At 45.5% G+C, this 137,996-nt stretch overlaps 3 protein-coding genes across 5 annotated transcripts; 1 reads left to right on the forward strand and 2 right to left on the reverse strand.

The window, feature by feature from the left end:
- Positions 1-5,337: 5,337 nt before the first annotated feature.
- On the reverse strand, positions 5,338-52,977 carry PLA1A (phospholipase A1 member A). Its single transcript, XM_056109116.1, has 12 exons — positions 52,670-52,977; positions 48,233-48,434; positions 45,098-45,275; positions 44,515-44,623; positions 42,907-43,008; positions 39,874-39,963; positions 37,937-38,104; positions 35,463-35,552; positions 31,026-31,140; positions 25,439-25,603; positions 24,894-25,015; positions 5,338-5,900 (listed from the first exon to the last, which is right to left on the reverse strand). Exons 1-11 carry the CDS (start codon positions 52,740-52,742, stop codon positions 24,928-24,930), a joined length of 1,380 nt encoding a protein of 459 aa, XP_055965091.1. The 5' UTR covers positions 52,743-52,977; the 3' UTR covers positions 5,338-5,900; positions 24,894-24,927.
- A 12,104-nt stretch (positions 52,978-65,081) lies between these two features.
- On the reverse strand, positions 65,082-70,111 carry ADPRH (ADP-ribosylarginine hydrolase). 3 transcript variants are annotated; one of them, XM_056109119.1, is made up of 4 exons: positions 70,015-70,111; positions 68,374-68,693; positions 67,565-67,925; positions 65,082-66,096 (listed from the first exon to the last, which is right to left on the reverse strand). In XM_056109119.1, exons 2-4 carry the CDS (start codon positions 68,684-68,686, stop codon positions 65,682-65,684), a joined length of 1,089 nt encoding a protein of 362 aa, XP_055965094.1. In that variant the 5' UTR covers positions 68,687-68,693; positions 70,015-70,111; the 3' UTR covers positions 65,082-65,681. The 3 variants fall into 3 exon arrangements, with proteins under 3 accessions (XP_055965094.1, XP_055965095.1, XP_055965096.1); XM_056109120.1 differs by having other exon boundaries at positions 70,079-70,110; XM_056109121.1 differs by lacking the exon at positions 70,015-70,111 and adding an exon at positions 68,942-69,004 and having other exon boundaries at positions 68,374-68,697.
- Positions 70,112-91,876: 21,765 nt separating this feature from the next.
- Positions 91,877-121,071, forward strand: CD80 (CD80 molecule). Its single transcript, XM_056109131.1, has 6 exons — positions 91,877-91,912; positions 93,111-93,248; positions 96,716-96,834; positions 97,804-98,090; positions 109,634-109,951; positions 120,782-121,071. Exons 1-6 carry the CDS (start codon positions 91,877-91,879, stop codon positions 121,069-121,071), a joined length of 1,188 nt encoding a protein of 395 aa, XP_055965106.1.
- Positions 121,072-137,996: the final 16,925 nt, after the last annotated feature.

A 137,996-nucleotide genomic window follows, 5' to 3' on the forward strand; every position in this document is an offset into this window, starting at 1 on the left:
TCATCGTCACAAACACAAAAATGTATTTTTGAAAAGATATTTTATTGAGTTGATTTAATCTTGTAAATCCTACATTACTACAAATAAACATAGCTATATGTGGTTATAAGCACATACGTGTTTAGGAGATACATCTGTGTGTATGTGTGGGTTTCAGGAGGCCTTGATTTGTGTGTGGCAAGGCAGAAGGGCACGCTACTGGGGGAAATCACCCTGCTAAAATAGGCCCCAATAAGTTGATGGTCCGGTGGGTAAAGCAGGTTTAGTAAGGGAAGATACAAGCGTGCAAAGGGAAGATGCAAATGTGTGACAAAGCAAGAAATATCGTGGTAGGGATATGTAAACTTCAGAGGTTTATGGGAACAGTAAATCATGTGGCCTGGCAGGGAGTATTCTGCTCAGAAAAGCAAGATAATCCCTTGACTTTTAGATTCTGCATTTAGTGTGCAAGTTGGTTATTCGTTGATTGCCTCGAGCAGGCCCCAGTAACGTCTCCTTCATCCTAGCCCTGAGATTTTTTTTTTTTAAGTGCCATATTCAAGGCTCTTTCAGGGTTAGGAGAATGAGACCCATCGTTGTTACTGGTATTTGGCATATTGGGTACGCCACGGGAGTTTGCTAGACTCTGCCGTGTGGGCAGGTTACATTCAGTAGCCTGCCAGTTTGTCCAAAGTAAGAATGAGATAATAAGATGTGTGGCCGCAAATGCGGCCGCGCGCTTCCAGGAGCTGGGTTTTATAGTCTCTGGGTCTTGGCCGTTGATGGAATTACACGGCGCCGGGGGCCAGTTGGTGGGTGTGACCCCTGCCTATTGGAATATGGAGGATCTGGGTGGAGGATGCTCAGCCCCGATCCTTTGTTCTCTGCCGGTACCTTCATGCGTATGGAGAGTGGTCTAACATGGTGGTGGCTGGATCCAAGCCTGCTCAGATCGGGTCTCATCAATGGCCAAGACCCAGAGACTATAAAACCCAGCTCCCAGAAGAGAACAGCGCAGAGCCTCCTGCCCCCACACCTGGCTGTCCTCGCCGGGGCCCCTTGGAGGGGAGCGGGTTGAGTTTCCCTCCCCACCCCGACCAGGGCTCCGGCAGCCGAAGACCTCCAGAACCAGCAGGTTGGTTACTGATCTATAATATATCCATATGCCCCTGGCTATGTAAATCCTTTGTATGGAGAAGGGTGTACATGACGAGTTTAAGGGGACATGAGGAGGCTTACTACATGAAAAAGCCAAGCAGTTCCTCATCGGGGTTGCTTAGGTTGTCTCCCTGCATGGTCAAGCCACTGTGTTTCAGTGGTAGAAGCTATTCCTCTGCCTCTCTGCCTCTCCTACCTCTAAGATATGTTTCTCCCTCTACAGGTCATTACTCACTAAAACAATGATTCGCAACTCTGCACATGCCAATAGCCTGGAAGTCTTTTTCAAAATGCCATTGCTATCAAAACAAGGATTGATAAGTGTTGAAGCCAGGTGATGGTACATAGACATTTATTGTGCTCTCTCCTTAATTTCATATCTGTTTTGAGAAAAGAAAAATATGTTGAACAGTAAATATATGTGTACATGTAATTAAAAGATAAATACACATTCTTTTCTGTTGTTGTTATTACTTTTTTGCTTTTTGGGTCACTCCCAGTGATACAGGGGTTCCTCCCGGCTCTGCACTCAGGAATCACTCCTGGCGGTGCTTGGGGGACCATATGGGATGCTGGGAATCGAACCCGGGTCAGCCGGATGCAAGGCAAATGCCCTACCCGCTGTGCTATTGCTTCAGCTCCTTAAATATACATTTTCATGGAACATTTCAATATACATGTTAATAAATATATACTGGTTTGTATATTTATCAAGATATGTATTAGATTTGAGCCCAGAGCAAACCATTGAAGCAGAATTATTTCTAAGGTTACTGAGCTTGTAATCTGTAGTGATAAGAGTTGCCCGGGATTCTGAGTGCAGAGGTGTATGTGAGACAAGAAGATGATCAAAGTGATTGCTGTACACAAGGAGTATACTGTCAGTTCTTGATAAAATGAGTGTCTCAAGAATACATGCTTGGTCTATAGTCTACTTTCAGCATGCTTCTCCAAACATGATTGCTACTCAGTGCCTCTCTTGCAAAACATAGGACCCAAAAGAAGAGAGAGAGAACAAGGCGGAATGCCCTGCCACAGAGGCAGAGTGGGATGGGGGGATGGGGGGTGGGAGGGATGCTGGGACCTGTGGTGATGGAGGATGGCACTGGTGGAGGGATGGATACTTGATCATTGTATAACTGAAACCCAAGCACAAAAATTTGTAAGTCTATAACTCTACCTCATGGTGTTTCACTAATAAAAAAAAATTTAAAAAAAAAGAATACATGCTTGTGATTTGGATCATTGATCAAACATTCACAAATGGTGACTAAAGAAAACTTATCTATCATAACTTTTAAGGTCGTGTTGTTTGTTTATTTCTTTATTTTTAATAAGGGCTACCCAGTGGGGCTACTCTTGGTAGTTCCCTGCCTGGCTGCAGAGTCCAAAGCTCAGGTACAGTGTTGGGGTCACTAGGACAATAACAATTAGGACGTAAGAGCCCACTGGAACCAGGGATTGAACTCTGGGCTTTGTTCATAACTATTATGTGCTCCACCTTTGAACCATATCATCTCCAGCCTTGGAAGTTTTATTTATTTATATTGGAGTTAGATTAATTATGTGGGCTTTTCTCATTTCCTAATGAATGCTGTCATTGCTGTGTACTTTCCTCTGATGGCCATTTTTGCTATGTCTCAAATGTTCTGGCAACTCAGATCATCATTCTTGCTTGTTTCCAGGAGTCTTGATTGCTTCTCCGATTTCGTCTCTGAACTACTCATTGTTCAGTAGTGAATTATTTAATTTACAAGTGTTTGAGTTTCTCCATTTCTATTTATGATTGATCTCCATTTTCAAAAACTCGTGGTCTGAGAGAATAGTTGATACAATTTTTATCATCTTGATTTTCTGGAGATATGTTCTGTGTCCCAGTAAGTTGTCTAACTTGGAGAGTATTCCATGTTCTCTGGGAAAGAATGTGTACTCTGCTCCTGGGGCCCTAAATATGTTTACTAGGCCCATGTCTTGTATTTCTTCAGTGTCATTGTTTCCTTGTTGAGTTTTTGCCTAGATGATCTACCCATCAGTGAAAAAGGAGTTGTTAAAGTCTCCTAAAATATTGTTACTGTTAATATCTTCTTTCCTATTTATTAGCTGTTGTTTTAAATACTTTGATGGACCATCACTGGGAGCATATATGCTTAGTAGTGTGAGTTATTCTTGATGTGTTAATCCCTTATCATTAAGAAATGGCCATCATTGGGTCCTGATGACCTTTTAAAGTTTGAAATCTATGTAATCTGATAGAATTGTGGCTGCATGCCTTTTCAAATGCAATTGTTTTGCTTGTAAAATTGTTTTCAACCTTTGACTTAGAGCCTGCATTTACTTGACCATTCAGTTGTACCTCTTGTAGGCAGAAGAATGTTAAGTTTTCTGACCTGTTCTGCCACTCTTTTTATTGGTAAGTTAGTCCATTAACATAGAGTGGGATAATATATTGATACAGCTGTGAAGTCCTTAAGCTGCTGCTTACCTGTAAAAATTTGTTCCTCCTAATTGAAATGATAATTTAGCTAGATAAAGCGTTCTTGCTGGGGATGGCTGATGATGCTGAGCCACGAGCTGACACCCTGGGCTTCCTTGGGGGAGGGATCGGGCTGTGGGCTCTATGCTGGGATCTGACATCCCCCCTCCCCCCAGGTTCCAGGCAGCCTGGCCCTTTGGGGGCACTCATCTGGGAATTTGCAAGGTTGGAGATGACACCACAATGATGACTATGACGGCAGCAACAGCGTCAAAGATGGCAGCTATGGCAACACTGCAGGCAGGCGCTGACACCTGGGACTTTTCTCCTGCTCCACCAGTTTCATGGGATTCTCCAGATGGTCTTAGAATACGGTTTCCTTGACTTCTTTTTGTTTGGGGGCCACACCCACCAATGCTGGGTTACTACTGACTCTGCATTCAGCAATTCCTTCTGGTAGTGCTCAGAGAACCATATGTGATGCCAGGAGTGGAAATTGGGTTGGTCATGTGCAAGGGAAGTCCCCTACCTGCTGTACTATCTCTCCTGCCCCTCTTCCTTAACCCCTTAACCCAGAAATATGAACTTCTTTTTGATATTTTAATTTGTGTTTATTTATTTTGGCTTATAATACTATAAATAATGGTTTCTCGTAGGCATAAATCTGCACCACACCCATCACTCGTGTACCTGTCTCCCTTCCCTTCCCTTTCACGCACTCTCCCCCTTACTGGTGTGTGTCAGTTATCAGTTATGTTGGCTTTGGATTTTGCTGCCTCAAGTGTTATCTTTAAGTCCCACATATGAAAGAGATCATTCCTTATCTGTCCCTTTTATTCTGACTTCATTCAGCATGATATCCTCTAGTTCTACCCATGTTGCTGCAAATTGCATGATTTTGTTCTTTTATAGAACTGCATAGTATTCTACGGATTTTCTATATGAAAATAATGAATCAGAAGATGGAGAATTTTTTTTTAAAAATCCCATTTACAATTGAGACTCAGAAAATCAAATACCTAGGAATCAAATTAACAAACGAGGTTAAAGATCTATACTAAGAAAATTATAAATCACTACTATGAGAAATAAAAGAAGAAATACTATGAGAAATAAAAGAAGAAATGAGGAAATGGAAACATATCCCTGTTTATAGATTGGGAGGATAAATATTGTCAAAATGGACAATCCTGCTCACAGCATTATACAGATTCAACATAGTATTATACAGATTCAATGTAGTACTAGTACTACACAGATAGGACTATTGAATAGATAGTGTAGTACTATCTGTAGTACTATAGTACTAGTACTATACAGATTCAATGTAGTACCCATGACATTTTCTAAAAAGAGAAATGCTATTGAAATTTATATGGAATAATAAAAACCCAGAGTAGTCAAAGCAATCCTAAGGGAAAAATATGAGCAGTTTCATCTGCAATTTAAAATTATACAATAAAGTTGTAGTATCAAAACAGTGGGACTGGAATAAGAACAGACTCTCAAACCAATGGAATAGAATTCAAAGTTCAGATATAAAGAAGCAGTCATATGGACAGTTAATCTTTGACAAAGGAGCAAAACTTATAAAGCAGAACAAAAAAAAATCTCTTCAATAAATGGTGCTGGGAATATTGGTCATTCACATGCAAAAAAAAAAAAGAAGAAGTTAAACCCCTTTCTAACACCACACACAAAATTCAAATAAAAATAGATAAAAGGCCTTGATATAAAATTATAATCCATAATTTATATTGAGGAAAACATTGGCATAACTCTTCATAACATTTAATCTAGATGCATCTTCAATGATTCAATGCAAATGGAAGCAAAGATAAACAAATTTAACTACATCAAACTAAGAAGCTTCTGCACTGTAAAAGAAATGACCAGAATGAAAAAGACACCTAGAGACTTGCAGAAAGTAGTTACCCACCATTCATCTAAGAAAAGATCAATATCCAAAATATATAAAGCACTGGTAGAACTAACTTAATAATAAGAGAACCAACCCCATCAAAAAATGGGGGAAGTCATAAACAGAAACTTCCTCAAAAGAAATACAGATGGCCAAAAGACATATGAAAAAAGCTCTGCAGCACTCATCATCAGAGAAATGCAAATCAAAATCAACAATGAAATATCACTTACACCAATGAGATTGACATGCATCACAAAGATTGAAAACAATCAGTGCTGGCAGGGAAGTGGGGGGAAAGGAAACTTTATCCACTGCTGATAGCAATGTCAACTGGTCCAGTCTTTTGGGAAAATAATATGAACATTTCTTTAAAAAAATCGGGGTTTATCTCACATATGATCCAGCAATGGCCCCCCAAATTCTCATAAAAAATTTGTACTCCTGTGTTCATTGCAATACTATTCACAATAGCATGCAAGGAGATCAAGGGCAAGTTGAGAATTCAGCAATTTGGGAAGATATATTTTAGTATTTTTATTTTTCTTGCATAAACCAGATAGTCCCCCTTTTAAAGATTAAAATGGGGGGTATGGTGCCACCAGCAGGTCAACCTGTACCTGCAGGGCAAGTGCATCAGCAGCCTGATGGCGCCTTCAGACTTCCAGATACCCCAAAATTGCTGCTCTCCCTTTGGTCAGACTCCAACAACTTGGGACAAAGTTTACCAAGAAATTAAACGGCCAAAAGTTAGGTATGTGGGAACCACTCCTACAAATCACCTCCGGCTCAGCTAAATAGGCTCATTTATTTGCCTTATTTGCCTTATTTCAGAGAGCCATAAACCTCGAAAGAGATCAAAAGACACAGTTAGGGCCAGTAGCACAGTGGTAAGCGGGAACCTGTGTCTGAGATCTCCAAGCCTGCTTGGATCAGGACTGGACCTCCTCCCCACCACCCTCTAGTTCTCCAGTTTTCCAGTAGCTTGGCAGACACACCCACAAACTGCCCCCTGTGCCATGTAATCTCACCAACAGCCAAGACCCAGAGACTATAAACTAAAGCTTCCAAAAGAGAACAACACAGAATTTCCTGGACATTGTATTCTATCCATAACAACCAAACAAAACAAATTGTCTAACATTGCCTTTTCGGGGGGACTGGAGCAATAGCACAGTGGTAGGGCGTTTGTGTTGCATGCAGCCAACATGGCCGACCCGAGTTCGATTCCTCCGCCCCTCTCGGAGAGCCCGGCAAGCTACCGAGAGTATCTCGCCCGCACCGCAGAGCCTGGCAAGCTCCCCGTGATGTATTCGATATGCCAAACACAGTAACAACAAAGTCTCTAATGGAGACGTTACTGGGCCCGCTCGATTGCCTTTTCGGCAGATTTGAGTGATGGTAGAACTGATGTCGAAATACCTAATGTATCCAAAGTAGAGAGATAATATGGGGGAAATGATCTGTCATACAGGCAGGGAAAGGGTTGGAATGAGGTGGGGTGGGGGAAATATCGGGAATTTTAGTAGTGGAAAATGTGCACTGGTTAAGGGATGGGTGTTTGATGATTGTATGACTGAAGCTCAAACATGAAAGCTTTGTAACTGTATTTCACGGTGAATCAATTAAAAGGGGGGGAATAATAATAAAATAATAAAATTAAATTAACATTCTGAATAAAAAAGAAAGTAATGTGGAGTTAATGCCCAGTTCAATGAGCTTAATGGCTGAATACATAGCAGTACTCCTACATTATAAAAATAGATTAAAATATAACACTGGCAGATAATATTTTAAAAATGAGATGAATATGGCTAAGGATACAGCTCAGGGGTAGAAACAGAACTTGCCTATTTGGAGTGGTGTGTACCAGTCCAGTACCCACCAAAACAGAGCCCCAGCAGCCACTCAATCCCTCACTGCCATGCCCCTGGCTGGACTCCATTGTCTCAGAATATGCAGGCCTCTGTAATTCTAATCTCCAGGCTTTCTGAAAACCTTAATCATGTCCATACCCCAAAGTCGTAGCTTAGTTAAAAATTTAACTCCAGCAGTACTGCCCAGTAAAAAAAACCCTTGACATCTCCAAACTCTACGATACTGATAACCCAGTAGTAGCACACCAGTTTTGACGGGATGTAACATAGAAGGCAACCAGTCTTAACTAACCAAACAGTAACACAGAATGCTTGGCCTGTAACAACATCTCAGTCATCCCTCAGACAAGGACTTAACATCTCCATGGTGAGATACAACAATTTATACTAATTTTCTTCTAAGGAAGTACTTTTTTGATTATTCTGTTAGCAGTCTATTGATAAGAAGCAATAATAAAATTAATTATTGTGAGCCTGCTATGCAGGCAGGCTTGGGAGATGGTTGGGAAAATTGGAGACAGTGGTGAAGGGAAGGTTGTGAGATGGTAGTGGGATTGGTATTAGAATATTAAATGTCTGTAACAAATCATCATGAACAAGTATGCAAACTACTGTATTTTGTATAAAGTGAGGGGGAAATTTTAAACAAATAGGCCTTACCTATTTTGTGTAAACTCCAAGATATATCAGCATAGAATTTCTTGAAAAGTTTTATTAGTGACAGGTAAGGCATGATTATTATCATAATGAGATCTAAATATAAAAGAAAGTTTAATGCAATATACTTTAGGCTCCAGAGTTGTACGCTTACTTAAATAAATAAGAATAAGCATTTTCTATATTATATTAAAAGGTTTTATTTTCCTAATTTATGTGGGCTAAAATCATACAGCAATCACAAATTGGCTCTTACCCATTTTATTTTCTGTCACTCTATTTGCCATTTCTTAAAGTTTTGTTGGAACAAGTAACATAAAGTAAATTTGTTATGTAGCCAAGGGGCAGGTTTGGGATGGAAGAAAAAATGTGGACACTGGTGGAGGGAAGGCCACACTGGTAGTGTTGGAACACTAAATGACTGAAACAACTGTGTGATGAACAATTTTGTAAATCCCAGTGGTTTTAATAAAAATAAAATGTTTTGAAAAGGAGAAAAAAAGAAAGAACACTTGCCTAGTATACACAAGATCCTAAATTTAATCCCAGGCACTGCAGAGTCCCCAAGCACCTACGAGTGTGGCCCTATTGTTCCCCTAGTACCATTTTATATTTATTGTAAAATAAATTTGAAAATCTTTTATTAAAATTAAACCAAGATGAATAAAGGGAAGGCCATTTCTGATACTAATAAAAAGGAGCCTAATCCTTCTCCTCTTGTCTTGTGCTCTCTCTCTCTCTCTCTCTCTCTCTCTCTGTCTCTCTCTCTCCCTTTCCTTTTGGATATTATGGTTTTGCAGTAGATACTGAAAGTTTATCATATATGTCCCTTTACCTTCTTTAAAGTGTCTGCCATAGAGGGAAGCTGTGGAGTGGGGCATAAGGTAGGGCATAGTGTAGGCAGGGCATTTGGGAACACGGGTGGTAAGACATGTACCCTGGTGAAGAGATTACTCTAACTGTGCATCTCATGGTGACTCAATTAAAACAGCCCTCCCGTTGTTCATCGATTTGCTCGAGCGGGCCCAGTAACGTCTCCATTGGAGATTTTGTTGTTACTGTGTTTGGCATATCGAATACATCACGGGTGGCTTGCCAGGCGCTTCTCGGCCTTTTGGCTAAGATCAAGTGTAGTAACAATTAAAACAAACAAACAAAAAACAATCCCCAATCCCTTGTCTAGAGTTAACCTCTCTCTGCTCCATTTTCTCTACTTGCCATTGTTGGCCTCTTTAGTTCACAGTCTAGTTCAAGTTAAGGAGCTCTCAGGAAAGCGCGAAGATGCCGTGCTTTAAAGATTTCCAGTCTCATCACAGAAACCTGCCATGCATGCAGTAGGTTACTGCCCACCGTTGCAAGGCAGCAAAACCACTGACTGCAGTAACACATGGGTGCACAAGCTGCCTGATGGGGCTAGAACCGGAAATGAATCATGCATGACTGTTAGGTTCTGAAAGGAGCGGAGGGGGAAGAAGGCTCAAAGGCATAGAGGGACTTTGTTTGGAGGCAAAGGGGGATTTTTTTAAAGGGGATATTGACTTTGGCACACTGTGGGAAATGGCAACCATTTTTTTTATAAAGTTGTTCACAGTGATTTATTACATTCAATATTCCAATCCTAATCCCACCTCATTACAACTTCCCACCACCATTATTTTCAATTTTCCCAGCCACCACCCATAGCATATACAAAATGATTTATTTTGTATAACTTGTTATGTCTAATTCTGTAAAAACGATCCCAAAAAGATATCCTTAAAAGAGAGGTGTGTGAAGATTGTTATATCTCACCCTGGAGGCATTAAACTCTTATAGAAGAGATTACTAACATGTTGTTACAGGTTAAGTCTTGTGTGGTTAATATTTTCTTAATCAAGTTTAGTTCTCTTCTACTTTACTTCCCAGCCAATGTGATATACTCTTGGTATATCAGTGGTGTAGAGAATGAGATGTCACTCCAGGAATTCCAAAATTTTAAATAGGGGGATACAGCTGGAGTTAAATTTTTAGCTGGATGATGACTTTGGGATCTGGAGGCATTTCTGTAGCTCACTGATCTCTTTCAAGATTTATTGATTAGTCTCAGGATAGTGGCTGGTCAATGAGCTCATTTAGCACGAAAGGCAGTTCATGGGTGTGACTGCCAGGTTGGTGGAAGTACAGAGAGATGGGGGAGGTCGCCCATTCCCTACACCATGCGAATCTGGAGATTTTGGTCACAAAACCCGCATATCTGAGTTTTTCTGGAGCGATAGCACAGCGGGTAAGGCGTTCGCCTTACAAGCGGCCAACATGGCCGACCCGAGTTCGATTCCTCTGCCCCTTTCAGAGAGCCCGGCAAGCTACCGAGAGTATTCGATATGCCAGACACAGTAACAACAAAGTCTCCAATGGAGACGTTACTGGGCCCGCTCGAGCAAATCGACGATCAACGGGAGGGCCTTTACCTTTACCTTTACCATTCCTGGATAAGGTGCAAGCCTGTGGAGTCCTGATGTAAGAGCATGGCAGCAATTGGGCTCTGGAGGTTTTCAGCTGCCAAGGCTCTGATGGGGTAGGTGGGAGACTCACCTGCCCCACTCTGGGGTGCCTTGGATATGAGATTCAGAAATGGCAGTCAACTTTAGTTATAAAGAATAAGGCCGGACTGAGCTCTGAATTTAGAAGGGATACTTTGGCTGCAAATACATTAGAATAACTGGAGCAAATTAGCCTGTAGTTAGCATGGTAAATTAGCATGGCAGTTAAAACCCAGATTCTTGAGTCAAAAGGCTTAATGTAAATCCTCATTTCACCCACTTCTGGGTGTGAATATGCAAGTTGCTTAATTTTTTCTGTTCCTTATTTTCCTCTTTTGCAGTGTAATGTAATCCATAGAATTGTTAGAAGGATTATATAACTTTATATATATATATGTATATATATATATATATATATATATATATATATAAAGTGATTAGAGCTCTACCTGGCACATACAAAATGCTTAAGTTTAGTTTTTCACTTTCTGTCATAATTTTCTATTATGACTGATATTTTAAAAATGAGCTGAATATTCATAAAAATATAATAATCTACTTTTAAAGTTCACCCTAGTTCACTATACTAAAGAAAACTGTGCCTTAATGAAGTTCACTTTGGATTTTTATATTTTTCATAATGTAGGTCATTACAACAGGGTTTAAGTTTATATCATTGCACAAAATTATTGCACCCCCCTCCACCACCTAAGTAGTCAAGACCACCACTGTCCGGTTTTATTTCCCGCCCTTCCCACTACTGCTTAGTTTTGTATTCTAAGGTCAAGAGTTTGTCATTCAGTAACTGTCTCTCAGAGAATACTCCCATTCAGTATTCTTTCATTTTTTCTCTATTTCACTAACGGGTAAGATCATTCAGTAGTTTTTCTTCTCCCTGATTCATTTTTCACTTGATACCTTCAAGTTTCATCCATGCAGAAAACTACAAGATTTTGTGTTTTCTTACAGATATACACACATATATGTATAAATACATGCACACACACACATATATATATATTACAACTTCTTTATCTCACAAACATCACTGTAGAAGGTAGACTCTCAATCCCTATCCTCTGAAGGAAATAGCATCATTTCTGTTTTACAGATGGATAACTGCTTGACAAGTTGACTCAGTGGTAACTCCACAGAAGAAATTAGGTAGCTTAGGTAACTGATCTTAGGAAGACAAATACTTAATAAATAAGCAATAGTAAGAAATCTGTTTTTTTTTCCAGTCATTGTCTAAGTGAATTTTGTTGGAGATTAATCTAATGTTGCTAACATTTTTATAATCTTGCAGTTTTCACTAAAGAAACACAACATGTGAAAATGAAACCACTAATATATGAGGCTAGATATACAAAAATATCTACTGCAACTTCATTTATATTTGGAAGAACTATAAATAACACTGATAACCATTACAAAGTTCAGCTGAAAGGGCATATTTATATCACAGAATATATGTCTAGTGAATAAATAAAACCTGTGAATAGAAATTAGGAAACTGTTCATGATACAATATCAAGTAACAAGAAAAAATTGCTGAGTGATAGGAATGCTATGATTTTATTTTTAAAAAACCCTGCTTGGTGTGTGTATATCTGTATTAACATGGAGAAATGTGTAGAATATATATTATACCTGTAATATTGCCACAGGGTATGGAACCTATATGTCCTGGTTTTACTCATTAAGATGACATATTTGTATTTATAACATTAAAATATCTATATCTATAATGTTAAAAATATTTATATTTTTAACAAGATGAATCAACAAGATGGGTGGTATTGTTTACTTTTGGGAAATTAACCTGAAGATGAAGATTGAGACATTACTTAACTGTTTTAAATATATTCTACTCAGACCCTGAAGAACAATATTAATAGGACAACTGGGGCCTTGGTGCAGTATTATCTGTACCATATAATGAGAGTTATCCGATATGATGGGAGTTATCCCACAATTCCCATTATGAATGGGAATAATCTCAAAGAAGAGAAGACAGTGGGGTAAATACATTTGTTCCAATAAACAAAAGTTAGAAAGATTCCTATGCTGGGAATTGGGTAATTTGTACTGAGATATTTGTATATTCTAACGAAATCTAGAAACTAATTACTAAAATGCAACTTGTCTATATTTAGGAAGCAAAGTAGCAACTGCTAATGCAGCATGAGTTCCTGAGAATTAAGTCATGCTAAAGCTAAGTCAAACACATTCTTTATGTATCTCTAAAATCACATATGAAGTATTAAAAATTATGTCATGATATATAGTCAATAATAGGAGTTAGACATATATGTGACATTTATCCCCAGAGTATTGATTAGCTTTAAGGATGTTTCTGGAGGTGAAGGCGTATCATTGTCTTTCTCTTATCAAATTCTTGATTATATATAAAAAAGTATATAAAGAAAATTATATACAATTACATAAATATATGAATAAATATACTTATCACTTATCACTTAACTTCCCGTTAGTCGTCGATTTGCTTGAGCGGGCGCCAGTAACGTCTCCATTTGTCCCTGTCGCGTGCTAGTGTAGCCCAATGGCATCTCTTCGCTCCGGGAACATGGAGGGCCTCAAACCGATCGTTCATGACCTTGACAAAGAAGTCTGACCATCTGGTAGGTGGGCGGCCACGCGGTCTCTTGACATCCCGTGGAATCCAATCAGTAACAGCTCTAGTCCAACGGTCGTCTTTAAATCTCATTACGTGACCAGCCCATCTGATTTTCGACACCTTGGCAAATGAGACAGCGTCCCTGATCCTTGATCGTCTACGGATGTCAGAACTCCGGATTCTTTCTCTCATTTGAGTGAAACGTGATATTCCAAGCATAGCTCTTTCTATTCTTCTTTGGGAGACCTGAATGGCGTTCTCATCTTGTTTGCGTAGGGCCCAGGTCTCTGAGGCATATGTTAATGCAGGAAGAACAGTGGAATCAAAGAGATGTGCCCGGAGCCGGAGGTTCTTCGTCCTCTTAGCTATTTCTTCGACGTTCTTGAAGGCGTTCCAAGCCGCTCTCTTCCTCCTGCGCAGCTCGGGTGCCAGGTCATTTGTCATGTTGACCTCTCGACCTAGGTAGACATAGCTGTTGCATTCGGAGATGGTCGTTCCATTGAGAGCGAATGGGGCGTCAGGAACAAGGCTGTTTCTCATAAACATTGTCTTCGTAAGATTCAGCTGTAGTCCTACCTTTCCACACTCACGGTCAAAGTCGGCCAGCATTTGTGCCTCTTGGCTGATGTTTGGTGTTATTAAAACAATATCATCAGCAAAGCGGAGGTGGTTTAATTGCCGACCATCTATCTTCACTCCCATTCCTTCCCATTCCAGTCGTCGCATGATGTTCTCGAGGGTGGCACTGAAGAGTTTCGGTGAAATGGTATCACCCTGCTGCACCCCTCTCTTGACATCAACGATCACTTCTTTGTAGAATGGTGAGATCCTGGTAGTGAATCCGCAATACAGCTCACGGAGGATCCTGATGTATTGGGCTTGAATGCCCTGATTGGCTAGGGCTTCAATGACCGCTTCCATCTCAACAGAATCAAAGGCCTTCTTTAAATCAATGAACGTTAAGCAGAGCGGCATCTTGAACTCCCGAGAAACCTCAATGAGCTTGGTTATTGTGTGGATATGGTCGATGGTGCTGAATCCTTTGCGGAACCCTGCTTGCTCGCATGGTTGTCCTTCATCTAGTGTTCTGCCAATCCTATTCAGGATGACTCGAGTGAACAACTTGTAGATGACAGACAATAGGCAGATCGGGCGATAGTTGCCAATGTCATGGATGTCTCCCTTCTTGAACAGTAGTACGGTCCTGCTGGTTTTCCATTGGGACGGAACCTTGCATTCAGACAGGTAGTGAGTGAAGAGCCGAGCCAGTGTATTGATGAGTACTGACGGCAGGTTCTTCAGGTGTTCAGGTCTGACCTTGTCTGGGCCGGGTGCTGTTTGCTTCTTTACCGACGAAATGGCGTGTCGGATTTCGGAGGGGAGAACATTGGGAACAACATACCCATCCTGTGGAATTTGGTATGTTGGCAAGTGGACATGGCTATCGAAGAGATTTGAGTAGAAGTCATGGATAATCCTCTCCATTGCCGTTCTGGAGGATGTGATGGATCCATCAGGACGTCGGAGGGCAGTCATCTTGGTCTTATAGTTGGCGAAGGACAGGCGGGCGTTACGAATACTTTTCCCGGCTTCTGCCGCATCTACCAGTACTTCTGCTCTTCTCTCTTTGAGGTCTTCCTTGATCGCATCTCTGCACTGCTTTGCAAGCTCGGACGTTAGCTTGCGGTTGCCTGAGGCATGCGCCAAACCACGCTGGCGAATTAGCTCAAGAGTTTTCGAAGATAGGCGACTTTTTGTGGCTATCTCTCTCTTGGCGTTCCTCGCACATTCATGGAGGTGCTGAACCAGTCGATCATATTCCTCATCAATGTTGTCAACAATGGCATCTTCCCATGTTGCCGCAATAGTACCAAAGAGACACGACTTCCACTACCCAGCCGTCGCCACACTCCAGGACGCTTTCCGGACCCGCGCGGCAGCTCCGGCCGAGACCCACGCACAACTGAAGACCCACAGAACAAGATAAGCGGAACTCTCTGAGACCTTGGACTCCAGGCTCGGCGGACCCAGGGACAGAACTTCTCTGCTTGCTCCCACCACCACAGGTGACAAAGGGATTCTAATCAGGAGCCCCACCCTACCCTGCCCTGTCTGCTTCCATCAACCACCCAGGGATCGAATTGTGCACAGGAGACCCACCCTACCCAGATAAATACCCCACTGGCGGACTTCCACTCTCGACACGACTTCCACTACCCAGCCGTCGCCACACTCCAGGACGCTTTCCGGACCCGCGCGGCAGCTCCGGCCGAGACCCACGCACAACTGAAGACCCACAGAACAAGATAAGCGGAACTCTCTGAGACCTTGGACTCCAGGCTCGGCGGACCCAGGGACAGAGCTTCTCTGCTTGCTCCCACCACCACAGGACGCTTTCCGGACCCGCGCGGCTGCTTGCGGCCGGGCGACACATCATAAGACACTAAATACCCATCTTCTGGAATTGTCGTACCATATTTGATAGGGTTCAAATATGGTAACACCTACAAGGGTGATTAGAGGTCACCCCAAAAGCCTCTATCCCTCTCAGAAAGACTGGCAAGCTACCGAGAGTATTCCGCCCGCACGGAAGAGCCTGGCAAGCTATCCGCTGTGTATTCGATATGCCAAAACCAGTAACTACAACTGGTCTCATTCACCTGACCCTGAAGGCTTCACCGACATGGCAGCACTGAGAAGGATGAGAAAGGAGAGGCCGACAAAATCTCAAGGCCGACCTAGGCTGCCACAACGAAGGAAGACAAAAATGATCGTCTGTACTTTCAATGCACGTACGCTAGCATCAGATGCATCCATCGAGGACCTGATGGTACAAGCGCAAATAAATATACTGAAGGTGTTAAAATGGTTGGCTGGAGCCATAGCACAGTGGGTAGGGCGTTTGCCTTGCATGCAGCCAACATGGCCGACCCAGGTTCAATTCCTCCGCCCCTCTCGGAGAGCCCAGCAAGAAACCAAGAGTATCTTACCCACACGGCAAAGCCTGGCAAGCTACCCGTGACATACTAGATATGCCAAATACAGTAACAAGTCTCACAATGTTACTGGGCCTGCTCAAGCAAATCAACGAACAACCGGAGGACAGTGACAGTGACAGCTAGAATGATATTAAAGTTTGGTGGAAGAAATACTGTTTTGGGGAGAGGGTGGTTTGGGCCACATCTGGCAATACTGGGTGGTGCTCAGGGGACTATTGTGCTTGGGGGACCACATAGGGTCAGGGATTAAACCAGAGTTGGTTGAATGCAACACAAATGCCTTAACATTAACTATTGCACTATCTCTCTGGCCCCAAGAGCAAAATATTATTGAGGATAAAATCAGGGCATGAAAACATCTTGACTGGGTAGACTAATAATATGAAATGGAACTTGGTTCAAAAGAATGTTTATTCCAACGCAAAAAAAAATCAACTTCAGACAGAAGACTACAAGCTAGATTAATAAAAAGTAAAATTTTTAAATACTGAGAAATGGCAGTTAATCCTGAGCTAAACTTGAAGCTATTTTTAGAATGAATTAATGGAGGAATCTCATGAAAAACAAGGGAAAATGTGTTCCTATTGTACTCTGTTGAGCTAAGGCCTTCGTCTAGAATATGGAGCTCCACTCTGGGATGGTGGGACAATATAAAGCAATTCCAAGAAGAGTCTGAATTTAATGAATTTCATTTGTCTATCAAGAGAGACTGAGGGGCCAGAACAATAGTACAGCGGGTAGGGCGTTTGCCTTGCATGTGACTGACCTAGGTTCAGTTTCCAGTATCCCATATAGTCCCCTGAGCACTGCCAGGAATAATTGCTGAGTCAGAGCCAGGAGTAACCCCTGAGCATCGCTGTGGGACCCAGAAAGCAAAAAAAAAAAAAATAGGAGAGAGAGACCAAGGGCAGAAGGTCATGTTGGTCAGACTACTTGGAGGCAGGAGCTGAGTTTTGCTTACAGTTTGTTTTACTTCCTGCTGCACTCAGCACTGCTTCTTAGCCATAACAGTAATGGTAACAATCTCTGCTCATGGGAAGGTCTCAAAGGGGCCTGTGAACTATGCAGGTGAAGAGGAAATGGCCGAGCTCATCTTTGTCTGGCCATCAAGGAAAGCTCCTTGGCAGTTCTCTTTTTCTACAGCCACAGACATCCTGGCTATTTCTAGGCAAGGGGCCATGTAGGCCCAGGGACCATGACTTAGGGAAGCAGAGATAGGCAGCACTGAGTAATGTGAAGTCTCGTGGTGAGAGGATTCCTATCTCAATTTAATTTTAATCAACAAATTACATCTAGGAGAAAGTCTGTTTGGTATTGATACATTTTTAGTATCTCTCTCATGCTTGCCAATCTTCATTTTGATGTTTATTTTTCACAGGGGTCACTCCCTAAAGATGGGCACTCAGGCCTTGCTGTGAGGCTGGGGTGAGGTTGGAGGGTGGAGGGCATGCAGGGCTGGGGTTTGAACTCACGACCTGGCATATGCTAGTGATGAGGTCTACCACCAAAACCCAGCTCTCATGCTCTCTCATGCTCCCTAGCTCTCATCTTCCTTTTCATTTTTTTCTGGGGGATGGGGTTCTAGTCAAACCCATTGGTACTCAGGACTTAGTCTTGGCTCTGTGCTCAGGGATTACTCCTGGCAGGGCTCAAGGGCCATATGGGATGCCGGGGATTGACCCCTGGTTGGCCTGCTGCACTCTGGCTCTGGCCCCTTTTTATTAAGGAAAAGAAGAGCTGGCTGAAGAGGTTTTAGCAAGTTGCTCTCTAGCTGAAGTTTCATACATTGTTATGTTCTCTATTTATTTTTAGAATTCATTTATGATAAGGGAAATTAGTTTTCCATTTAAGGCAATGACCTAAAGTTCCTGCGCTGTAGCACTGTCCTCCCGTTGTTCATCAATTTGCTCCAGCAGGCCCAGTAATGTCTCCATTGTGAGACTTGTTACTGTGTTCGGCATATCAAATATGTCACGGGTAGCTTGCCAGGCTTTGCTGTGTGGGCGAGATACTCTCGGTAGCTGGCCAAGCTCTCCAAGAGTGGCGGAGGAATTGAACCTTGGACAGCCGGGTCGGCAGCATGCAAGGCAAACGCCCTGCCTGCTGTGCTATCATCACTCCAGCCCAAAGTGATGTGAGGGCAATCTGGCTGCGACATCTGTCACCCCATTGATCGCCAGGGTTGATTCGGCTGATCTGGCTGGCTAGGCGGGTATCCCCTTCCTCCCTCACCGCTCCATGTGCGTCCCTCTCAAGCTGCACGCTTTCTTTGGTAGAGGGTATATACGAGTAGCTGCGCTCCCCTGCTAGAACCTCCAAACAAGCTCTCAAAGTTCCTAGTGAGGAGAAAAATAAAATGTGAGGATCCAGTATCGCTTAGCTAAGAAATACAGGACTGGATCCCAAAGCAAATGATGTGGACAGGGAAAAATGCCACTGAGGTCAAGGTAGCACCTGTTTAATGACCTTGTTCAGAAAGCAAAGGATAATTTACATATACTTGGAAGAACCAGCAGAGGGAAAGCCAAGGAATCCTGTCTCCTAGAATGGCAAATGGATTACGGTGATGTGAGCTGAAGAAACAGAAAACTCAGGCTAGTGTAGACCAGGAAAGACGGTCTCCTAGAGGTTTTTGCTAGGGACCTGAGAGAGGAAAAAAAGGAGTAAAGGGCTGGAAAGATAGTACTTGCAGTTAAGAAATTTGCCTCGCTTGCTGCTCATTCTGATTTGGTCCCCTGAGCACTGCCAGGAGTGATCCCTGAGCAGAGTGAGGAGTAATCCCTGAGCACAGCCATGTATGGTGCAAACCCTCCCCCTCAAAAAAAAAAAAGAGAGGGAATAAAGAAAGAAGTGTTGGGTTTGCAAAAAGAAGAAAAAGCTTGCATCTCAGACAAGATTCTTCAAACGTATGTTTCTACTTCTGACTGTGTAGGGCAGGACTTCTCACTCCTTTTCACCCGGGTGAGTGCTATCTGAAACACCTCAGATTTGATTTAGAATTATTTTTTTGATCACTGTGTTTTCCAAAACCTTTTACTGCTGACCACCTTTTCATGGTTTCTCACATGCAGTTATGCAATTCCCCCATGAAGGTGTTGGAATGTAGCTCTAAACATTTTAGGATAACATTGGTATGTCCTGTTTCCCTTGTTGCAGGGAGCTTAGGTTTCCAAAGTGCTCCTGAAGCACTTCCAGTCCACTGTGTTTACCTATAAGCCCTTCTCTGTGCTCTCTTCCCCAACTGGTCTACCACCTTTTCCCCCTAGTCAGACTCTCTTAACTTGTAAGGTCAGATTCCTCAGAAATCTATGATTTTATATTTGTGAATGAAATATTGCTTTTCTCCTTCTCTTATGTCTTTTTGCATAGTTTACTTTAAAGCTATGTCCTTTTTGTATAGACACAGGAAGAGAGTTAATATTATGCTTTTGTAACTTGGGAGTTAATTGACACCGAACGATATCCTTTCCCGGGCATCTGCTTTCTCGACTTAAGCCTCAGTTGGCCTTCATTCCTAACATCCCCAAAGCAGGTTCCCTACAAGGAACATTCTGAATGAGCTACCTTGGCATCAAAATGGGCCAGGCCAAAGCACCACCATACTTAACTATAAATTAAGAGCTTGGTCATGGACAAATGCTGTCATGATCCAAAAAGTAACAACGAGATTAAGACTCTGCTAGGGTTGGGAAAGACTAATCTGGCCTGAGCACTGCAGTCTGAGATCTATAGCAAGATGGTCCCAGGAGAGCAATTCTGTAAGCTTTAAGGTATCTCTTACTGAGTCCATAGAAAATGACTAATAGTATGAATGTATGTTTGTTGGACTAAGGAGAGGAGAAACACACCCACATTTGCCCTTAGGCCATTCATCTTGCTGGATAAGAATCCGTCCTGAAAGAAGCATCCCCTGAGGGAAGGACCTTACATCTGATGATTACATGATGACATCTATGTGTAATTGTTGCCCCAACCCCTCATGAGGAGGATTTAACTAGGATTAAGGGTGGACACAGGGAGGAAGAAGCAGGAGGTGAATCAGAGGAGAATGGATATGGGAATGGAATAAATTGTAATTGACACCAACCAGCCTGGTCCCCGTTCCTTCCTTCATCTGCCCAACGCCATTGGCCTCCCCAGGGTGGGGGAAGCAGCGGAGACTACCCAATGCAGGCTGTGAGAGAGAGAGAGTGCTGTGGTCCTTCAGTAAATACACATATAGAGGGACACAGGACCCTGTTTGAGGAACTAGCCTGTACGGGACAGAAAAGAAAGCATTGGTGAGTTCCCACCACCTCAGCTATCTGTTGGCTGAGCAAAGGCCCGGCTTCGTCCTGTCTTCTGATACCACATGACTCACCCGCAGGTATTGTGGCATGAATCAGCAAATCAGCAGCTTCTTTTCCAAGCACATTTGTTTCCTGTGTGTGTGTGTGTGTGTGTGTGTGTGTGTGTGTGTGTTGTGGGGATGACGATGGTTTTTATCGAAACTTCTTTAGAAATATGTGATGGGAGAGAAAGAGAAGTACACGTTGAGAGAGAACACTAGCTTCTAAAGAGTGGAAATAAGGAAAGAAGCAAAAGACAAGGGAGACGTGAGTTCAAAGGAGAACACGGGCTTGAAGAGCAAGTCATAGGTTTATTTACTTTTGTTAAAGGGGGAAAAAAGACTTGAACAGATATCTGTATGGCAATATCCAGAACAGCATTTTTCACAATAGGCGACAAGTGGGAGCTATCAAATGTCCATCGAGAGATGACTTAACAAACCGAATGTGGCTGATGTGTACAGAGGGTGCAAACGTTTGGGGAAATGTAATTGACATATAACATTGTAGCTATTTTAGGTAGTATTGGCATGATTGCATCTACGTCTGTATTATGAAATGGTTATCACAATAACTTTGGCTAGTCTCCAGTGGAGTATATTTACCTGTAAAAAGGGAGAAAAATCTGACACATGCTCCAACATGATGATGACCCTTGAAAACTTTGTGCTAAGGAAAATAGGCCAGATACAAAGGGATGAATATGACATATGATTGGACAGTTGCCAACAATGGCAGGATTCATGGAGAAGGAGTGGAGAACAGCAGTCACCAGGGGTGGTGGGGGGAGGGGGCATGGGAGGTGGGAGTTGCTGATTGATGAAGACTGAGTTTCAGTTGAGATGAAGAAAAAGCCCTGATGCTGGGGCATGGGGAAGGCTGCAGCTCCAGGTGAATCTATTCACTGCTACTCAACTGCACACCTACAAAGATTGATGTTGGGGGGGGGGGCTGGGTGGTCTTTATGTGGTTCCGGAGATCAAAGGGGGATTTGCCATGAAAAAAACAAGTGCCTTAACACCTGTACTATCTCTCCAACCCATGAAATTGATTTTTTTAAGATTTCAAGCAACCCGCTAAGTGTAGTCGAGTCCAAAGAGGGTACCAGACTGTGGGACAAGTGGCAAAGGTGTGGGCCAATCTCTCTGTCAGCACGCCACCCTTGCCCGTGCATCCCTGCGCTTCTGCCCACGTTCTCCTGGCGGCAGCCTCAAAGTGTGTCTTGCCTCTCGCTTCTGGCCTGGAACCCCTCCTTGGGGCTGCAGGGAAGGCATCAGCAGAAGGAAGAACCCTGACTCCCTTCCTGCAGAATTCATGCTATGCCATATCTTAGCCGAGGCTCCCAGCCCGCCCTGGCCCAGCTCTGGCTCTCCTTCCTCTTGCTCTTCCCACCCAGGGCAGCTGCAGCAATGCTTCCCAGCCCCCAACACCACCCTCAACCCTACCCCCAGTCCAGGGAATACCATAATCCTTTTCTATGGTTTCTCCACTTTTCCCAACACCTGTGCTAATTATCCTTTTGTCAAACCTTCCTCACATTACCCAATTTGAATGCACCATTTCTTTCTTGTTAAACTAACTACACCAAGGTTATTTACTTATTTGTTTTAGGAATCCTAATATTTATTTAAGTTCTTTATTGATTGAGATACTGCGATTTCAATAATGTTAATGATGGTTTCTCATGTACGCAATTCCAACACCACACCCATCCCCAGTGTATCCATCCCCCTCCTCCAAAGATTCCAACTCCCCTCCCTTTCAAGTCCTCCCCCTGCCAACTCAGTTGTATGGGTCCATTTTTCCCATTGTGCTACCTCTGGCCCTTTGTTACTATCCAAAAAACAAGGTTATTTTTAAAAGATCAAAGTTTTGGAGACACTGACTCCCCCGAAAAATGTTCCTGTGTGTGAGTTCAAGGAGAGTGTGGGACGCATTCAGTGGCCGAGAGCCCCCTCTCCAGGCCTCCCCAGCAGAGGAACAAAGAGACAGGGGACCAGACTGATGGTCAAAAGGACTTATTGAATGTGGAGCTGATAGCACACTTGGAGAACATCTGGGGGGCTGAGGTATCGAACTGTACCTAGGTGTGACTGATCATTTACAGAGGTAAATGAAGCATTTCAGCAGAGGCAATTCTCTTGGGGGGATTAACTCAAGGAGACACTCTTTCTCCCAGGGACATCTATATTGCTTCTCTCTTCTCTTTAGTTGTACATATTAAACAATCAAGTTTACTTTGTATTAACACTTGCATTTATTTGGATAAACACAGTAAAAGATATAGATTCCGAATCTTAGTTCTCTGGGCTCTGAGGGCAAGCAAGGCTTTTACCGTAAATCCCAGACTAAGTCCTCAGGCAAGTTCAGCTTGTTCTTCCCCATGGGCATCCTGTTTTATTAAGTCATAACAGCTTGCATCAAGACCACGCATTGATTCTTTCTAGACTGTCCCATTGTGATGCCCAGGTAGTTCGGTGCTTGCCCGAGAGGACCAGACCCATGGAGTGACCTCCCTTTGTGGGGTGTTAAAAACTACAGCAACCAAAGACTGAGTCAAGTAATTATGATGGATACCCAGGAGTAGATATATTTCAGAGTCATTCAACTCCAAATTTTAGGAGCACAGCATTATAAGCAAAGAACGTTGCTCTATAGTAAAATATGAAAAGGCTATAGAAGAAGCAGAAGAGCAATTAATTCGCTACAAAAACAAAGTCCAGAATCATCAGAATTTTTGACTTATAAGTAACCAGTTCTGACTTGGGGAATTGTGGCAATGAGAGGTAGAACACAAAGGAAAGCTTAAAGATAAACTCAGGGGATTAGCGATGCTCATAAGAGCACTGTAAGCTTCTCTGGGGGGAGGGAAAGGGCAATTCACTAATGAAGCCTATAACATTTAGGCTTAATATTCAACGTCTATGGTTCCCCAAAGATGTCTCATCCCCCAAGACCCTTCAGAGATCCAGAGACTGCACGGTATTGATAGTAAATGGGAGTCTTCTGCCCCATCATCCACCCCCTCTTTTTTTTTCAAGCACATTTCTTTGTTAAAGCTACTTATATTTGCTAATTTTAACATAGAATTTAAAATTCTGTACCGATTTGTCTACTGATTTATCAAATTGTACATCACATTTTCATATATGACAGAATTTCATTTTAATCACAATCACAACAACAATCACAAATCAGCCTGTTAATCGTCGATTGCCTCGAGCAGGCCCCAGTAACGGCTCCTTCATCCTAGCCCTGAGATTATATTCAAGGCTCTTTAGGAGAATGAGACCCATCATTGTTACTGGAATTTGGCATATTGGGTACACCACAGGGAGTTTGCCAGACTCTGCCGTGTGGGCAGGCTACATTCGGTAGCCTGCCAGTTTGTCCAAAGTAGGAATGAGATAAGAAGATGTCATTGCTCGAGCGGGCCCAGTAACGTCTCCATTGGAGACTTTGTTGTTACTGTGTCTGGCATATCGAATACTCTCGGTAGCTTGCCGGGCTCTCCGAAGATGTCATAATAAGATGTTAATAAGGTTCCAGGATCTGGTTTTTATAGTCTCTGAGTCTTGGCCGCTGATGGGATTACACGGCGCCAGGGGGCCAGTTGGTGGGTGTGACCATTTTCATATATGACAGAATTTCATTTTAATAAAGCAATCAAATTATTCAAACATTCTGTGGTTGTTGGCTTTTGGTTTGTTTTCTATTTTTTTTTGAGAGTCGCTAGGAGGGCCGCATCAGGCACTTTATGGAACTCTCAGAGCTCAGTGCTCAGGAGTTGCCCCCTGAGGTGTGCAGGAGACCATGTGGTGCTAGGCATGGAACCAGGTTTTCCCAATGCAAAGCCCACATTCAGCCTGTTGCTGTCTCCCCAACTCTGGTTGTAGTTGTTTTGGTTTTTGGACCACACCCAGCAGTGCTCAAGGCTTACTCCTTGCGTAAGCTCTGTGCTCAAGGATCATTTCTGGTGGTGCTCAAGGGGCCATATAGGGTGCCAGGGATAGAACCCGGGTCAGCCTCATGCCAGGCATGTGTCTTTCTTACCCACTGTATTATTACTCTGACCCCTCTGGATGTTGTTATAAAAAGCATGTTCCTTGTGAATATTTCTGCTGAATCCTAGGTACAGGTGCCCAGGGGAGCAGAACAATGGTGGTTATGCATGAATAGGGAACTGAAATGCTTTCTGTATCAGGCTCTCCAAAACGGCCATGTAGCTAAAGCATTGCAAAATGAGCTGCCTCTCCCTCCGAGGCCGTTGCTTAGAGAGGAAACCATGAGTAATGTTACCTTCCTTCTTGGTAATAATGGTCTAGAAGACGTTGAACCTCCCACCTTCAAAATTGAGTGATACGTGCCCTGCTCAGGCTTATACTAAACAGCTTATGTTCATGTCGTGAAGAGTAGCCACACCCGCCTGTAAGGTCACTGGCTCGGGTAAGCAAACCATATGGTCACTGCAAGAGAAGAGCAACAGAAATGTCAATGGACAGGGCAGGATCTTGGCTGGTCAAGAGTGGTGTGTGCGCTTGGGTTTCCATCATATCAGGTAAATGGAATTGACTCTTAAGTGGCTCTTAAGCCCTGTACACTTTCTCTCTCTCTTTCTCTCTCTCTCTCTCTCTCTCTCTCTCTCTCTCTCTCTCTCTCTCTCTCTCACACACACACACACACACACACACACACACACACACACACACACACACCACAAACACCAAAAAGGAAACAAAAAACTTCCTACACCCACCCCCAGATGGCCCTGCAGGTGGTTCCAGGAAGCCCCGAGTCTTTGTTGTATTTGCTTTGAAGAAGCCCATCACCAGGATGAGACTACGCAAGACCAATGCCTAGCCCCTCTGGTGGCTGGCTGACTGGCTTACTTGTTGCTGACAGGCAGTGAGGCAATGCAGAAGGTCCCAACAACGCTGCTCCTGTCTTTTCTCCAAACCCGGGTGGAAGATCGAAACTTGAGTTTCACTTGGTTTATCTGACATGGAGGGCTGATGTGAGCTATGACTCCTTTCCCATGGACTCTCTCTTTAGGTCTGCCAGGGAAAGGAAAGGCAGTTACCAGGGCACCATTGTTTTCCCAAGTCTCTCGGGGTCTGCTGGGTTCCCCAGGGTCTCTAGTGGTCTGCTGGCAGTGCTGGCTGGCTGTCAGGCACACACAAAACCAAGGTCCTTTGTATCAGCCTTACTAGCCCCTCTGCCCATATGCCTGCAGCTTGAACATGACTCAGAAAATATCCGTGGGCCAGAATAATGTGGCAGCTTAGAGCACCTGCCTCTCATGCATGTGCTCAAATCAGAAGCTCAAATCCCCGGAGTTCCACATGAGCTTAGACTCATGCAGCCTGGGGATCCCTCATGCTGCAAGCAATTTCTACCATACCACGGTGAGGTGTGTGAATGTATGTATGTAAGAAATACAAAAAGAGGTAGAGCCCCCAGCAAGCACCACAGCTGAAAAGAGGCTCTTGTATCGAAGTGAGAAAGCGCCCACCCAGGGAGCAGCAAGATTGTGAGTTGTGTACTTCAATGAAGAGTGAGCCTGGCAAGCACATGTACCAGCACCACAACTACAGGTGCCAGTAAGCCTCAGATCATTGTGCCGCATCCCAGCTGTTAGGTGTCACAGCTGGTACAGATGCAACTCTCAGCAGCTGTAACAACAAAGGGGATGGGATCAGGAAGGGACGAAAAAAATGAATATTTTTTAAAATAACAACAACAACAATAAAGAAGCCAGAGAGGTAGTACAGTGGGTATATCACTTGCCTTGCATGTGGCTGACCCTAATTTGATCCTGGGCACCATATCCAGTTCCCCAAAGCCCACCAGGAGTGATCTCTGAACAGAGAGCCAGAAGCAAACCCTGAGCACTGCTGTGTGTGGCCCAAATAACATAGAAAATATATGTGTGTCTGGGAGTGTGTGGGGGCGTGGGGGGAGGGATTTTTAAAGTAAACAAGTAAACTTTGGGACAAAATAAAAACTCCTGGATTTCACATCTCAAAAATGTCTTTCATCCTGCTTGCTAGGGGAAGGGATCTTCACTTTGGGATCCAATGATCTAGAAACAACTCTCTCTGTAAGTGTGTCAGATCCACGAACAGGTGAGGAAGTCTGCGGTAGCACAAAGAGAAACAACAGGTACTGAGGCAGGAGGGACTGGGGACAGGCTTGCGTCTTCCCACAGAGGCCACTGCGCCCCCCACAGTCTCTGGCCTGAGCCTGCACCCCGGCTGCCTGCTCTGAACTAGACCTGGCAACCACTGGCCACAGGGACAGGGGTGGGGCGCAGAGTGAAACCTAGATCACTTGTGACCCACTCTCTTGACAATGTTCCTCAGATGTCCTTTCAGTTGACACTTTGGGGCTTTTCTTTCTTTCTTTCTTTCTTTCTTTCTTTCTTTCTCTTTCTTTCTTTCTTTCTTTTTTTTGGCCTCTGTTTTGTATTTGTCTGTCTGTTTGTTTGTTTGTTTGTTTGTTTTTTGGGCGACACCCACTGGTGCTCAGAAATTTTTACTCCTGGCTCTGTGCACAGGGATCAACTGTGGCACGGTTCAGGGTGCTAGGGATCGAACCCTGCTGGTCACATGCAAGCCAAACACCCTATCTGTTGTACTGTCACTCCAGATTCTCAGCTGACACTCTGGACTGTCAAAGGGCAAAGGTGAAGAGAGGAGGGGGAAGTTCTCAGCCCAAGAAGGGCTTCAAAGAGGCCTGCTGTCTTGGGCACAAACAGTAAACTGTCCAGTGATTGGTGTTGCTGAAATAGGAACTTCTGTGGGGCCAGGAGGGAAATCTCAGGGCCAGGGGTGCATGCAGGACCTGAGCTCCAGCCCAGCTCCACATCATAGGGCCCAAGCACACCATCATCCCATCAGCTAGGAATGGCCCCCGAGCCCTGCTTGGGAACACAGCAGGTGTTTCCGAAGACAGGTGGAGGGAACTGTGAAGTCTCTCTAAATGGAGACCGTCTTCAAGTGGGAGAGTCATAGAAAGAGCCAGTCACGCTGTTGCATCATGAAGTCAGAGGTGGCAAAGCTGATCACCAGGTCAGGCCAAGGGCAGGGGTGGTGGGGAGACACCACAGACTATACAACCCAGGCCGGGCAGAGGTGAATCTGCCTCCTGTGTCCACTGTGTCCACTGGGCCAGAAGCGTGGTGGAAGGGAGGGCAGGGAGGTTCAGCTTTCAGAGGCCAACGGGTAGGGACAATCGCCTGCTGGTTTCTCTTTCCTTTCTGGCAGAACAACAAAAGGGCATCTTTGCCTTTTTAGTTTTGGTTTTTGTTTTTGGTGTATGAGGTCACACTTGGCAGTGCTCAGCACTTATCCCTCACTCTGCACTAATGGATCCCTCCTCGCAGGGTTAAGGGAACTGTATATGGGCCCAGGATGTGCAAGGCAAACACCTACCTGCTGTGCTCTGCCCAGGGCAGGTTCTGCAGATCTCTTTGACTTCTCTCCTTTCCTGTTTTTCGTTTTGGGGCCACACTGGTGATGCTTAGGGCTTACTCCTGGCTCTGCACTCAAGATTTACTCCTGGGGACCTCCAGGAATCCAACCTGGATCAGCCACATGCAAGGCAAGCACTTTACTCTCTGAACCGTATCTCTGGCCCCAAGAGTCTTTTTCCTTTTTGAGGAAGAACCTTGCATAGTTTTACTTTGGAGTATTCTCTTAACAAACTAACATTTACAGATAAAATATTTTCCTCTGAAGGAAGATATCCAAGGGAAGATTAAGGACATTCATTCCCTTTGAGGAGTGGTTTGGAGGGAGGGAGCCCCTGGCTAATATGTGTTTTTCTCAGCCATTGAAGCCACAGCTGTGCACCCAGGGAAAACCAGGGAGGGAAGAAGAAGTAAAGATTTCTTTGTAAGGAAAGAAGAAAAAGAAGTGAAGAAGTGTGTGTGTGTGTGTGTGTGTGTGTGTGTGTGTGTGGTGTGTATGTGTGGTGTGTGTATATGGTGTGTATGGTGTTGTTTGTAGTGTATGTGTGTGTGCTGTGTGGTGTGTGTGTGTGGTGGTGGTGCTAGATGGTGTGTGTGTGTGGTATGTGTGTGGTGTGTATGTGTGGTGGTGTGTATGTGGTATGTGTGTGTGGTATGTGTGGTGGTGTGTGTATGTGGTGGTGGTAGTGTGTGGGGTGTGTGTGTGGTGGTGTGTGTGGTGTGATATGTGGTGTAAGGTGTGTGTGTGGTGTATGTATGTGGTGGTGGTGGTATCGGGGTGTGTGTGGTGTGTGGTGTATGTGGTGTGTGTGCGTGTGTGTGTGTGTGTGTGTGTGTGTGTGGTGCTGGTGGTAGTGTGGGTGGGGGGAGGTGAGGGGTGTATACGTACTGAAAAAAGCATGGCCTGAGAATTTGGCCAGGCTCTGTTCTCATTAGAAAGAAATCTTGGGATTTCACAAAGATCTAGAAAGTAGGGGAAAGACCACTCTCAAACTTCCCTCTGCCCCTCCCCTTTAATTGTTTCACTTTCTGTTCCTCCGGGAATCGAGTAGAACTGTGTCCTGACACCTTCTAAGGCATCACACTCAACTCTTCAGGGGAAGGTTGAAGGGCTGCTGGTCTTAGGGGAAGGGGGGTGCCTAGGATCACCAGCTCTGTGGACCGTGTAAAGCTGCGGTGGGATTCTGCTGCCCAATCTGTACTTTTCTGATTGCGTGGGGCTTATTCCAGGGTAAGAGCTCTGGGTGATTCCAGACTGCTTAGGGGACGGCGTGGTGCTGTGGATGGAGTGCAGGGCTTCCTGCACGCTGCAGTGTACTTCCCCATCCATCCGAGTCTGCAGTGTACCTCCCCATCCGTCCGAGTCTTGACTCCTGTCAGTGCTGGTCTTTCTCTCAATGCCTCGGGGAGGTGATGAAACTCCCTCTAGATGGTGCAAGACCTTGACCTGATGCTATCAGCAGCATTTAGCTACCCTTCAAAAGGCTCACGTGAACCATTGCTCACTCCTTGGCCTGGCTGAGTGGGACTGAGCGGGGTGGGGTCTGGCCATTGCAAGGTGTTTTGGAAGCCAGAAGACACTTGTCTTCCCAGGTATACAACTGGGGTTCAACACTAAGTCTGAGAAATGGTCCCAAACCCAAATCTGACCTGAGAAGTTCAACTCCCAGGGCTCCCCAAATTGCTGTCATGTCCTTCAGGCATGGCCTCGTCTGGCTCTGGCCCTGCACCCCACCTCTGCTCACAGTTCCCCACGCCTGCTGTCCCCACTCCCCAGCCTCTCGTGCTTCCCAACACACACACCTGCTCTGGCCCCCACGGGTCACTCCTGAGCTTCCAGTCTTATCTCAGTGTCCTCCGCCTTCACGGCCAGGCTCGGCTCTGTGGCCCTCACTTCTCTGTGGGGCAGCTGGGGCGGGCGCCCTGGGTAGGGATTCCAGAGCAGCCACCAGCTCCTGCCAACAGCCTCACCCCACCCCCTCACTCCCCAGCGCAGCTCAGTGCAGGGCCAAACACCGGCTCGCTTTACCTCTCTCGTCTTAGGATGCGCACATCTTTTAGAGGGCTGACCTCTGCATTGCCTCCCCAACCCCCTTTGGGTTTTCTGCTCTCTTGATGCAACTCTCGTTTGTTCTTTTTGTCAAACCCTTCCATCTGACTGCCTGGCCTGTCCAGCTTCCCCCACTGGACACCGTCCTGCAGTGGGAAGGAACGAACCAAACGCTTTTGAAAGAAGTGTCACCCTGTCCCCTGCTAGACTGCCCTTCCCTGCAGGGAAGGGTCTCGGCGCTCTTGGCTCAAGAACCAACAACCAACCAACGAGCATTCGGAACCCCAGTCAGGAGGGAAAGGGGCTGGGGATTAACCATGCAGCACCAATCCCCGCTGGCCCTGCCTCATGCTGATGACTAATGACTCTCCCTGGCATGCTCCACCAGGAACCCAGCCTGGACAGCTCCTCACTTCAGAGGAGATTCCCCTTCGAGCCTCAGCTAAAGTCCTGCTACTTGTAGCTACTTCCGGCCTGGGTATTGAGAAATCCAGTCTTTCCATTCAGGGCCTCCTTGTTCTCACTCCCTGTTATGCCACTCCACCACTGCCGCCTGGTCAGCTACTGTCTGCACATAATCTTGAACCCTGGGACAGTGGCTCCATCTATGCTCCGCAGCCCTGCTGCGGTGGGCTGAGCCCACCCTCGGTGACCGTGCAGTGGCCCTGCGTGTGCTGGATAAGCATGTGTGCACATGCATAAGGCAGCAAAGCAACGGAAGACTGGTGAGGGGAAGAGCAAGTGCAGGGTTAAGGCGCTTGATCTGCACAAGGCTGACCCAGGTCTAGTCCCCGGCACAGCGTCCCTTGGTCCCTTGCCAAGAATGACCCCTGAGCACAGAGTTAGAGTGAGCTCTGAGCATCGCTGGGTGTGGCCCCAAACCCCAACAAACAAATTAAAATGACTTTTTTTAAAAAAAAAGAAGCCTGGCTAGCCATGTGAGATGCTTACGTACATAGTGACAGTGATCTTGGTTGAAGTGGTGACATTGCTGCTAAGGAAGGTGACTTCGATGTTAGTTTCCTTGTTTCTCGGTTCCTGCAGGAGAAACTCCACCAGACTATGATGCACTAGAAAACCAAAACAAAGCAGATCACCAGGGGTCAGGACATGCAAGGTGCCAAGAGCCTCAGAGGGCCCTAGTGCTCTTAGGATCCTCAGCTCTGCCTCACATCAGCTCTGGGACCTGGAGCGGATTTTCTGTCACCAAGATGCTCAGCTTCTTCAATGGGGATATTAAAATACAAATCATGCACATCTTTGGCAGGGAGAGAGTGCAACTGTCAGAAGAGATGAAGTCATGAACTTTGCTTATAAATGGATAGACATGGAGAGTATCATGCTAAGTGAAATGAGTCAGAAAGAGAGGGACAGACATAGAAGGACTGCACTCATTTGTGGAGTCTAAAACAACATAACATGAGGCTGACACTTAAGGACAGTAGATACATGGGACAGGTAGATTGCCCCATAGCTGGAAGCCTGCCTCATGAGCAAAGGGGAGAAGGCAGCTGGAATAGAGAAGGGATCACTAAGAAAAAGATGGCTGGAGGAGTCAGTGGGGATGGGAGATGTGTGCAGAAAGGAGATAAAGGACCAAAAAATGATAACCTCTCAGTGTCTGTATTGCAAACTATAAAAGTAGAGAGAGAGTATGGGGAATATTGTCTGCCATGGAGGCAGGGGTAGGGTGGGAAAGGGGGTTATACCGGGGTTATACCGGGGATATTGGTGGTGGAGGGATGGGTATTTGATCATTGTGTGGATTGTAACCCAAACATGAAATCTTGTAACTATCTCATGGTGATTCAGTAAAATTATATATATATATGTGTGTGTGTGTGTGTGTGTGTGTGTGTGTGTGTGTGTGTGTGTCTCAGCTGAGTTAGATAATATCACTTCTGCCTTGCCACTAGGTACTGTGACGACAAAAAGGTTGTTGAAGAAAAGTTCTCATAGATATATAACCCAATGGCTGAGCATGGGTCCTGCGATGCATGAGGCCCTGGGTTTAATCCTTAGTGCTGCAAAAATAATTAAAAATTGGGGGCTGGAGTGATAGCACCGCGGGTAGGGCATTTGCCCTGCACGGAGCCGACCCAGCTTTGATTCCCAACATCCCATATGGTTCCCCGAGCACCGCAAGGAGTAATTCCTGAGTACAGAGCCAGGAGTAACCCCTGTGCATCGCTGGGTGTGATCCAAAAAGGAAAAAAAAAAAACATCAAAAAGCAAAAACAGAAAACAAATAAAAATTTGCTGAGGAGTATCTGGCCCATGGAGAGAGCTCAATGGGCTGAGCAACGCTTGGCATGTGGGAACCTGGGTTTGATCCTCAGGACCACACAGACCTCAATCATCACTGGGAGTAACCTCCAAATACAGAACCAAGAGTAGTGCCCAAACACTGCCAAGTCGAGGGGGGAGGGGGAGGAATGGAAAAGGAAAGTTCTGCTTCATCCTTCCCTACATGACTCTAGAAAGTCCGGGAGGGTTTTCCACTCCTGTTGCACACACACTGAGAACAGACTGCCAACTGTGCAGGTGCATGACAGGAACTGAACAGTGAGGGTGTGTCAAGGAATCCGCACCCAAGACCCCTGGCCCTGCTGAACCTCTGTGTGCCTTTATCTCTCCATCAATAAACCACAGCGCCCTGACGTCACCACGGAGAACATGGTGAGGGCATAAGCACTTTGCGTGAAACACTTTTCTACAAGGGGAAAGTGGCACTGCTAGAAAAATGGAGGTGATTCTCTAACTACACAGGTGCTTGCGGAGCAGGGATCCGAGGGGACCACTGTGCCAGCAACACCAGGTGCACAGGACAGGGGAGCTCAGAGCTGTGCTGGCCTGGGAGTGGGTGGTGAGCGGAGAGGCCAGTATCTGGAGCCCCTGAATGACCCAGGTAGAGAGTCTGTGCCCCCTCCCGGGGGGGGGGAGGGGAGGAGGGGACCAGCTTTGATGCTCAGCACACGCAGGTAAGCAGATACCACCCAGGCTTGATTTTGTCTGTGCCCTCAGGGTTGGAGCAGGCAGACAAGCTTTGAGGAGAAAAACAGTCTGCAAAGGCCTTCTCAAGAGAGACCTGAAACTCCCTGCACCGCCCCCCTGTTGGGGAACAGTTTTCCTCTCCAACGGTGTGTGGACACATTGTGCACTGGGTCCAGGCAGATGTGGAGTGAAGAATGACAAGTGCATGGAGAAATACCCTCCAGGAGCAGCTGATTGACTATTTGAGTTGTGTACTGGACAAGGACCCTGCTAGGGTTGGGAAGGACTAATCTGGCCTGAGGACTGCAATTTGATGATGCGATGTCCCCAGGAGGAGCCACCTTTAAGCATAGTACATCTCTTGCTGTGTTCATGTAGAAGTCAATTTAATACGATCGTTTAAATGTATTACTAGCAAAGGAAATGAGAGGGCAATATACCTTTAAACGGGGTTTACCCTTTATGATCTTTCTGTTATTTATACTGCTAGCCTTTGAATTAAATAAAAAAAAAAGTCAGATGTGGAGCATGGTGACAGACACGGTACAGATAAGACTCAACCTTGCAAAGTGGCCCAGAAGCAGAGCCTCACAAGAGGGAGTATCCGGGCAAAGTTGGCAAGAACACGGTGTCAGCCAGCATCAGTGTTTGGCCTTGAGCCTCACTTGACCTCCTAGTCACATAATCCCTAGACACAGAAACCGTCACATATTCTTAGCAAGTCATCCTAATGGCAGCATCTAGCCTTGATGGGGATTGGACAGGGGCAAAGCAGAGTTGGAGAGGTGATAGACCAATAGTGCTAAACTTTCTGTGATTGGATCTTCCTCTTAAGCTGAGACCCCCTACAAAATATATGCGTGTTTGGCAATAAAGTGAACAGCCATCAGCTGCTTCTGGAGGGTGTTTCTCTGTGCACCTGTCACCCTTCACTCCATGTCTGCCCAGACCCGGTGCACAACGTGTCCAGGCACTGTTGGGGGGTGGGGGAATATTCCCCAACACCCCCACCCCAAAGCTCCCCCAGCCTCTCCAAGGTTGGGATTCCCAGGGTCACTGCGTTGGGGCTGAAAGTTGGAGCCAGAAGTCCATTCCCACAGTTGCTGCCCCTCCTCAGCTGAACTCTGAAGAGATGATGAGGCAGCTACAGTCGACAAGATTTTAGAAGGGGCAGAAGAACCAATGTGGAGGCAAAGGCGGAACTGGCAAGATCTGGAAATTCCACACATGGAGTTGAATGCTGACATTTACACTTATCTGGGTTACCTTGGATACACCTCCTCTGAGAGACATGTGTCTCATGTATGAAACGCCCACTGCAGCCTCCAGCAACCCACTGTGTCCCTAGGAGGAAGCCATGAATTCTCTCTGGCACACAGACATACCAAGTTTAGTCTTCCAAGTCCTGTTTGACCCTGGGAAGGAATTATTACAAGTCCCAGTCACTGTCACGTAGTCCTGACTCCCTGTTTACTGTTTTGTTTTACCATCACAAAGGGTTGCCTGAACTGTGTTGTGCAGTTACTGTATTGTGTTTTCTACATCAAAGACTCAGATGCAGTCACTTGCTTCTGGTCACAGATCTGGAAGGTGGAGAAGCCGAGTGTCACATCTATGTGACTCCAGAGTGAGTTTGGGGAGACATGTCACATTATAACAGTCCCTCCAGAACCTCGTTACAAAAATCCCTTCACCAACCTGATACTGATGAACAGAAAGTAATTTAGTGTTAAGGTGGTGATCTAATTTATCCTCCTAAAATGAAGACCATGACAATTGGTGTTCAGTAGGAAGCTTGCCATGGGTTGGCAGCAGGAGTTGGGGAAAGAGCAGAATAGAAGAGGGAAGGAACACTGCAGTGATGGTGGAGGGAAGCGGTTAACCAGGAGGAAAAGTGGGCGCTGAAAAGTGGTAAAGTGTTGTGTAAGAAACCACATCAGTAACAGTCTTGGAAACCATCATGCCAAAACCTTATCAGTCACAGTACTAAAAACTATCATGCCAAAATCTTATCAGTCACAGTACTATAAACCATCATGCCAAAATTTTATTTTAAAAAGTGCCCGTCGGGTCTGGAGCGATAGCACAGAGGGGAGGGCATTTGCCTGCACGCAGCCGACCTGGGTTTGATCCCTGGCATCCCATATGGTCCCCTGAGCATCATCAGAAGTAATTCCTGAGTGCAGAGCCAGCAATAACCCCTAAGCATTGCTGAGTGTGGCCCAAAAATTAAAAAAAAAGAAAAAGAAAAAAGTGCTGTCAGAGAGACAGACTGGTGGGTTGGAGGGAAATTGGAGACATTGGTGGAGGGAAGAGGATACTGGTGAAAGAATTGGTGTTGGGACATTGTGTGTCTGAAACCCCAGACTCTGCTGGCCAGAAGCCAGGATGCACTCACCACAGTATGGAGCCTGAGAAGTCGTCAAGAGGTAGACTCTCACTTCCTTGGGAGGCGGCTTTATCTTAATACCCCCTTGTTCCAACAATCCTGGAAGTAAAAAAAGCAAAAATAGAAGAATTCCAAGGAGGCCATTTTAAGACTCCCTGGTACCTGCCCTTGTATTGATTCATGTACCCACTTACACCACAAATAATATCATGTGCCCATTATGTACCAAGCCCCATGGTGAGTCCCAAGATGCAAATCACTCAAGGCAGCAGAAAACCAAATATATAAGTGAACCGGAAGTACATGTTTAGATCATCTGGCCCATCGTCAGGAGACATTTAGTAGAAATTAAGATTACAAGAGACACAGTAGTGAATCACCAGAGATTTTGCCAGACCCTGGACTGAGCCAATTCCACCACGGCACCTCAGATGGGGTGGGCGTGCCCTCTCTGTCCACTCCAGATAAAACCCCGGTGGCCACAAGCCTCCAGAAGCAAAACCCAGGTACGCGGGTGCAGGGACTAAGACTCCAGGCCATGTGGTGGCAGCAGAGATAGGTCAGCCCTTCCTGTCTCCCCTCCCACTTGGGGTCCTGGCTGTCATGCCCACGATCAGCCTCCAGGCCCCATCTCAGTGCATCAATGGCCTTGATCTAGAAACTCCCAGATGAATCTCAAATGGATTAGCTTTCTCCAGAGATGTCTCTGGACCCCAACCATTTACAATTTTAGAATTCCAGAGGCGCGTGGCTACTTTTGCGGCTTCGTGACCTCTCACGATATTTCTGATAAGCAACAGAAAATAAATATTTAGCATCTGCCCCTGGCAGGCAGGCTTGAATGGTGGTGGGAAAATTCAAAATAAGGGTGATGGGAAGGTCTAATGGTGGTGGGATTGGTGTTGAAATCACTGTCACTGTCCTCCCGTTGTTCATCAATTTTCTCGAGTGGGCACCAGTAACGTCTCCATCATGAGACTTTGTTGTTACTGTGTTTGGCATATCGAATACGTCCCGGGTAGCTTGCCAGGCTTTGCCGTGCGGGCGAGATACTCTCGGTAGCTTGCCGGACTCTCCGAGAGGGGTAGAGGAATCAAACTCGGGTCGGTCATGTTGGCTGCATGCAAGGAAAACGCCCTACCCGCTGTGCTATCGCTCCAGCCCTGGTGTTGAAATATTGAATTTAATCGATGTGAACAACCTCATGAAAATAAAATTTAAAAAAAAAGAATTTAAGATTACTGTCTAACTCGTAGAACCCTCTCAATGCCTGCCGTTTGAGTGGTAACCCGTTCAGCAGGAGCACAGAGGGATTGTTGGGCCTGACAAGTCGGGGAAGTACACTCCAGGCAGAGAGTAGTTGGGGAAAAAGCATTCAAGGTAAAGAAAGATGAAGTACTCTTGGAAGAGCAAGCAGTATCACCAGGGTGTTCTGTGCAAGGGAAAGTGTAGTGAGATATGAGATGGTGTGAAGTGGCTGCTACATCAGCCAGTCCAAGCCCAGCCGGGGGAAGTGGTGAAAGGAAGCAACACTGATTCACTTTGTTACAGAAGCCTCTCCACTTTGATGTCTTGCCAAGCTGGTATTTGATTCATATAAACAGGGACAGGCAGCTGTGAGTAGCAGCCCAAAGTGGGAAGAGGGAGCTTGAGGGATGGAGAGGAACAGTAGACTTTAGACTTTCTTGGAGTTTTTCCCAGAGCTCTTCGTGATGGATAACTGCAGGATACATGCAGCAGGGACTGCAGAGCGTGAGATGAGGCCAGGTTCCTCAGCCTTCCCACAGCCCTTCTCTCCAGACCAGCCCCAGTCAGCCAGGAACGTGGTCCCGGTGACCACCCACTAGGCACATTTTCAGCAAACACGTGGTACCACGGTCTCCCATGTCTCATTGGGCGATATAAGTCCCCCTTAGAGACTCTCCTTAACACATACACCACAGAGTCTATCATGGGGCTAGAGCGATAGCACAGTGGGTAGGGCATTTGTCTTGCACGCAGCCGACCTGGGTTCGACTCCCAGCATCCCATATGGTCCCCCCAAGCACTGCCAGGAGTAATTCCTGAGTGCAAAGCCAGGAATAACCCCTGTGCATTGCCGGATGTGACCCAAAAAGGAAAAAAAAAAACAGAGAGTCTATCAGGAGTTGAAGAATATTGTTCTGGCTCGGAAGGATAATGGGAAGTCTCCCTTCTGAGAGTGAAGGCAGAGACTCTGGGTGAAACCAGAGTTTTTATTTTTTATTTTTAAGAGTGTCCGGAAGCCAGACTTTGCTGGTGATGGCTGTTATATGCAAGAATGGGTTCGGTGGCAGCAGTACAGAGGGCAAAGGGCACAGAGGCCAAATGCCATCATAGGCGAATTTCTTTACCGCAGTTGCTAGATTTCTTAACTATAGGCTATCAGGACTTAAAGAGGTAACAACTAGCAAGATTTGGATTCCCCTAAACTGAGCAAAGGAAGCCAAATGGATGACATTTACCAATTCTTGGACAGGAAAGCAGAAAAGGGTTAGAACAATCCACACACTCTCCAGCCAGGAAGCTCTTGTAGCTAGCACAGGGGAAGGCTGTCAGTGGGCAGGAGTTCTCCAGGGCACTGATGTAGAGGTGCACAGCCCTCATGTGATCACAGATCAGATAACTGTAGCCTGAAGAAGGGGGAGAAAACACAACCAAGGTTTCAGTTCAAGACCATGGAAACCCCCTCCAAGATATTTACTGTAACAAGGCTGAGTCTGGTATTCCAGTAGGCTATAAATACACGGGATATCCCCTGAGCCATATTTTATAATAATAATGGGCACGGTTATCGCATTTTTCCTTTTCCTTTTTCAGAGTCACCAACGCTAAATCTACCAAGAAAACGCTTAAATTGAGAACCGTCCTTCAAAACTCTTTGAGGCAGGTGTATAGGAGTAGTTAGGCGTTATAGCCCCACTACTCAGAAGGCTTATCTGCCTGCACATTTGTATCGCCCGTACTGACACCCACTATAAACTACACACTTCATAGTTTCGTTATGCCCAACCCAGCAACAAGACAATCAGAGAAGTCGAAGCAATTCACCAACAAGCATTGAAGGTCAGGGTGCGGTTCCTTCAAACAAATAATCATCCCAAACATTCCAACTGAATAACTTGGTTTTCTTGTTGTTTATTGTTTTAAAACGTACAATGAATCATGCTGAATACGTGGAGTCAAGAGCTCTGATGGGTGCCACGACCGCAGGGTTCTGGGATCTCCAAACTCTCCCTTTCAGGTGGGACCACATCCAAGTCTGAGCTGTATATGGGTGCGCCTTTACACCATGCTTTGGACTCTCTTGTATACAGACCTTCCACAAGCACCAGCAGCCTCCCAGCAGACTCAAACAAACCCCTTTAAAAATCATATTATGAATTAAAAAGTGAAAAGTGGCCAACATTTTCAATGTCATGGAAAATTGAAGTCTCTCTCTCTCTCCCTCTCTCCTTTTTTAATTAATTCATTAATTAATTAATTTGCTTTTTTTATGGGGCCACACCCAGCGATGCTCAGGGAGTACTCCTGGCTCTGCAGTCAGGAATTACTCCTGGCGGTGCTCTGGAGACCATATGGGATGTTAGAAATCAAACCCGGGTCTGCCGCACGCAAGGTCAACGCCCTACTCACTGTGCGATTGCTCCAGCCCCCTCTCTCTCCTTTTTATCTTTTTCTTTCTTTCGTTCTTTTTCTGGGGAAGGGGAGAGAGGCTACGACCAGCTGGGCTCAGGACTTATTCGTGGCTCTGAGTTCAGGGGTCACTCCTGGTGGGGCTTGGGGAACCATTTGGTGTGCCAGGGATCAAACCCAGGTTGGCCACATGCAAGGCAGGTGCCCTTTCTGCTGTACCAGATATCCAGCCTCTTTAAAGTCTTTTAAAATCAAACTATCCTCCACCCCTTTAAAATCAAATTGCTGGAAAATGCAATAATTGCTAAAAAGAAACATAGTTTTGAACATGAGCATATTCAATCCACTGAAATAATGTTTAGTCAGTGAAATGATCAAAAAGAATCCTGAGCCAGAGTAATAGCAGTGCATAGGGTACTTGCTTTTCATGTGCTAGCAGAGGATGTAACTAGCAGAGCTCTAGCCATGACGCTAGGCCAGGAAGAAGAGGAACTATGGTCGTCGGTTTGAGTGATGTTAGATCATTAAGAATGGAAAGACAACTTACGTGTGGTGCAGACTTTAATTTTAGGCACTTCTACCCTATGCTCCGTAACTCCCAAGTAACTCCCAAGCACGCATTCAGCAAATGCTGAGTGAGCCTACAGGGACTGACCAAAGACCCACAGGACACTCTGTGACCCACACTGGCCGGCTTAATACAGAAGTTCCAGTGAATTCTAGTCTCTGGGCTGAGCCAACACCCACTTCTCCCTGGCTTTCTGACCTGCATAAATGAAGGCGGGACAGCCGGGTTGATCTTGGCCACCATTGACAAAGTAATCCACGTGTCCGACAGGAATTCGAATGCCCAAATCTGAAAAGAGATGGAACCTCATTACCTGGGCAGATGGTCCAACCCCCACTCCAGAGCCACGCACAGTCTGAACTTCCTGAAAGGTCCACCTCTCTCCTGTGATGCTCCAGAACTAGTACTCATAGTTTCCCAAAGGGACTTTCCCATGGTGCAAGCAAGCAAAGATGAAAAAATGCATAAGGAGATATTTATTTGAATCTAATAGAAATCAAGGCAAATATCCCTCCATATAAGTTTTGATAAATAAAAAAAATGTGGTAAGTTTGGTACATTCCCTTATAACTAGTTACTATTTTGCTTGGAGTTAAAGTTCATAGAAATAAGTTTGGGCCACTTTCCTACAATTTTCTATGTAAAGTGTTTGTGTTCTTCGGAGTGAGCAGACGCCTGGCTACAAAGGGAAGCATTGAGAGAGGGCAGACCTCCTCTCCGTCATAGTGACCACAGCTGGCTCCTCAGAGGGGTGAGACCCAGTTATTAAAAACCCTGATTTTTCTCCCTCCATTGATTACGTATTGTCCATTTAATGTCAACTCTCCAGGAGTTTGGCAATGACCTAGAATTCATTCTGATCCCTCTTTCCCTGAGTCCCAGAACATGTCACCAGTCTGCTCAGTTCTACTTCCAAAATGTGTTCCTGATCTTTCCACCTGTCTGCCTTTACTGCCAACACCTTTGTCCAAACCCCCTCATCTTCTGCCTAGACTGTCACTGTGGCTTCACTCTGCTCTGCTGCCCTTAGTGTGTGCTCTATCCACTTCTCTGTAGAGCAGCCTCCACCATCTTTCCAAAGGACCCTAAATGTCACTGACCATGGAATGCCAACCTGATCCTGTACCCCTTTTCCAGCCTCCCTCAACACCTCACTCTACCTGCCAACCACATTCTTCCATCCTGTTCTCTTCTCCCTAGATCAATCTGTCTTCTGCACCTAGAAAGTTCCCCCAGCTCTCCCCAGGACTCTCATCTGCAAGAGTTTCACCTCATACATTGCCTCCTGGGACATATTCCTTGAGAATCCTATTTGAAGTGGAGTGTTTACCCAACTCACCCTTTATTTATTTTTTATTTTTAAATTAGGGATGAGGACTTTTGGCCATATCCAGTGATGCTTGGAGGCTACTCCTGGCCGTGTGCTCAAGGAATCACACCATTCCAGGGATCAACTGTGATCATGTGATACCAGGGACAAACCTGGTATCTTAATCCTTTTACTATCCTTCCAGTCCCCAACTCACACTTTTCCCTTATCCTTCATCCTTCATCCTTCATCCTTCCTCACTGTCACAATGCACCATTACTCTGAAGCTCTGTCAGGCCAAGGTCCTTTCCTGAATTTTCCTGCTATATCCTCAATATAAGCAGAGTATCTATCGCACATGTGTACGTCACACATAGATGTTGAAGGAATAGTACCTGAATGCTTTCCCAAGCGGCTGACCAGTACCTTGCAGCTGGAGTCTCATTCGGTGTGTTATGCACTGCAGTGACCTCAGTGCCTTCTACCTAGTTCAATGTCAAGTGAATGGATAGATAGAAAATCATTTTTGTTTTGATTTTATTTGGGGCCACAACCATATGTGCTCAGGGATTACTCCTGGCTCTGTGGACAGGGATCATTCCTGATGGGAGTTAGGACCAGATGTGGTGCTGGTGTCAAATCCTGACCGGCTACATGCAGGGCAGATGTCTTACTCCTGTACTATCTCTCAGGCAAAAGATTGGGTGTGGGGGTCACATTGGGAAGAGACTCCAGCTTTGAAGGCAACTGAGAGGCCTAGACCATGAAATGGGCGCCTATTTAACAAATGCAGAGAAAGGTGAGATTCACCAATTTAATAGCTAGGCAGAGGACGACGCATTTGATTTCTCTACCTGTGAAATGAAGGTGGAAAACAGAATTGAGTAATATGCTACCTGGGTAAAAAAAAATCATGAATCTCTCAAACTTAGAAGCTAAGATCAGACTTCTCTAGTTTAGGGGTAAGCTGGGCTACTCTTGGCAGTACCTGGGGACTATTCCTGATCCTGTTTTCAGGAGTTATTCCCCACAGCACTTGGGGAACCATATGTGATTCAGGGTCAGTTACATGTAAGAAAAGCGTTTTATCCACTGTGCTATCTCTGCAGCCCCTAAAAGCAGCCTTGTGACAAAAGTAATGGAGACAAAGACAAAAACTCTGGCACTTGGACTGCCAATTCTTCTAGTCAGACCAGATGTTTTCCTGTTGGTTTGGTTGGTTTGGGTTTGGACCTAACCTGGATATACTTAGTGCTTACTCCTGGCTCTGCACTCAGGGAACACTCCTGGTGTAGATGTGTGTGGAGGGGGAGGGAAGGTAAGGGACTATAGTGGGTCAGGGATCAAATCCAGGTTGTCTGCAAGATAAATACCTCAACCTCTGCATTATCTCTCCGACCCAGATGCTATGTCTTCATGCACCCAGCAGGTTGGGCACAGGCCCTGGCATGGGCCTCTTAGCAGAAATGAAAAAGGAATGCCCAATTTTTGCTGCTTCCATTGGATTCAGAGCTGCGGGAGGGATGATTTTCCTAGACATCAGTCTTGGATAACACAGAATCCTCATTCTCTGTTGGACCTAGTGGCCGGGTTCATCTCTGGGACAAGGGAATTCCTAAAAGGCCCGAGTTTCTGGAAGGAATCCCCCAGCTGAGTTCCCTTCATAGAAGCTGGGCAGCTGTGCCAACCAGCCCCTCCCCCCCCCATACACACAGCCACGTGTTACCTCAGGGAGGGAGACTCACAACCAAGCATTTTTGGCCCAAGAATGAGAATCCTCCTAACTAATGAGAATCCTGCCTGCTAAACATCAAACTCTTTCTCTCAGCATTCAGAGACAGCAGAGCCAAAGGAGACGTTTGCAGCCACACCAGCCCTGGCCCAGTACGCCCGCCCTCCACCCCCAGAGACCCCTAGCTCACTGTCCGTGTCCGTGTGGATGGCCTCCACAAACAGGGCGTCTCCCGGGTCCAGGCGCTCCTCTGGGCTGGCTCTGGTGTACTCAGGCCCCGCGGGGTCCAGGCCTGTGAGGACACACTGTGTCAGGGTCCAATTCTCTCAGCACAGAACCTGCTGGACCCACAGGCACCTCCTTCTCTGCTCAGATCCTGGAATGATTTCCCCCTCGTCCATAGTGAGAGAACTAACTCGGAACCACCATTTCCAGAATCACCATTTCCACCCTACCCTGTTTCTCTAACTTGTCAGTGGCCCTCTTGTCTGTAAGAGATGTGTCACACAACACAGGCCGTTTGGTCAGGGTTTGTGTAGAGCCTCTGGAGGGACAGCAAAGGCTGCAGGTCTGGAGCCAGTTAGTTAACACACGCAATGCTGCTGAGTGTTCTTACAGATTTACTCTCTCAGCTACAGCTCCATGGACAGTAAATATTTTTATCCCTGTGTTTTAGTTTTAATCTCTTCCCCTACACTATAAAAGGTTATATCCTAAGACAGGGATTTAAAGTGGCTTATTTGGGAGGTCACTGAAAACATCACAAGGGAGTGGAAAAACAAGTCAGAAAAGAAAGGAATTTGGAAGGGGCAACACCCCACTGTGTTCAGGGCTTACTCCTGGTTCTGCACTCAGGGATCACTCCTAAGGGTACTCTAACATCAAAGCAGCCCTGACCAAGTTCAAGGTAAGCACTTTACTCACTGTATTATCTCTCTGACTCCAGGAAGAAAGAACAACAAAAAAAAATTTTTTTTTTGCTTTTGGGAAACACCCAGCGATGCACCGAGGTTACTCCTGGCTCATGCACTCAGGAATAACTCCTGGCAATGCTGGGGGGACCATATGTGATGCTGGGAATCAAACCCGGCTCGGCCGCATGCAAGGCAAACTCCCTACCCACTGTGCTATCACTCCAGCCCAGGAAGGAAATTTGTGGTGATAAGTGGATTATCCCTTTGAGAAACGGCTTCTCATTCCACAAACCCAACGCGCAGAACTCCTCAGCTCAGAGTGGGCCCACCAGAGGGCCAGGAAGCCAGGGTGTTTATGACGTGATTCTAGTCAGAAGGCTCCTAAAGCACATAGCCCCTTGAGCTTCTGCCAGTATGTAATAAAACTGCCTGAAGGTGGTTTCCATAGTGGTCAGGAGCTGTGCATCATTAACATGTGGACCCTTGAGGCACAGAAAGATATGCACAGCCTGCACATTGAGAGCAGAGACCATGCGGTAACAACATGATGCCATTGTATTTGTTTCTGAGTACAACAAGTATTGTTCAGGGCTTACTTTTGGCCCTGAACTCAGGGACATCTCCTGGAAAGGCTCCAGGGACTATATTTGGTGCTGGGGACCAAACCCATATTATCCCATGCACCTTCCCTGCTGTACTACCTCTCCAGCCCTGCAATTCCATTTTACACCAAAGGGCCACAATGATTATGCTTTAGTGGAAATAAGAAAGCTCAGTCCTAGGAACTAAGCATCCACACTCCCAGCTGGGGGCCTCGGCCAAGTCCTTTTCAGGCAGGCAGTCTCTATCTGGAAGCCTGAGAGGATGAGCAGAAAGAGCGTTACCTGTGATCCGTCCCAACCGGCCTTGGTAGAAGTTTCCCACCATGCCTCCAACATGTGCCCCCAGGCTAACACCGATGATGTGGACTGAAGATTCAGACACACCCAGCATCTAGACAAAGGTATTTCCGGTGAGTTCTATGAAAACCAAGCTAGTCCATGGCCTCCCAAGTTCCCATGCCCTTCATTCCCACCCCACCAGGTTTTCAAGCAGAAGGTTCTGGACATGATCCTCTCATCTCTTAGACTTCAGGGGAAGTGGGGCAGAGTCCTCATCCATTAATGAAGAACTTCTTCCAAGTTCCTGCCTTGACATGTCTTCCCCTTTGGTGCCTCAAGTGTGGAAGGACCATTCAATCCCACCAAAGTATTGCAAAGGCTTTTAGGCATTCCCGGTGCAACATTCCGCACCAGCCCAAGCTCAGCTGAGATGAGTGCTAAGATGTCAAACAGAACTGCAAGTCATAGGTGGGGCCTCTTCTGCCCTGCAGCTCCGCCTCCTGCTTGCTTTCTTTCTTTCTTTCTAAGCCTTTCCCCCTCTCCCACCCCGACAGCCCTAAGTTCGCCCTGCATTCTCGGGACCTACCAGGAGTTTCTTGAGGAAACTGGAGATGTCCAGCCCCAGCTTAATCACGTTGTCTACAGCTGAGAAGTAGGCCGCCGTTGAGCCATAAACCCAGTCCACAGCAATCACATTCACATCAGCTGCCCGCAGAAGGGCACCAATGACTTGATCAATCCAGGAAGGCTTTGTTCCCAAAGCCCTAGAAGGGGGCCAGGAGAAAAGAGGAAAATTATCTGCGATGTCACTCTTTTTCTTTCTGGAGCCATTTCCAGCGACTCTTGGCCAACTGGACAGGCAGTTCAATGTATCAAAATGTCCAAAAACGCAGTGCTGCCCAGGCTCTGGTGGCTATGAGAGGCCTCCAAGGCCACACCTGGGCATGCTCAGTGGCCTCCAAGGGTGCATCCTGCAAGGCTCGGAAGGCCCTGTGGTTGCCTGGACCAGGGTTGGGTGCTTGCAGGGCATGTGCCTTAACTCTCGTACTCTCTCCAAATCCACTAAGTCAGTCTCTGCAAGGAAACCAGAGAAAGAAAGGGCAGGAAATCCCACAGCAGGGGGCTGGAGTGATAACACAGCAGGTAGGGCGTTTGCCTTGCACGCTGCCTACCCAGGTTCGATTTCCAGCATCCCATATGGTCCCCCGAGCTCTGCCAGGAGAAATTTCTGAGTGCATGAGCCAGAAGTAACCCCTGTGCATCGCTAGGTGTGATCCAAAAAGAAAAAAAAATTTCCACAGCATATTGAACAGGGGAAGGACATAATTTCATAATTATCAGAGCTCTGCCGGCTCATAAGGAAACTTTATGTCAATTATAAAGGGGGCTCTATTATAGAGACTCTAGCCTGAGAGATTGGAGACCTCTCCCTCAACTGGAGGACTGGTTGTGAGCACCGTCATGAGTCACCTGAGCACCATGCCATATAATCCCAAACCAAACAACAACAAAAATCCCAAATCAAACAACAACAAAAATGGGTGACCTTTTGTGCCCAAGATGCAGCCTCAGGCTTCGAACTCAGATCATATTTGAGTTCCCCCAGTCTACTTGTGCGCCAGCATAAACCACTCAAACTACATGTGCTGCCCCTGCCTGATAGAAAAGGAAAGATAGCTTTGTCCCTGTTGGTTAGATTGTTGATGTGATGATCAAGGTCTCACACACACCCGGCTGGGACACACACACCGCACCCTGTTTGTGGTGCTTGCTGGGGGCCACACATCTCTCCATGGTACTCATTGGGGTCTTTTAGCCGTGAAGCTTGCACACATGTTTACCGAGATCACACTCTTAGCTGAGACTCCTAAATTATGGATGCGGTGTTTGCACCCTTTCTCCCAAGGGCCTTACTCTCCAGGCTTGCCCATCCTTTTAGCTGGTGGTGCTCACCCAGTGCTCTCACCCTTTTGTTGTGCGAACACACACCCGGCTTGTCTGTGTCTGGAAATTGTAGCCTTGCAGATCACAGACAGAAGATCTACATGCACGTCACTATGGATTTTAACTCATGACCACATCGCACATTGCCAGTTCGAGTGCAAGGCAGGCCGACCCAACTCTTGCCATTGTGTCATTAAAAATAAATCTAGAATAAGGACATCTTCCTCAGATTGTTTTTATGTAATTACTTTTGCTTATTTCTCCTTTTATTCGTTCAATAAATGGACCAGTAAATATACTAAAAATAAAGAAAAAATGCAGTGTATTCCCTATCCTTTTGGAAATTACAGTATAACAAGGGTCTACTCCCAACTCAGTGCTCAGAAAGCACTCCCAATAGTACAGAGGGAACTACATGGTACCAGAAATCAAAAGGGTTGATCATATGCAAGGGAAGAGGATTAAGATTTTCCAGTTCATAGGAGGACTTTTTAGAAAAAGAAGAATGTTGGGAAAATATACAGATAACTTGGGAAAATAGGGTCTTCGGTGCGCAATAACAGAGGCACCATCAGAGTAGACACTTGTGGCTCAAGAAGCACAGACTGGAAAAGGCTCTTCACTGTGGCTCCTGTGGACCTGGGAGCAGGGCTACCCACCATCCAACCCTCCTGCTCTATTGGTGCTTACTGGGCTGGGCACACACTGGCTTGGATAGGGACCAAAAGAGACTCAGATCCGAAAGTGGACCCCCACTTCCTCAAGTGATGCTTGAGGAGTGTTGTGGTTTGGTCCCAGAAATCTGGTAGCTTGAGAAGTAGAAGAACCCAAAACTTAGGAACTTGCAATCCTCTGTGAAGTGCCACGTGCCCAACACTTTCTTGGATGTTCCCCACTCTCACTGCCTTGGGGTGATACTATTCCCCCATGTTCTGACCCTCTCTCCTCCTAGCAACTTCTCCATTTCTGGACTTTAGTGAGCTTTGAAGAGAAGATTATGGAAGGACCACATTTGGATTGAGAGGCAGTGACTACATAGCACAACAAAATTTGGACTGTAGAACTTTGAAAAAGTTGAAGAAGAGCGCCAGAGAAGTGTTGAGCTCATGACCATTGGGTAGTGAGAGCAGGGAAACCCAGGTGGGGAAGTTTCTTCTTTTGGAGGGAGATCACTTGGGTCATACCTGAGGTGCTCAGGGGATACTCCTGGTACTTCCAGGGACCAAAGTGGGGCAAGGAGCTTCCCAACTGCAGCTATATTATCTCTCCCACCCCTCTTAGGACATGAAACCAAGTAAGAAGAAAAGAGGAAGTAAAGCTTTTTCACAAACATCATGCTATCCTCACCCTATCTGTCACCTGCATTTGATTTCGCAAAGCCTATGATCTAATTGGCTGAGATGACTCATGCAAGCCATCCTTCAGGAAGTAAAAGGTCCTCAAGACCATTGCTACAACCTCCCTTTATTGAGATATGGGAACCAAGGCTCAAGTGCTCCAGTAACTTACTCAGGATCACATGAATGGACTGTCTGAGAGCGTCTAGACAAACTAGGAGGGAGGGGTGAATTCAACCAACAAGAATAAGCAACCTAATATGGGTTCATATGTGGCTAGGAGACACCATCAGAGATGGAAGGAGGTGAGGGCCAGAGCTGTGACAGTCAGTCAGTCTATTTCTCCTTGTGTCCCTGGCTGTGGTTCCTCCAGAGACACTGGGTCGTTGTGCTCCTCCTAGTTCTAGTTGAGTGAATTCTATTGGTTGGTTAGCTCCCACCTGAATCCGTGGATAATTAGTTTGGTGCCCAGCGTGACATTGAACCCAGAATTTTGGAGGTCACTGTTTTCTGTCAAGAGCTTCCCACAGCTAGGGTTCGCAGAAGTGAAGAGGAGAAACTGGACTTTGAGGTTGGTGCCTCGGAGCAGGCTGGCATTCTGGAAGTCAGCGCACTTTGGCTGTGGGGTAGGAGGAGCAGATCCTGGAGAGAAACGCAACAAACAACAAAAGAAGAAAGATTCAAAACGGGGTCGTCAGTGCTTTGGAATGAAGGTCTAAAAGCTGGTCGTGAAAGGAAGATACAGGGGCCTGTGGGCCCTCTAAGGCAGCCAGGGAAAGGACTGGACCCATTTATTGAAGACACCCTCCCAGGAGACGTCTCACTTGCAGATGATTGCATCCTTGTCCCAGCCACCAGTTCCCTTGTTCTACCTGTGTCTTAACCCCTATGTTATCTCTCCAACCCTGGCAGGTCTACCCCTTCCTCAAGGCCTTTGCTTGGACCGTTCCTTCTACACAGAGAGTCACTCCTCAGCCTCCCCAGGGTTAATTCCTGCCCCTTCTGCCAATCTTGGGAGCTTGCCAAATAGTTTCTATATAAATTATATAAACTATATATAAACTATGTAAAATTAGTTTATATAAGATAGTTTATAAATTATAAAAATTAAATATATAAACTACATATATTATATCAACAGTATCAATTATAATCTACTTATATTCCTCACCCCACATCTCTCAATCTTCCTTACCCTGACTGATTTGTTTACTTTCATAGCAATTGTTAACTTCAGATATACTACGGAATTTATTACTAATTCCATTTGTCACTAAATCTATGGTGGAATTTGCCAACTTATTACTAACCATTATTTCCCCATACTAAGATATATTTTGGGAGGACAGTTTTGGCAGTGCTTGGGGATCACTCTTGGTGGTTCCTTAGGGCCCACATATTACCAGGGATCAAACCTAGGGGTCTTGCCAGCAAGGCACATGCCCCAGCTCATGGAGTCTCCTCCCCAGCCCTAGACTATGGTTTTTAAGAAGACAGGAAATTGTGTCCATTTTGTTCACTCTACTATCTACAATAGTGCCTGCCATACACAATAGACCCCCAAAAGCTAGTTCTTTGAAAAGAAAATAAGCTAGATTCAATCTCAATAAGGCAAATAAAAATGAGACTGTCAAATGATACAGGGAATAAAATGAAGACATGAATATAGTTTTTTCATCAGAATAGTACATGTTTAGTCACAAGTTAGAAACACAGATATTTTCTTAGAAATGGATAATTTCCTAGGAAAAACCATGTATCTAACCAAAATTTTACAAAGAAAAAAAAGAAAAATCAGATGCAAAACTGTGTCATTAAGAAACTGAAATAACGGTTTGGACCACACCTAGAGGAGCTCAGGGGTGCTGGCTGGTCCCTCCATAGTACCAGAAATTAAACCCGAATATGCAAAACATCGGCCACACCCTATGACCACTTCCCTGTTCCTGAGACAGTTGTTTGTCTATCCATGGAAAAACTAGATGAAACCAGAGAGTTCTACAGAAAAGTCCTACCAATATTCAATTCCTTTTCAGAAAACAGTGTTTGTTAGACGTAGGCTCTGTGAGGTAAGTGGGGTCATCTAGTAGATCAGATCACAGAGTGGCAATATAAGGTCCACCTATACAGTCAGTAGGAGAAAAGAAACCTCCCAATCAGGAAAAGAAGCTAAAACTGAAAATCAAAACAAAACCCAGCTATGGTCCTTTTGCCTGGGGATTACAGTTTACCGGGAGCTGCTGGGAAGGCCAGGCCTCAGGAAAGAGACCAGAAAAGAAACAAACCAAGCACCCTAATCTACCGTGTTAGAAGTCAAGATAATAGCTACCCCTGGAGAACCCAGAGAGGAAGCAGGGAGTAGATTTTAGGATTTTGGTCACATGTTATTTCTTCTCATGAACGCTGGTTGCACAGATGTGTCCACTGAAAAATTTCATTCTGTGTAATAATAATCTGTGTGCTTTTCTGTCTATAGGTTGTACTTCAATAAAAGGTTTTCTCTAGGGGACAGGGGTAGTAAATCACAACCAACGGGAGGTGAGAGTTCCATCCCGAGCTCTACCCCAAGCCTGAAGGTAACCCCGTATCCCGCAGGCTTGCTGTCTGGTCTCTCCTGTGCTACAGCAAAGTGTGTGCAAATAACACAACTCAACTGTGCAATGCCCAGCAAGCTCTTCAAAATGGAGTTATGAGAAGGAAAATTAAGGTCGATTTATGATGGGGGGAAAAAGAGTGTTTGGAATCCCTGGTCATCACAGAAACAACAAAGGGAAAAGAGAAAGAAAATGCAAAAATTTTAATTACTTTGGAAAAGCCTTCACTTAAATAAAAAATAAGCACAAAGTTTACTGGAATTAAATCAAATCCCAGAAGTAAAAGTACTAAGAGTGGAGTGAGAAAGATAGTACAGGAGTTTAGACACTTGCCCTGCATGTGGCCAACCCAGGTTTGAATCCCCAGCACCACAAATGGTTCCCAGAGCACTGCCAGGGATCAACCCTAAACACAGAGTCAGGAATAACTCTTATGGGAATAGGGAATAGTTGGATGTTGCCCAAAAACCAAAATTGTAATAAAGGAATCCAGAGCATACAGTAAAGGGAAGTCTCTTCAAAAGATGGAGCTGGAGGGGCCACAGAGATAGTTTAGAAGTTAACGCGTTTGCCTTGCATATGGCTAACCTTGGTTCAATCCCCAGCACTGCACATGGCTGCTTGAGGACCACAAATAGTGATCCTCCCTTGAGAAATAAACAAGAAGTAATCCCTGAACACCGCTGGGTGTGGCCCAAAAATGGAAGGAAGGAAGGAAGGAAGGAAGGAAGGAAGGAAGGAAGGAAGGAAGGAAGGAAGGGGGAGAAGGGTAAAGGAAAAGGAGAGGGAAAGAAAGAAAGAAAGAAAGAAAGAAAGAAAGAAAGAAAGAAAGAAAGAAAGAAAGAAGAAGGAAGGAAGGAAGGAAGGAAGGAAGGAAGGAAGGAAGGAAGGAAGGAAGGAAGGAAGAAAGAAAGAAAGGAAGAAAGGAAGGAAAAGAAAGAGACCAAGGTAGGAGAGTTAACACGGGGTTTAATACACACGTCTTGTATGCTTCCAATCTCAGTCCAATCAACAGCAGTGTACGAGCCCTGAACACACTGGATGTGATTCTGAATGTCATTTCATTGGTTGAGAATCCCTGTGAGAGGCACCAGGTTTCCTCAGCGCCGTTCAGGAGGCCCAGGACCTCAAACTGTAACTTAATCTTTAGTACTTCATTCCATGTGCAGAATCAAATCCAGTGCAGCTAACCCAAAGCCTACGTGGCAGTGTCTGTTGAATTTATAGCTGCCCTGAAGCAGGTGAAAATCTCTGAGTGCCTGTTGGAGAGGAAGGCAGTGCTCAGTGTGCTACAGGAGGCAGGAGCCCAGACCCTCACCTTCCGGGAGTACATGGTCAAGTTGGGATAAAGCACATGTGCAACTCAGCAACCCCCTTCAGAAGCAGCCATGAAGTGTCAAACTACTGAGTACACTGAATTTTGGAGCAGAGTGGGCGGGCTGAGGGGAGGAATTAAGTGTTTTGGTCTCGGCGCTCCTGGAAGGTGGGAAGAGTTCAAATGAGTGAAACAGGAGCTAGAACAACTGCAGGCAGACATTCTAAAGCTGGGGGTACAATAAAATCTCCCGGAGGGGACAGAGAAGGATTCTACTGTCTTGAGCAGTCACGCTGGGGGCCGGGCGGGACACTTCACTCTCAGAGTCTTAGGAGGCTCAGCCCTGTGAGACAAAGGGCAGCGGTGGTGAGGGTGCTTGCCCAGGCGAAGGGAGAACACAGATAGCCTCTTAGGGAACTAACGTCAGCCGTCAGTTGTGGTTAGCAGGGACTCAGCCAGGAGGGATGAAAACCTGAGTTTTATTCAGGGCAGCAAGAACACTGAGGGCACAGCCCAATAGCACAGCATTAGCTGTGGGCTTAGAAATTTTAAAAACATGAATGAAATCGATCACAAGCAATGGTCCATTATAGGGTGCCCTGACTATTTTTTAGAACTTTGATTTGCTTAGAGTTATCCTGGCAAAGAAAACAGGAATAATGCAGGTCTTAGGAAAATGAGTGAGGGTAGTGAGTGAAGGAAAGTCAATTTTTTTTTGGGGGGGGAGGGGGGACTTGAGAAAGTGTCTTGGTTAGCATCATTCCCATTATGATTGTGAGGGGTTTTCTTTCCTTTTTTTTCCCTCTCCCTTTTTAAAATTCACTTAGCGGGAGGGCTTTTAGGGGACCTTCCAAAGGTTAGCCCTGGATTCTAGATGGTTTGAGAAGTGTAACAAGTTGACTGAAAGTAGTTCTGCCCAGGACCCCAGCACTCCCCAGACCCCCTCAAAAAACCAAAAAACTCCTTACCTGATCTTCCGATGCTGAGCCACAAGAGGACTCCCCACCAGCCCAGCCGTCTTCCCCAGCGGCCTGGGGACATCTTGGAGGCTGGAGTTTCAGGCAGCCACTGGCCTCCAGCACTAGAGAGAGCCTCCAGCCCGCTCTCCTGAGTCTGAACGCGAAGCTCTTGCTTGGGCCTCACTAATCATTAACTGACCTCATGACCTGAAAAGGAAAAATAAACTGTCCCTATTTGCTCAACTTTTAGAGTTTTTCGGTTTCTTCTTCTCAATGAAAACAAAGACATTTTCGTTTTCTTTCTGTTTTGTTTTCCAGTCAGAGCACGTTGAAACACATTGTCCTTCCTCTCTCTCTCTCTCTAGGTACCAAACAGCGTCAGGAAGTGATTTCCTGTGCCTCTCCCACTTCCCATTATAAAATGTGAGAGACAAAAAAAAAAACAGGGTTTTTCATCTCTAGGGAATCCCAAGGCCCTCTTTGTACTGGAATTCTTGGACATCTTTGACTCCCTGAGAAGACTGAGGGAGTTTAGGACACAAATGTGGGTTCAGGTTTGAATTCCAAGGGCTTAGTACCATACTGAGCCGGGCAGTCAAGCCGAGTGACGTGTTAAGAGAAGCTGAAGAGCTGGAGAGATACAGTACAGTGGGGAAGTTGCTCGCCTTGCACGTGGCTGACCTGGCTTTGGTCCCCAGCAACCCATGTGGTCCCCTAAGCAACCCCAAGGGTGATCCCTGTATTCATGAACAAGCCCTGAAGATAGCTGCATGTGCCCCACTCCCGAGAGAGAGACAGAGACAGAGAGAGAAGGTGGTGGGGGAGAAGATGAGCACTACTGGGCATCAAAACAAAGAAACAAAACAATCAAAACGAAGAAGCAAAACAAAACAAAAAGACGAAGACCTGCCTTTCCTAAAATCTGGTGAGAACTAGTCTTTCCTAGAATCTTGGTGCTAGGAATAAAGTCCAACTTCTAAAAAGTTATGTTCAAAATAAAGAAATAACCCATAGAATTGCTGAGAAGTTGCCTCAGTGGGGGAAACAGCCTGGAATCAGGGTCTTTCCAAGATCCCACGTGGTCTCTACCCAAAGGACTGACAGAAACCACAGATGGAGGGGGTTGCAGGCACAGCGGGGAGGAGGGGAAAGCAGGGTGCTTGCCCAGCATTCCTCACATTATTGCCCCTCTGTGATCAGAGAGCCAGCCAGTCAGGGTCACTGTGGAGGAGGGGAGGCTCTGAGATGAGACTTTCTCCGCGGTGCATTTCTTTCTTTTTTTTTTAATTCATTTTTGTTTTTTAATAGGAATATTTATTGAGACCCTGTAATTTACAAAGTTGTTCATGAGAGTTTTTTCAGCTATACAATGTTCGAACATCAACCCCACCACCCTTGTTCCCTTTCCTCTACCAGTATCCCCAGCAGATCTATCAAATGAGAGTCTCTGAGCCAGAAGAATAGCACTGTAGCACTGTCCTCCCATTGTTCATCGATTTGCTCGAGCGGGCACCAGTAACGTCTCCATTGTGACGTTACTGTTTTTGGCATATCAAATACACCACGGGGAGCTTGCCAGCCTCTGCCATGTGGGCCGGGATACTCTCGGTAGCCTGCTGGGCTCTCCAAGAGGGACAGAGGAATCAAACCTGGGTCGGCTGCGTGCAAGGCAAACGCCCTACCCGCAGTACTGTCGCTGAGCCAGAAAAATATGGAAGGATATGGTACCAAAACTCAACAAAATGAACTCTTCACCAAGAATATGCTATCCAGCTAGATTATCATCCACACTTGAAGGAACTATACAGTGCTTCATGGGCAGGCAACAGCTTAGAGAACTTAGAGCCTTGACACCAGTTTTACAAGAAGCATTAAAAAACCTCCTTTAAAGGACACAGTGCATCTCACACAGCTGTAGGGCACTGCGAGGCTAAGAAACGTGCATGAGTCATGCCAAGCTGTGGTCAGAAACATAGAAGCAGGAAGCCCAGGAGGGGCAATGAGACCATGCCAGCATGGTTGTGCCAGGCCTGTCACAGACAAGGCCAAGATCATCTTGGAGGCTAGCCCTCGGACACAGGGCCTCAGGCATGGCTCAAAGGCACCTGCCACCTGGAAAGCAAGAAACAGAGCACTGCTGCTGAGGAGTTCTGACCCCAGAGCTCAGCCCGGAGAGCTGATGGCCGCGGTGCAGAGAAGCAGAGGCCGAGATGGGACAAGCTGTGCGAGAGATTTCTTGGGGGTTGTACCCTTGAATCAAAGGGGGGCCTGGAGAAGGCCAGGGGAGCCTGTGGACCAGGAGCAGGTCTGACACCCATGCGTGAGGGGGGCGGGAACAGAGGAAAGGCTATGCCAGACTCACCCGCTCCTCCCAGTTCCCAGAATGTTCTGGCATGGCGGAGAGGGAACTGTCAAGCGGCAGTCTGTTAAAGCTGTGGAGTCTTACCAGAACCCACCTCTCTTAGCAGTCCCATGCTAGACCCAGACGGGGAGCCATCACTTAGGAGCCCCCAAGCCAGAGGCTACCTCCACCTGGCTGTGACACCCACCCCGGGCAGGGCTGGCACACCAGTGACTCCTATCACGCCCATGCTTATCCCTGAGCAGATGTCTGTGGGCGAGAGGGCTAGTACGGTGGGTAGGGCACTTGCCATGCCCCATATGGGTCCCTGAGCCTTGCCAGGAGTAAGTCACAAGCTCTGCCAGTTGGGACTCAACAAACAAACAAAAATGCACAGGGGGGTAGTGTGCTTGCCTTGCATGCAGCAGACCAAGCATCATACCTAGTCGCCCAATACCCAGTACCACGCAGAGTGCCCCAAACCCCACCAGAGGGGATCCCTGAGCACAGAGCCAGAAGTAAGTCCTGAGCATCACCCAGTGTGGTTCCCTCCAAACAAAAACGTACAGATTATTTCATATTCTCGCACTTACTCTTTAATGTCTGAGGCATTTTATATTACTAAATAAAGGATAATGTATTTAACACATGCCAGGCGTGGAGCCAATAAAGTCAATATAAAAATATAAAAGAAACATCTGGAAGGATGGAAATGAAACCCCACCTACTCACAGTAGGGTCTTGTAACTACAATTTACATATTATAATACAGATTACCTTCATAGATCACTGTGAATAGCCAGTTAGAAAAAAAAGCAATGAAAGTCTTAGGACAGTACTATTATTCTTCTCTTTAGGAAGAGTGGGGATTAAACAAGCATTAAATACTCACCATGCCTTAAACACTGAAGACAAATGAAGAGCTGTCTATCTGAAACAGCTTTCTATCAAAGACATTTGAGCTTCTGCTTCCTCCTGTATATCCAACTGTCAGCCAGAAAACGCTTCTGGAAGGATCCAGTAGAAATAGCTGATGTCTTTAGGGAGCCAGGTATCTATCTACCTTTGCACTATTCAGATATGAGGATTGGGGTTTCTCAGAAGGAGATCACACCATTGTTCTACTTCGGTCTAGAAATACCTCTTTGTTCATAAGACAAAGTGGACAAAACAGTTTGCTTTTCTTCCTAGTAGTTACTGATGGAAGAGTGGAGGGAAAAATGGTATGTAATAATGACTTCAAATGGTCTTAGTCACTTAAGAAAAAAAAGCAGAAGCCACAAAACTGACCCCAAAGACTTAAAAACAATCTATCACTTACTTTACACTGACTTCCTGTGGTATCCTATCTGGAACTGTAGTGAAAAGTCAGCGCTAAATGAATAAGATCTTTCTAGCTAATTCATGCACTACATTCTCTTTCGTATTCCACGTAAGCAAAAATTGATAGCTGGGCTCACAATACCTACCAGATAGTTCACTCCCACTGGATTGATCTCTCCATACTGGGCAGAGGCTTTCTAGGATTGACCATACAGAAAAAGGACAAGCCAAGGGTCTATATGGGGGTGTGATGATGTTTTTTCTCTTTTTTTCTTCAGGGGAGGGTGGTAGTATCACACCCTTAGGCCTGGATTTAACCCCAAGTTTTGGGTTTAAACCCATCTGTGTGACAAATGGTGATCTCTGAGCACAGTTTTCTGCCCATATTAATGATCTGTGAAGTGCCTTGAATGTAGGAGCTCTCTCTTCCTTTTTTTCCTACCCCCACCACAAAGAAAAGATTCTGGCCTACTCCCTAGCTATCACTCCCACCCCCAAAACACATACATAAACAGAGAGAGAGAGAGAGAGAGAGAGAGAGTATTCAGGAGAGAAAGAACATAAACCAGATACTGGGGACCTGGCAGAGGTGGTGATGGAATGTTCCAGTTTCCTCTTGCAATGGTTTCCATTTCCTTAAAGAAATTCAGAGCCTCAGAGGTGTCAGGTTGAGAGTTACATTTGGGGAGGTGTTGAGTTTGAGCAAAAGAAACCCAAAACTCTAAACTCACTAAAGGAAGGTATCTGTAAAGCAGAGTGAAAATCTGCAAAGCAAATTAATAGGCCGTGGAAAGAGTCTTTGTCTTGTCACCAACGGTGGACCAAGTGCTCGAGAGGAAAGCAAGAAATACTAAGTTCCCATTTCCTTCTCCCATGCCATTCCCTGGCTCCCACCTCTTCCTCACGATCTGAACACAGTGGAGAGAGAGATACCTGTCGGACTGACTGGAAAGTAACAGGGTTGCTCTGTATTAGCTCTTCCCCACCTCTTCCAGCTGAAACCAGGAATGGGATTGGAAGGAAACATCCCGAGACTCGTAATTCTTTTCCTTTCTCCTCTGTAAAGGGGAGAGAAGATGCTGACCACTGGCAGAGATGGAGGGTGACCATACAAAGGTGACGATGATGTCCATCTCCAAGTTGATATCTGCTGCATCAGTGCCGGTGTGAGGAGCACTGGGAGAGGGAGTCAAAGGGGGAACAAGTGGAAACAGCCGTGGGTAGGGCAGCCCACGCATCCAGCTTCCTGAACCTTCAGGAGACCAACTGATCTATCTCACCAATGCCTAATCGGTGAGGATGCTCTCAGGGAAATACTGGAGAGGACAAAGAACCCCAGGAAAGGGATAAGGGGAGAGGGGAGAAAGAGGTGTTTATAGGTGTCCAAGTCCCAAGCTCAGACCAGACCGGGGGTGAGAAGGAGGGAGGACATGACAGTGAAGTCTTATAATTTACTAAACTGGAGTGGGATTTCCACTTCTGGGTGTAGAACTAAAGGAAATGAAAACGGGATCTGGACGAGTTCCCTGTACTCCAAGTGTTGGTAGCCACAGCCTCGCAATCATCAACCTGTGGAAACAACCTAAGTGTTTGTCATTGTGTACGAAGATAAAAATGTGGTATATTATTCTTCCAGTGTGAGAAAGATGGAAATCCTGCCATTCACACCAACCTGGAAGTAACTCGGGAGAATTATGCCTCGTGAAATGAGCCAGGGCAAAAGAAGGGGAATAGCAGAAGGGCATGCGTGGATCACTTCTACGTGGAATTTTTAGAGTCAAATTCACAGAAACAAAGAGCAGAACAGTGATTGCCAGGGAAGTGACTCTGCTGAGAAGGGAAGAGGAAGAAGTTGGTAAAATATACAAACTTCCATCTATATGATGAATAAATAAGGTTTGAGATTCCGATTTAAAATATGATGACTTATTAAGTGAAATGAGTCAGAAAGAGAGGGACAGACATAAAAAGACTGCACTCATTTGTGGAATTTAAAGTAACAGAATGGGAGAGTAACACCCAAAAATAGTAGAGATAAGTACCAGGAGGATTACTTCACAGCTTAGAAGCTGGCCTCACATCCTGGGGGAAAAGGCGGCTCAGATAGAGAAGAGACTGCCAAGTAAAGGGTGGTAGGAGGGCCCATTCAGGATGGGAGATGTGGGCTGAAAGTAGACTATAGACCGAACATGATGGCCACTTGATACCTCTATTGCAAACCACAACACCCCAAAGGAGTGAGAGAGCAAAAGGAAATGCCCTGCCACAGAGGCTGGGTAGGGTGGAGGGGATGGGATTGGGGTGGTGGGAGGGATGCTGGGACCATTGGTGGTGGAAAATGGGCACTGGTGTAGAGATGGGTACTCGATCATTGTATGACTGAAACACAAGCATGAAAGTTTGTAGGTCTGTAACTGTACCTCATGGTGAGTCACTAATACAAAATTTTTTAAAAATTCTAAAAATTATGATGACTATGGGAGCTGGAATGACAGCACAGCGGGTAGGGTATTTGCCTTGCACGTGGCCAACCCAGGTTTGATTCCCAGCATCCCATGTAGTCTCCCAAGCACCGCCAGGAGTAATTCCTGAGCGCAGAGTCAAGAATAATCCCTGTGAGGAATTTTGGTCCATGACTTGGAGGCCAGCCACACGTGCTAGGGGAAAAGGGAGCTCAGATAGAGAAGGGAGCACCAAATAAAGGGTGTTGGGAGGATCCTCCCAGGATGGGAGAAGCATGCTGAAAGTAGACTCTAGACCGAACATGATTGCCACTCAATGCCTCTCTTGCAAACCACAGCACCCAAAAGAGAGAACAAAAGGGAATGCCCTGCCACAGAGGCAGGGTGGTATGGGGGGATGGGAGGTGGAAGGGATATTGGGACCCGTGGTGGTGGAAAATGGGCACTGGTGGAGGGATGGGTATTTGTATAACTGAAACCCAAGCACAAAAATTTGTAAGCCTATAACTGTACCTCATGGTGTTTTACTAATAAAAAAAAAGTTAAAAAAAAAAAGAATAACCCCTGTGAATCGCCGGGTGTGACCCAAAAAGCAAAAAGCAAATACATACATATATATGTGTATACACACACACACACACACACACACACATATAGTCATCATATAGATATACATGATGACTATGGTTAGGCACACTATGCCACATAATTGAAATTTAACCCCAAAAGTCTAATTTAAATTTATTATGGGAATAGAGGGGGGGAAGAAGAAAAGAGAAAAGGAAAGGGAATGGGAAGGGGGGAAGGAAAGGAGAAAGGGAAAGGAGGAAAGGGAGCAGAAAAAGAATTGGAAGGGAGAAGGAATGAGAAAGGGAAGGGAAAGGGAGGGAAGGGAGATGTTAGGAGACAGACGTGTTCATGAATGAGATGGGGAAACCTTTCCATATCCATATCTGTATTAAATCACAATATGCACATCCAATCTTACAATTTGATATGTGAATTGTCAGTTTTGTCAACATTGTTGATTTTTTAAAATTTATTGATTTTGAAACGTAGACAAAGGACACGGTTGTTAATACAATTCTAGAGTTGCGATTGATTAGATAGCAAAGCTCCAATATTACAATTGATGTTTTAAAAATCAATTATGATGTTAAAATTGTTCTGTCCCATAGGGTTGTTAAGGCTTTAAGGCTTTATTAAGCAGTTTGTTGCTAATTGAGCCTTCCGTTTTACGGATGTTGTTTGTCGAGTCCAGTTGGCTTCTGTGTTACTTCCCTGTCTAAATTGCTGTGCTCCTCCTGGAATTTCAGGATTGAGAAATTAGGAGCCTTCAAGATCTATGATCTGAGCCAGTGAGTTGGCATGGCAGTGGCTGTGGGGGTGGGGGTGGCAGCGGGTGTTTCCAGAAGTATGGAGGGTGGGGAGATTTCACCTGTGCTTCCTCCGAGAAGACCCCAGAGTGCTCAGCCTAGGTGACAGGGTACCTGAACATTTTCACAGTTTGGTGTCTGCAGAGAATATTTGTGAAGCACGTGGAATCGAGCCCTTGTTGTGGCTTCAGTGGTGGAGTGTGGGTAAAGCTGCCCAGGCTTTGGCAGGGTGGGTACATGGCCCAGCTCACTCTCAAGGGCACCTCAGTTTTCAGCTGGGGGACTGGTGTGTCCATAACTTTTAGCTGCTTGGCTTACCGCTTCTCAGAGACTTAGTTGTGAATGGGTTGAGCAGTGCTCGTGTGTGAGGCAACATAGTGGTGGCTGTGGAAAGTGGATATCAAAATTGTTGTTTTTTATTACTTTAATAAAGTTGGAAAATTTTTCTTTGGAGGCAGGTAGCTGGGCCTTCCGAGCTGTGCTCAGGGGACCCAGAAGCCAATAATACTCAGCCAACAAGTGTGGTAGTTCAGAGCTAGGACACAAGGACACCTGCTTCTTGGGTCCTGTGATGTGCTGAACCCCCAGAGTCAAACCTGGCGATATTTAGGGGCCTTTGTGGCTGCACCCAATGATGGTCAGGAGACCACGTGGTTAAATTGGATTTTACCTAATTTTCATGTTTTCATTTGTACTGCTTAGTCATCACCTAGCAATAAAACAGTATTCCAAGACCATCTCTCTATGCATTTATATGTGTACAAGACTGACTGCATCCACCACCAAAGTTCCAGAAGGTTAAGCACCATCCTATTACCAGAAAGCTCCTCTATCAAGTCTCTTGGTAATTTATGGTTGGGTCTAACATCCAAATCTGTAACGCATTTCAAGTTAACTTTTGTATATGGTATCTGGTTTCTTTCTTTCTTCCTTTTCCTTCCTTCCTTCCTTCCTTCCTTCCTTCCTTCCCTCTCTCCCTCCCTCCCACTCCCTCTCCTTCCCTCCCTCCTTCCTACCGTCCCGCCCCGTCTCTCTCTCTCTCTCTCTCTCTCTCTCTCTCTCTCTCTCTCTCTCTCTTCTCTGTCCCTCTCTCTCTTTCTTTTTCCACATATGGCTGTCCAGTTTTCCTACCACCATTTGTTAAAGACGCTTTCCCTTCTCCAGTGTATAGTCTCAGTCTGTCATAGATTAGGTGTCTATATGTGTATGAATTTATTTCTGGACTCACCGTTTTATTTCATTGGTCTATGTGTCTGCTTTTGTTCAAATTCCAAATTGCGGGGGCGGGGGGGCAATGTTGGGGAATGGTGTGAGGGAACTTGGGGACATTAGAGCTAGGAAATGTACACTGGTGAAGGGATGGGTGTTGGAATATTGTATGACTGAAACCCAATCATGAACAACTTTGCAAGGGCCTATCTCACAGTGATTCAATTAAAAAAAAAGTAATTCCGAATTGTTTTAATTATAATTTATTTGTAATTTAGTTGTTTTGTTTTATGGGGACCACTCTAGTTGTGGTTGAAGGCAATACTAGAGATGGAACACAGGGCCTGCACTTGCCTGAGCTATCCCCCTAAACCACATAAAAGAATTTGTTTGCAATTAGGGAGCTTAATGTCTCCATTTTTCTTGTCCTTCAGAATTGCTTTCATTATTTGGTTTCAAACAAATGTTAGAATAGTTTATTCTATTTTCTTAGAAAATGCCAATGGCATTTAATAGGGAGTGCAGTGAATCTGCAGATGTCTTTATGTAAGATGGTCATTTTAATATTTTACCAATCCAGAAACATGGAATATTCTTTGCATTTTCCTCTAGTGTTTCTAGTTGGTTTATAGCTTAATTGCATAGGGTTTTTTTTTTATCCTTTTAAAGGTTTACTTAATATACTTTTTCTTTCTATATGTATGAATTGTATAATTCTCCCCCCTCCCCAAAAGACAAAAAAATTATGTTATGTATGGGCCAAGAATTGTAGCTTCAAAAGTGTATATGGTAGCACTGTAGCACTGTCCTCCCATTGTTCATGGATTTGCTCGAGCTCACCCAGTAAGTCTCCATTGTGAGACTTGTTACTGTATTTGGCATACTGAATACATCACGAGGAGCTTGCCAGACGTTTGCATGCGGGCAAGATACTCTCGGTAGCTTGCCGGGCTCTCTGAGAGGGGTGGAAGAGTGTATACAAAGACAGTAATTAGAGAAAAATAACATAATTTCTTGTTGGTTATTTATTAAATGCAGACCACTCACCAACAAGTTAAGCAGATGAAAAACTATAGATTACACTTATTAGAATACTCTTGTACCCTTTTCTTAATTCTTAGATTTTAGCGATCATAGGTCTACTATTGTTTGGTTAGTGCTGTAATAGAATTATAATGTTCTGCTTTGCAACTATAATTCTTGCTACAATCAGTTGGGAAAAAAATTCAGAAAGACAGTAGAAAAAAACCTCCTCCTCTTCCACAGCTGCAGAAGAGCATCCCACCATACTGCAGAACAGTCAGTTCTTACCAAGGAGGAAATGAAGATGTTATACAATTCTCCATTTTTAACCTTTTGCTCAGAAACCTTGGGTAGAATGTATATATTGTGTTCGAGTACACTAAATATGCCTAAAGGGTTTATATAATGGAGTCTTTAAAGATGACTGAATTTAAGGGACCAAGGAATGTGACTCAATGGTAAAGTGTATGCATGAGACCTGGTTCCATACTTGCAGAGAGAGAGAGAGAGAGAGAGAGAGAGAGAGAGAGGAGGGAGAGAGAGAGAGGAGAGAGAGACAGAAGAGGGAGAGAGAGAGAGGAGAGAGGAGAGAGAGAAGAGGGAGAGAGAGAGAGGAGAGAGGAGAGAGAGAAGAGGGAGAGAGAGAGAGAGAGTGAGAGAGAGAGAGAACCTGAGAAATGATTATCATGTTCTGTGAATTGTAATCTGTCACCCTTGCAAACTTATAATTCTGGGACTGGGGAATGTGGCTCAGTGGCAGAGTACATGTCTTGCATGCTTGAGGCCCTGAATTCAATGCCTGGAACCACAGAGTGGGGTCACCATTGCCACCCCAATACATTCATACAACAGAATGTATGAACCATGGCAACACCACTTCAACAATAACAAAATTTTGAGCACTTGACTTGCATGTGTCAAGTGACTCTGGGTTAAATTCTGGGAATCACACACAAAGGAAAAAAATTCACCCACAAAATTTGCAATGCTGACTGTCCTAGTAAAGAATCTACTGTCCTCGCTGTGATATTCTAAATGACATGCTTAAGTCCTGAAATATATAATTACCTAGTAGAGTTTTCGGATCTAGAAAATGAACTTCGGAATTTCCTGATTCTTTTACATAGAAAGGATCCCACCCATGTCTTTGCTGTTTCCAAAGACAGATGGAGCTTGAGCAAAAGTAGAGCAGGTAAGGCACTTGCCTTGCATGAGGCTAACCTGGCTTCAATCCCTGGCACCCCCTCTGATCCCCCAGAGCCTTGCCAGGAGTGATCCCTGAGTGCAGACCTATGATTAAGTCCTGAACATTGCCAGGTATGGCCCCCAAACAAAACAAAAAGCAAAAACAAACCATAGTAAGAGTTTCATCTCAACTAAGTCAGCACGCAGGCAATTTAAAGCAACCAACATCTCTCCCAATACAGCTTGGACAGGTCACTCCTGGCAATTCTGAAGTCCAGAACACATAAAAAAGAATGTGGCATTGCATGCTGAAAGCATTCATACCAGCACAACCTTATGAAATGGCAAATTATTTATTGAAGGTTTCTTCCCTGACCAGGGAGAAAGGCCACAGAGAGAGTAAGGCACAAACCCTCAGAGGGAGCCTGAGATTGACCCCAGAAAACACAACACCATCTCACATCCGGGTGGAGCCGGGGCTGGGGGTGCAGTGAGGAGACAGTGGCCAGCGCTGGAATAATCAGAGCATGTTTCACTCAGGAAGTTCTGAGTTGGAGTTTGCGAGATAAATATGCATTTACCAGGTGAAAAAGAAGAGGAACAAGCTTGGAGAAATGAAGAAAGAGGCCATGTACTTTGGAATATGATTAGAAGGTTGGTGTGATTGATCTGCAGGTCATAACAATGACTGCAGGCCAACGAGGAGGGCAAGACTAAAGTTAGGGGCACAGAATGGGAGGCTGATGAGCAACATTGCTTCATTATATACTGATTGGTACCTGTGTCCAGACACCTTTCTGTCTGCCTAAAGAAGATGGGGCTGGAGCAATAGCACAGTGGGTAGGGCATTTGCCCCACATGGGTTCGATTCCCGGCATCTCTTATGGTCCCCTGAGCACCTCCAGGAGTAATTCCTGAATGCAGAGCCAGGAGTAACCCCTGTGCATCACCAGGTGTGACCCCAAAAAAGTAAAAAAAAAAAGAAGAAGAAATACAAGCAAATAGGCAATAACAAGCCCGGTAACAAGTTAAGGACTAGGAATGCACAGAGCACGTCTCTGTACTAGGAGCAACATCTCCAGACTTGAGGAGCTTGGACTGCAGAAATCCAGATGAAAAAGACTTGGTGCAAGTGCAAGAGGGTAAAAAGATTTACTTAAGATAGATTTAAATGCTGCTCAGGAGGTAGAATCATGTTTCAGATGCTATGGGGCTCCCACTTGTACTCAATCGATGTCCCCATGTTCCTCCAACTGCCTGTTACAATTGTCTGAGTGTTTCCTTGAAGACATTCACGTTCAGCATATGAGGAAGACCAGAAAGTATCAGGGTGCCGGCACCCTGATCTTCAGCCAAGGTTAGATGAAAGTCAGTGGGGAAATACCCCAGGTATGCTTCGGCCCTGATGTGGGGCAACCCTGGGGACAGAGCAGGACTGAGTCCCAATTGCCCACAGTCAGTCACCTGCTCATCAGCACACCTCACACTGCTCCCCTCCCTGCCCTCTCACTTCCCCATTCCTGCAAACACCTCCCCAATAAAGTACCTGTACTTTAATCCTTGTATCCGGTTCTCGCTTTGGGGGAAGTGCTAACCTGACTCAACTAGAAAAAAAATGTAGCAAAAGATTAAATGGAAAAATGAAGACTGAGGAGCCAGAGAGATAGCACAGGGGGAAGGTGTTTGCCTTGCACATGGCTGTACCCATTTCCACCTCTGGGACATTATATGTCTCCCCACCCCAGCACTCCAGGAGTGACCGCTGAGCATAGAGTCAGGATAAGCTCTGAGCACCACCAAGTGTGACTCAAACAGTGACCCACACCCCCGCCCAAAAAAGGAAATGAAGACCTAAAATACAAGGCAATAAGACATGTCAGGCATGGAACACACCAACTCCATCCTGAGCAATATTATTCAGGAATAGAAGAGGGATAGTTTGGGGGAGGATGCCACTGGGAAGGCATGACTTCCAGGAGCTCCAGGGACTTGCTATCTCAAAACCCTCAGAGTACGGGTTAAAACTCTTGACTCTGGAAAAAGTGAAAATGAACTGACCAGTAAAGGGGCTGAACAAGAGGGAAAACCAGCAGAAGGAAACATCACAGCTCCTTTTTGGCCTCTTTCTTTGAGGCGAGGGAGTAGAGAGCTCTCGCTGTCGCTTCCAGCCGGCTTCTGTACTCAAGCTTTTCATAGTTGGAAGGACTCACCCCTTCAAAACCATACATGACTCCCCACCAGCAGCCAGCAATGGTGGCTGTTGAGTCGCTGTCTCCGCCATGAAAAAAGGCTCGGTGGGCGAGCTCCTTCCAGGAGTCGCCCGCGGCCAGGATGGCATCGTAGGCAATCATGGGGGCATCGTGGCCACTGCTGCCACCCCACCCGGAGTAGCTCACAGACGTGTAGAACTGATCCCGCTCCTTCACACCAAAGGGCTTGGGGAAGGTCGGGGCTGATTGGCCATCCAAAATCCCTCTAAGTTTTAGGTACTTTTCCCACTGCTCTTCGAAGTAGGACCTGTAGCAAGGAAGAAAAAATTAAGCATCAGTTTAAAAATAAAAAGCTACAAGTCATAAAAGCTTGTTGTGCTACAAATAATATATATTACAGGGGAAATTCCAAGAGAATGCCAGTGTCGATACTAATATCATGCATGATGCAAAACTCAAAGTGAACATTCATCTGACACATTTTTGAACTCAAGACAGTCTGCTCTGTGGCTACCTCGAAGAAGCTGTGTGTAAAGTTAAAGGCAAGAAATAAAGGTTCGTTTTTTCTGAGCTGAAAATAATGGTGTTACCTTTCAAAGGGGAACTTGAGTCTGCGATGTACAACTTGTTATTTACTATTTTTATTAATTTTTAATTTAACTTTACTTTTTATTTTCCCTTTTAAAAAACTTTGGGTCACTCTGCAGTCCTCAGGGGCCACTCTCCTGAGTGCTTTGGGGGAACAGGCTATACTGGAGACACAACATTCTGTGCTAGGACATCTTGCATGCAAAGCATCTCCCAGGTCCCTAAAATTTATTTTCCTAATAAAAATTGTACCTTATTAATAAAATAAAATTTACTTTCTTAATAAAAATGTAAGGGATACAAATGTGACTTGATACACGTACAGTGGAATGATTACTATAGTCACTTAAATCACTTAAAATCACTTAACTTCCCGTTAGTCGTCGATTTGCTCGAGCGGGTGCCAGTAACGTCTCCATTTGTCCCTGTCGCATGCTAGTGTAGCCCAACGGCATCTGTTCACTCTGGGAACATGAAGGGCCTCAAACCGATCTAATTAGTTAAATAGTCACTAATTAACAGATTTTTTTTTTTTTTTTTGCTGTTTGGGTCACAACCAACGTTGCACAGGTGTAATTCCTGGCTCATGCACTCAGGAATTACTTCTGGCAGTGCTCGGGGGATCCTGGGAATTGAACCCCGGTTGGTAGAGTGCAAGGCAAACGCCCTACCCACTGTGCTATCGCTCCAGCTCCTAATTAACAGAGAGCCTCAGATAGTTACTTTTTTTTTTTTAAGATGAACCTGGAAAACCGTGAACTAAGGGTGCTTTCAGCAGAAAATTCCTGGACCTTTTTATTGTGAGAAAGACAATACAAAGTAAACTCGCACAAAAAAAGAGAAAGTTATGGCCCAATGATTTATTAATTGGCTGACGGAAAAGTCGAACCTCTTGCATAGTCTACTATTTGTGTACCAAGACAAGTTCCAGGAGACAAGCAAGAAAGTTCTGGCCAGTAGAGAAGAGCCAAAATGAGAGAAACCTGCAGTCCAGAACAGCCCCTGACCCAGGAGGGAGAGCCCCACGCTGCACTAAGTAGTCACTGAGTTAGGAGGACTGAAACTGAAGTCCTCAGCAGGTGGACAGCAGCCGCTGGACGCGGGCAGTGACAGGTCACGATGGCAGCCACCGTCCTGACCACACTCGCCCACACCCCAGCAGGAGTGTGACACATCTAGAAACTTACCAGTGCTGAAGGTTCTGCTCTACAAAGAAGCCAGATCGCACGACGTACTCTTTCGCGGCGGGCAGCGCGTCCAACAGTCCCCGACCCCACTGCGGGGGTGGCCTGCCACTCACAGCAAAGGCTGTAAAGAGAGCCGACACGAGGGCCCCCAAGTAGCCGGTGGGGTGGTGGTGCGTCATCCGGCCGCTCTCGATGCTCACCTGGATCAGCGTGTCCAGCTGGTCGGGGTGAGGGAACCTGAGGCCAATGCACATGGCCCGCATGGCAGCCCCGCAGCCGCCCTCGTGGCTGTTAAAGGGAATCCTCCAGCCACTGGGCTTGTCGGGCTCCAGCAGCCAAGTGTTCTGCATGCAGGTGCCGCCTGGGAGAGGAGGAGGGGTGCAGCCTGGGTCAGTGCCAGCGAGGCAGAGGCCTGCCGGTGGCCCGCCTGCACCACAGATGGGCCCCTGACCACCTCCAGGAGCACAGAGCCAGGAGGAGGCCCAGAGCATCGGTTATGTATAAGCCCAGGTTGTGGCTTCCCAAATCAAGCAAGCAAACAAACAAACCAAAAAAACCCACCCCAAATAAAACCCCAACTACAAGTCTTTGTATTTATAAATCCCAACCCAATGTCTTTGCTATGTAAATTTCCATCAGGAATTTTTTTGGTTTGGGGCCACACCCAGGAGTGCTGGAGGGCTACTCCTGACTCTGTGCTCAGGGGGTCTCTCCTGGCAGAGCGTGGGAGAGCATTTAAACCCTGTGCCCAGCCCCCAGGGTCGTGGAAACGCTTCTGTAAACCAGCTGATCTCTACCCGCTGTGTCACCTGGGGCCCGGCCGTTCATGTCTCCCATGCAGTCCTGGTAATTCTTAGCAATGAGGGAATAGAGTCGAGACAAGTCGGAGGCGTCGCCGGCTTCCCCGAGCGCTTCGGCTGTGGCTAGGTGCATCACCGTGTCATCGCTGACTCTCCACTTCTCCACGTCTATGGCGTCCAAGCCCCCGAGTTGGGACAGCTCCCGGTGAATCCTCTCCCCATCCCGGAGGAACTCCCACTTTCCGTTGAAGTACCCCAAGGCGTCTCCAGCTGCACTCAGAACCATGGCAGCCACATACTTCTCAGTCAGCCCCCCACACATGGTGCGACTGTCTTGCAAGAAAAATTCAGATATGAAAAGAAAGAAAAATTCAGGCATGCAGAGAATGAAGGGGAAAAACCCTCCTTCCTCCCCCATCACAGCCCTGCCCACATTCTATGGAGCGCTCACTCCTAGCAGGCACTGGCTTTAAGTGCATCTGATTTGCTACTCACAAGAGCACTACAAGGAATGTGTTAGAACCCGGGCCGGAGTGATAGTACAGGGGGTAGGGTGTTTGTCTTGCATGCAGCTGACCTGGGTTTGATCCCCGGCATCCCCCGAGCACCACCAGGAGTAATTCCTGAGTGAAGAGCCAGGAGTAACCCCTGAGCATCACTAGATGTTACCCAAAAAAGCAAAAAAAAAAAAAAATGTGTTAGAACCACTTTACAGACGTGCTAAGCAAGGTGCACAGAGATAAGGCATTTCAGAAATATGAAGTGACCTGCCCTCAGTCACGAGCTAAGAGGTGACAGGGTTGGGTTCCAAACTGAGATTCATCTGACTTCAAATTCCATCATTTCAGCTATGACTCTATTTTGACCTCTTTGAGACTAGCAAGTCCATTAACTTCTACAAATCAAAACAAGCATGTCATTCCCTCTGTTTCGCGGGGATTTGGCCTTGGAAGGGCATCACGCCTTTGCCAACCCCCGAATATACTCAGGGACAGTAGTAGGCAAGGATTATAGTATTTCACAGATAAGTAAACTGAGGCTCAAAGACAGTGAATTCACAGAATCGCAAACACGGGCACTGGAAAGCCAAATCTTCTGGTTCCAGACCACTTCACCTGAACACAGACCCGCTTGCCTGGGCCACCTCTGAGCCTCAGTCTGAGCTAATCAGCAAAACACAGAGAAAGGAAAATCATCTGTGTTTGTGTGCAGTGAAGGAAGGAGTTTTGCAAACCACTTAGCACACAGGGAGCAGCACTATTTTGATCGCCGGTATACAACCAGGGGAAAGTACTCTATTATTGAAGTACAATATTTTCTCCCTCCACCCTCAGCCCGGAATTCCGTTCAACTGCAATACTTAAATTTTGTTGTCCTTCTAAGCAGTTGGTTTCTAGGATCTTGACATCCCTGCATAAAGAATCCCGCCATGGTTTGGTTTCCCTGAGCACGTTTCCGAATTCCAGTCGTGCCCTAATCCTGTAGCACTGCTAGTCCCAAACGCCACTTGGCTGATACTCCTCCTTCACCACCCCCACGCATATCCAGGGGGCATCCAAACTCTGACAACCCTGGGAAGCGTCTTCATTCCCCCCCCCCCCCACCTCCAGGTCTTCCTCACCCAGGAAGCCCTCTCTCCCCTGCCCTTACCCTTTTATTTAGGGCTTGGTGCCAAGTCCCAGGGCCCCCAGGAATCCTTCCCGTCCTGGCACACCTGAGCTTGCGCAGGGGGGTGAGTCTGCAAGACCTGTTAAGTGTAAACCGATGCATTTGGATTAAACATACCAAGGCCTACTACTCCGCATGCAGGTTCCTTAACTCATATATATCTATATGTATATATATATATATATATATATATATTTTAAATGTAGAAATGGGTGTTCTGAGCTTACTAGACCTGACTCTGTCAAAAATCAGTCATGATGGGCTGGAGATAGCACAGGGGACAGAGCGTTTGCCTGGCACGGGGGCAACCCCGGCTCGATGCCCAGCATCCCATATGGTCCCCCGAGCACCGCCAGGACTAATTCCTGAGTGCATGAACCAGGAGGAGCCCCTGTGCATCGCCGCCGGGTGTGTGACCCGAAAAGAAGAGGAAAAAAAATTAGAATCAGTCCATGAGTGTGAGCAAGTTTCCCCATCCTGCAGGTAAACTGGTTTCGGGGATCCCATAGCCGAGGGCTCCCCGGGGTGTCCGTCCCGCGTGCTCGGGAAGGGCAGGTTCCAGAGGGGCGATGGGCAACCCGCCCCCCCCCCGGCTACGCGGGCCTCCCGCCGCCTCCCCCGCCACCTGCGGGCGGGCCTGGGCGGGTCCTTCCCTCCCACCGAGCACCCCGGGAAATCCCTTGCAACGTCCTGCAACCTCGGGCCTCCCGCTCCAGCCGCGGGGACGCCGCGCGCGTCCTAGTGATCCTCGTCCTTTGACAGGCCCGTCCTAGAGCCGAGGACTCCAAGTGCACCGCGCGGCTCTTGCATCCAGCGAGCCCTTGGCCTTGGGGGGGCGCACGGCCACCTCCCCGGAGCTCAGAAGGCGGGGACCCCTCCCAGCAGCACCCAGCGGCGCTGCGGGGCGAAGGTCCGAGGGTGTGGTGGCTGCAAAGGCCTGCGCGTAGGGACTCCGGGGCCCGAGGGCGCTGGGGGTTGTGGGGGAAGGTGGGGGGACCTAGGGCCACACCCCGGAGGGCGGGATCCGAACCCTGGGCGACCTCCGGCGCCTCCCCTCTTTGCTCCCGAGCGGCCGGCCGAGGGCTGGGGTCGAGGTGCAAACGCGCACCCGGCGCCTAGAGGCCGCCGCCGCCCCCGAGGGGCACCGGGGCGCAGCGGGAGGCAGGGGCGGGCTGTGCCCCCGGGGAGGGGTACCTGGTGGCCGCGGGCGGGGTTCGAGACGCTTGACAGCCGGCCGGCTTCCGGGAGCGGAGAGACGACCCCCCCCAGGCACACTCACACACACACACACACACACACACACACACACACACACACACACACTTCCTACCCCGGCCCGCCCCAGAGAGGGCGGAGTCGTGTCACCCGGTCACAGTGTCGTGCCCCGCCCGGGCCCCGCCTGGGGACACCCTCGCCCTGCAGTCTGCAGGGCCACCCAGGATGCGCCGCTCACCCCCAGCGTGCCCGCCCCGTAGGACCGGCTCCTCCTGTGCTGGACAGGAGTCCGATCATTTTCACTCTTTTTTTTTTTTTTTTTTTTAGCCAGCACAATCCAATTTTCTCAGCCCGAGTGTAAATAAAAGCTAAGAGATATCCGGGGTGTTCTTGTGCTAATCACTTAGGATCACTTCAGAAAAGAATTAGAGGGGTCAGTCCGGCAGGTAGGACTCTGGCCTTGCAAGGGCTAACCCGGCTTCAATCCACAGGACCCGGCACATCACACCCCCCTCCCAGTCTCCCCAGGAGTGATCCTGAACACAGCCAGTGTGCCCCAAACAAGAACAAAACAAAACATCAACATGCTCAAGTACATACTTGAATAAAATTTTTATCTGCTCTGCCTACTTCCCTTGTGTGATCCAGATTTCACTTGAAGGATTTTTTAATCAAGATAAAATTCACATATAAAATGCACTGATATTTGGTTTGCTGTTTAGGTATATAGATAGACATAAACACACAGATTCATATAAATGCATACGTGTATACATGGTCAGCCATGACCACAATATAAGCCATTTTTATTATTCCAAAACCTTCCTATGTGTGTATCTCGGGTCATAACTTCTAGGGCTGTGGGGAGGGTAGGGGAGGAGGGAAGAGGGAGGGAGGGAGGGAGGAGGAGCTCTATTCTGGGGAACTAGGCGTGTGCTCTGCCACTAAGCCACGCCACATCACGGGCCAGTCCTAAATGACTTTTAAGTGTTTAACAAAAGCAAAAGATGTTCAACCTCTGAAGATAATGCAAGATCCCCAGTGAAGGAGAGTTTTAATAATTGGCACTCTCAAATAGGGACAGTGTGACTTCTTCTCGGAAGAAACGTCTCAATTTCCTCACTAAACCAACACAGGCAGGCAAGTTACATTAAATTTAAATTTAATTAAATTTAAATTTACATTTTAAATTTCTCCTTGGCCATCTTTGCCAAGAGGTGGATATGTATCAAGGTTTTCTCGTAAAGAATAGATGCTCTTCTGCCAAGATCAAATACTGGTCATTTTACTAATTGGGGCGTAATGTAAATCTGAGAAAGAGCAAGAGGTTGGGCAGAAGACAGAAGAGATAGCTCAGGGGCAGGAGTGATAGTAGAGTGGGTATGGCACCTGGCAGACCCGGGTTCAATCCCTGGCATCCTATATGGTACACCTAGCACCACCAACAGTAATTCCTGAGAGCAGAGAGAAGAGCGAACCCTGAGCACCACTGGGTGTACCCCCCCCCAAAAAAAGAAAGAACAGAGAAGAGAAAGCTGGAAGTTGCTGGAGCACATGCTTTGCATGCAGGACCCTGGTTCCATCCCCAGCAGGATCCCACTGAGCACCCCAGGGAGTGCCTCCCCCCAAAAAAGGAAAAACTAAGTTGTTATAGACTTTTAATTTCCACAAACAGTTTGCTGAGGGAGCAGAATCTCTGATGTAGATGGAGAAAACCAGATGAGGTTGACACAGTAATGTCTATTTGGGGGGTTTTATGTGTAAATCAGGGAGCACAGACTCGGGTAGAAGCTCAAACTGTGTCCCTTTGGAGTCTTTGGAGATGGGGTGTTAAAATAAAAAGGAAGAGAGGGAAGAGAGCACTGTCCTCCCGTTGTTCATCGATTTGCTCAAGCGGGCACCAGTAACGTACCATTGTGAGACTTGTTGTTACTGTTTTTGGCATATTGAATACGCCATGGGGAGCTTGCCAGGCCCTGCCGTGTGCCTAGATACTCTTGGTAGCTTGCCAGGCTCTCCAAGAGGGGCGGAGGAATAGAAGCTGGGTCGGCCACGTGCAAGGCCAACGCCCTATTCACTATGCTAATGGTTTACTAAGCTCTAGATTACATTTCTTACCACTTATTTTAGTCAAATTGACCTTGTTACAGGGAGAGGGATCTTTTCCGCCACCAGCAATAAGAAGCCTGTGTGAAGCAGAGACCCGGGTTGGGCCAGTCAGCGTGTGAGTCAGCTGGAGGAGGAGGAGGCCATCCTCTCCAGAGAGAGCCTACAGCCTGACTTCAGGCCCCACCAGGCCGCTAGCCATTTCAATGGGCTTAGCTCCACAGCTCACGCCAGCCCCAAACCTCCAGATAAAGTTAATCTTCTGGCTGACCGTTCCTCATCTAATTTCACTGCTCACAGTTCTAATGATGAGGAAAATAGACCCCTGCCCACTTTTCACACAGGCTAATACCAGAAAGCAGGAGCTGCGGAGGGGAAACTGAGTCTGGGCAGCATGTTAGAAGCATGGGTTGCATTCAGGAAGCCCTTGAGATGGTTCAGAGCCTTGGAGCCTTGGTAACCTGGGAATGTACTCCAAATGTTTTATGTCCTCCAAAAAGTCTCACCCTTGCTTTGCAGGTGGCATGCTGGAGAATTTCTGCATTTGTAGAGGCCCAGACTTCGGAGCACAAACTCAGCTGGGTTGGCCAGCATAATAAAATAAGCTTTCCCATTTTTTAGAGTATGTCCCTTTTTTTTTTTTTTTTTGCTGCCTCTAATTGAGAATTTCGGCGCCAGGGGGCCAGGTGGTGGGTGTGACCCCCGCCTACTGGAATTTGGAGGATCTGGGTGGAAGATGCTCGACTCCAATTCGAGTAGGCTTGGAGGTCTCGGCCCCGGAACCCGCGTGGCTTTGTCCCTCTGCCAGTACCTTCAGGTGTGCGGAGAGTGGTCTCAGCATGGTGGTGGCTGGTCCTGGAGGTCTCCGGCTGCCGTAGCCCTGGCCGGGGCGGGGAGGAAAGCTCAACCCGCTCCCCTCCAAGGGACTCCGGGAAGGAACACCGAGGCGCGGGGGCAGAGACTGCACTGCTCTCGTCCGGGATCTGGATTTTATAGTCTCTGAGTCTTGGCCGCTGATGGGATTACACGGCGCCAGGGGGCCAGGTGGTGGGTGTGACCCCCGCCTACTGGAATTTGGAGGATCTGGGTGGAAGATGCTCGACTCCAATTCGAGTAGGCTTGGAGGTCTCGGCCCCGGAACCCGCGTGGCTTTGTCCCTCTGCCAGTACCTTCAGGTGTGCGGAGAGTGGTCTCAGCATGGTGGTGGCTGGTCCTGGAGGTCTCCGGCTGCCGTAGCCCTGGCCGGGGCGGGGAGGAAAGCTCAACCCGCTCCCCTCCAAGGGACTCCGGGAAGGAACCCGAGGCGCGGGGGCAGAGACTGCACTGCTCTCGTCCGGGATCTGGATTTTATGGGTCTCATTCTCCTAAAGAGCCGTGAATATAATCTCAGGGCTAGGATGAAAGAGACGTTACTGGGGCCTGCTCGAGGCAATCGACGATTAACAGGATGATGAAATGATGAAATGAAATGAATTGAGAATTTCAAAACATTCATTGGGAAGATGGCAGGGAAGGAAAAGAGTATGTAGCAGCCTCGTTCTTCAGAGTCCCCAGGGGCCTCAGCAGGAGCACAGCAAACATAAAGGGGACACTCACCAGGAGTGCTCCCTAAGTGCCAGTCTGCAGCCTGAGCACTGATGATTACTGCCCACAAACAAACCAGAAACAGAGACACACAGAGCTTCACAAAAATAAATGCACCACAATGTTCTTTGCAAACCCATTTCTAATAGCAAAGGTTGAAAATGATGTCTGTTTACAGGAGAGTATGACTTTCCTCCTGAATTATCACACAATAGAACTGTTCAAAGACATGAAGGTGACATTTAAATCAGTAGACTTTGGTCTAATATTCAAGCTCACAGTGGAGAGTTTGGAAACAATTTCTTTTCATCTTTTTAAATTTTTTTTTAACTGAATCACTGTGAGAAAGTTACAAAGCTTTCATGTTTGAGTTTCAGTCGTACAATGATCAAACACCCACCCTCCACCAGTGCACATTTTCCATCACCCCCCTTCCCAACCCTCCCCCTGCCTCTATTGCAGACAATTTCCCCCATACTCTCTCTCTCTCCTTTGGGGCACTATGGTTTGCAGTATAGATACCAAGAGGCTATCACGTTTGGTCCTTTATATCTACTTTCAGCACACATCTCCCATCCCAAACGATTCCTCCAACCATCATTGACTTAGTGATTCCTTCTCCATCCCAATTCCTTTTTTCCCCCAGCTCGTGAGGCAGGCTTCCAACCATGGAGCAATCCTCCTGGCCTTTGGTTCTACTTTCCTTGGGTGTTAGTCTCATGTTATGTTATTTTATATTCCACAAATGAGCGCAATCACTCTATGTCTGTCCCTCTCTTTCTGACTCATTTCACTTAGCATGATACTCTCCATAATCATCCACTTATAAAAAAAATTTCAAGACTTCATCGTTCCTAACAGCGGCATAGTATTCCATTGTGTAGATGTACCAAAGTTTCTTTAACCATTTGTCTGTTCTCAGGCACTTGGGTTATTTCCAGATTCTCCCTATTGGGAACAGTGCTGCAATGAATATACAGGTGCAAATGTCATTTCTACTGTGCTTTTTTTCATCCTTGGTATATATACCCAGAAGCGATATTGCTGGGTCATATGGAAGCGCCATTTCCAGTTTTTAAAGAATGCCCCTATTATTTTCCAAAAAGGCTGGACGAGTTGGCATTCCCAAAAACAATGAATGAGAGCCCCTTTCTCCCCACATCTGCACCAGCACTGGTTGTTCTTGTTCTTTTTGATGTATGCCAGTCTCTGTGGTATAAAATAATATCTCATTGTTGTTTTGATTTGCATCTCCCTGATGATTAGCCTTCTGGAACCTTGAGTTACCATGGATGGTCCTGGTCGACATGATGAACTCAGTCTCTCACCCTGTTCGTTCCATTCTAGGCCATGGGTCCCGATGTGAAGTTCTTCGGCTGATCTTCTCGGTCCTATCTTGGCATTAAAATCACCCACAATGATCTTGTAGAAGGTGTGGTCTTCTTTATAGAACTTCTCCAGCTCCATGTAGAACTTCTCAATTTCTCCTTCATCATAATGAGATGTTGGTGCGTAGACAATGAAGATAGAAACTGCAGGCAGTGAGCCACATCTATTCAAATGTAAACGTCCGATTCGGGTTGTTAGGCATTCGAATGAATCAATGCTCTTGGCCAAGTTTGTGTTGACAAGGACACCGACGCCTCCGACACCTCTTTTGTCGCATGTTCCGAGGAACAATTCTTCTTCGGTGTTGAAAACGACATGATGAGATTGGTGCGTTCTTGTCTCGGTCAGACCAATGATGTCGTACTTGATCATTCGCGCTTGCACCATCAGGTCCTCGATGGATGCATCTGATGCTAGCGTACGTGCATTGAAAGTACAGACGATCATTTTTGTCTTCCTTCATTGTGGCAGCCTAGTTTGGCCTTGAGATTTTATCGGCCTCTCCTTTCTCATCCTTCTCAGTGCTGCCATATTGGTGAAGCCTTCAGGGTCAGGGGAATGAGACCCATTGTAATTACTGGTTTTAGCATATTGAATACACAATGGATAGCTTGCGAGGCTCTGCTGTGCGGGCGGAATACTCTCGGTAGCTTGCCAGGCTTTCCGAGAGGGATAGAGGCTTTTGGGGTGACCTCTAATCGTCCTTGTAGGTGTTAGCATATTTGAACCCTATCAAATATGGTGGGCTGAAGCGATAGCACAGTGGGTAGGGTGTTTGCCTTGCACGCAACCAACATGGCCGACCCAAGTTCGATTCCTCCACCCCTCTCAGAGAGCCTGGCAAGCTACCGAGAGTATTTCGCCCACACGGCAGAGCCCGGCAAACTACCCATGATGTATTCGATATGCCAAACACAGTAACAACAAAAGTCTCCAATGGAGATGTTACTGGGCCCGCTCAAGCAAATCTATGAACAACGGGAGGACAGTGGCAGTGACAGATCAAATATGGTACGGCAATTCCAGAAGATGGGTATTTAGTGTCTTATAATGTGTGGCGCGGCCGCAAAGCAGCCACGCAGGTCCGGAAAGCATCCTGGAGTGTGGAGGCGGCTGGGTAGTGGAGGTAGTGTCAGTAGTGGAGGTCTGCTAGTGAGGTATTTATCTGGTCCCGGTAGGGGTAGGGTGGGTCTTCTGTGTGCAATCCAATCCCTGGGGCTCTGGTGGTTGATGGAAGCAGACAGGGCAGGGTAGGGTGGGGCTCCTGATTTTAATCTCTTTGTCACCTGTGGTTGGTGGGAGCAAGCAGAGAATCTCTATCCCTGGGTCCGTTGAGCCTGGAGTCCAAGGTCTCAGAGTTCCACTTATCTTGTTCTGTGGGGCTTCAGTCGTGCGTGAGTCGTGCGGCGCTGGAGCGGCCGCGCTGGTCCAGAAAGCAACCTGGAGTGTGGTGGCCGCTGGGTAGTGGAGGTAGTGTCGGTTCCAGAAGGCCGAATCTAAACGTTGGACATGGAAGTCTCCCGGTGTACAATTCCACAACGAAATAGACCACATCGTATTCAATCGACGGTTTTGCCTGACTGATGTCGCTGTTGTCCCAAAATTCCAAACGGGATCGGATCACCATCTCCTTCATGCAAAATTCTATTTCACAGAGTGGGGAGAAAGGGCTGCAAAGTTTAAAAAGAGAACTCCCAGAACAACCACCAACTGGGAGGTCTTTGGCACTATTGCGGCAATATGGCAAGATGCCATTGTTGACAACATTGACGAGGAATACGATCGACTGGTTCAGCACCTCCATGATTGTGTGAGAAACGCCAAGAGAGAGATAGCCACAAAAAAACGCCTGTCTTCGAAAACTCTTGAGCTTATTCGCCAACGTGGTTTGGCGCATGCCTCAGGCAAACGCAAGCGAACATCCGAGCTCACAAAGCAGTGCAGAGATGCGATCAAGGAAGACCTCAAAGAGAGAAGAGCAGAAGTGCTGGTAGATGCGGCAGAAGCCGGGAAAAGTATTCGTAACGCCTGCCTGTCCTTTGCCAACTACAAGACCAAGATGACTGCCTTCTGACATCCTGATGGATCTATTACATCTTCCAGAACGGCAATGGAGAAGATTATCCATGACTTCTACTCAAATCTCTTCAATAGCCATGTCCACTTGCCAACATACCAAATTCCACAGGATGGATATGTCGTTCCCAATGTTCTCCCTTCCGAAATTCGATACGCCATTTCGTCAGTAAAGAAACGAACAGCACCTGGCCCAGACAAGGTCAGACCTGAACACCTGAAGAACCTGCCATCAGTACTCATCAATACGCTAGCTACCTGTCTTCACATGCTACCTGTCTGAATGCAAGGTTCTGTCCCAATGGAAAACCAGCAGGACTGTACTACTGTACAAGAAGGGAGACATCCATGACATTGGCAACTATCGCCCGATCTGCCTATTGTCTGTCATCTACAAGTTGTTCACTCGAGTCATCCTAAATAGGATTGGCAGAACACTAGATGAAGGACAACCATGCGAGCAAGCCGGGTTCCGCAAAGGATTCAGCACCATCGACCATATCCACACGATAACCAAGCTCATTGAGGTTTCTCGGGAGTTCAAGATGCCGCTCTGTCTAACGTTCATTGATTTAAAGAAGGCCTTTGATTCTGTTGAGATGGAAGCGGTCATTGAAGCCCTAGTCATCAGGGCATTCAAGCCCAATAAATCAGGATCCTCCGTGAGCTGTATCGCGGATTCACTACCAGGATCTCACCATTCTACAAAGAAGTAATCATTAATGCCAAGAGAGGGGTTCGGCAGGGTGATACCACTTCACTGAAACTTTCAGTGCCACCCTTGAAAACATCATGCGACGACTGGAATGGGAAGGAATGGGAGTGAAGATAGATGGTCGACAACTACACCATCTCCGCTTTGCTGATGACATTGTTTTAATAACACCAAACATCAGCCAAGCGGCACAAATGCTGGCCGACTTTGACCGTGAGTGTGGAAAGGTAGGACTACAGCTGAATCTTACGAAGACAATGTTTATGAGAAACAGTCTCGTTCCTGACACCCCATTCGCTCTCAATGGAACGACCATCTCCGAATGCAACAGCTATGTGTACCTAGGTCGAGAAGTCAACATGACAAATGACCTGGCACCCAAGCTATGCAGGAGGAAGGGAGCGGCTTGGACCGCCTTCAAGAGCGTCAAAGAAATAGCTAAGAGGACTAAGAACCCCTGGCTCCGGACACATCTCTTTGATTCCACTGTTCTTCCTGCATTAACATAAGCCTCAGAGACCTGGGCCCTATGCAAACAGGATAAGACCGCTATTCAGGTCTCCCAAAGAAGAATAGAAAGAGCTATGCTTGGAATATCACGTTTCACTCAAATGAGAGAAAGAATCCGGAGTTCCGACCTCCGTCGATGATCAAGAATCAGGGACACTGTCTCATTTGCCAAGATGTCAAAAATCAGATGGGCTGGTCACGTAATGAGATTTAAAGATGACCGCTGGACTAGAGCTGTTACCGACTGGATCCCACGGGATGTCAAAAGACCACGTGGCCGCCCACCTACCAGATGGTCAGACTTCTTCATCAAGATCATGAACGATCGGTTTGAGGCTCTTCATGTTCCTAGAGAGAACAGATGCCACTGGGCTACACTAGCACGTGACAGGGACAAATGGAGACGTTACTGGCGCCCGCTCAAGCAAATTGACAATTAACGGGAAGTCAAGTGATCAAGTGATGATTAGCAATGTGGAGCATTTTTTCATGTGCCTTTTGGCCACTTGCATTTCCTCTTTGAGGAAGTTTCTGTTCATTTATTCTCCCCGTTTTTTTTTATTTCTTTTCTTTTTTTTTTATGTAGGAGTACTGCTATTTATTCAGCCACTGATTAGCTGATTGAATTGGGTATTAACTCCACCTTACTTTTTTTCCTTTTTTTTATAATTTTATTTATTGAATCACCATGAGAGCAGTTACAAAGCTTATGGGTTTAAGTCTCGGTCATACAATGAAACACCCATACCTTCACCAGTGCCCATTCTCCTCCACTAAAAACCCCAGTGTACCCCTATCCCACACCATCCCCCTACCTGTGGGGCTGATGATTTCCACATTACTCTCTCTCTCTCTCTACTTTGATCACATTCAATATTTTGACACCAGACCCGCCATTATTATTTGGGATTTTACCCCAACACTCAGATCTGCTGAAAAGGCAACAGTAGACAATTTGTTTTCTATTGCTGGTTATGAATAACATATGATGTCACGTGGCTGCAGTAGTGGTTGTGTGATTTTGAAATTCCAAAAATTTAACACTTAAATCTGGAGGGATTTATGCCAAAATCTGCTGGGTTCTGAGATTTGTTTCTGAGTCTCTGGGATCACGGCCATTAAGCAGTTTGATCAAGAGCCAGAAAGGCCGTTCATGGGTGGCGACTCGGGGTCTTGTTGGGATAGGGAGGAAAGGGCTGGCTCCATCCCTATCCCATGAGGCCCCGCATGTCTCATCACTGAGGGCCCAAACCTGACTGCCCAATGGCCTCTGGAGGATGGCAGCCACTGAGCCGCCTAGGGGAAGCAGGCAGAGGGACAACACCCTTTTCCCCCTGCGGTGTCCCGGCCACAGTAACCTACTCCAGGAACAGGACACATTTCTGCCAAAAGCCGTTGGGTTCCGAGATTTGTTTCTAAGTCTCTGGGGTCATGGCCATTAAGTGGCTTGATCAGGAGCCAGAGAGGCCATTCATGGGTGGCAACTCAGGGTCTCGTTGGGGTGGGGAGGAAAGGGCCAGCTCCACCCCCATCCCATGAGACCCTGCGTGTCTCATCACTGCAGGCCCAAACCTGACTGTCCAGTGGCCTCTGGAGGATGGTGGTCACTGGGCCGCTAGAGGGAACAGGACAAGGCACAAAACCTATTCCCACCTGGGGTGGCCCAGCACTGGTAACCTACTGCAGAGATCGGATGCATTTCTGCCAAAAGCCACTGGGTTTTGAGATTTGTTTCTGAGTCTCTGGGATCATGGCCGTTAAGCAGCTTGATCAGGAGCCAGAGAGGCTTTTATAGGTGGCGACTCAGGGTCTCGTTGGGATGGAGAGGAATGGGCCGGCTTCACCCCCATCTGGTGAGGCCCTGCGTGTCTCGTTACTGTAGGCCCAAACCTGACTGTCCAATGGCCTCTGGTAGATGGCAGCCACCGATCTGCCAAGGGGAAGCAGGCCGAGGGACAGGACCCTTTCCCCCGTGGTGTGGCCCGGCAATGGTAACGTACTGCAGGGTCTGCCAAAAACCGCTGGGTTTTGAGATTAGTTTCTGAGTCTCTGGGATCGTGGCCATTAAGCAGCTTGATCAGGAGTCAGAGAGGCCATTCGTGGGCAGCACCTCAGGGTCTCATTAGGGTGGGGAGGAAAAGGCCGGCTCCACCCCCATTCTGTGAGGCCCCACGTGTATTGTCACTGCGGGCCCAAACATGACTGTCCAGTGCCCTCTGGAGGATGGCGGCCACTGAGCCGCCAGAGGGAATAGGCCAAGGCATGAAACCTATTCCCACCTGGAGTAGACCAACGCAAGTAACCTACTGCAGAAACAGGACGCATTACTACCAAAAGCCATTGGGTTCCGAGATTCGTTTCTGAGTCTCTGGGATCATGGCCGTTAAGCAGCTTGATCAGGAACCAGAGAGGCCATGCCTCCAATTATATAGCTGAGCTGGAGGAGGTTTGTGGGTGTGTTTCCCATATACCTAACTTTTGGCCATTTACTTTCTTGCTAATCTCTGCCCCAAGTTTTTGGGGTCTGGCCAAAGGCACAGCAGCAATATTGGGGTATCTGAAAGTCTGACAGCACCATCAGGCTGCTGATGCACTCGCCTCACAAGTACAGATTGACCTGCTGGTGGCACCATACCCCCCTCCCCATTTTTTGATGTTTTTTTTCTTGTACAGTTCTACTAGTGTCTGGTATATTGTGGATATTAACCCCTTATCAGATAGGTATTGAGTAAATATTCTTTCCCATTCTGTGGGCTCGCTCTGTATTTTGGTTATTGTTTCTTTTGAGGTGCAGAAGCTTCTTGGTTTAATGTAGTCCCATTTGTTTATGTTTGTTTCCACTTGCTTGGTCAGTGGTGTTTCATCCTTAAAGATGCTTTTAGCTTCAATGTCATGGAGGGAGGAGACAATTTTTAAGTTTAAAAAAATAATAATAAAACAGAACCAGAGGGACAGCACAGCGGGTAGAGTGTTTGCCTTGCACATTTTTCAGGAGTAATTCCTGAATGCAGAGCCAGGAGTAAGCCCTCAGAATCACTGAGTATGCTCCCTCAAACGTAAAAACAACAAAATAGAGAAGGATTTAAAACAGAAGTCTCTAAGAATGGAGGTTTAGAACAGTGGGTAAAGCTTTATATTCCTGGCACTGCATACCATCGATCAAGTAACCCAGGAGTGATTCCTGAGCGCAGAGCCAGGAGTAAGCCCTGTACATTGAACAACTTCTGGTGTAACCCAAACACTAAAAGAAAAAAAAAAGAAGAATGCATATGGTCTTACTTATGCAAACAGTGAGAGAGAGAGATTGAAAGAGAGCATTACGTGTATGTGTAAAATGACTGAAAGTATTCTCATCAAATTGTCGATGATAATAATTTAAACTTCCCCTCTGGAGAGTAAGGAGAAAACTTTTTGGAAGTAGAGAGATCAAAATGAAACTTTTTGTGTGTATATATGCATATATATACTTAAGCATTATATAGTATATATAAAGAAATTGAAAAACAAAAAATATAAGTGACCTGCACTCCACCACTTACCATATAGTCATCATTTTATGTACAAAAATGCATCATTTTGTTTAGTTTTATAACCACTAAGCTTTACATTATAAACATTACATTATAAACATTCTATTGTTTATAATAGTATTATAACTATAACTTGTTCCAAATATACAGATGAAATAATATCTCTTGAATAAATTCCCTTTCCTATTAAAAGAAAGAAATATTTGATCCTGCTGCTCAAATGCTACCCTCGTGTACCATAACCAAGTGTTTCAATAGAAGGAACACAAAAGCAAGACAGTTGAAAAACAGGAGATTAAACAAATTATTACCACATCAAGGGCCTGATTGTGAAACACCTTGCTAATTAAATCATGTTAAAATCTAGTTTAAAAAATAGTGCTAATGGGAAATGGTGAATAGTCAAGACCCCTTGCACTTTGTAACAGACGTAAAATCATGGAAAAAATTTTTTTTAAGTACCATACTACGCAGCCATCAGGAGAAATGAAGTCATGAAATTCACTTATAAATGGAAGGACATGGAGAATATCATGCTGAGTTAAATGAGTCAAAGGAGAGGAACAGACATAGAATGATTGCATCATTTGCGGGATTGAAAAAAAAACATAACTTGAGACTAATACCCAGAGACACTAGAAACGAGGGCCCGGAAGACTGGAAGCTTGCCACAAGTGGTGGTAGGAAGGCATCTGGGATAGAGAAGGGACCGCTAGGACAATGATTGTTGGAAATGATCACTCTGGACAAGAACTGAGTGCTGAAAGTGGGTGCTCTTCAATACATATGTTTCAAAACAAATTAACATTGGGGTTTTTTGGGCGGAGGAAGGAATAGAGTCTATCAAGAAGAAAATGAAAGAAAGCTAGCACAGGAAAAAGAAAAGCATGAAGCAGTTCTTCACATGTGATCAGTTCACTTCAGGAGAATTAGCAAGCATAGGTGACGCTTAATTTGATGTGTAAACTTGGCTAAGTAATAATATTCAGATATTTGGTGAAATGTTTCGCTATCTGTTTCTGTGAAGATCTTTAACACTACTATCAGTAGGTAAGCAAAGCTGATTATCTTCCATGGTAGAAGTGGGTCCAGTTCATTCTGCTGAAGATCTTATTAGAAAAAAGATGGACTTTCCCCCACAGAAGGAACTTGGTCAACAGACTACTTTTAGTCTCATCAAATGTCACGTGTGGCTCAGGGTGATAGTACAGGAAATATGGTGCTTACCTTACCTGGTCCCAAATACGGTCCCCCAAGCACCAATGAGTCATTCCTGAGCAGAGAGCCTGGAGTAAGCCCTGAGCATGGCCAGGTGTGGCCCAACCACCACCTCCAACAAAGAAAAATAATTCTCTTTATCACTTTATTTCCCTCTGTAGATCAATATATAAATATAGGTATTAGTCATGCCTGTATTTGTATAGGGCTGGAGCGATAGCATAGCAGGTAGGGCATTTACCTTGCACATGACTGACCCAGGTTCAATTCCTTCCCTCTCGGAGAGCCTAGCAAGCTACTGAGAGTATCCCAACCACACGGCAGAGCCTGACAAGCTCCTCGTGGCTGGAATATTCGATATGCCAAAAGCAGTAACAACAAGTCTCACAATGGAGACGTTACTGGTGCCCGCTCAAGCAAATCGAGGGCAGTGCTACAGTGCTACAGTGCTACTAGTCATAGACATAATAGAGACATAGAGACAATTAATATAGATAGATGAAGTTATTTGGCTATTTGAAGTGTCTGCAGAAGAGCCCGATTTAAACAAGTATCTCAACATCAAGAACAGAATTTGAGAGCAGGTAGAACCTTCGCTGCTCCCTTGGGCTAAATCCCTCCTAGGGCCTCAACTGATTTTTTTTGGTAACTACAGGGGAGGTGAAGGGGTTCTCCAGACACCCAACACCTCTAGGAAATGTGCCATTGTTGTGAAATCACTAGTTTCACTCTCTTTTTAGATTCCCTGTCCCAGGTCTCTCACAGAGAACAATTTGTGTTTAGGAACCAGCAGCGGAGAGCCCCAGAGGGCGGGAGCTGACAGCGAGGAAAGGGTTGAGCTGTCTAAAATTTTCTTTAACATAGTCCAAATGCCAACTGTCTAAACTTTTCTGTAACCACAGTCTCAAGGATTCTTGTAAAAGCAGAAAAAGACAAGATCTTCTTAGGTTAGGCCAGGCTGAATCTGAGGGAAGGATCGTGGAGCAAAGGGTGTGTGACTATTTGGGTGGGTGGTGGAGGAGGCAGGGGACTTGAGCAAGGTATCCCAGGGTTTGGTTTTGTTTTTTTTATTTAACTGGTAACTTTTCATTTCCAGAAAGTTATATTTCCACCTCTGAGAGTCAGTCCTGTGGGCAGTAAAGTCCTGGACGACGAACCTATGGGAAGGATCCTTCGTAAGTTCCACACACATGCCAAAGGGGTGGGACCAGCTGTGCTTCCCTCTCTTTGGGCGAGAAAGCAGAGCAGTGAGACCTCTAGTAGGAAATGTACCAAAGACATTTTCGAAATCCTTTGCTGGGTCTCCAGATCAAAGTTGGGGAACTGAGAAAAAGTAAGCTCTCCCTAAGGAGAGCTGAGTGGTGGGGGGAGTTGGGGCAGGAATGCGGACTTCCCCAGGGTCACTTTCTGTTCCGCTTCAAAGGGCAGAAACCACAGGTAACTTTTTACACACCACACATCGATTTGTATCCAGGACACTGTCTGAGTTGGAGGGCTGGGGGTGGGGTGGGGAAGAAGAGCACACTCAGCTTGCTCCTGGCTTTGTCCTCAAGGATATTCAGGGACCGTATGTGGTGCTGGGGATCAAACCCAGGTCAACCACATGCAAGACAAGAGCTTCACCCCTGTGCTCTCTCTCCGGCCTCCACTACACTTTTGACGTCTCAGTGTAGGGCAACCCAGTCCCAGCTTCTGCCTTCTATGATTTCTGCCCACTTACTAGGTTCACAACTTTTTTCCCCCTTTACAACCATTTAGACTGAGAAGAAGCCAGTTCATGACCATCAACAAAGTTCATCAGAAATAAACCAAGAGGGGCTGGAGCAATAGCACCGCGGGTAGGGCGTTTGCCTTGCACGCGGCCAACCCGGGTTCGATTCCCAGCATCCCGTATGGTCCCCTGAGCACCGCCAGGGGTAATTCCTGAGTGCAGAACCAGGAGTAACCCCTGTGGATCGCCAGGTATGACCCAAAAAGAAAAAAAAAAAGAAATAAACCAAGAGAAGAGAGGGGAGGTAGAGGGTGTTCTTGATATAACCTTGGGGGGTCTACCCACCCAGTTTCGGCTGGATGAGGAAACGGTAGGACAAGTAAAGCATATTGTTTGTTGTAGTTTGCTGGCATAATGGAAGGGCACTAGGATCTCATTTAAATAAGAGTCTAAATATTAATTTTCACCTTTGTCATCTATATGGAGGAGCTGGGAAACTTTGGTGGAGGGGGCACTGGGGATGCACCCAGTGGTGCTCAGAGATTACTCCTGGCTCTGTGCTCAGCCATCACTCCTGGCAGTATTAGCGGAAGCATATATGGTGCTGGGTATAGAAACAGAGTTCAAGGCAAGTACTTTCTCTGAATATTCCCAAAATTCAGGCTCTGGAGGTACAAAGCTTCAATAAAAATAATGTTTAGTCTAGCTTATCATTTTAAATTTTGTTTAAATGCCTGTCTAGAGCGTGGAAGACAGCCTGGACAGAGAGTTCAAGGGCAAAGGGTTCTGGGCCCGCTTCTCTCTGCTTGTGTGACTGAGTGACAGCTGTTCACAGGTCCATTTTCTCACTAAGCAGTGACAGTTTTGAAACTACTCCTGATACTGACAATTTAAACCTTGTTCTTGTGTATAAATATATTCTGTTTTTAATATATTCTATTGCCAGAGGTTGAACCAAGAAAGGGCCTTTTACCTACAAAACATATGCTCTACCAGACCTATATCCCCATCTTCATTTTTTAAAATAATCTTGGACTAATGGCCAGAAACCCAATTTATTTTGATAAGCTGATCTTCTGTAGTTTTCTCAAAAATCTGTAGTTTTTTCAAAAATCCTCCAGAAGGACCCTTGATTTGTATTGTGCAAATCAGGCTCTCCATCTTAAATGACATGTTTGTTTGGAGTGACTCAGGAAGAGAAGAACGAAGAGACTCAAGACCGTGACCACTTTCACAACTCAGTGAACAAGTCTGACAGGAAAATGATTCACTCACAGCACTGAAGAGAAGCTGAGCAACTCTGTCAATTGGGGAGGAAATGCCAACTTTAGCATACATCTTTGCTAAAAAATATTTGCTTCTCCTGCATGCAAGCTGTTTGCATCATTTCTGGATCGGGCAGTATTACTTTGTTTTCCAAATTGATCAGATGTGATTTTGCCTGAATAACTTCTTTGAAGACCCTAAGCTTATAATGACTCACATCTGTCAGCTTTGTATCTTGGACATGCTCATGATTAATGTCATACGCTCCAAGATCTTCCCTTTGTGTAGTTTTTTCTATTCTTTTCCTTTAGGGGGAGTTGGGCCACACCCATCAGTATTCAGTGCTTACTCTTGCTCTGTACTCAAGAACCACTTCTAGCAGTGATCAGGGGACCACCTGTGGTCAAAGGCATTTGAGCCCTTGTCAGCTGCATATGAAGCAAGCTGCTTGCCTGCTGTACTATCTTCCTTTTTATTATTATTATTATTTGATCTAACTAATGTAACTGCAAAACGGACTCAGCAGAATGCTTAGTAGATTTCATATGTAGCTGATGGAAGTTCGGAGCAGTTTGATTCAAGTTATGCATCTTGGCATACTGATTACTTTGAATTGGTTATCATTAATTCATCAATATTTAAAGTTAATGTGTTGGGCCTAGAGCAGGAAAGGTGCTTGCCTTGTACCAGGAAGTCCTGGGTTTAAGCCCCAGCACAACATACCGTCCCCCAAGCCCTGCCAGGAGTGATCCTGAGCCTAAAACCAGAAGTAATCCCTGAGCATCATCATAATTTTAATATTAAATATATAGCTGTTCTTCATTTTTTTCCCCTTACAATTACTTCGAAATAGCTAGCACAAAAAACGACTGTCAGGCCAGAGAAAGAGCTCAAAGGGATTGAGTTCATGCTTCATAAGCAAGAGACCCAGGTTTGATTCCTGACACCATGATACTTTGAGTATCTGTAGGAGTGATGCTCCAAGGACAGAGCCAGGAGTATGTGTGGTCCTGTAAGAAAGAAAGATCCTTAGATGAGCACAGAGAATGGAGAAAGGCAGGCTAGAACATTATGGAGCGGCCCCAGGTGTCAGGTGGCAAAGGAAGAGTGGGCAACAGGAAGACAGGCATGAGCTCTGAATGTCCATTTCTATTTCCATTTCGAGGATTCTGATGTTTTCCACCCAGAAAATCAGAAAGAGTGTGACAGCATTCAAAGAGGAGGAGGTGGCAATTGTCACAGTAGTGGCTGTTTTTGCCAGTGTCAACAGATAGACCGCAGCTCCTGAGGAACACCATGGTCCTAACTAACGCCTGGGTAGGGGCCCCCACGCTGAGTGCAGACCTTAGAGAAGAGTTTGAATGGAACAGGGAAAAGGGGAGCCAGAGAGTCCTTTGCCCCCGACCCCCCACTCTGAGATGGAGACGGAGGAGGTCCTGACACCACACTCTCTGGCAGAAATCAGAGCAGCCCGGGGAACCAAGTGACCTGAAATAATGTCAGAAACTTCTCTTGACTGATTACTGTTGAGATCTTAGAGCAAATGACACAACTTCCCTAAAAAAATGTTTTCGTCAGTGCCTTAATGGGCTCGGTTCCCTTGGCAACAGAGGTTCTTCCGTGGGAAAAGTATCTTGCCAGTCCAAACACCTAGGATCTTGAGCTCAATATGCAAATACCGAGGTTGACTGAAGGCCTGAGGGGTCCCTCCCCCACCCCCTCATGCCTGCCAGCCGGAGCCACGTTTGAGTTCAGCTCGACTTTAGCTCCAGGAATGATTTCTGAGCTCAGAGACCAGACAAAATCTTAGTCTAGGCTGGATGTGGCCCAAATCTCCCCATCCACTGCCCCCACTCACAAGAAATTCTGACTTTATCAGTATAAGGAGAATGTAACAGGAAAAGGTGAGAGTGAAACAGAAAGGAGAAATAGGTCATGTCCACAGAAATACTCCAGCTCAGGGCAAGTTCAATGTCTCCTCACGACCTCTCAGCGGGTTCTGCACCCAGGTGCCTACCCAAGGCACCTTTCAATATTCCTGACCTGTGAGTTTTTATTATCACTTATGGTGCCTTTCATGGGGTTTCCTGTAGACACCCAGGATATTCCAAGGTGGAGTCATAGTGAAAACTCATATGGGGGTGGGGGTGGGGGGATGGCAGGAGACTAGGAGGTCTGCCAGAAATCTGGGCGGTGGAGGGGGGAGGGGCACAGAAAGGAAACAAGGTGGGTAGGGGATGAATGTGTGAAAGGGTTGTCTTTGCAAAGGTGGTATAAATATCCCAGACTTTTCCAAAGTCAAATCTTGCCCTTTTGTGGTTTCTGGGTTTGGTGTCTTCCTCTCTGTAGGTCATAAAGTTAATTCATCAATGTATGGCTTTAATTTTTCTTGTCAGACTTAGAAAGACAGTCTCTTTTTGTTTTATTAAGGTAAGCCCAGAGATGGATTTCAATAGTGAGTGTGTAGCAGAGCTTCTCTGAGTGGCAAAGCCCCCCCCCCCCCCCCCCCCCGTCTCTGCGCCTGCTCCCCAGAACTAACCCCTCGAAGGTCCTCTCTGGCTCTGCTTTCTGAAAGTACTGGTTTACGGGCTTTGATTGCTTTTTGCAATCTGCCCCAGACATCACCTTACACACTTTCCAGGATCAAGAAATTTACTCCAGTTTCTTCCAGAAATCTTTGATGTGCAGCCTTTAGGTCCAAATTTATTGTAATTTATAGCTAGACAAAAAATACTTTTTCACCATTATTTTAGTGGAATCTCAGGAGGAAGAGGGACAAACACTTCTGGTAAATATGCAGTTTGGAAAGAGAAGTCTCTGTACTTTACAATCCAAAGGAGGGGAAGAGGCAAGTGACTGAATCCCTTTCATTTCAGGTTTCCAATTTTTTTTTTTCCTGCTGAAGACAAACACTGTGTAATATGTAAACCTCCAAGGCAGGTAAAGAACTTAACAGAGAAGCAGTACAAGGACTAAAACACTTACCTTGAATGCAGCTAGCTGACCCTAGTTTAATCCCTGGCACCCACATACAGTTCCCTGAGCACGGCCAGGAGTGAGCCCTGAGCACTGCCCGTTGTCTCTCTCCTACCACCAAAACAGACTTTTTAAAAAAACCTGAGACTCAACTGAAAATTTTACTGGGAATTCTTCTCTCTTTTTTTCCCTAAACATTTTTTTAACTGAATCACCGTGAGCTACACAATTACAAGGTAGTTCATTATTGGGTTTCAGTCATATAATTCCAACGCTCGTCCCTTCACCAATGGACATTTCCCACACCAATGGCCCCAGCTTCCTTCCCACCACCATCCAGAAGGCATTTTTTCTTTTCTTTTCTCTCTCTCTCTCTCTCTCTCTCTCTCTCTCTCTCTCTCTCTCTCTCCTTTTAGGCACTATGGTTTGCAATGTAGATACTGAAAGTTTAACTAGGAATTCTTAAAATCTTTAATTTTACATTACTTTAACTCCAAAGAACATAATTTCCGACACATTAAAATATCTGTAATACTTTAAAAATAAGGCCACTGGGGCTGGAGTGATAACACAGCAGGTAGGGTGTTTGCCTTACATGCATCCAACCCGGGTTCGATTCCCAGCATCCCCTATGGTTCCCCAAGCAGTGCCAGGAGTGATTCCTGAGTGCAGAGCCAGAAGTAAGCCCTGAGCATCGCCGGGTGTGACCCAAAAAGCAAAAAAACTTTAAAAATTTAAAAAATAAAGCCATTAAAAAAATCCATTATGTCACTCCTCTGTTTTCAGATTTTGTCTTGTCTGATCAGAGCACACCCTGCCATGCTGAGGCTGGATTCCAGGGCTTCCCGCATGCTTCAGCACTTGGGCCACGTTCCTGACCCCACACCCCTCTTAGGGTGTAGAATGTGGAGTAGAATGTGGACCAGAAGTTGTGAAAGCTATTTTTTATAAGAGTTAGAGATGTGTTCAAGGAAATTTAAACTTAATAATAATAATAATTAATAACAATAAACAGCTCTTTTCCTTTGAGTTATTTTTCTTGTATTGTTTGGTTTGGTTCAGTTCGGTTTGGGGTCACACTGCAAGGAGCTTACTCCTGGTCCAAGGGTCACTGCTGGCAGGGCTTGGAGGGCCATATGGGCTGGCAGGATCACCCCTGGGTCAGCTGTGTGCAAGGCAAAGGCCCTATCTGCTCTACTATCACTCCAGCCCTTCCTTTTCTTTTTTTCTTTTTTTCTATTTTTCTTTTTTGCTTTGTAGGTCATACCCAGCGTTGCTCCTGGCTCTGTACTCTGAATTGCTCCTGGCAGTGCTTGGGTGACCAAATGGGATGCTGGGGATTGAATCCAGGTCCTCCGCATGCAAGGGAAATGCCCTACTGCTTTACTATCACCCAGACCCCTCCAGCCCTTTCTTTGACTTGAAATATTCTGTTGATCTATCAATGAAGGTGTGTGGCAGTTGTCACAAAATTCATCTTTCTAATTATTTAATCCATGCAGCTGAGACCCAGATCAAAACCTGGATAAAACTTGGACCAAAGCAGAGATGAGTGAAAATGTTCTTTTTCTCCAAATAGAGAAGGTAAAAATGTGGGTTCCTGTCATAGAAAGTCTTGAATGGCCTACTCTACAGAACACGCAAACATTCAAATCTGAGATAGACAGAGAAGTCTGAGGTGGCTGGGTCAGTGTGGGGTGAATAGAGCAGCCTGGGATGGATAGAGCCATCTGGGTTGATAGAGCCATCTGGCTGGATAGAGCAGTCTGGGTGGATAGAGCACTCTGGGTGGATAGAGCATCTGGGATGGATAGAGCAGTCTGGGTGGATAGAGCAGTCTGGGATGGATAGAGCAGTCTGGGTGGATAGAGCAGTCTGGGATGGATAGAGCAGTCTGGGTGGATAGAGCAGTCTGGGTGGATGGAGCAGTCTGGGTTAGATAGAGCAGTCTGGGTGGATAGAGCAGTCTGGGTGGATAGAGCAGTCTGGGATGGATAGAGCAGTCTGGGTTAGATAGAGCAGTCTGGGTGGATAGAGCAGTCTGGGATGGATAGAGCAGTCTGGATGGATAGAGCAGTCTGGGTTAGATAGAGCAGTCTGGGTGGATAGAGCAGTCTGGGTGGATAGAGCAGTCTGGGATGGATAGAGCAGTCTGGGTGGATAGAGCAGTCTGGGTGGATAGAGCAGTCTGGGTGGATAGAGCAGTCTGGGTGGATAGAGCAGTCTGGGTTAGATAGAGCTGTCAGGCCTAAGACCTGCCACAGGCATATTGCTGGGTGAACAAGATGCCGTAGCCTTCTGCATCCCTCCCCTGTCATCGCTTTCTCCTTCTTGGATTTCTGGGCTATACTAAGTGGAATTGGGGGCACCATCCGTCCCAGAAATCACCCCCAGGGTTCCCAGTCCTTTGGGCCCCTATCCCATGCGCCTCTTTGCTCCTTCTAGCTGAGAGATGGTGACTTTCACTCTAACAAACAGGAAGCAACAGTCATTCAAAAATTTGGCTTTTACTCCACCAAACCACTCTCTGGCTGCTTTCAATGTCACAAATCTTTCCTTCACAGAAATACTAACAGAAAGGGGAGGGCATGAGTTCCCTTCATGAGCCTTTTTTTTAAACAACAATGTTGATTAAACATATTTCAAATTGCCCCTTTATTGATTAACCTGATGTTTTGTTTTTAATTTTCCAGCACATTGTACAATAGAAAGAGGTAAATCTTTTTTCTAAAACTTACAAAATCTTATTCGTCCTCTCTAATTTGAAGGATTTACCTCTTAGCTGAAAAAAGATTTTAAAGAAAAGGAAAATCTGAAAAGTGATTCTCTTAACAATCTCAGCATCCACCTACCTTTGGAAAATCTGCAGATGCCGTTAGTGTACGAGAATCTCAAATTGAAAAGCACTGTCTTTGCCCAAGTAATGCACCTTTGGGTATGGAAGTGCAAGCACTGTGGGTGTTGTTAGGAGAGTTTAGAAATGGACCCATCAGGGGACTGAAGCAATAGTCCAGTGAGAAGGGAGCTTGCCTTGCACATGTCTGAGCCAGTGTCCATCCCTGGCATTCCACATGGTTCCAGTTGCTGAATCTCTGAATATGGCACAAAACAAGAAAACAAAAAGTAAAGAAGGAAGAAAAGAAAAAAGAAAGAGAAGAACGAAACAAAGAAGGAAGGAAGGAAGGAAGGAAGGAAGGAAGGGAGAAAGAAAGAAAAAAAGAAAGAAAGAAAGAAAGAAAGAAAGAAAGAAAGAAAGAAAGAAAAAGAAAGAAAGAAAGAGAGAGAGAGACAGGAAAAGAGAGAAAAAGAGAAAGTCATAAGACTACACTGTATAATCAGCCATTATAAAATTTATCCTCAGGGGCTGAAGAAATAATACAGAGGTTAAGGCACTTGCCTGCGTGCTGCCACTCCCAGTTGGATTCTGATACCACATGTGTCTTGAATATCACCCCAACTTGGGAGGTCTGCCCTCCGACTAAGTGAAATAAATTAGGGTTTATCAGTTCTCTGCAGTGCAGCCAGAAGGTTGTATTTTTTAAAAGACAGTTAGTTTTGAAATTGAGGTATTATAAGCAGTCACATAGTAAAAAGCTTCCTCTTTTTCCTTCTCTTCACAATGATTTTCTTCCCCACCACATGTGCCCAGAAACCTCAACTCTCATCCTTCTCAATCAGCTTTTGCTTTAAAGAGATCTCCATCCTTCTTTGAGACAGAAACAATAGAATGAGTGAGAGGTTAAACCATGATTTCTGCCATGAAAGTGTGTTCTCTAATGGAGTTTAGACGATTATTTCAGATATTTCTATGCCACCTTTACAGCACTGCTTATATTTGTATGCCAGATATCCTACTCCCCCCAAATTCACTCCTATTTCTACAAATTTATTTTAGAAGGAAATTATTGCGTCTCTACAATATAAAATATTTTTTTTGTTTTATTTCTTTGGCTTTGCAAGTAAGGTCAAGGAAGCCAGGAGACCCCTTCAGTGACTTTGCCATTATGTGGTACTGGGGAATGAACCAAAGTTCGCCACATGCAAGGCTAGTGCCTTAAAACCTCCCTGCAGTATGTTTCTGGCCCTCCATCACGTGGGATCTCAGCTTAGGTCCTCTAGAAAGAAGGCTAGAGGTTGCGGCCTAAGTGAAGTAACTCGATGGGAATTGAACCTACTGGTACAGAATAAGGGGAAAGAAATAGAGAAAGAATAAAAGCCGGCATAAGGGTGCCACCAATGGTTACCAAGTCGACCACTGATGCAGGCAACTTGATCCCGTTGGAACCTTTCAGAAAGCAATGAAATGGAACAGAACTTTCCCGCTGGGAAAGGAGAAAGCAACTATACACTGGCTTAGGCTCTTTGGTTAAGATAGCTGCATGAGCGTTAACCACTCCTGATCGTAGGCCCATGCTTGATATACAACTTTTCACAGCATCGCATGCCAAGGCAACCCAGAATCGCAAGGAGCAGTAGCAAGTTATGAAAGGTGCAGACCCAGGAAAGAGCCATCGGATTCTATCCATGAAAAACAGGACCATGTCTCATCTGGGGCACCCCGGAAGGGGGCAGGTGGGTCCTACCACCTGCCCAAACAGAGCTCTAATAGCCAAAAACCTCCAGAACACAATGCCCACCACGCTCATGGCCAATCTCCACAGGCTCAGAATGAGCCTCATCCAGGAATGAATCTGTTGAAAAACTCAGGTATGTGGGTTTTGTGACGGAAATCTCTAGCTCTCGTGGAGTTGTGAATGGGTAATCTCCCCCCATCTCCCTGTTCTTCCGGGGGCCTGGCGGTCATATCCATGAACTGCCTTTGGCACTGTATAAGCTCATTAGTGGCCATTATCTAGAGATTCACAAAGAAATCTTAGAAGATATCAACAAGCTGCAGAGATGCCTCCAGACCCCAAAGTCACCATCCAGTTAACTCAGTTCTATCACCTTATTTAAAAATTTTAGAATTCCTGGAGTACGTGTAAAGTAGAAGGCAACTGATCTTTATATATACAATACATATACATATATTATATAAATATATAGATGTCAGTTTGACAATAGATATAGACACACACACACACACACACACACACACACACACACACAAGCCTCAACCTGTAACACAAGTTAGTAATCTCTTATACAAGGGCTTAATGGCTCCAGAATAAGATACAACAATCTTCACATACTTTCCTCTAAGGAAACTTTTTTGGATCATTTTTAGTAGGTTATTTATAACAAGCAATACAAAAAATTATTTAGGGCCCACTGGGCAGGTTTGGGTGGTGGTGGTGGTGGTGGGAGAATTCAAAATAACGGTGCAGGGAAGGTGTAATGGTGGTGGGATTGGTGTTGGAATATTGAATTATTGTGAACAAATTTGGTTAGAGTGATAGTATAGTGGGTAGGGCGTTTGCCTTGCATGAGGGCGGGTCAGCCTATCCGAGTTCGATTCCTCCACCCCTCTCAGAGAGCCCAGCAAGCTACTAAGAGTATCTCACCCGCAGGGCAAAGCCTGGCAAGCTACCCAGGATGTATTGATATGCCAAACACAGTAACAACAAGTCTCACAATGTTACTGGGCCCCTGCTCGAGCAAATTGATGAACAATGGGAGGACAGTGACAGTGAAAATAAAATTTTAAAAATAATTTAAAAAAAAAAAACAGGACCATCAGAGTCAATTGCTCATCTGTCGAATAAAATTCTACAGAGGGGCCAGAGTGATAAGGCACTGGCTAGAAACGGGTGAGAGAATCGATTCTTCCTCATTAAACCCCTTAGTTTTGTCACTGTGCTCACCTGAATTGCGGTCACCGGTGAATGCAGTGGGTACACTTTGATGAGCAGGGTACACTGTTCAAAATAGCAGCCAGGGGCCCACATTGTGAGGACAGTGTGAACAGGGCTAGAGCGTTCAGTTAAGGGTGGTGCTGTTGAGTTGAACACATAAAGAGTGGAGGACACAGGCCCACATGAAGGGTAGGGAGGGTTTTAGTAAATCAGGTGGAAAACAGAAACTCAAGAATGAATCTCTCAGTCCTTGAAGCCACAGATGATCACCCACATACAGTCGACAGTCCCAACTGACCCATACTTCATTTCCTCTCCCCCGGACTAATAAAACCCCCTGTTCTCCTCTGAGAGATCACCTACCAGCCGACCCAGGCACTTGGTTGGTGGGTGGTGGTGAGGGAGGAGGCTGTGTGGTTTGCTGGCCACACCCTCTGAGGAGATGAACAAATAATCTGACCTTCTGAGAAAGCTTCCTCAAATCATACACAACTCTAAGCATTGCGTTTTGTCCTGTCTAGACTTACTGCTGAATCAGATTCTCTATCAAGTAAAGGAAATTGGAGCGGTCTGTGCCTTCTGGGATCTATAGCCTAAAGAAGCAAGCGTCTTGCCGTTATTTTGGAGAGCACAGAAGAAGAACATCTCAGAAGTGGAAACTCATCCTTTGATTTTTAACACAAGAAAAATAGAGGAAATTTTCATCAACGAGTAAGTATATTTACAATTTATACGGAACAGCTTGCTAGAACCAGTTACCAGGAACCTAGCCCCATTTCAAATTAACTTCCCATTATTCCTACCTCCGATATGCATCCTTCCCCTCAAGGAATCTTCTTGGGTCTCTTATTCCCACGGGAGCTGACAGTTTCCCATCACACTTGGAGAATCACTACCAAGGTTATGCCTCATTATTTTAAGTTTCTTAGATGATAGCACATATTCATTTCATAGGCTAAATTTGAATTTTTCAAATCAGTAAAATCTTCATTAACCAGGTAAGCCAAGCTAATTCTGGTGAAAATAGAGTTTGACTTAAAAAATAACCTGATGAAAAATCCAGTGGAGCAAACTGGAAAACCAGCTCTCGGTGGTTCCCCAGAAGGGCTGCAAATGTCTTTGAAGTAGCAACGGACTATGGCCCTGATGTCCACATTGATGCATCGCATTTATTTTTGCTTCTCAGTGTTGATCTTTTTGAGAAAGACCACTTACTTACATTGAAGTACATAATATAAATAAGTAATACTTGCAATCGTTCATTTCACTCATCTATTCATGGAGATGCTATAAGTTTTCATAATGAATTACAGTCCCGGACAACATATGCCCTCGTTGGCATTCTCTGTTTCTCATTACATACATGGAAAAGATCTCAACTCTCAAGGAAGAGTTGGCCAGCTGATACTGAGAAGTCTGCCTTGTTCTCTGTGTTTTTACTGAAATCCTAATCACCCCAGAGGGCCATTCCACAGGTGGCCGTAAGGGTCTCCCAAAAGGCACCAGGAAGTGCCCTCTCCCCAGAGTTCTGCACCTTTTGTCGTTCCCCCCCATCCCTTGACTTAAAGATCACGGAGATTAAGATTCCCCCACTCATTTTCAGACAGGCCACTCGCTGGGAACTTTCATAACCCCTACTAGTCCAACCTAACTCCCTAGATTCTTCCTCTCGTTTTTCAGGCTTCCTGAAAATAAATCCAGACCCTTCTACTCAGGAGAGAGGAGGTCCAGTTCCACCAAGCCAGCCTCTTCTCAGGAGCACTTTGCCAACATCTCAGAAGCTCCCTCTGCGTGTGGCAAGATTGCTCTCTGCCTGGGAAGTGCCCAGGTCTCGCTGAACTCACAACTGTTTCAGTATCCACCTGGAGGTTCTAGAACCATGAAGTGGGGTCCGCCGCCCTCCGAGATCTCACACCTCAAGCTCTTTCCATTCCTGGTGCTGGTTTATTTTGCCTGCTGCTCTTTGGGTAAGCAGTGTTCAGAACTTCATGGGACCTCAGGGTTTCGAGGAAGGAAGTAGTTGCTGCCCCCTGCTGTTGGCCTGTGAGCTGGAGGGGATCTTTTGCGTATTTGAGTCCATTTTAAGGATGAGTATACTGAGGTCAGGAGAGGCTAAAGAACCCCACCCATGAACGTATAACGAATCAGCAGCCCAAGTTAGGTCACAGGCCACAAAGGAAGGGCGGGGTGGCATTATTTTAACAAAAGCATAACGCTAATTCTGAAGGACAGCTTAGAGTGTTCTCTCTTCCAGAACACAGCATGCTCATTTGCGTTTTGTTGTATGCCAAGGTCTCTGGTCAAGTTCGCTGGTTCTGGTTTCTAGATGGTGTTTTTATGAAATGACATGGCCAAAGTGTTTTGTTTCTAAAATTGAGCACCGATGATCTTTCCAGTTTGAAGGGGACTGAGAGTAGTGGCTGTGTATCATCTTACCCCCCACCTCCCACCCCTTCACTTCCCTGCATTGTCGTTGTCTTCACGGATGTTACACTGGGCAGTGGGTTGCATGCCACCATGACAGAACTGGGAATTGCACTCAGCCACACAGGGCTGTGCCCGGGACCAGAGTTTCTTCTTCATGAGTGCATGGCAGGTGTTATTCCACTGAACCACATCTCTGTGTCCACATTATATAATGTTAACTTTTCCCTCATCTTTATTTTGTTGCTTTAAATGTTAATGCCCCTTTTTAACACAAGCATTTTGGGATATCAATTTTCAGTTAGCTTTAATTTACTATGTAGGAATTATTTCAAAGAATGTTTGACTTCTAGAAGCGACTGTTCCAACTCAGGTGCAGACCTGGGTGGGTTAAGGGGACCATCAGGAAGGGTGTTGACAGAATGGATCTGACTTTTTGAAAAAATCAAAACAAATGGCCTAGAGAGAGATAGTACAGGGGTTAAGCGATCCCTGAGCACAGAGACAGGAGTGAGCCCTGAGTCATACAGGAGTGGTCCAAAACTACCACAACCAAAACAACAGTCAAAATAAAAGATATGCTTCCTATTGAATAGCATACCCCTGGCTTCTTTAAAATAAAGAGAAGACTTTGGATCCAGCACTGTTTGCTAAATTATAGAAGGTTCTTGTCTTCATACCCCTCCAGGCATATCCCAGAATGTGGGGGCTGGTGGATGGGGCACACAGAAGGTTTGACCCACCCTCCCGCCCCAAAGTCCTTGGAAGTGTTCTTGCCTGAGTTGTAAAAATTGCTGTTTCATACTGTTGCTGAGCCAATAGAATCAGGACAGAAGATTCACAATTTGCACATCAGATTTTGACATATTTTTGACTGTTATGTTACATCTCCAAAGTTTATTTTGGAGTAGAATTACTTCAAAAAACTATTGTCTTCCGGAGGAGTCTAAATGAGTTTAAAATGCTTAGAAGATGAAAATTCCTCAGCAAAGTACTCAACTGAATGTACTCTGTGCAGGTATGATTTTTGCCAGTGGGGAGAGGAGGGTTGAGAGGTGAGGGAGTGTGGAAGGTGCAGCTTGGAAGAGAAACAGGAGCGAAGAAGGGAAGGTGGCCAGAATGGGACTGCGGGAGGCAACTGGGTCCCCAGAGGCCCAGGGCCACAACCAGGCGTCTGAGTATTTGGGTGGCCAGAAGTCATGGTGGGGTTTTTAGGAAGACTTGGTCTCTGACAGTGGTGGTGGCACTTCTGTTATACACAGCGCTCACCTGGGGGCCTTTTTAAAATTTATTTATTTATTTATTTATTTATTGCTTTTTGGGTTACACCCTGCGATGCACAGGGGTTACTCCTGGCTCTGTGCTCAGTAATTACTCCTGGCGGTGCTCGGGAGACCATATGGGATGCCAGGGATCAAACCCGGGTCAGTTGTGTGCAAGGCAGGGAGGCATTTTAGAATGACAATTCCAGCACAGGGATTCTTGGGTGCTACTTTGGTAAATATCTACTGTCATACATTTGTCAAAACCCATAGAACTTACAGCGTCAAGAGTGATCCCTTATGCAAACAGTGGACTTGGTGATACTTCTGTGTTAATGTTGGTTTATGGGGTGGAGCGGGGGAGAGCAGGGGAGGCTGGGTGTGTGAAGTGGGTTGGTGGGGGGAATGAATATATGGTTATATGCTTACTCTGCTCTTTCCATAGATTTTGTTGTACACCTAAAACTTGCCTTTATAAAAGTAGAGTCTGGAGAAATAGCACAGGGGCAAGAGTGTGGTTCTGACCCTGGATACTGCATTGTCCCCCTGGGTGCCACCAAGTTCAGCCCTGGAGGTCTCCTCTGGCACTGCTGGGGCCTAAGCAGTCAACCAGCCCACTGGCCTGGTTGGTCAACTGCCACCACGAGTGGCCTCCTGGTCCCTGCTTGGGAGTCCTCACCCAACAATATATTAAATAGAATAAAGCCTACATCTATATTTTTATATGCAGTTTCTGCTTAGGTGAGTCTGGGAAGAGCCTGAGCAGTGATGCTTCTAGCAAGAATGACCCGAGTGAAGTCATTTTCAGGGCCTCCAATTTTCCGTTGGAGTCCTGAGCCCTAAACTGCATTTAAACGACTGTGGTGGTGTCGCTGAATGTCAGTAATGGCCTGTAGGCTAGCCAGAATGATTGTGCAAAACCTCCCCAGAGGCTATTTTAGTCCCCGACAGTCCCTGGTGGTAGCTTGAGTGACAAGAACAGCGTCAGAGGGAAATGACAAGATTGGAGTGTGTGGGCTGGAGAAGCCGGAAGAATTTTCTCCATGGGAGTATAAACAGGAGCTGAACATGGCCTGGGGAAGCAGGACTGGGTGGAGACTGCAGCAGATGATCAGGAGAGGCTAATTTGCTTTCTCCCCTCTCCCTTCCTGCCCTGTCAGGAAGCCACACTTCCACCTGTGCCACCAAAGCTGCCCAGGCCACCGGCCATGCCTCGCTGCTCTGCTTCTGGTTCGTCAGTGGCGGCAGAAGCACTAGGCTCCCAGAGCCCAGAATAGCAGGGCAGGCGGGGTAGTGGGCTGCTCTCAGAGGGCTACCTGGGGAGTTTTTCCTCAGAGTAGGTGTCCGTTCCTAGAAGCACAGCTCTAAAGGGAATGGTCATGCCGGGGATGGCAGAAAGGTGTGCCCTTGGGGCAGTGAGATAGTACAGTGGGTAGGGCATTTGCCTTGCAGGGTGCCAACCCGGGTGCACCCCTTACGGTCCCCTGAGCCCTGCCAATAGAGGTGACAGTGCCAGAAGTAAGCCCTGAGCACAGAGCCAGAAGTAAGCCCTGAGCACTGCTGGGTGTGACTCCAACACAACAACAAAAAGGTGTGGCCTCAAAGTGTGAGGAGCACTGAGCTGAGGGCAAAGAGAAGCCTTCAGAGCAACGAAGGCTCCCTGCTCTTTCTTTTCAATTTTTAAATTTTTAAAAAATTTTTAATGAATCACTATGAGATACAGCTATAGACTTACAAACTTTTGTGTTATGTTTCAGTCATATAATGATCGAGTACCCATCCCTCCACCAGTGACCATTCTCCATCACCAATGTTCCCAGTATCCCTCCCACCACCCCATTCCAAACCCCCTCCCCATGCCTCTGTGGAAGGTGGGTTCCCTTTTACTCTCTCTCTCTCTCTCTCTCTCTCTCTCTCTCTCTCTCTCTCTCTCTTAGGATGTTGTGGTCTGCAATGAAGGTATTAAGTAGCCATCACATTCAGTCTATAGTCTACTCTTGGCACACATCTCCCATCCCAAGCGGGTCCTCCAAGCATCCTTTGCTTGATGGTCCCTTCGCTACCTGAGCTGCCTTTTCCCCCGGGATGCAGGGAAACTGGGATGCCCAGGCAATGTGTGATGCTTTCTCTTCACCATAAGTTGACCCTGCAGCCCTGCCCACTCCTAACGACTGCTGAGGGTCAACTCTGTGGTCAGGCCACCGTGTTCACTTTGCATCTCTCTAAGCTGCAAGAACTCAGGGAGGCTCATGGTTCTTAGGTTGAGTTTGTTTGTTTTTTTGTAGACTGTACATTAGAGTTGATTTTCTTTCTTCTGCGTTACTAGGGTTCAAACCCAGGCACTCAGATCTGTGAGGCATGCGCTCTACTCCTGAGCTACACCACCAGATGAATTTTAACATTTTGATTATTGTATTCCCCACTTTTCCCTGCATAGTTTATTGTGGCAATGACTTAAAACTCAGCATCTCAAGATGTACTGTTCAATGTTTTTCTGTGTGTATTGGCACTGTAGTGATCCTACCGCCAGCATCTAATTTCAGAATCTTTATGTCACTTTAAGAAGAAATTCTGTGGTTCATGGGGCTGGAGCGATAGCACAGCGGGTAAGGCGTTTGCCTTGCACGCAGTCAACATAGCCGACCTGAGTTCGATTCCTCCACCCCTCTCAGAGAGCCTGGCAAGCTACTGAGAGCATCTTGCCCGCACGGCAGAGCCTGGCAAGCTACCCGTGACGTATTCGATATGCCAAACACAGTAACAACAAGTCTCAAGATGGAGATATTACTGGGCCTGCTCGAGCAAATCGATGAACAATGGGAGGACAGTGACAGTGACAGTGACCTGTGGTTCGTGGAGATGACTCAAAGAGCTGGAGCTCTTATGTGCATGTGGGAGCCCTGGATTCACTCTCTGGCACCTCAAGGTCCCCTGAGCAGACTTGAGCACTTCTAAGTGTGCCTCACCCCATAAAATTTTTTTTAAAAAAACTAAATCCTACATGCATTAGCAATTCACTGTGTTTCTTTCCCCACCATCTGATGATGACCACTAATCCACTCTGTTTCTGTGAATTTGTCTGTTCTATACATTTCTTGTAAATGAAATCATATAATAGGTGGGCTTACATGCTTGCTTCATTCACTTAGTATAATATTATCAGGATTCATCCATGTGGTAGTATTAGAACTCCATTCTTTTTGGGACCGAGTAATCGGTTGTAGACTGGGTTCTTTTTACATTTTGTTTGGGGCTAGACTAGCAGTGTTTGGGGGAGGGCTACTCCCAAATCAGTGGTTGGAGATGGCTCCCTCTCAGAAATGCCTGAAGAACCGTTTGGTGCTGGGAATTAAACCCAGGCCTCCCACATGCAAAGTATGCACTCAGCCCTCATGGGCTTCAAGACTGAGTTCTTGAGACTCACATAACTGGTCTAAAACCAGCAGCTTCTTCTTTTCACTGGTGAAAGGCTTCCCCTGGGGACTGAGAGTGGGGAGTTCAGTGTTGGGGATGGGAATCTGGCGAGGGAGGCAGCAGAGGCTGCAGTTGAGGTGTGTATCACTGCCTATGCCTGGACGCTGTGCAGGCTCTTTCCACACTTCCCCGAGAGGAGAATCTTACCTTCCGTCTTTCCCTGGGGTCTCTCATGGTCATATCCCCCTTCCCTCTCTGCTCTGTGTAGAGAGGGCTTCGAGCAACTCCCACCAGCTGTGGACCATTGACTCAGAACAGGTGAGAGCTTATTGCCTAGGTTCTTTGGTTTCTTCCTGGAACTGACTCTACCAATCAGGCTACTGTGCAGAAGAACGGTTTCTTTTTAAAAGTCTTAAATGATGTGGTGTGGGTAAGGCACTGGCCTGGATTCACGTCCCAGGGTCACATATGGTCCCTGGAGACCCGCTAGGAGTGATCTTTGGGTGCAGAGCTAGGAGTAAGCCCTGAGCACCACTGCGAGTGGCCCCCAAACAAAATAACGAACCCTTCTGAGCGGGCTGGAGAGAGAGCGCAGTGGGTAAGCCTTGACTCGGGTCCAATCCTCAAAACGGTATGGTCCCTTGAGTCCCACCAGGCGTGATTTTTGAGCACAGAGCCGGAAGTAAGCGCTGAGCACCTCTCAACAGTGCTCAGGACTTACTGCTAGCTCTGTGCTCAGGGATCACTCTTTGCAGGGCTCAAGGGTACATATGTGGTGCTGGGAATTGAACAAAGCCAGTGCCCTACCCACTGTACTATCTTGCTGGCCCTTTAGCTATGTTCTTGTCTCTGCACACAGAGCCGCAGTCCCATGTCTGGGAGCTGGGTCCTAGTGGGAATTTCCAAATTGCCCAGAGTATGTTTGGTTCCTCTTTTCAGTCTGGTTTTTCCTCAGCACAGGTTTCTGGTGAGGGAACCTCACCAAAGAGCATGGAGGAGCCAAGAGTGACCTTTAGAATGACACCCACGCTTCTCCTCAGATGGCTGGACAAAAACTCCTGAGCAGCTGTCACTGAAATGAGCTTGCTTTCAGTTAAGGTTTCTCCTCAGTGTGTGCCCAAGTCAGTAAATCCATCTTCCGAGTGGAAACAAACGTGGTTGAGGAAAGACCCGGTTGTCTAGGACTTGAAGGAGTAGGCTACTGTCCTCCCCGAGGCTCTGACTCATCACAAGAGCAGAGGCCTCTGTACTTGACAGAACTGGGGAGGGAGGGGAAAGGGATATGGGTGTGATGGGAACAAGCGGAGGGAGAGGTGGGAAGGGATCCGGAAGATCTGCTGTGTTCTAGGGACTTTCTATCTCTAGCATTTGGCTGAATTAAATTTAACAGTAATCGTGTGAGGCGGGGGTCCTGCTTTTTTCTCACAGAAGAAAAAATATTCATCAGCAACTGGCAGGGCTAGGCCTAGACCCAAGTCAGGGCATCTGTTCTCCTCCTGTTTATTTCTTTTAGTTTCATTTTAAAATTGGCCGCCTTTTTTTTTTTCTCTTTGTTGTTGCCATTGTTGCAGTGTAGAAAAGTTGTATACAGCTGCAGAGAGATAGTACAGCTGGTAGGGTGTTTGTTTGCCTTGCATGTGGTCTACCTGGTTTTTTTCTCTTTTTTTTTCTGATTTTATAACTTTATTAAGTCGTCAATATTCCAACACCAATCCCAACACCACTGCACCTTCCCACCACCATTATTTTCAAATTTCCCAACTATCCCTTAAACCTCCTCCCAATAATTTATTTTATATTGCTTGTTATAAATAGTTTGGTAAAAGGATGATCAAAAAATGTTTCCTTAGAAGAGAGTTAGTGAATATTGTTGTATTTCACCATGGAGCTACTAAGGTCTTATATAAGAGATTACTAAGATGTGTTACAAATTAAGTTCTTTGTGTATATATTTTGTTAAACAACACTGGTTGTCTTCTACATTAAATCCCATCAAATCTAGTGTGTTACTCCTGGTTTATCAGTGTGGTAGAGTTTGAGATGTCATGTGGCTGCAAATGGGGCCACGTACTCCAGGGTGTTCAAAATTTTTAACAAGGTGATACAGTCGGAGTTAAATTTTTAACTGGATGGCAGCTCTCTACCTGGTTTCTATACCTGATATTCCATACAATCCCCCAAGCACTGCAAGGAATAACCCCTGAGTGCAGAGCCAGGAGTAACCACTGAGCCCTGAGAGGTATGGCCCTCAAACAAACAAACAAAAAGCAAACAGAATCTATATACTAGTGGCTGGTGCTGGCAACCACGATGGCTGTGCTGGGGTTCTCACTTGGCCACCTGTGGTGCTAAGCTATCCCTGGCTCTTAAGGGCTATTTTATTTTATTTCATTTTTTTAATTGAATCATTGTAAGCTGCAGTCACAAAACTTTCATGTTTGAGTTTCAGTAATACAATGATTGAACAACCATCCTTCCACCAGTGTATGTTTTCCACCACGAATGTCCCTAGTATCCCTCCTGCCCCCGCCCCACCTCTCCCCCTGCCTCTATGGCAGACAATTTCCTTCTTACTCTCTCTCTACTTATGGGCATTATGGTTTGCAGTACAAATACTGAGACGCCATCATGTTTGGTCCTTTATCTACTTTCAGCACACATCTCCTGAGTGATCCCTCCAACCATCATTGTCTTAGTGATCCTTTCTCTATCCCAGTTGTTGAAGGCCATATAAACAGAAGAATCGGCATAAAAAAGAACCAAAGTGTGAGAAAGTGGGGCACTATGTAGGTCATAGAATGGACCCTTACTTTGAGCACGAGAGTAGAAATAAAAAGACAGAGTTGCCTTGTTTTCCCTCAGCTGGGAAAGTACTTGTCAGACTGAGCAAAGTTTAGATAACTGTGCATGTTTGAGGGTTACTGTGAATACGTCACAAATACTTTGGGATTACAAAAAAAATTAGAGTAGAAAAATTTATAAATGCATAATCTTTGAAAGATGAGGATCATTTATATTCTCTGTTCAAATTACAAACCTTTTTTCTTCTGGATTATAGTCATTCCTTTCTCTTCTTCTGTGATACTTGTGCAATCACAGAAATTTAGAATTGTCCTACTTGTCCTAGGCATTTTTTTAAATTTTATTTTATTTTTATAAGACTGTTCACAATAGTTCATTACAAATAATATTCAAACACCAATCCCACCATCGTGCACCTTCCCACTGCCATAAGAGGAAAGTGTATGAAGATTGTTGAATTTCATCCTGAGCCATTTAAGCCCTTGTATAAGAGATTACAAGCATGTATGTTAAACCCAAACAAATGTGTGCTACTTTTGGTACATCAGTGGGCTAGACTATAAGAGGTTGCATGGCCGCATTTGCTCCAGGACATTCTGTGTTGCTCTCTTCCAGAAGCTTTATTTCATAGTCTCTAGATCTTGGCCGTTGATGAGATTATATGGTGCCAGGGACAGTTTTTGGGTATGACTGCCAAGCCACTGGAAAACTGGGGAGCTGGGGGGAGGATGCCCAGTCCCCTTCTGAGCAAGGCTGGAGATCTCAGTCACAGGCCCAGCACATCTGGGTTTTTCTGCAGGTTCCATCATTGGTGAGGCTCATCTGAGCCTATGGAGAGCGACCTTGAGCATGGCTGTGCGGTTGGGTTCTGGAGGTTTTCGGCTGCCGAGGTCCTACTGAGGTGGAAAGGGAAACTCAATCTGCCCCACTCTGAGTTGCCCTGGCGAAAGACAGCCTGGTGTGGGATCATATTCTAGGCATTTGAACTGCTCTGAGACGCAAATGCTTCACATGTGAATGGAGAACAATAATACATAGGCTTTATAGCATTGTTCGGGGGCGTTGCATAAAATAGTACTTGTTCTTCAAAGAGAAACCACAGAAGCAGCAAAATAGGAGATGATCAAGAGAGTGAATAACAATTCAGCATGAGGCCAGAGAGACAGTACAGGGATTAAGGTGCTTGCCGTGCATGCATCTGGCTCAGGGTCCATCCCCAGCACCACATATGCTCTTCTGGGCACTTCCAGGAGTGACCCCTGTGCACAGAGTCAGGAGAGAACCCTGAGCAAAACTGTGCCTGGCTAAAACCAAAAACAACACCCCCTCTTCCCCCCCCAAAAAAAGTAATTCAAAAAATGCATCTGGCAGAGATGGATAGGGATACCTTCACCTCATCATTATCCTCCCCAGCTGAGAAGTTGATTAGGAACAAGTTCTCCTAGGAGTGGTGCTATGTTGCATAGCAAAGAATTAAACAAATAAAGCAATAAGACTAAAATGTGCCTGATCTGAGAGAAGGTTCATATCCTGATTTAAGATGAGGGTTTAAGAATTCTCAAGAAGAAGTGGGACCAGAATGATAGGACAGTGGCTAAGGTGCTTGCCTTGACCTGAGTTTGGTCGCCAGCATCCCATTTGATCTCCCAAACCTGCCAGAAATGATCCTGACTGCAAATCCAGACGTAAGTCCTAAGCACCACTGAGTGTGACCCTCAAACATAATTTTTGTAAAATTCGTAATAAGAAGGAAGGGCATGGATTGCATGATAATGATTTGGTTCCTAAGTCTGGTTTTAGCAATCTGTTGCAATTATACAGACATCACATTTATTTGTTGGAAAGGGAAAGGGAAAGCCACTTGACAGTGCTCTGAGATCACTCCTGGAAGTGTCCAGGGGACAGTATTTTAGCCAGGGATCAAACTCAGTCTGCTACATGCCAACAGGTGCCTGACCAGCTGTAATATTTCTCTGGCCTCTCTAATTTACTTCTTATGCAATCATACTTTAGGACTTCCAAACCCTTCAAAGTACTGGGAGGACATTTACTATGGAAGACAGTGTGGCATTCTCTCAAAATATTTAAAGTGGAATTATACTACAACCCAGAAATACCACCACCTACTTTATATACGTATAAAGTAGGGTCTTAAAGAGATAGTCACATACTCAACTGCATATCATACAATTCACAGTAGTGAATTCTGCAAGATGTGGTAGCAATTCAACTGTCCAAAACATTCAACAAATTAATGAATGAAAGGAAAATATGTGCAACTGTCAAGTGGTTCCCCTTTCCCTTTCCAACAAATAAATGTGATGTCTAAATTAAAGGAAAATATGTACAACTACATACATTTTTCTGTAGATGTAGGGATACTTTTTATTATCATAATTCCTTGAAAAGAGAGGCACTTCTGGCATGAGATCAATAAACAAGAACGAACATAAATGGACTTTGAGGACACTATGAGGAATGAAATAAAGCAGCCACAAACAGACAGGTATTTTTCCACTTACATGACTTATCTGGAGTCTTCAAGTTTGCAGACGAGACATTTGAATGGTGATGACCATAGGTGGGATGGGGGCTGATTGATGCTGAGGTTTTGATATTTGACAAAAGAAAAAGTTCTGGATATCTGTTTCACAACATGAATACACCTAGCGCTGCTAAACTATATACTTTAAAACGGTTATATAGTTATTTGGGCAGCAACACAAGTGTTATGTTATTCTAGGGGTACCTAGGGGCCCCTTCCAGCAGTATTTGGTCAGTCGATGAAGACTTGATGCTTGGGGAAGCCAGTCGGTGCCAGGGATTCAACTCAGGGTCTCCACATGCACAGTATGCACTACAGTCCTTTAAGCAATCTTGCTGGTATGTTTTAGGTCATTTTGGTATGTTTTAGGTCAACCACAAGGTCGGGGTGGTTTTGTGCATGGGGCCACACCCACCGATGCTCATGAACTGGTTCTGACTCTGGGCTTAGAAATGACTCCTGGAAGTGCTCCCTGACCATATGCAGTGCTAGAGATCCAACTGTGATCCCAGTGTGGCTGCATGTAAGGCAAGCACAGTACCCACTGTGCTATCACTTGGGTTTTGTTATGTTTTTTTTTCTCTAGATTTTGGGAGCACCATAGGGTGATGGAACCTAGGTGCCGGGGATGAAAAACCCAGATAAGCAGTGTGCAATGCAAGAACCCGACCTGCTGTACTCACCCCGCCCCCTAAAGCACAGGGCATCAACAAATAAATAAACATGAAGTCAATCTTTCTGATCATGGTTAGTCACTAGGTAAAACTTTCCATGTCTGTTGCTGTCACCTCCGAATTTCTGCTTCTGCTTCTATTGGAATCTAGATTTCATAAATAGAAAAGATTATTCTGTTCATGGGGCTGGAGCAATAGCACAGCAGGCAGGGCTTTTGCCTTGCATGTGAGAATCTGGTTCGATTCTCAGCATCCCATATGTTCCCCTGAGCAACACCAGGAGTAATTCCTGAGTGCCTGAGCCAGGAGTAACTCCTGTGCATCACTGGGTGTGAACCCCCCCCAAAAAAAGCAAACAAAAAAAGATTATTCTGCTCATTTGCCCTCAGGCACCCCCCAGGTGAACAAGACCGTGAACGATATTGCAATTCTGCCCTGCGGTTACAACATTTCCACTCTTGAACTGGCAAAAATGCGTATCTACTGGCAAAAGCAAAATGACATGGTGCTGTCTGTCATAAACGGGCAAACAAAGGTGTGGAAGAAGTATGAGAATCGCACCATCCCTGACTTCAGCAATAACCATTCCATTGCCATCTTGGGTCTCCGCCTGTCTGACAACGGCACCTACACCTGCATCATTCAGAAGCTGAACCAAGTGTCATACGAAGTGAAACATCGGGCCAACGTGAAACTACTGGTCAAAGGTCAGTGGCATTTCTTCATTTTTAAGTCAGCAGACTCTGGGTGTCCCTAAATATTGGTTTGGGTGGGTATTTTATATAAAAAGAATGGAGAATGGGCACTGGCGGAGGGATGGGTAGACGATTATTGTATGACTGAGATATGAAAGTTCATAAGTTTGTAACTGTACCTCACAGTGATTCACTAATTAAAAAATAAAAAGAAATGGATGTCACTCTATTAGGGGTAAGTGAGTTTCTAGTTTTACAGTGAACCCTAATTAATTTCTCTAGATGTCCAGAAATAGCTATCAGTATACATTTCCGTTTTTGTTTGGTTTTGTTTTGGGATCACACCTGGTGATGGTCTGGGGGTTCTACTGACCCTGCACTCAGGAATTAGTCCTGATGGGACTTGGGGGAAACATACAGGAGGCCACGGACTAAACCTGGGTCGGGCTTGCACAAGGCAAGCATCCTACCAGCAGCTGTACAAGTCTTAACTAGAACTATTATATTAACAGCTGTGCACTATTTTTGGGGGGACCACCCAGCTGTGCTCAGGGCTTACTCCTACCTCCGCACTCAGGCATCACTCCTGGAAGGGCTTGGCGGGCCATATAGGTTGCAGGGGATTGGACTAGCGGTGGGCGGTGTGCAAGGTGGTTGAGGCTCAAAAAGAAAAAAGGTAAAACAAAGTTTTGTTTCCACTAAAAGGCTAAAATATCTTGGAAAATAAGAATTTACTCTACCCAATAATACTATTGCTTTGATCCCATAACAACTGCACTATTAACAACACTTTTTCCAATGATATTTTCTTATGGGGCTGGAGCATAGCACAGCAGGTAGGGTGCTTGCCTTGCACTCAGCCAACCCAGGTTCAATTCCTCCGCCCCTCTCAGAGAGCCCGGCAAGCTCCCAAGAGTATCCCGCCTGCACGGCAAAGCCTGGCAAGCTCCCTGTGATGTATTCAATATGCCAAACACAGTAACAACAGGTCTCACGATGGAGACTTTACTGGTGCCCACTCAAGCAAATCGATGAACAACGGGAGGATAGTGTATCGAATGTTATAAGGGGAACATAGGTTGTATTTTTCAAACTGTTCGGATGGCTATTACTATTGTATTGATAAATGTTATAAAATATTCTAATACTAAAAATCACATTTTTTAATTGTGCATTTGAAATGTTTGTGTAATAGCAGTTTTACAAAGTTATATATTAGAGAACAGGATATATAATTTGGTGTCTAAAGAGAAGAAAAATGATTTGTTAATCAAAGCCCTATTTAGACTTAGCTGGGTTTGGGGCGGGGGATTGAAGCAAAGCATTGAAAGAGAACAGAAAGGAGGGACAGGAGAGATAGTGCTGTGGGCAGGGAGTTTGTCTGACCCGGGTTCGATCCCAATCATCCCATTTGGTCTCCTGAGAACTGTCAGGAGTGCAAGACCCAGGAGTTATCCCTGAGCACTGTCGGGTGTGGCCCAAAAACCAAATGGAAGGAAGGAAGGGAGGGAGGGAAGAAGGAAGGAAGGAAAGAAGGAAGGAAGGAAGGAAGGAGGGAGGGAGGGAGGGAGGGAGGGAGGGAGGAAGGAAGGAGGGAGGGAGGGAGGGAGGAAGGAGGGAGGGAGTGAGGGAGGGAGGGAGGAAGGAAGGAAGGAAGGAAGGAAGGAGCAAAGATATTCCCCAAAATGCAGATAATGGTGGTCCAAGGAGACACCACTGAAGGGCAAGTATTCCTCAGTGTAGGAAGGAAGAAACCTTGCACTAAACACAAGGGATAGTGCAAGAAAATAATGATGTGGCCTGAGCTTTTATAGAGAAATGATAATCCTGGGCCATTTCCTCATACTTGAAATCCAGTCACATTTTTATGCTCCAAGATATTTCAGCCTTTTCGCGGAAACAAAACTTTGTTTTATTTTTTTCCTCTTTTGACCCTCAAGCACCTGTGCCCAGGGGCTACTCCTAGCCTGGTACCCAGAGCTCATCTCTGGCAAAGACTGGGGGATCCTGTGGTGCTGCCAATCAAATTCAGGCCCCCTGCACACAAGCCTGTGATGTGCCATGGAGCTGCATATGGCCCTTTAGAAAAAGATAATCCTTGAGGCTGGAGCGATAGCACAGCGGGGAGGGCATTTGCCTTGCAAGTGGCCGACTCAGGCTCAACTCCCAGCATCCCATATGGTCCCCTGGGCACTGCCAGGAGTAATTCCTGAGGGCATGAGCCTTAAGGGTGGTAACAGGCACCTCACATGAAGCCTTACTTTTCACTGTTTTCACTTTTCTCTTCATTGGTCTCAGCTATGCTGAATCTTCCAACTGCCGTATCTAAATTGTTCCTAAAATTTTGTGGGGGTTTTGGTTTTTGCTTGTTTCTCTTTGGACCACAGCCTGCAGTGCTCAGAGGCTATTTCCTCTGTGCTGGGGTACCTCCAGGGAGTTCCAGGGATTGAATCTGGACCTCCCACATGCAACACAGAGTCTCAGCCTTTTCAGCGATCTTCTTTGAGCAAAAATCATTCCTAAAGTCTTACAGATAAAACAGAAGTTATATGAATTATCTTAAACCTCTACCTTTGTATTTCCTATGAAAGAGAAAGCAAATTATTTTTGTGGTGTGTTCTAAGAAACCCACCCACTTCGAAACTCTAACTTACATTGAGTTTTAGACTTCCTATCACAAACTAGTCACTTTTTCAATTTTAGCCTTTATTCCTTATAAGATAAATATACATATTAACATATAATTTATGTCATAATATATCATATATTATAATATAAAATTATATATAAAGTTGAAAATGAAAATGTGGAGTCAGGCAGATGATTTAAAGGGATGAGCACATGTTTTGCATTCAGGAGCCCAAAGTTTGATCACAGGCACTCAATAATCCCCAGAGAACCATGAGGAATGAGACCCCCACACACGTACCAGTATCAAGCATTGCTGGGTAAGGCCCCAACCCCCAAATAATATAAATAATAATGATGATGATAGGAATATGGGAATGAGATATGGCTCAGCATGTGTGAGAAAGCATGGGCCCCAGAGCACTTCTGGATGTGGACTCCCACAAAAATGAAAGCTCGGGGCTGGAACGATAGCACAGTGGGTAGGGGGTTTGCCTTGCACACGGCCTACCCGGGTTTGATTCCCAGCATCCTATTTGGTCCCCTGAGCACTGCCAGGAGCGATTCCTGAGTGAAGAGCCAGGAGTAACCCCTGTGCATCGCCGGGTGTGACCCAAAAAGCAAAAAAAAAAAAAAAAAAAAAAAAAAAGGAAAGCTCATGAATAAATAATACAAAATAAAAATGATCTTCAGACCAAACATGATGGCCTCTCAGTATCTGTATCGCAAACCATAATGCCCAAAAATAGAGAGAAAGTAAGAAGGAAATTGTCTGCCATAGAGGTGGGGGTGGGGGGTAAGTAGCGGGGTGGATACTGGGGACATTGGTGGTGGAAAATGTGCAGTGGTGGAGGGCTGGGTCTTCAATCATTGTATGACTGAAACTCAATCATGAAAGATTTGTACTTGTATCCCACGGTGATTCAATGGTAAAAAATAATTATCTTCAGCAGAGAGACAGTCCAACAGACCGAGTGCAAATTTTGTATACATGAAGCCTGAGTTTGATCCCTGCTACCACGTAGTCACCTGAGCAGCACTGGGAGCTACCCATGAGCACAGAGCCAGGAGTAACTCCCCACTGCACCCCAGCTCTACCATATGTGACCCTCTCCCCACCAAAAAAAAACTAAACCAACAAAAGTTTGGGCATGAGGGCACAGGGCAGAAGGAAGTGGACAGTAGGGATGTGGATTGGGTAAAGCATTTGCCTTGTGTATGTGAGGCCCTGGGTTCAATTCCCGGCACCACCAAAAACAATTAATCAAAAAGACTGCCAGTAGTCCTCACCTCTCAAATGTTTTAAATAAAGTGAAAATGTGTTGTGAGAAATGAGAAAAGTGATATCACAAGTATATCATCATCATCATCATCGTCATTATTCACTGTATCATTGTATCACTGTCATCCGTTGTTCATGGGTTTGCTTGAATGGGCGCCAGTAACATCTCCATTTGTCCCTGTCACGTGCTAGTGTAGCCCAATGGCATATTGGGGCTCTTTCAGGGTCAGAGGAATGAGGACCATCATTGTTACTGTTTTTGGCATATCAAGTACGTCACGGGTAGCTTGCCAGGCTCTCTGAGAGGGATGGAGGCTTTGGGGGCAGCCTCTAATCACCTTTACAGGTGTTCCCAGTCAGGCACATATATGTGGGCAGGATACTTTCGGTAGCCTGCTGGGTTCTCTGAGAAAGAAGTCTTCCGGGAGCTTGGTTTTACAGTCTCTGGGCCTTGGCCGTTGGTGGGATTACACAGCAGTTGGTGGGCGTAACTGTCTAGCTACTGGAAGATGGGGGATCTGGGTGGGTGGAGGAGGCCCAGTCCCGATCTGAGCAGGCTTGGAGATCTTAGCCCGGGGTCCCGCGCACCTCATCCAAGCGTGTGGAGAGTGGTCTTAAGCATGACTGGCTGGACTCCAGAGGTCTTCAGTTGCCAGCAATCTGCTCAGAGCAGGGAGGGAAACTCAACCCACTCCCCTCCAAGGGGCCCCGGTGAGGACAGCCAAGTATCTTTTTTTTTAATTATTATTAGGATATACTTATTGGTTAATGACATAAGGGACAATATTTCTTAGGCAGAATACCCAGATAGAAATAGACTTAGGACATACCAGTTTTGACAGAATTGGTGAAGAGGGAAAATGTACGGGGTTTCGGAGAGGCAGGCCCTCAGAGAAGATGACAGTCGGAGGATTGGAAACGCATTTGCCTTGATGCAGTCATCCCCGCTTCAATCCCCGGCACTGCATGTCATTCTCTGAGCACCACCAAAAGTCACCCTGAGCACAGAACCAGGTGTAAGCACTGAGCACCACCGTGCGTGAACATTGAGGAGAGCATCAAAAGGGAACCCTGAGCACGGCCAGGTATGGCCCCCAAACCAAAAACAAACAAAACCATTACAGTGGGAAACCAATGACAACTGAAGGGACAAATGAGAGCCCTAAAGGTTGTGGGGGTGGTGAACACTCAAATCAGGGTAAGGAAGACAAAAATGGAAACTTCAACCTTACCCGCTTAATTTGTCCCAGAACCAAATCTGATTTTCCCAAATGAGTCCTAAATAGAGCTTCTTCCACATTACAGCACTTACGAACCACTCAAGGATCTTGTTAAAGTGTAGGGTCAAGTTCAGTAGCCTCAGGGGTTGACTCTGACATTCTGCACTGTTTTTTTCTTTTTCTTTTTGGGTCACACCTGGCGGTGCTCAGGTGTTATTTCTGGCTCTGCACGTAGGAATCACTCCTAGTGATGCACAGGGGACCATATGGGATGCTGGGAATTGAACCAGGGTTGGCTGCGTGCAAAGTAAATGCTCTACCCGCTGTACTATCGCTCCAACCCCAATTCTGCACTTCTAAGAAGTCCTAAGTGCTGGCCTGCACAGCCACTGAGGAACAGTGTGAAAAGCAAGATATAGACCAATCCCCTGATTGACAAGGGACACCTATGTTCCATTTTCCCCAGGCTGTAGAGATTCCTCAAAGCCTAGATTGTCTGGGCAAATACTGAGATAAATCTTGGGCTAAGACAACTTGGCATCCCCACTTTTGCCTAAGACTGTACCATGGTAAGCCTAGCACTATACGAACACCTCTAACCCTCCGACTGAGAAGCTAGCTGGCCCAGTGACAGACCAAGTAGGTTGACACTGCTCCAAGCTGACTCTGGAATCTCCCAAACAAACCAAAAGTATTGAGAGAACCCTGATGCCTTTGTCATACTTGTGGTCTGGCCCTCAACCATGTTATTAGAAATATTAGAAAGGGACTAGAATTTCCACATATAATTTGAAATTTTAATGGTATAAAGCCAAATAATATTTTATAGTAACTTTATTTTTAAAAAATAAGGAATCTATCCATATTCCTAATACAGAGTGCTTAAGCCTGAGTAACAGTCCTGGGGTGAATGCTTGCTTTGCATTCAGCTGACCCCAAATCCAACCCTGGAACCACCAGAAGTGACCATGATTACAGTCAGGAGTAAGCCCTCAGTACCACCAGATGTGGCCACCAAACCAAATAAAACTGTCTGTGTGAAACACTTGACAAATCTGCATGTCATCTTGCCAAGGGGTTGTGTTAACGTCCTCTATAAGGTGGAATGTGTATTGCTGAAGTGACCACAGACATTAGAATTTTTTTTAAAGTCTTCAAGATTCAAATAAGGACACCAGGAGTGTTGGAGAGATTGAATGATTCCTAAGTGCAGAGCCAGGAGCAACGCTTGAGCTTTTCCAGGTGTGGCCCAAAAACCAAAAAGAAGGAAGAGGAAGAAGAGGAGGATGAGAAGGAGGATGAGGAGGAGGAGGGAAGGAGGAGGAGGAGGACACCAGAAGCCAGCCCAGACTCAACTGGTCTGAAGCAGAGAAGCCATGAAGATTAGGAAGAGAAGACAGGGGGGCTGGAGAGATAGCATAGTGGGTAGGGCGCTTGCCTTGCACACAGCAGACCTGGGCTTGATCCCCTGCATCCCATATGGTTCCACGAGCACCAACAGGCATGATTCCTGAGTGCAGAGCTAGGAGTTACCCCTGAGCACTGAGGGTGTGACCAAAAAGCAAAAAACAAAACCAAAAAACAGAAGAAAAGACAGGCCTAAGAGAGAGAGAAGCATGGGGCCAGGGGACTAAGTCTTGTGCACTGAGAGCCCGATTCTCCATCACATTCCATATTTATTGTCTTAAACCAACAACCCTTGAGATAAGCTCCGTTTTGAGACTTTTGCCACCTCAGTCATGTGGTTCTGTTGACCTGTAAAAGTTTAGCTTGTTAGGTTAGCATAGATAGGCAAATATCAGTAAATGATTGCCCGTGTTCTTCTTCTGGTTGTTGGTTAAGTTAAACAGATTAAGATATTTCTCTTGGAGAAGTAGAAAAAATGGTTACAGGAACCCCTCCCCTACCCCCAGAAGATGCAGTTTCCCACATTCAGTACTTGTTTTCCGGCAAGTAAAGGTCCCATTCCCTCAGTCTGTCTTACTCTCCTTAACTACTAAGTTTAATCATCATCTCTTCCCCACAGAATGAAAACTTGAAAATCTATGAACTAGGTTACAGAGTTTAGCCTTTCTAAAAAATGTGCACCTTTTCCTTTACTAGTACGACTTTTATTTTTAAATTTGGTGTGTGTGGTGGTAGTGATGGTGGGGGTCTTTCCAAACATTTCTCAGGGTTGGGGGGCTATCCCTGGTGATACTCAGCCTACCAACCTGGAAGGTTCAATGCGTGATGCAAGTGGGGTAGTTACCCTTCACACACACACACACACACACACACACACACACACATTATGCTCAGGGACCACTAGGCCACACCTTGAAGGAGATGCCACGGGATCCAAGCCGTCGCTAATGAAGGGCCAGAAAGCAGGCTGTGAGCATGTGAGGCAGTATCCTGACCCAAAAGAGATACAAGAGTAATTATTTGTGTGGAACCACTCAGGGGTGGTCAGGGTTCAGTGTTCAGGAGTGACCTCTGATATTGCTCAGAGGACCATATATGGTGCCAGGGATTTAAACCTCAAGGTAGTGAATGCAAGACAAACACGTCTTAATCCCTGTACTATCTCTTCAGCCCTGGGAGTAATTCTTTAAGGACTCATAGATTTGCAAGACTTTTGCAGCTGTTATACAAAATAGATAGCCTTATGGCGGGGTTAGGAGACAGAATTGAGGCACTCTGACATTAGTTTAACAGGTTTTCAGAAAAACAGAGTGTAGAAGCAAACCAAAATTTAGAATGTGAGTTATTTGGGTTTGTTATTCCCGCCTCTAACATATTTTATATTGATGTTCTAAGAAACAAAGGGAATTCTTGATATCAACTACTGGTGTAATGGTTTGACCTTGTACAATAAATTAAAGAAGCAGGAAATGATAATGTCAACTAAAAATGGTCCTGGAAAATGTCAGAGGTAATTAGGAAGAGAGTTCATTCCATAAAGCAAGGTAAGGGCGGTAGAGAGGGAGTACTGCAGTAGGGCACTTATCTTGAAGATGGGTTCGATCCCCAGCATCCCATATAGTTCCCAAAACCTCCCAGAAATGATCCCTAAGCTCAGAGTCTAGAGTAAGCCCTGAGACAGCTTGGCGTGACCCTCAGAAACAAAACCAAACCAGAAAAGCAAGGCGACTTTGCTGCAAATAAATCCAAGTTTTCACCCATCTTGTCAGTTAGAATCCCTTGTTATAACTTCCCCTTCGCTTCCCTTTTCATGGGAGGGGCAGGCAGGGTGAGAATGTTTTACCTGGCAAATTGGTTTAAATAAAAGCACTCACTGCTTCTAAGAGATGACAAAGTGAAGAGCGACCTCCATCAGTCTGTTAACTAACTTCCTCCATGTCAGGTTCTGTACTGAAGGTATTAACATTGTCATTCATTTGGTTGCTTTGTTTTGGGGGCCACATTCGACAGAGTTCAGGGTTTACTCCTGGCTCTATGCTCAGGGATCACTCCTTGCACTACTCAGGGTGCTAGATGGGGTGCTGGGAATTGACCCTTGGTCAACTGCATGCAAGGCAAAAGCCTTAGCCTCTATACTATCCAGCCCCAACATTGCCATGAATTCTTCCAGCACTGGAAGGAGAATGTTATTATCACCATCTTACAGATGAACTAAGGAAGACAGAAAGTGGTTGAGTAATGGTTTTTAAATCTGCTCTCAATAGTCATTCTGCTATTGAGTATAGTCTTCCATCTTTGGTGGGACTCAATTCTGAAAAAAATGAAATGAGAGGCAGGTGGGACTGGTTTCCACATTCATCCTGAGAAGTACATATTCTTGTCTAACAGAAAGTGAGAAGGAGAGAAATAACTCTCTCCTGGGTGTTCTACCTTTGTTATATTTTGCTTTGTGCATTCCTGAGTATCTTATTGGGGACCAATATACAAATGAAAGAGCTCCTCCAACATCCCTGAGGAAGAAGCTCTCTGTCCTTAAATGCTCTGTATATACAATTTGGATAGAGGTGTATCTGGTTAAAAGATTACTTTTGAGAAGCACTGGTATGATAAAAAAAATTGTTAATTTTAAGGTACAAAAATTAACAAAGATAAAGAAAAAAATAAGGTGATGTTAGCTCAGGTCTGAGAAGTAGGAGTAAATATAGAGGGAGATCATAAAAGCAAATTCACACATGGAATTTTCTGCTACATGGATGGATCTGGAGAGAATCGTACTGAATAAAGTCAGTCAGAAGGAGATGCCAGATGCAAAATGATGTCTAAGAAGGGAACAAATGGCCACCAGAACCTGAGAACTGAGCTTACTAAGGGCTGGGGAGTCAGGCAAGAACTCTGAGACAGTGGTAGAGGAAGTCTGGTGGAGTGCGTGGTGTCGGAACATTGCTTGCATGAAACCCTATTATAAACAGTATCATAAATCAAATAAAACTAAAATAAAATAGTCCCACTTTTTTTTTTAAAAAAAAGCAGATTTACAGAAGTTCTAGTCGGTGTTCTGGTTCTCAAGTAGGCGGGGAGTTCACAGGTGTTCCTGATAGTATTGTTCATGAGTTTATAAAGGTAAGAGGGCCACTTTATATGCCTCAAAGATCAAGGAGGGAAAGGAAAGAAAGTAAAAGAAAGGAAGTTATACAAGTAAAAGCAGGAAGGTCAGAAAAGGAAGGGAAAGTCTTAAATAAGAAAAATGTGTATTCAAATCTCAGTTATGCCACTTTTTGGTTGTGGTATCTTTAGACCTCCACTTGATTATTTACAAAATATAAACTGTGTTGGGTTTATTCATAAAATTACCAATAATCTATAGCCTATGACCTATGATTATCAAGACAAACTAAATGTAATATTCAGAATTAACAACAAACATTAAAAGATGAACAAATTTCATCTCTTGCTTTTCTCTTCTCCAACAAATGCAATTACTATGCCAACATTTATTCACGTGGACCTACTTCTCCATCATCTGATAACTGCACTCCTCCGTCCATCAAAAGTGTAGAGATGGGGGCTGGAGAGATAGCACAGCGGGTAGGGCGTTTGCCTTGCACGCAGCCAACATGGCTGACACAGGTTCGATTCCCAGCATCCCATATGGTCCCCCGAGCACCGCCAGGAGCAATTCCTGAGTGCATGAGCCAGTAGTAACCCCTGAGCATCACCGGGTGTGACACAAAAAGAAAAAAAATGTGTAGAGATGACCTGATAAAAGCTCAATGGATGAAAGTACATTCCTTGCATGAAGGAGAACTGGGTTTAATCAGTGGCACCACCTGGTCCCCCCAGAACTGTCAGGAGCAACCCCTGAGCACAAAGCTAGGAGTAACCCCTGAACAGGTAGGGGGAAAAAAGGTAGAAAATAATCAACTCAAAACTAGACTTTGGATTATACATGGTAATTAATGATTTATGAGAAATTCCAAATTGTATCCCATTTATCATTTTTTATAATAAGGCTATATCAGGGCCAGAGAGATAGTACAGTGGGTAGGACATCTATCTTGCACATAGCCAAACCGGTTTTTTTTTTTTTATCCCAGGCATATCTTATGGTCCCCTACCCCAGCAGGGTAGTTCCTGAGCACAGAGCCAGGAGTAACCCTTGAGAACCACGGGGTGGGGCCCCCAAACAAAACCAATAGGTAAATAAATAGATAAGGCTAGATCATGTGTGGAAGTACAGACAACAAGCACAAATACTCATATGGATACGAACGTGACTGTTAAGGACTATGTTTTTGCTTTCTTCAGCCTACTTTCACGTGCCCATTATAATTGACCTTGGAAATCCATCTCCAAAGATCAAAAGGATACAGTGCTCGACCTCTGGGGGCTTTCCAGAACCCCACCTCTCCTGGGTGGAAAATGGAGAAGAGTTAACTGTTGCCAACACAACCGTTTCTCAAGACCCCGAAACTGAGCTCTACACCATTAGCAGTGAGCTGGATTTCAATGCGACCAACAGCCACAGTTTCATGTGTCTGGTCAAGTACGGAAACTTGCAAGTGTCACAGAACTTCACCTGGCAAATAAGTAAGTGACCATTGTCCTGGGTTGGGCGGGGTGGGGGTTTGCGACTGTGTAAACAGTCATAAATACATGTAGAATTGTGCAGATCACCTTTGACAGTATTTTTAGAAACACAAAATTACAACTGGATTATTGTGACTTATGGTTGCTAGAGATGTGTGACTATAATGTTAGTAGACTCATTTTATTTTCTTTTAAAAACATTCTAAAATTTAGACATCCGAATACATGTCTAATGAGCTTCACACGCAGATGTTCTCACTTAACCATGCACTTGGGATCCTGATACCAGGTTTTAAGAGGCATCACAATAGAGTCGTGGCTGCTCTTCCTCCTCCTCCTCCATCTCCTCCTCCTCCTCCTCTTCCTCCTCCTCCTCCACACTTCTATGGCTACACTGAGTGAGGCATGGCGTGGATAGGGAATGCCTCTTGGAGAAACCCAGGAATGACTCAGAACTTGTGAGACTTCTAGACTCCCTGATAAACAGCAAGACCCTTTTGTTAGTTTGGGTTTCCTTTGGTCTGTAGAGGCCAACCCTGCCTGATACCCTTCCGCGCAATCTGGTGCTCTATAGAAAACAAAAATAAAATAAAACTTTTCTAGTCTACCACCTTGTAGGTATACCATGATCAAATGCTCATTTTAGAATGATTACCGCAGCTGAATATGTAAGGATTTAGTTAGAGCCCTTCCAGAATGTGGAAGGATACAATGCTTCCCTCATGCACAGTCAACCCTCATATGGTCCAACAAGTACTACCAGGAGTGGCCCCTGAGCACAGCGCCTGGAGTAACCCCTGAGCACCACCAGGTGTGGCCCATAAAGAAAAAAGGAGAAAGATTTGGGGGAAAAGAATCAGAAATGTTCTGAATACAAACTAGCAAGTGTGTGAGCACAAAGGGGCAATGAGTGCAGACAGACAAGCCTCCACTCTTACTTGGGTAACTAACGGTGTTTGAGAATACAAGCCATCGATATCCGGCAGGAAGAGTAGAGTGAACTGCCTTTACTCAGTGGAGATGCTGGTATCCAAGCTGTGAACGGCCCTGAAAACGTGGCCCTGGAGCTCCAAAATGGAGGCGGGGCAATTACATACAGGTTTAGGAAGCTGGTGGTGTGCCTACACTTGGATGGGGATGCGAGTGTCCTGGAAGGCCAGCAGGGCTACTGAGAAGGGGCCACAGAGGAACCAAGGGCACATCACTGTGGAAGGAAGTGTGTACGAAGGAAATGAACTCACAAATAGAAACCAGACGGCGGGGTGTTTTAGCAGCCCAAGGAGGCTTCAGGAGAGCAAACCAAGAGTTCAAGGCCAAAATTACTCACAAAGCTTGTTATTCGTCGATTGCCTCGAGCAGGCCCCAGTAACGTCTCCTTCATCCTAGCCCTGAGATTATATTCAAGGCTCTCTAGGAGAATGAGACCCATCATTGTTACTGGTATTGGGCATCTTGGGTACGCCACGGGGAGTTTGCCAGACTCTGCCGTGTGGGCAGGCTACATTCGGTAGCCTGCCAGTTTGTACAAAGCTTGAAAACCAGAAAAATGACAAGCAAATTGTTAATGATGTTCCCCTTCTACTTTAAGGCATTTCAGGGAAGCCAGCAGAGGCTGAGCTCCCATAGTGCGTCCCTGAGCGTTCTCTGGTTCTTGTGTCTACACAGTCCTCACTGGATTGGAGAGTCAGCCATGAGGCTGCTGCTCCTGACTTGGAGGGACAGACTCAGTCACGCCAGCCCTTCTCCCCAACCCTGCATCCTTCCTCACACACACACACACCCCTCAGGCTTTCAATGGGCCTGCAACTTCCGCTTCCAGAACTTTCCTCCACGATGGTCCCACCTGATTTCAAGCCACATCCAGTCTTGGCTCTACCCACCACAAATGCTGGGTGATGGTGATAACCTGTATCTGAAAATGAGTGCAGAGAAGCTTCTGTAACTCTAGGCGAAGACTGTGCTCTGTGTATGTGTGTGCACATGTATGTCTGTATGTAGTAAGAACATACTAAGAGAAAGGAAAAGACATTACAGCGCTGGAGAGGGATAAAGTCCATCTGAACATGACACGGCTAATTACTACTAGCAATAAAAGTAACAGCAACTATAAATTTAATATCAGTGACAAAGGAAATAGCTCAAAGGGCTAGTGTGTGTGCTTTGCATGCTGGAAGCCTAGATTTGATCCCCAGCACCTCATGATCCCCTCAAGCACCAAGCTAGGAGTAGCTCCTGAGCACTGTACATGTGGCCCAGAAAACTAATCCAAGTGTTGAAATATGAAAATAAAATTGTTTTTATTTATTTCGATTTTGGGGTCACATGCAGTAATTCTCAGTGGTTACTTCCAGCCTTGCTCTTCAGGCCTTGCTCTGGCAGTGCTCAGGAGGCCATATGGTGCTGGGGATCAAACTCAGCTTCCACTTCCAAAGTATGTGCTCTCCAGCCCCTACAAGATGGAGTTCAGTAATGTGTGAGTTCAAGTTTTTCTCTTAATATCTATAATCTTGTATGTGGATATTAGTTGTCTTCAAGTATGTGTCTGACTGAAGGGTTGTGCAGGAGACACTCTAGCAGCAACTTAAATGGAGAGCTGACAGGGCAGGAAAGTGAAAGCTACTCTCTACGCAATTAGTCATAGTCATAATACGCATAGTCAGTATTAGTCATAGAATGAGTAGCCTGCTGTTGGAAACATTTAGAACTGAAGCTCTTCTCTTTTCTCCACAGTCAAGTCAGACCCTGACCATCCTTCTCTGCCCTGGAACAGTATCTTATGTGCCCTCCTGGCGGTTTCTATTCTGGTGTTTGCAGCTGGAGGATGCTGGGCTTACAGTAAGTACTTTTGTGTTATCGCCATGATCTTGGATCCTGAAAGCCCGAACTCTTAACAGTTTAGTTTAACATCTCTCCAACATTTTAGCCTACTCTCTTCTCATGTTTGGAGCAAGTCATAGAAACCCATGTCTCTTTTACTTTCCTCAGCAAGTTCTGTTCATTTGCTGGGTGGACAGGGGCTGTATACCTCATACTAGGGAGCCTTGGTAATGACAAAGATGAGAGGACACTGCACTCTGACACATTCTCACTTAGTTCTTATGCTTTTCCCCCTAACTTCTTTTTTGCTGTTGTTGTTTTGCTGGGGGGGTCCACAGCCAGTGGTGCTCAGAGCTCACTCCTGGTTCTGTGCTCAGAGATCACTCCTTATGGGACTTGGAGGACCATATGGGGTGCCAGGAATTGAACCCAGGTTGGCAGTGTGCAAGGCAAGAGTCCTATCCACTGTACTACCTCTCTGGCTCTATCTTCACATTATAATTCATTTTATTTTGGGGGTATGTCATGCCCAGTGGTGCTCCGGGGGCTTATCCCAGCTTAGAGCTTGGGGTCACTCCAAGCGGTGCTTGGGACCACTGCAGTGCTAAGCATCAAACTCTATCTTCCTCCATTGAAAGTATGCTCTCCAATCATTGAGCTATCTTTCTGGCCCCCCAAAATTCATTAACTAATTTGGAAACTTTTCTAATACAAAGTGGTATTCTAATATTTGGAATCGGGGGGGAAAAAGCAGAATGAGGGACTGGAGAGATAGCACAGCGGGTAGGGCGTTTGCCTTGCATGTGGCCAACCCAGGTTCAATTTCCAGCATCCCATATGGTCCCCTGAGCACCGCCAGGAGTAACTCCTGAGTGCAGAGTCAGGAGTAACCCCTGTGCATCGCCGGGTGTGATCCAAAAAAGAAAAAAAAAAGCAGAATGAGAAGACTTGTGCGGGGTGGGGGGTTAGAACCTTTTCTTAAAGGAGATGGGAGTCACCAACTGAGAAACTGTTTAGTCACAGATGATATCAGGTCTTCACTTCTAGGATGTATTTTTGGATAAGAGATAGAGAATGGCTATAAAAAAAAGGGATATCTAGAACTCTTCTCCTTTGAATTTTAGGGTTTTGGCCTTGTACATATGCTAGCTTCAGTTTCTTTAATTACATGTACTTAGTACTTAGGTCAGAACTAGAGCCATAGTCACCAAAAAAGGAATCATCAGTCTTTCTTGTAGAAATCATGTACATTATGCAATGAAAAAAAACTTATTTTTTTGTTCTCTGGTTTTGGGACCACACCTAGTCAGTGGTGCTCAGTAGCGATTCCTGACTCTATGTTTAGGAGGGACCCCTGATAATGCTCAGGAGACCGTATGTGGTTCCAGAAATTGAAGCAGGGCTGGCTGCATGCAAGGCTTATGCTTTACGATCTTTCAAGCCCTGAGCAGAAAAAAATCAGAAGGTCAGCATCTGTCTAAATTTCAGCATAAATTTAAAAAATGTCAAAGTTCAGGAAAATCACTTGAGAGCATCACTTCTGAAGTAGGAATTCACTTCCAACCCTGGTGAATTTTGGTTTTGGTATGTTTTGGTGTGGTGTGGGGGCCACACCTAGCAGTTCCTCCTGAATCAAGAGTTCACTCCAGTTGGTATTCAGGGGACATCTTTGGTACTGGGGATCGAATTAGAATAAAACGTGTGTGGGGAAAGCACTTTATCCACTGTACTATCTCTCCAGCCTCTGGAGGATATTTCTAGCGCTTACTCTTAGTTCTACTGGCATTTAGAATCAGATTGTTCTTTGCTTTAGGATGTTGTTCTGTGCATTGAGAGACGTTTGGCAGCATACCTAGCTCTGCTCCATAATCCAATATACTGTTACCCAAGTTCTGACAATGAAAAGTATCTTCAAGTATCGCAGGTATCATCTGAGTGCGTGTATATGAAGCAGGAAGATGGTGTTGGAAACTGACTTTAATTCTCAGCCAGTCAAAGCCAGTCTAACTGGGTGCAATTTAAGGGACACTCACCTATCAAATTCTTTATTGTTTGTGTTTCTTGTCTAGAACATAATGCAAGCCGGAGAGGAGGAAGGAGGGATGCAGAAAATATGGAAATGAAAAATATCGACCCCATCTAAACAGGACCTGCCAAGTGTCATACTGAACAGACTCTGGAGGTAACCTTCTTTAGCGTCTTCCTGTCCCCCTGGCATATCCTAGAGCAAGGGCAGCATGAGGCCAAATGTTTTCCTCCTCTTGGTTCCAAATTAGACATCTTACTTACTGGCTTAGCTTCTCAGAGCCTTGTCAAGGTGGCTTTCAGCAGATGATCGGGATTGTTCTTCTTCCCCCACGTAGTTCGCTCTTTGTAGTCTCAAGCAGCACTTGATACTAGTGGCACTTGGGTTGATGTCTGAGGTGCCACCAGGAGTCCACCCAGCACTGCTCAAGGATCTACCATTTGCGCCATCTCCCTGACATAATTTGGATATCTGTTCCTGGGTAAGTCTTCACTTAGGCCAGTCCTTTTTTCCTGGTTTATCAGATTGGGATCACTGACTGAGTCATATCCTCATTGTTCTCGCTGCCTCTGACTAGCAGAGTCATCCTGTTAACATGATCAGAGACATTTTCATAAAAAACTACCTCTCTGTGTCACTTTATTTTTATTTTTTTAAACCTACTTGGCAAGGGGGAGCATACCCAGTTGTGCTCAGAGCTTACTTGTGACTCTCTGCTCAGGGATCACTCCTGAGACACCTTGGGAAACCATAGGTGGTCCCAGAGATTAGCTTAGTTTGGCTGCAAGTAAAACAAGTACCTTACTTGACCACTCTCTCTGTCTTCTCACTTTAAAACTCAAAAGAGCCCCAGTGCATACAGGAAACACTAAACTTTTAAATGTGGAAAACATTTCAGTTGATGTGCTAAGTCTGACCACCCTTTGTTCCCTAGTTCTTCACATGGCAGTTCTCTTAGCTTCATGCGAAACACACTAGATATCAATTACTAGACTCCAAAACTTTAGGTTTGATCTGATTCCATATCCAAGGGACTCATCTATTCCTATCTAGAGTGTTCTTTCTGCAACACAGCATTGTGAGGCATACTGATAATGGCAATTTTATATTATCTTAAAATCCCCAGGCCTTTTCAAGCAGATAAAACTCTGGAACACGGAATCCAGTAGGTTGGCTCCACATCCCGGAGGGGGAAAGGGGGGTTGACTCAGTAAATAGCTGTTTTGACTTGTTAGGTTAGAATGACATTAGCATAAGAAATGAGCCTGCAGAGTTGCCCCCAAAAGTAAAGATAACAGGAGCCAGAGTGACCTAGAGAAGTTGGTAGGACTCTGGCCTTACCTGTGGCTGACCGGGGTTCTATTCCCAACACTATATGTGGTCCACCAAATACCTCCAGGAGTGATCCCAGTGCAGAGCATGGAGAAAGCTCTAAGCACCTTCAAGCATGGCTCCCAAACAAACAAAAATAGTAAGGATTACTCTTGAGGTAAAGGTAAAGGTAAAGGCCCTCCCGTTGATCGTCGATTTGCTCGAGCGGGCCCAGTAATGTCTCCATTGGAGACTTTGTTGTTACTGTGTCTGGCATATCCAATACTCTCCGTAGCTTGCCGGGCTCTCCGAGAGGGGCGGAGGAATCGAACTCGGGTCGGCCGCTTGTAAGGCAAACGCCCTACCTGCTGTGCTATCGCTCTGACACAAAAGGCTGTATCTTACAAAAGCCTTACCTCATTGTAGGGTTTTGTTATTGCTGATTTTGTTTGTTTGTAGGTCACACCCAGCAGTACTTAGGGCTGACTCCTTTCTCTGTGCTCTGAGATCACTCCTGGCTGTGCTCGAGGGACCATATATGGTGCTGCGGGTTGAACTGGAGTCAGTTCCGTGTAAGGGAAATTTCTGACCCACTGTATTATCTCTGCAGCCTTCATTGTAGTTTTGTAAACATCCCTATAAGCAAGATATTTCTCTCTCCCTCTTATTTAGAGGCAAGAACCTTGGGGGTCCCAGGACCTGGGGTGTGTGTAAGGTCTGACAGTTACGGAGCAAAGGCAGGACTCCAGCTGGACAGCACCCAGACAAGTTCCTTCCATGACTCCGTCCTTCCCCCACACCCACAGCCTCGGTTTCCTCATCCATTTTCTATTTCAGTTTCTTATTCACGCCTCCGGATGACCTTTCTAGGGGGGGTTTCCTCAGCTCTGCCATTTCCTAGAATTTCCCTGACTTCTATCAAAAAAGTCTTCTGCTCCATCAGGTGGCTAGTGATGAAGTCCAGCAGCTAGTGTCCGATATGAAGCCTGGCATGAGCCCCGTGTCCACACTAGCTCTGCCCCCACACTGCTGCAGAAATGCTCTCCCCAGCACCCTGCTCCCCAAAGCTTATTTTCTTTCATTATTTTTTAAGACTGTGTAGGCAATTTGTTAGCGTTAGTGTTTCTTGTATTGATGTACATTGTGGTACCCCAAAGTCCAGGAACCTCCACCATCGTCCCCGTCACCTACAGTCAACCTCTTGGTTCACCCCTACGGCTAGGTACCGTTTTGTAATCCAAGGTGCCCTGGGTTCATTTTCATGTGCCCTGTCTTATATTCTTTGTTTTGTTTGAAGCCACACCTGGCTGTGCTCAGGGATCATTCTTGGCAGGGCTTGGGAACTACAGGCAGTGCTGAGGGTGGAACTGGGGTCAGTTAAGACCATCATCCTTTCTCTCCAGCCCATTCTATCTTCTTCACTCAGTTGTATGCTTTCTGAAAAGAGTAATCCTGCCTGAAACACTGCTGTTTGTCCCGTGCTTAAGAATACTTTGGTCAACAGAGTTTGGTGATGGAACTCAATATTTGTCTGACTTTTCTCTTCTTTTCTTTTTTGGGTCACACCTGGCGATGCACAGGGTTTACTCCTGGCTCTGCACTCAGAAGTTATTCCTGGCAGTGCTCAGGGGACCATATGGGATGCTGGGAAATGAACCCGGGTCGGCCGTGTGCAAGGCAAACGCCCTACCCGCTGTGCTACTGCTCCAGCCTCCTCTCTGACTTTTCATACAGTAAAGAAAAAAAATTAGATTATAAATTACCTTATAATTTAGATTTCCCTTATTTTTTTTAGCTATCAAGATTATCAAAATTACCTCAAATTGGGAAGCCCTGCAATCAAATGTAAAAATGCTGTCCTTGGGCTAGAGAAATAGCTCTATGGGCTGGGCTTTGCATGCAAGAGACTGGTTCCATCCCAGAACCACGTGGTCTCCTGAGCACTGATCTTGGAGTAGTTCCCGAGAACAGCCAGGTGTGCCCCCAAAATCAAAAAAGGAAAGCAATAAAAATTCTTTCCTTCAAAAAAAAAAATACGTGGGGCTGGAGCGATAGCACAGCGGGTAGGGCGTTTGCCTTGCATGCAGCCAACATGGCTGACACAGGTTCGATTCCCAGCATCCCATATGGTCCCCCGAGCACCACTAGGAGCAACTCCTGAGTGCATGAGCCAGGAGTAACCCCTGAGCATCGCCGGGTGTGACCCAAAAAGCAAAAAAAATAAAAAATTCTTTCCTTCATTGAGAATTTGTTTAGGTAAAGGTAAAGGTAAAGGCCCTCCCGTTGATCGTCGATTTGCTCGAGCGGGCCCAGTAACGTCTCCATTGGAGACTTTTGTTGTTACTGTGTCTGGCATATCGAATACTCTCGGTAGCTTGCCGGGCTCTCCAAGAGGGGCGGAGGAATCGAACTCGGGTCGGCCATGTTGGCCGCTTGTAAGGCGAATGCCTTACCGCTGTGCTATCGCTCCAGCCATAGACTATCTGTGACCCACTTTGACCTGAGAAATGTAACATTGATGAGGACTGCCTGAAAAACTTGATATATTATATACTGAGTTATTATTATTATTATTATTATTATTATTATTTTGCTTTTTTGGGTCACACCCGGCGATGCACTGGGGTTACTCCTGCCTCTGCCCTCAGGAATCACTCCTGGCAGTGCTCAGGGGACCATAGGGGATGCTGGGAATCGAACCTGTGTCTGCTGCATGCAAGGCAAATGCCCTACCCGCTGTGCTATCACTCCAGCCCTGTTATTATTATTATTATTACTACTGCTACTACTACTTTTTGGTCATTGCCTGTTCAGAAATCTCTTACAGATGCAGTTTCTCATGCCCGCCCACATTCAGCTGCCTAACCTGTGACCCAGTTTATGAACTCTGGTCTAAAGTCTCCTTTATCTTGTTTTTGTTTCTTTCCTCAGGTTCTTCATCCTTCGGAGACTGGATGCATTCAAAGGATCACTTTGCATATTGCACTTCAGGAATCTGTTCTCTGGGAACCTTCATTTTAGTGACTTTGCAGAAAGTGACTAGAGGAATACAGTGGGGACAGAAGTAGCTTTAACGACCAATTATATAACATATAGTTGTGTTATAAATTATGTAAGCTCTGTCAGCAAGTGAGTAATGGAAATATTATTGGTGTTCAGTCAGCTTTCCATTGTTCATTGTGATCCCCTTTGTTGCAATAGTTCCTCCCATCAGATTCAGGAGAAAGCAGAACTCTCTAAGACTAATTTCCTCTGAGTCAGATGAAAATCTACATAACAAACAGTCAGATTGAAGAGAGACTTTAGATTCATATTCTACTAGTTCATATTGGACTGATAATCTCCTTAAATAGCTTGATACTCCTTAAATATTAAGCTATTTAAGGAGATTAACACTCATTGTAAATGAGTTAACACTCATTGTAAATGAGTTAACACTCATTGTAAAATATTTGAGAGTACTCATTTAAAATGAGATGCTTTTATTGTAAATATTAGCAAAATTATCTTTAGAAAAAGACTGATATTCAGAAAATAACATTCTTTTTTTTCTAACTTAATTTAAACACCATGATTTACAAACTTGTTCATAAGATAGTTGTTTTGAGCATTCAACGTCCCAATGCTAATCCCACCACCAGTGCCATCTTCCCTCCACTACTGTCACCAGTTTCCCTTCCCCCACCACAGCCTGTCCTCTTAGCGGGCACAAAATAATTTATTTTATATTACTTTGTTACAACAAAAGGTAAATGGAATTATCAAAAAAAGAGTTCAGTGAAAGAAACCCTGTGAAAACTGTTGTATCTTACGGTGAAGTAATTAAAAATCATTGTCTGAGCATTTACTGGTTGTTGCTAGATAAGCCTCATGCTATCTATTGATTTTGGTTATTGTACTTAAAGGGCTTCTTCCCCCTCTATGCTACTTTCCCATCTAATTTGCCGTCCTCCTAAGGGACCTTCAGTATTGTGGAATTTAGCGCTGCTCTGCGGCCACACATGCAGCCACATCCCGAGGAGCTATAGTGCTGGGATAATTTTTTTTTTTTGCTTTTTTTGGGGGTCACAACTGGCAATGCACAGGGGTTACTCCTGGCTCTGCACTCAGGAATGACTCCTGGCGGCGCTCAGGGGACCATGTGGGATGCTGGGAATCGAACCTGGGTCAGCCGTATGCAAGGCAAACGCCCTACCCGCTATGCTTTGGCTCCAGGCCCCGTCACTGGGATGATTCTTTCCCTTGGTGTCTCTGCAGAGATTAGCCGTGAAGCTGGGACATTAACATGCTAGAGGCTTCAGGGGAAGAGGGGGTGTAGCTGCCAGGGCTTCTGGCATAGAGAGGTGTAACTCTTTTCTCTGGAACTGCCTCCTACAGTTCAGTGGACCAAGAATGGGCCTGTCTTAAGATAGGGCCATCCGATTCTTATCTGAAAATCTGGAATTGGAAAGTAAAAGTCGTTTAATTTTTTTCCAAATGGGGCTGGATCAAAAATGCTTGGTGACAATAACAGTAGAGGTAAGGACCAGGAGGCTTTCTCCACAGTTTGGAAGCCAGCCTCAAATGCTTGGGGAAAAGGCAGCTCAGATAGAGAAGGGAACACCAAGTAACAGGTATTTGGAGGACCAGTTCGGGTTGGGAGATGCGAGCCGAATGTAGACTATAGCTGGAACACAATGGCCACTTGATGCCTCCAGTGCAAACTACAACACCCAAAAGGAAAGAGAGAACAAAAGGGAATGCCCTGCCTCAGAGTTGGGGTGGGGGGTGGGTGGGATGGGGGTAGTGGGAGGGATACTGGGATCGTTGGTGGTGGAGAATGGACACTGGTAGAGGGATGGGTACTCCATCTTTGTATGACTGAAACACAAGCACGAAAGTTTGTAAGTTTGTAACTGTACCCCACGGTGATTCACTAATAAAAAAAATTTTTTTAAAGTGCTTGGTGAACATTAAAAGGATCAGATCAAACATAGTTCAAAGAACAAAACTGTACTTTAAGTGGTTGTTTGCAGAAAAATAAAAAATCACTGAAGAAAACAACGGTGCAGTTGTGAATTTTAAACAATAACAAAAACAGGAATTGCTGCATCTACTGCTCATAATTCTTAAAGGTGAACCCCCCCACCCAAAAAAGGCACTTTAGGCCGGACCAATAGTACAGCAGGTATGGCACTTGCTCTCCATATAAATGATCTGGGTTCGATCCCCGGCACCACACATGGTCTCCTGAGCACCACTAGGTGCTGAGCACATAGCAAGAAGTAAGTCCTGAGTACCATGGATTTGGGAAAAAAAGAAAAAATACTTTATTAATTTATCATATTTTATTCATAATAAAATACAAATTAAAAATATGAATACTGAATATGAAAAATTCATTATGAATAAAATGTTTTTCATTTTCTTAGTCATTTTTATTTCCTCTCCCATAAAATATTTTCTTATATTTTATTTGTATGTTTATTATATTTTCTCCACTTGCTTTTCTGTTGGGCTGGAGCGATAGCACAGCAGGTAGGGCATTTGCCTTGCAGGCAGCCAACCCAGGTTCATTCCTCTGCCCCTCTCAGAGAGCCCAGCAAGCTACTGAGAATATCTCGCCTGCACGGCAGAGCCTGGCAAACTCCGTGGCATATTTGATATGCCAAAAACTGTAACAAGTCTCGTAATGTGACGTTACTGATGCCCACTCGAGCAAATCGATGAACAACGGGAGGACAGTGCTACAATTTATCATAAAGACAGCTAAATCACAGGTATTCCTTTTACATTTGACAAACATCAGCACTATTTTTTTCTGAAACTATATTTTACTTTTATTATTGTGATGTGAATAAAGTTATTTCAAAAGCAACCATCAAGAACCTTCTGCTTGACTTTTGACACCATGGAAGCTCTGCCACCGTCCATGATCCAGACTCAGAAATAAATCTCAAAAGAAATCTACAAGTGGCAGAACTTCTCCTGGATCCCGCACAAGGCTGAGTCGTCCCAGGGCACCCAGGAGAAGGGCCGGTGAGCCCACCACCCGCCCAAACAGAGTCCCAGCAGCTGCAAACCTCCAGCACTCCACAATCGCCACCATGCTCCCAGCCAGACCCCACTGCTCAGAAGAGCCTCATCCATAAATTAATTTCTTGAAAAACACAGGTATGCAGGTTTTGTGACTGAAATCAGCTTTCACAGGGCCAGAGATGTCACCTCCCCCCATCTGCCTGTATTTCCAAAAGGCTGGCAGTCACACACATGCCCCAAAGCCACCAGTCAGTTAAGAATTTAACAACAGCTGAATCACCCTGTTAGAAATTTTGGACACCCTGGAGTAGTGCACAGCTGCGATTCAGCCATGTCACATCCCAAATTCTATAACAACGATAAACCAAGAATAGCACACCAGACTGAATGGGCTGTAATGTAGCAGGCAACCAATCTTGATTAACAAAATGTAAAGACAGAAGACTTAACCTGTAACAACATCTAAATAATCTCTTACACAGGGACTTGAAGGCTCCATGGTGAAACACAACAATCTTCACTTTCTTCTAAGGAAGCATTTCTGATCATCCTTTTAGCAAATTATTTATAACGAGCAATATAAAATAAATTACTGAGGACTTGTTATGAGGGCAGGCTCAAAGGCAGTTGAGAAAATTGGAAATAATGGTGGTGGGAAGGTACAATGTTGGTGGGATTGGTGTTGGAATACTGAGTATCAGTAACTAAACCAACGACTTTTTAAAGTTTTGGGTTTTTTTTTTTTCCTGCTTTCTGGGTCACACCTGGTGATGCACAGGGGTTACTCCTGGCTTATGCACTCAGGAATCACTCCTGGTGATGCTAAGGAGACATATGGGATGCTGGGAATCAAACCCGGGTCGGCCGCGTACAAGGAAAATGCCCTATCAGCTGTGCTATTGCTCCAGCCCCAATAAAGCTATTTTGTATAAAATAAAAGAACCTTCTTGCTGTTCTACCATCCCAGGTGAGGCCTGCCTCCAGCTGACATCAGTGGGCATACTTCAGAATGGAAGGCAGAGACCCTCCCTGCCGGGTGGGGTCCAGCAACCTCCACGTCAGACCTGCAAGATGTGAAGGGTCCACACCACAGTTCCTGAAGCATGGGCCGCATGAGCAGCCATGCAACAGATTTACTCAACAAATTACAACGCTGCTTGTTGGAGTACAAGGAGCTTAGGTTTGTCAGGTTGCACCCATCACAGTGCCCCCAAGTCACTCCCATTACTTTGTTTATCTGTAACCACTTCTATGCTCTCTTCCCCAACCAATTTGTAAGTCTCATCCTTCTAGGACACTGAACTTGTACTGTAAGTTAATATTGCCTTTCTTCTCTCCTTGTGTCCCTTGAATAGTTTATGTATAGTTTTGTATAGATACAGAAAGACAATTAATTAATTTTTATGCTTTGTAACTTAGGAGTTGATTGGCCTTGAATATTATTCACTCCTAGGCATCTGCTTTCTCAACTTAAGCCTCAGTTGCCCTCACTTCCTAGCACCTCAAAAGCAGGGTCCCGACGTGAGATTGAATGGAACCAGGGCAAGCCGTAAGTTATGTGCTACACTGGCATCGCAATGGGCCAGGTCAAGGTGCCACGATTCTTAACTATAGGTTAAGAGTTTGATCATAGGCAAATGCTGTCATGATTCAAAATTAACGACGAGACTAGGACCCTGCTGCTAAGAATAGGAAAGGTGTCTGGCCTGAGCACTGCAGTCTGAGACCGAGATAGCCCTAGGAGAGCAATTCTATAAGCTTAAAGTATTTCTTACTGTATCCATACAGAATGACTTATATTATATATGCTTATATGTTGATCAGACAAGGAGAAGAGAAACACATCCAGGGAATTCTGTTCTAGTGTGAGTGGATATGCTAGATGAGAATCTGTCCTAGAAGCAGTTTTCCCGTGTGTCCTGACTAGCTTGTATGAGACTGAACATTTCTCCCCTTCACCTGCCTTCAGTAAGAGGCAGCTTCCCTTATCTCACAGAGACCTTACTGTCAGAGGCAGGCTAGTCATTGAGATGTAGATTCCAAGCTCTAGCAGGCTGGTCTCTGATATGCTATCCAAGTGCTTGCAGCTTGTGTAAGGTGAGGCCAAGATTACTGGCCTGCAGATGTACAGAAACAATGTATGTTCTGCCATCTCATTGTTCTTTCTGTAACTCCTTTCGATGACATCATTGTATTGTGCCCTTTAGAGGTACCATGATCTATATAAGGGAGATTTCAGGGCTCTCAGGGGAACACGTGCCTTAGAGAACCTGGGAACATGTGGCTGAGAGAACCAGAGAGCACGTGCTTGAGAGATCCTGGGGCCTCTATGACATACACTTCTTCCATGTAATAAACTGCTGCTAAGACCAACCAGCCTGGCTCTCATTTCCTTCCTTCACCTGACCATCACCATCGACCTCCCTGGAGTAGGGAAACGGCCTGAGACGACCGAACGCAGGCGGCGGGAGAGATAGGCCACTGCCATCCCCCCTGCCCGTCCTTTTGTGTGAGTTTACACAGCTGCTCAGTTATTTTTCCTGTCATTCTGTGAGGATGGGCAGAGAAGACAGAGCAATCTCTAGTTTAATGCCTCAGTATCTTCCAGGAGGGTAACTACAAAGACGCACCCCCAGCACAGCAAGAACACTTTCTATGATGTGAATAAAGATATTTCAAGTGGAAGCCCACCAAGCTCACTGATCAGAAACAATTATAACTGAAGACATAAACAATACCAGTAAATCCTCAGTGTCTTTAATGACATTGTGATCAGGATGTTCAACAAGTTCAAAGAAACCACAGCACAGGTAGTCAGCAAAGGACAAAAAGGTAACAAGAGTCGAAATGAAGAAAAGACGACAGTCAGAAATGAAGAACATGGCAGGCGATACAGAAGTCAACAGAAGCTCTGAGCAGCAAAATAACAGAAGCTGAACAAAAGATCAAGGAGCTCAATGATGAGAAGGAGGAAACTTCTGGTAAACAGAAGGTGGAAAATAGTCTAAAAATAAATGAACTGCATACTAGAGAACTATGGGGTGATTTCAAGAGTAATAGTTTAAGAATCACTGGAGCCCCTGGAGAATAGAAAAGCCAATTTTTCTATAATGAAGAAACAACAGTTAAGGGAATCATCAATAAGAACTTCCCAGAAATGCGGATTAAAAGCACTGACATCCAAGAGACCCAAAGGGTCCCAGTGAAAATGGACCCAATTAGGAAAACTCCAAAACATATTATACTCAAATTGACAAAATCCAAAGATAGAGACAAAGCAGTGAATACAAGATTAAAAAAGGAACTTATATACAAAGGAAAGCCCATAAATGTACGCCAGTTTGGCCATTTGTATTTCTTGCGGAAGTTTCTGTTCATTTCTTCCCATTTTTTGATGAGGCTGGATTTTTTTTCTTGTAAACTTTTACCAGTGCCTGATATATTTTGATATTAACCCCTTAACAAATGAGTATTGGGTAAATTTTCTCATTCCATGGGGAAGGGAGGCGGGTGTTGAAGAGAGACACTGGCAGTGAGAAATGTACACTGGTGAAGGGATGGGTGTTGGAACATCGTATGGCTGAAACGCAATCATGAACAACTCTCTAACTGTGTATGTCACGGTGAGTCGATAAATAAATGATTTTTTAAAAAGAAGTACATCAGATCTATTGAATGAGGTTCTATGGAGATGGAATATGGAAGGGCAGGACAAAATCTTGATGAAATGAACACTCACCAGGAATATTCTATTCAGCGAGATTATCACTCAGACTTGAAGGAACTATATAGAGCTTCCTGACAGGCAGCAGCTTAGGAAATGCACAGCCTTGATACCAGTTTTTTCAAAAAGCACTAAAAGAACTCTTTCAAAGGACAGGAAAAACTTCCACCATGTGGCGCAGAGCGTGGCACTCACTTCTGGTGCATGTGCCCGAATTCTACTGCATCAAGAAAGGTTAAAAACATACAGCCATCAATCATCACAAACTGACTCGTTCACTTTTCTGATAGTTCTATCTGCCATTCCTTTCGCGTTTTTTGGACCAAGTAATATGAAACAAACGCTACACGACTCCAAGGGAGCAGGCTGGTGGCGGGAGGGAACCTGGGATATTGGTGGAGGAAAGAGGACAATGGCGGGGCGACTGGTTAGGAATGTTGTATGCCTGAACGTACAACATCCCAACAGACGACGTTCCAGTTGTTACAAACAACTTTGAAAATCATGGTGTCTTGATAAACACTCCTGAAAAAATAATCGGACGATTATTACTTAGCACTATACTGCTGGTATTCATTTATCTGTGGAAAACCTGAAATAATCAATGGCTATTTAAAAAATGATGATTGAAATAAAAGCAACCATTGAACTTTGTGATTTCTAGTTGGAAGATTTATTTAGTATGTGGGTGTGAATAAAATAATTCACTAATTATTGCTGTGTCTATTCTTCAGCTATTTATGATTTTGTCTCTTTGTGATAGCACAAAAAGGAATCTGATCCAGGACCTCAGCCATAGTCTGCCACATTCCGACCCTGTCAATAACTTATAAATGGGATAATTAAAACATGCCTTGTAGAGTGTGGTAATATGTAAATCATGGAGAAATTCAATGCATATAGAAACACTCATTTTTATTGGAGGACATCAAGTTAGAGGGAGGACAAATACCGAATGATCTTTTTCATTTATGGTATGAAGAGGAACAAGATAAGCAATGGAAGGTATCAAATGATGACCAACAGCCCTTGGTTCT

Source organism: Sorex fumeus, unplaced genomic scaffold (assembly GCF_029834395.1).
Source record: "Sorex fumeus unplaced genomic scaffold, SorFum_2.1 ptg000265l, whole genome shotgun sequence".
Classification (NCBI taxonomy): domain Eukaryota; kingdom Metazoa; phylum Chordata; class Mammalia; order Eulipotyphla; family Soricidae; genus Sorex; species Sorex fumeus.

Excerpts from the sequence above, each read along its gene's own strand:
- PLA1A (XM_056109116.1), bottom strand. The coding sequence starts at position 52,742 with ATGTCCCCAGGCCGCTGGGGAAGACGGCTGGGCTGGTGGGGAGTCCTC. Across the intron at positions 39,964-42,906 it reads CATCCACACGGACACGGACA|ATTTGGGCATTCGAATTCCT; the intron begins GTGAGCTAGGGG and ends ATCTCTTTTCAG. Across the intron at positions 25,016-25,438 it reads TCACTGCCTGTCAGCAACAA|TGACCATATGGTTTGCTTAC; the intron begins GTAAGCCAGTCA and ends CTTCTCTTGCAG.
- ADPRH (XM_056109119.1), bottom strand. The coding sequence starts at position 68,686 with ATGTGTGGGGGGCTGACTGAGAAGTATGTGGCTGCCATGGTTCTGAGT. Across the intron at positions 67,926-68,373 it reads CATGAACGGCCGGGCCCCAG|GCGGCACCTGCATGCAGAAC; the intron begins GTGACACAGCGG and ends CTCCTCTCCCAG. Across the intron at positions 66,097-67,564 it reads GAGCAGAACCTTCAGCACTG|GTCCTACTTCGAAGAGCAGT; the intron begins GTAAGTTTCTAG and ends TCCTTGCTACAG.
- CD80 (XM_056109131.1), top strand. The coding sequence starts at position 91,877 with ATGAGTGAAAATGTTCTTTTTCTCCAAATAGAGAAG. Across the intron at positions 93,249-96,715 it reads AAAGCACTGTCTTTGCCCAA|CCTAAAGAAGCAAGCGTCTT; the intron begins GTAATGCACCTT and ends TGGGATCTATAG. Across the intron at positions 96,835-97,803 it reads GAGGAAATTTTCATCAACGA|GCTTCCTGAAAATAAATCCA; the intron begins GTAAGTATATTT and ends CTCGTTTTTCAG.